Raw genomic sequence first — 144,179 nt, forward strand, 5'->3', positions numbered from 1 at the left:
GGAGCAAAAGATCACCTTCATTAGGATTCACTTTTGAGAGCAGCATCAGGAAATAAAGAGGAAACTTCTGAGGAGGATTATTTCTTAAATTCAGTGAGACCTACTTTCTGTGAAAACATTGCATCAGAGTCAGTGTGATATTTGAAGGGAAAGTTCAGTCATTTTAAGGAGTTTGATAGAGACATCGCTGTCACAGAGGTCAGCCAGGTACTGTTTTAGAGGAGGACAGCATATAAACAGGTTTTGGCCATATACTGTATATAATGCTTGCCTAACTAAATAAATACAAGCCTGACTTCTGCTACATCGATGTCTCACCCAAACCCCTTAAAGTGACTACGCTGACCGTCATCTCTATAAGACAACAGACTAACTAAGCATAAGTATCTCATACAACCCCACTTCAAAAATACTGAACTATCACTGTAAATTACACACAGTTACATTTCATGTGCCATGGACCAAAAGTGTCCTTTTGGAGTCTCCAGCTGGTATTTTAGGAAACGTCTAGACATTCCCCAACTGTGTAAAAAATTAATTTTCTATGGGTTATTGATCAAATTTGAACTGTGATTAGGAAAAGCTTCAGGCAGTTGGACACTTGTTTTGTTTTCAAAATTTTAAAACAAATTGACTCTGCTTTTGTCCAACATCTAGATTTTGGGGCTTTGCCGATATGCAAATGTACGCATCATTAGTAAGATATTGATGATTTTTCATATTTATTCAAACTTTTTGGAAAATACTGTTTTAAAAAAAGTTGTTGTTTTAATGTCAGTAATCAACTTGCAAAGTTTCATAATGATATCTATAAGTTTAAAAAAATCCCTATTAGCCCACCCCCATTCGCTTAAACAGTGGTTCTGATTTGCTGTATCGGCCCGCTGTAGCTTTCCAGCAGCTAGTTGACCAGGTTGTCCACCCAGGTTGTGATCGTGGAAGGTCCTGGATATCATTTCTGGTGAACAACCTTTTACAACGCTCCATGTCTGTTTTTTTTTAAAGGGGTTTTTGCCCCCTAGGTAATATGGGAATTGACTGGACTTTTTATCAATATAATTTATTTGCAATCTTTAGATTTGCATTTTTTCCTAAATGTGTACTGCTGCAACAGCTAAATAATGTTTTATTTGATCTTTATGTCTAACCCTCTTCAAGAAAGCTATAACCACATTGTTTCCATATGTCTGACTATTGCTTTAAGCTTGCAGTTCTGAATGTAAAATGAAGCCAGATTTTGCATCTGTGAAGTAAAATAATCTATATTTATGTAGACAGTGCCCGTCTATGATTGTTTATGGGAAAATAGACATTTACCAGAATGAAATAAAGGTAGTTTACTAGTTAAAAGGGCTATCAGGCGTGTGGTCAGTTAATCTAATCATCTTAAAGAAGGATCCATGTTGACGACAGATAGTCATCTGTTGTACAGCCTCAAGATGAAATATGTCTCTTTGCAAAAATGCCATAGTGAACAGTATACGAGGGACATTTTAGCTTAAAGGAGCTCAGAAGAACTTTCAGTTTTTGTTAATTCTTCCATCCCCTTTGGACAAAAGCGGTAGTGTTTTTACTACGCCAGCTGTAGTTCCTGGGTGAGCGTACCCATGACAAAGGCATTAAAAACTTTACAAAAATAGCATTCTTTGCTCTGATGATCTCGTTTGCTGTTACATGTAATCTATGATCATCAAAGGAAAAATTATAAATATTTAAAAGTTCCTCGTAGCACCATTAAGGAATAACTAGCTCACACACTGCACAATTTGACAGCATGTACTGCAAGTATACCAAACTACCAATAAAAACTCATCATGCAGTTCCTATGTTTGTGCAGGACTGAATTACTGTTTTCGTTAAAGCATCTCAAGATAAGTGAGAGTGAATACTTCAGATAATTCAAAATCAGAGCCCCCCCCCTGAGCTACATATAATGTGTATACGTATGGTATATATGATTTTATTTTTATTTTTATAAGCCACTGGCTTCCATTCATTATATAAACCATGTAAATCAATAAGCAGACTCCTGAAAATAGTTTGATGGATGCTAAGATTTTAAATTGCAGAACATTCTTTAAGTATCCCCCAAAAAGGTCTCAGAAAGTAAATAGGTGAAACCAGATTGGAGCCGGGGTAGAGAAAAGGTCAGATATATGCTTCAAACAACTTGTAAAAGTACAGTCAGAGGGCAATATTGAATTCAAATATTTTATTCATAAGTTTTCATCTTGTAAAAATCAGATATGCAGTCAAGTAATTTCAATTGACATAAATAAAGCTGAAGTGAAACCATCAGCCATTACTCTTTTTTTTTCTTTTTTTTTATCGTATTTTAAGATTTAAGGTAAGAATCACAAATCTTCAAATCAAACACTTTTTGTATTTTTTTCTTCTTAATGTTAAAGATCTAAAGTGAAACCTTTAGATTTTTTCCCAATATTTTTGTCATTTTAAACCTTTTAAGAACATTTTCCTTTAAATAGATTTTTTACCAATACTTTCTTCATTTTAAAACTTTTTTTCTTTTTGTCATTGTTAAATTTCTAAAGTGAAACCTTTAGAGAATTAAGACAATTCTGGAAAGTGGAAAGCTGATATGCAACTGTTGGTCATGTTGCTCAGCAAAGAGGACATCTTTAAAAAAGTCTCTTTTTTAAGAAGTGCCTCTTCTTCTAGCACCGCTTCTTCTCCTGCTGCGCGTGCTTTAAGAATGCGACGTTCGCTCGCTCTGCGGCGTGAAACCACAGGGACGCACGGGTCGCTTCTCCTTCCTCTCCAAACCTCATCCACACAAAGAATGAGGGTCGCTGTGTCGCTCTTGTGGCATACCTGACTCTCATTCACATAAAGAATGGGAGTCATCTTGGCATGGAACGGGACAAGAGGCGACGGGTCACGGCGGGCCCCCTTTGGGCCGGCGCCGTGCTGCCTGGACGGGATTCCTCCTCAGGAGGTATCCAGGGGTTGAGCAGAAACATGCCCATCCTGTTCATCAGGATGAGGATTTCCAGTAGAAGAAGCTTTTACAGCATCTTGTTCGAGAGAGAGGAGCCGAGGCACCGGATCAACGCTCGGGGAGGTTGATCTCAGGAACCCAGTCGTTCACACGACGGCTCTCCTCACAGAACAGGTGCAGCTTCTCCAGAGCAGGGTCCTCCCAAGAAGAGCCTTCAGCTGGGTTCTGTTGGCAGAAGGAGAGGGAAAGTAGAGTTAGACACGTGGTTCTTTCGCTGAAGCATAGAAAACAGATCTGACATGACTTAAGAGGAATATCATCTTGTTTATTGAGCTCTACATACCGTGATAAGGACACAATGCGTATCTTCAAGCTGCTCTGCCTTGTCGCCGACAATCTCAGCCAGACGCTGCATGTCGCTAACTCTGACGATGCTGATGTCATTGTCGAAGCAGAAGGACTGGATGAGGGTGAAGTGGATCTGCATAGCGATGTCACTACCGAACCCCTCGTCCATGGCCAGGACACAGAAAGAAACGCTATCTGGGTCACTGTGGATAGAGAAGACACATTCTGTTAGCTGCTGCTTTTCAATGTGGATCATGTTGGATTTTCAAAGAGTAAGCCAAAATCACATTAATTTATTTCAAGTGTGGTTTACTTACTCAGTCATTATTTTAGCGCTCTCGTAGACTCCAACAGTGATTCGATCCTCGGCCTGAGCGAAGAGCAGAGCTTCTTTCAGAGATTTTCCAGGAGATTGCATGGTGGCGTTTTTAGCTTACAGTTGAGCTGATGTGGTCAGAAGAAGTCCAAAGAAGAGTGTTTGTGCTGCTTCCAAGTATCTGACAGTATTTATACTGCAGACCCCGGCACACGCTCACCCTGTGATTGGCCGTGTAGGGGCACAATGGCTACAATAGGCCTGCAGCCCCCACCCCACCCTCAAGGACGCGTGCCTATAGAGAAAAGCCTTCAAAAGTCGGGGGCAGCTTTGGTTGAAAGGGATCAGATGTAGAAAGTGTCTGACCTCTAAATTATTCGTTCAGCTTAGAGGAATAATTGGAGCCACACAGGAAGACCAGACTGCTGTCCTCAAAGTCTTTAAAGTTATGGAACAATTATAAGGCACCATTGGCTCCCATTCAAGGACCATGCAAAGGGGTTTTCCATGTGAACATACAGTACTTTACATCACAGCTGAACATTCTGCAAACCATGCTAATGTGTTTCAAGATGTCAATTTTTAAATTCTAAGGAGACATTGATATCCATTAATAAACTCTTGTTTTAGTTGTATTTTGCATCACTTGAACATCAAGTCTGCATTCAATATTGTCAACTCGCATCACTTTTACAAAGTTATTCAGTTCGGACTTTCAGAATTTGTCTGCACTTAAAACAAACTTTTCAAGTTTAAATTTTCAAGAGTTTGCTATTGGATTTTCATACTGTATAGAAAATGAATGGCTTCCTGGAGCAATACAAAAGAGCTGGAGTGAAACCTTGAAGGGTTGCATGTTTTTGTCTTGTTATCGTCCTTCTATTATTTCAAGATTCAATGTGCAATTTTTTCACCAGACCAGTAATCCATTGGCTTCATGCAATTATAATTTGACTTTGACAAAAGTTAAAACAGTTTTGATGTTCTCTTTAATTGAAAAGCCAATTCAAGCAAATATCCTACATATTGGTGCAAAGCAATAAATACTAAAAGGAGAGGAAATTAATTAAAACTGAAAAGTAGCAAATGGGAAAAATGTAGGCCTACTTTATAAATATAACAATGTATATGCATGGAAGCAAATGGCTGACTCAACTGGTAGAAAATAAAATGCAAAATTCAACACTTTTTGGAGGTTTAACTTTAGCTATAGCTCAATATTGTTCTCTGACTATTGTTCTCTGTTCTTATTTAAGGTTGACCTTTGGCTAAATGTACTCCCATGCAGACCTTTTCTTTGTCAACCATTATACTGACTGTTTTGACATCATCTGCCTTTTGAATTGTTTTTAGAAGTAATGTTTTATTTCTGAATGTGCCTCTATGGGATTACAAGGCTACCAGGAAAAAATACATTCAAAATGCAAAACTGAGCATACATGTTCTAACATTTCTAGAAAAGTACATGGTTTGCTTAAAGGGGTAGTTCAGGATTTTAGACATAGGGCCTTATTCCCAAGTTAGCCTTGGTGTTCTTTATCAGTGGAGACAGTTTTCAACACATTTAATTCAGTCCCTCTAGTTGCAGAGTGCGCTCGTGCTAAGCTAGCGCACGGCATCGGGGGGATACCTAGCCTGCTACTAAAACAGTCTTACCCACTCCACAGTACACCCGAGGCCAATCAATTATAACGCCAGACTATCGATGTAAATGTCTGTGTTGATAGAATAATTTTAGAAATAAAACCAACCTCGCATCGCATGAATTATCGCATTTTGAGGGACTACTTTCTTAGCAGCAGCGGACTTTTACTTTGCTGTGTAACCGAATCACTACAGCAGAAAGTAAACAGAGCAGCGTGGAACAGAAACTGAAACTGCACTGCCACCAGTCTACCGTCATTCTGTCCCGGTTCTCTGCTGCAGCTCCAGCGGGGGCTGTCTCTACAGACGCTCTTTCTCTTTCTGTCCTTTGAGCATCCCTCTCAATTCTTCATCAGTGTATTCCGGTCGTACAGGTACGGTTCGTTGGATACAACAAATTCCTCATAATCGTCTTCAAAAGCAGACTCATTGCTAAGTCCTCCAAACGTGGCCATATCTTGTTTATTGCATAGGCTAATACAACTCCTTTGTGCACTGTACTCTGCGTCTGTAAGACAGCAGCAGGTAAACAAACTATTATAGAGCCTGTAACCTAGGTATTAGTCCGCCGCTGCCGCAGCCTACAAGGAATAAAGTCCCTCAAAATGCAATATGCGAGGTTGGTTTTATTTCTAAAATTATTCTATCAACACAGACATTTACATCGATAGTCTGGCGTTATAATTGATTGGCCTCGGGTGTACTGTGGAGTGAGTAAGACTGTTTTAGTAGCAGGCTAGGTATCCCCCCGATGCCGTGCGCTAGCTTAGCACGAGCGCACTCTGCAACTAGAAGGACTGAATTAAATGTGTTGAAAACTGTCTCCACTGATAAAGAACACCAAGGCTAATTTGGGAATAAGGCCCTATGTCTAAAATCCTGAACTACCCCTTTAAGCTTGCAAACATACTCGTATAGTCCTTTAAATGTCTCTTGTGAAGAAACATAATGTTTGCAGAGTCCTTATTTGATGTACGATAAGAGCATAAATATAAAATAAAAACTTGTTGTCAAAAGTTTGGAAAATGCATTACTATACATTTCAGTAAAAACAAAAAAGAATTGTCACGCTGGAGTTTAGTACCGTTTTACGTGTCATAATCAACTATTTTAATTTCTTTTGAAGTCAGATGGACTATTGAAACAACAACTTCACTGCTTGAAGTGTTTTCTTGTAGATTAGGCAGTGGCACGCGCCGCTGCTTTGTATGCGTAAAGCCGGCTCTCACTTGAGGCGCGTGGCATCTGGAGATGCCTCCATGCTTTATCTCTGTGTCTGCATCACTCTCCATAGCAACCGAGAGATACCATCTGTCCCCGGGGGGAAGGTGAGGGGACGGGTGGACAATGGAAGTTAGGCAGCACCTGCTAGGCGTGATGACCAATGTTTTCATTTCGCTGCAAATACGATCTTTAAGTCTTCAGGTTAAACAAAATCCGAACGAAGCCGTTTAGATTAATCATATTCAACTCCATGCAATTATATAGATCAAAACACACATTTTATCTACGAAAAAATTAATATTTATTGTGCTCTATTTATATGCCAAACTTGTCCGCAAATATATATATTTCTCTAGGTGTTTCCATTACTCCACGTTGAACACACCCAAAAGTAAATATCGAAACCACATATCCTGCAGCATAGCCTCCTTCTATCCCTTCAAAGAGGTTTGAGTCACCGCAGGTCACCAGAAAGAAGCTTTGAGCACCAACACCTGTCGCGCGCTGCAAGGAGACCTCCGTCTGGCAGATGTGCCTCAGCAACAATAGGTCGGTATCGATTTGCACGCGCCTTGCCTGTGGCTATGCAAGCTGATCCTTCCTAAAATAGCTCAGTGTTTGAGTCCCTTTCAGCTGGATCCTAATCAAACTCTGGCCCAAATATATAAGCCTCACGGCCAGCTGATGGAGCACGCCGACAGAAGCTGTAGGCGATGTAAATAAACAAATAGTTTTATGGCTGCACTAACATATACAGATAAGAGTTGTGTTGTTTAACAAAACATATATACAGCATTCTTTACGCGTGTTTACAACTCAAACTGCAAGTGATGTCGATCTGCCGTCACAAGTCTGGCATCATTTGGAGATAAGACTTTGCATAGTGAAAGTTTAGACTATCAGCGATTCTCTTTGGCATTCAAATTGAATCAAAACTCAGACAACAGCCGGGCGAATGTGGAGACTTGTAGACAATAGAACGGTGCGCCCTGGGGTCGACCTCGGTTTAGGAGAGTGGAGAGAAGGGGGGGGGCATCCCTCATTGCGACAGTTCTCCATCTGCCGCTCAGAACAATAGGGCTGAATCAATCACCGCCAACCTGTGTCTCCGGCACCGCCTCCCCGAACCCCCTCCTCTATTTACGCAGCAGTGGCAGCAGGCCTGACCTGATGCTAGATATTTTTCAATCATTATGCAGATAAAATAAAACCAAATAAGCACGAGCCATTTGGGAGGAACGGCTGTGTCGCTAGATCAGATGAAATAGAGCTGTGCGTAAATGTTTCGTTGGGCATCAAAGTGATCCGAAAAGTTGAATTATAACCACAGACATCGAAATATAGTGAGTCTACACACAAAAAAAATACTCAATATACACATAAGCAAGGGATGCAGGGTAGAAAAAGTGGTGGAACAGGTGAATCAGAGTTGTGCGTAAAAGTTTCTTCGTGACTAAAAAGTGGACGGAAATTAACAGTAAGTGTTTAGAAGTAAAGTGGACTAGATGCAGCATTTGGTGGATCCAGTAACCAAATAGAGAACAAAAGTGCAATAAACTTCACAAGTTTTCCAGAACTCGGTGCGTGTGGCCCCCTCGACTCCCCAGGGTAAATAAATAAAACACGAGCATGGCTTTTCCTGGACAGCTGACGATGGGCACGTGGTCCACATGGGTCAACAGCAGCAGCAGTGCAGATTGCGCAGCACGCACAGCGTTCTGGCACGCGCTGGTCATTTGCATTTGTATGGAGGAACCGTGATAATAGAGGGCTTCTGCAGCGCACAATGGGGCCGATTTATGGCCAGGCCCTAGTCCACAGATGGCCTCATCCACCTGCCCTTTCTCTGCTGCTGCTGCTCGGGGAGAGCGGACAGTGGGGGAGGGTTGCTAAATTCACACTTTCTCCATGTTGATGTGGAAATAGTATATGACCAAAAACTTAAATAAACATCGAGGGTTTGTTTAGTTTTATTTTAGTGGTGCTCATATCAAAAGTGTTTCAAAGTTAGAGAGCAATGGTAAAGTATAGTAGCATAGGCTACTGGGCAAAAACTAGTTAGTTAAATGTTTTGTTTGGGTTTGCAAGAAGTGTTAATAGTTCAAAGCTCTGTGAATGCTTAAGAGTTGGTATAGATTCTGATAAAAGTGCAACTGTTGCAAATGCACCCCTGCAATTGCAATCTCCAGCCGTGACTTCTCTCATTTGCACAACACTACTACAAAGTAATCAAACCTCTTGCTTTCTTTAATGAAGCTATTTTTATTTTGCAGGACGGCCGGCAGCGCTCAGAGGGGGGGCGCGTGCGTGGCTCGATGACCCCCATCAATCTGCCACGAGCCGGAGTGCGACAAAGGCATTATCATACCAATACACCATTCAGCTCTGAGCCAATCAGGGTGAAGCGCTTTCACTGCCCCGCACGAGCGAGAGAGTATAAAAAGGGGAGGCTGCCAAGTTTCAAATCACTCGGCTCTCTGCAACCCTTCGGATTTACCCACCGACCTAAACTCTCTTGCAAACTCTCTCTTCCTTTGCGGAATACCTACCTATCATCTTCATCATGACTCTTGAGGAAGTTCTGATCCAGAAATCCACCGAGCGTGCTCAGTGCGCCGGCAATGCCCTGGAGGAGGTGCTGGTGTCTGCTAAAGACAACGACTCCCTCACCGTGGGCGTCTACGAGAGCGCCAAAGTTATGAACCTGTAAGTATGAGAAACTAAGCTGGAGATTTGCACTTTACTGCATTTTAATGATCATATTAAGTATTTTGGAAAACGTTTTGTATGGATTCTAATAGTATATTTTCTTTATTTTGTCTCCACAGTGACCCAGACAGTGTGTCTTTCTGTGTCCTGGCCATGGACGAGGAGTTCCAGTGTGATATTGCTCTGCAGATCCACTTCACCCTCATCCAGTCCTTCTGCTTCGACAATGACATCAGCATCGTCAGAGTTAGCGACATGCAGCGTCTGGCTGAGATTGTCGGCGACAAGGCAGAGCAGTTTGAAGATACGCATTGTGTCCTTATCACGGTATGTAGAGCTCAATAAACAAGATGATATTCCTCTTAAGTCATGTTAGATCTGTTTGCTATGCTTCAGAAAAAGAACCACGTGTCTAACTCTACTTTCCCTCTCCTTCTGCCAACAGAACCCAGCTGAAGGCTCTTCTTGGGAGGACCCTGCTCTGGAGAAGCTGCACCTGTTCTGTGAGGAGAGCCGTCGTGTGAACGACTGGGTTCCTGAGATCAACCTCCCCGAGCGTTGATCCGGTGCCTCGGCTCCTCTCTCTCGAACAAGATGCTGTAAAAGCTTCTTCTACTGGAAATCCTCATCCTGATGAACAGGATGGGCATGTTTCTGCTCAACCCCTGGATACCTCCTGAGGAGGAATCCCGTCCAGGCAGCACGGCGCCGGCCCAAAGGGGGCCCGCCGTGACCCGTCGCCTCTTGTCCCGTTCCATGCCAAGATGACTCCCATTCTTTATGTGAATGAGAGTCAGGTATGCCACAAGAGCGACACAGCGACCCTCATTCTTTGTGTGGATGAGGTTTGGAGAGGAAGGAGAAGCGACCCGTGCGTCCCTGTGGTTTCACGCCGCAGAGCGAGCGAACGTTGCATTCTTAAAGCACGCGCAGCAGGAGAAGAAGCGGTGCTAGAAGAAGAGGCACTTCTTAAAAAAGAGACTTTTTTAAAGATGTCCTCTTTGCTGAGCAACATGACCAACAGTTGCATATCAGCACAAATGTTTCCCACTTTCCAGAATTGTCTTAATATTCTAAAGGTTTCACTTTAGAAATTTAACAATGACAACAAATAAATATACTAAAACAAAAAAAACATTGAAAAAATGTCTATTCTCTAAAGGTTTCACTTTAGAAAACGACTGAACTTTGTAAATGTTATTTTAAAAAATGAAGAGAATTTTTAATTTTATCTTATAAACATTTCATATTGTACTGAAGCCTGAAATGTTAAAAGAACATTTAAATAGTTGACTTAACTTGTTGTGACCTTGTTGGAACAATGTTGGAAAGTAATTAATTTATATATTTCTATCCTAACAGTTTCAGATTCGAAATGTGCTGACTGTATGTGGAAAATGACAAATAAAAACTAAACTAAAATGTATATTTTGTTGTGTGTTTTCCCTTTCTCTTTGTGTTTGTATTTTTTAGTTGTGTTAGCATTGTGTGTATATGTTGGGGGGGGGGGGCGTTCATAGAGGAGGGAGGGTCAGTGGGTCGTTATAAAACAAAAGTTTTGAACTCAGCAGATTGTGAGTGGAGGGCGCTAAGGCCTGTCATCTGCTCCGTGTAGTAAAAAATTATAATAATACAAACCCCTCCGCGGTCCCTCCTCCAGCAGACCTCATCTGCATGTGTATAGCGAGGCGCACAATAGCCGCAGCTCCGGGCCTGTCAGCTCCAGCGGTCCACACAGAGCGTCTATTGTCTGGCCTGCAGATGTCTCCCCAGCCACGCCACGCCATCTGCCGCTTACTGCAGGTGGGGGTCGGCCAGGCCAGGGCGGGGAGGAGGAGCCAGGGGGTTATTAGGCAGTTTCCAATGCCAAAGGGGGGTTATGGGGGTGGGCATTCGGGTTGGGTCTGGCTGGTTTGGACCGGTTGTGGCGGTACAAGAACGAGTATCATCTGTGTCCTGCCAGCTGCTGTCTCGGGCCTATTATTTACTCGCTCGCACTTAGTGAAACTTTGGTAAACAGGCCACAAAGACGCGAGATCTACAGCTCTGTTTGGGTGCAGCAGTAGCCACCTGCTCCGCGCCTCAACAATGACATCTGCGTGACGCATCAGTTTTTTTCTTTCTTTCACCACTGTATTTCGTTTTCTCCACACAATAAGAGTCTTTGCAAGAAACACGCTTGGTTTAAGTGGGTGAAAGCTTTCCCTCGAACAAACCCACAATGCTGCTCAGTAAACCCCCCTCTCTCTGTACACACTCAAAAGGGTTGAAAAGCTAAAATCAGGTGCACAAATATAGTTTGCATGGACGTTTGGGGCTGTTTGGCTATAGAGGGAGCATTTGTGACTATTTCATACATGTGAGATACAAAGGGGACAAAAGGTGCACACAATGTTTGCATGTTGCTTTTGTTCTTTAAAATACTAGATACTTTCACATTTAAAGGCCTCTAAAAAAAATTGAGAAGGAAAAATCACTCATTAGTTGAATTAATGCTTTCAAAACTTTTACTTTTTATTTAATTTCATTAGGCACTCTCACATATACTGTACTTTTGGCTATCCCACAAAGTTGCATTGAAAGAAGTCAAACAAATATCAAAAGCTACAAAGTATCAAAAGCTACAAACTGTGTAAACATATCTGTCAGTAAAGCTACAAGTCACTTATCCATGTCAAATGGAAAAAAAGGCTACTGCTTAGTATAAAAGATGTATGTATTAAAAACTGTGCTGAAGTCTTCATCAGCGTTTTATTGAAGCACACAGAGCCTGGAGGTGTGTAGGAGGGACCTGCAGGTACTCATCCCCTCCCTCCTGGTGTCCCTCACCATACCCCGGACCACTGGGGGACAGTCGCTGCCCCTCCTCTTCTGGGCTTGGTGCAGCAGGATTCTATAGACCCCTGTGACTGGGCAGCGGCTGTCTTTGGTCTGACTGTTTGGTAGGTGCTTCGCTGTAATACCTAGCTCCTCCAATGAGCCTGTGACCTCCTGGAGAACTTCCCCGTCTTGGTCCCCTCGACGGTCAGAGTCCAGCTGGCTCTGCAGTGGGCTCATTGGTTCAGAAGGCACCATCGACCAGGGGAACTCCACGGGCAGGAGCCAATCGCAGCCCAGCATCTGGTCGACGGCGTAACGCTCGGCGGGGTCCGTCTTTAAAATGCCCTTGATGACCCTCTGGCACGGCCCGGGCACCCAGGGAGGGACGGTGTACGTGCCCTCAAGGATGCAGCGCCGCAGCTTGCCCATGGTCTCGGCACGGAAGGGCATAGTGGCGGTCACCATAAAGAAAAGCAGCACGCCCATGGCCCACACATCCACCGGAGGGCCCAGGTAGCACTCGTCCTTGAAGAGCTCCGGGGCGGCGTACGGTGGCGAGCCACAGAAGGTGTCCAGGGCGTGGTTGCGCCCTGAAACGCGTGTGCTGAACCCAAAGTCGGCCACTTTCACGCAGCCACCGCTGGTCAACAGAATGTTCTCCGCTTTCAGGTCCCGGTGAATGATGTTGTGGTTGTGCTGTACGGCAAAAACAGACAGGTTGGTTGGAAACATCTAAATCATAGACTGCTCCTTTAATTGATCCTGGGTTTTGGGGGACTCTACATCTTTATTTATTGTGATTAATAACATTACAATGGAGTATTTCAGTAACAAAAGGTATTAGTCCAGTTTCCTAAAATAAATCAAAACAACTTGGAAGTAAAAACCAAATCTTCTGAACAGTATTTTATGATTGGACTTAGCTTTCATGCACTGTTTTGAATATTTAAAGCCATAATGGTTTTCATTTCCAAATGAGTGGTTTAGTAAGGTTGGTCGAAGTGAATATTTGCTTAAATTGATAGGTGACAAGCTGATAAGTCATGGCAGAAAGGAAACTACTTCATCATCAATTATTTAGAGCAACATTATTTGAACAGCTTCTTCTCTAACTCTATTCGTGATATCTACACCTTAAAACCATGAGCCCATGCAATGTGGCTAGATAAAAACAATTAGGGCATAGATTATTTTATTGCGTCTACAGTGTGTTTTGCACTGCTCCTTTACACAGCGTCTACACAGATGCACCATATATTATTTGGAGTATTGACATCTTGATTTGTCATAGTAGGAAACACAGTGTGACAGTGAGCCAGCGTGCAAATTACCAGGAGCCTGAAACCAAATCAGCCAAATGGAAAATTCAGCCTTCACTAAATGTTTTGTTTACTCCTTTGAGTTTCCTGCTACGTCGTGTCAAAATGTCTTCTGTGAAAAGCAGTTTAGGTACTACGTTATGGCACCTGCGCGACACATCTGACCAATGAGTGACAATAACGTTCTCAAATGGCTTATGCAATGGCAGTTTGATTCACCTCACCAACTGATTCAGGTGCTGTTTATACGAAAACACGAAACAGTGCATCCGCAAAAATATTTTCGCAGTTGCACTATATCATTTACATGAAAACAGCAAACGCAGGCATGAAACCGCAAGCTTTTGAGATCAACTCCCAGGGAGGATTTTTTGGAAAACACAACGGTTTTGGTTTCTTGTAAACACCGAAACCATTTTCCCTGGTAACGCTGACGTCACGGCTCCACTTCACACATGCGTCGTCTTTAACAATTGCTGTCAAAATACCCACGCGCGAGTTATAAAGTTAGAAGACAACATAACATGCAGTGTCTCCGCGGCACCATCACTGTGATCAGCGGAGAGTGTCGTGCAGGGCTCAAATATAACACTCGCCAATTTAGTCTAAGCGATTAGTAAGTTATTGAGACCACCCGCCACTTTGGCTGGGGAAAGATTTGTGCTGTGCCGGTTTTTCTAGCAAAATAAACGTCTGTCACTTCTATATGCCAGGGACACGGCTCTCTCTAAAAAAAACACTATCTATATATCAACGCACAGCGGTTAAGTTACTGTTCAACAAAAGGAGCATTAAGGCTACGGCTTCACAGTAAAAGTATTTCACTGGCTAAACATTAATAGCATTTCACTGGACAAACGTGAGTTGACTTTTATTTCGAAGTACGCCTAACAGGACGGTAGCCGCTCACAAAGCCCCTTCACTATCAGCATGTCTTCTGTTATCACGACTTCAATGCGGTGAAATAAGAGAAAGCTTGTCATTCACAATATTTGTAACCCCAAGCTTACACCAACCGCGTTATGAACGTTAGTGGCATTAATTTTCGGTAACAGTAAGGTTTTATGCATCAAAATTGTACCGTAAGAGCTATCTACTAGGCTAAGTGTCACCGCTGACTATTGGCTTGGCATGCCTACTACAGCGATTTCGGCCCTTTTCCTCTGAAAACATGTGTAGAATATTTCAAATAAATTGCGTCTGAAGTTCTGAACGGGTTTAAAAAAAAAAAAAACAGGAAAACTGTCACGTTTTCACGGTGTAAAGGGCCCCTCAGACCAGAGGAAATGATAGGTGTGAAAGAGAACCAATGAATCGAACTAGAAGTGGACAAGCAGGTGTGAAAGCGCCCTAAGAAAAGCCAATTATCTGAAAGAAGTTTATTTTTTTGTCTTCTGTACATAAAGTGACTTAATGCCAGTAAGCGAACCACCTTCATCATTCAACACAGTGGAGAAGCAATCTACATGTTAATATATCTGACCCAGTACCACAGGTTTCATCATTAAATAAAGTAATTGATTTTTTAATCAGTGTTTCACGGCTAGAAACGTTTCTATGCCTCTTACCATGAATTTGATGGCAGAGAGGATCTGGGCGAAGGCGACCTTGCAGGGGTTGTCACACAGTTTTCCCTGCTCACATATTCTGGTGTGGAGGTCTCCTCCTCCGGCGAACTCCAGCACCAGGAAGATGCGGCTGGGCGTCTCCACCACCTCGTACAGACGCACCACGTTGGGATGATGCAGGGTCTCCATGTTGCTGATCTCCCTGGAGAGCAGACGCTGGGACTGAGAGTCAAGCCTGGTCTTTTCCATGACCTTCAGGGCCACTTTGTCTACGGGGAGGACAGACCAAGGGACATATTAAACAAGAGCCCGTCTTTTCAGTAATGCCTCATTGCCACTGAGCAGCACAGTTCGGCATTGCACAGAACTCTACATCTGGCTTGCGTTTCCACTGACGACAGCACCCTGATGGTAAATGCTGGACACAGTCAATGGGTGAGAGCTGCTAAACGGCTCTGGCCGCGGCAGCTAAATAACTATCGTGACACCATAGCAGCGGGACACAGTGTAGCTGATTAATTCAATGAAGAGGAAAAATGCCACACAATAAACAAAGAGCTGCTCACCGACATTTCCTTGAACACCAAAATCTCAGCTTGATACCCCAATTAAAGGGGGACCAAAATAGGTGTGGCACGGTACGCTTATTTTGGTATCCTTACCAACTTTTGACAGTGGAAACTCAAATAAATGCGTGCCAAGCTGAACCAACCCGCACGGCTCACTGGAAACAAGGCTTTAGGGGTCATGGTAGAATAACTCCAATATACAATATAAAGTTACACAGGACTTGAAAATGGAACCGAAACAACAAATGCTGGATAGTGAGAGTGATCGGAAAAGCTGACAATCCTTGCATATATCTTACCTTTAGTCAGAGCATGGAAAGCCAGTTTGACCCTGGAGAAGGTGCCAACGCCAATCTCCCCGCGTACATGGTAGAAGCCCACCCTGCGTCCTATGATCAGCTCCTTGATGGTGTTCTTGTTCTGGCACAAGTCAGTGGTGAGCTTCTGCAGGGGGGTGAGGCCCGGCTCGTCATCCTCAGTTCCAGCCTCTGAGCTGTCTGTCAGGCTGTACAGGCTGTGGTAGCGCTTGGTGGTGCCTCCGGGCATCTCTGCAGCGGGCTGAAGAGGAGGTCACCTTCTAAAACAGGACAATGCAAGCTCAAAGTTTGGACTTAACAGTAGTCAATTGCCTGAACTTTCTAACAGGATAATTACATGCAGCATGTGTACACAAGTGGAAATAGCACATACTGTAAGTTAACTTTTTCTTTGTTAGTCAATTTACTCAATGCACATTGAAATTTGTCTTTTCGCATATCCCCTCTCAAGTAACCACATTTTGGAGATGGTCAGAGCGCTGGGTTCAGCGCCGCTGGAGCAGATTAGGGTTCAAGTGCCTTGCTCAAGGACACAATGGTAGAGATGGTGGACACCGTACATGTTATACCAGCCACCACTAGTTTTACAAATAACACCCTCATATCGGGTTCCGGGAATTGAACCAGTGACTTCATGGCTACCGGTAGGCCCCTCTTTCCTCTAGGCCAGGGGTGTCCAAACTACGGCCCGCGGGCCAACTGCGGCCCGCGGCCCGCTTTTTATTGGCCCGCGGCCGATTTTAAAAATACAATGTAATATGGCCCTTTGAAAAAAAAAAAAAAAAAATTTTTTTTTTTGGCATTTCTCAGTTAACCCACTAGTGCAGGGGTGTCAAACACTGATTGATTGGCCCGTGGCACATTTTAAAAATATAATGTAATATGGCGCTTTTAATTTTTAAATAATTTAAATGCACTCATTATATTACAGAGGAATATGTCCCATAAAATAAAAAGAGCCCATCCCAGAGGACCCTGCATAATATTTTATTTTAAATGAATATTATTATGGAAAATCTATGTGTCCTTCTCCAATAGCTTCTAATTCATCTGACACAGTGTCTCCATTTTTTCATACAAAATTCTTCAAATTTAGCCTCTTAATTTCCCTCTCAAAGTGCACCAGATTCATGCATTTCACTTTAAAAACTTTAAAAAATCTCCCGGGGGGGCATACCCCCGGACCTCCCTAGGAGGGTCGGGACCTCGGCTGGATACTATTTTCACCCTGCTGGACATTGGACGCAAAGGCAGAAAACACTGGGTGTATCATTGGCATATAAACAAGAGTGGGAATGTGTCTGTTTAATGTACAAGGAAAGTGTTGCCGTGAAGAAGGATTACAATTTACGAAGACACTATGAAACTAAACATCAGAGCAGCTACATGTCCTGATAAATGTGTTATTTTTGCAAAGTGGCCCGGCCCTTCGTAGATTTTTCTGTATGTGGCCCTCAGTGAAAAAAGTTTGGACACCCCTGCTCTAGGCTATTCTACCACCCCAGCACTGTAGCAGTGCTTAATCATTTTTGTAGTAAGATAGTGAACTTAGTTCAACGGTAAAATGTATTAAAAGCATCACAAAGGGTTAACTAGTGAGACCATATCCATGATATTCATTTTCAAGCGCAGATGCAGAATCATACCGTACACTTACTCCACAGAACCCGTACATTTGCAAATGATTGAATGTAATAATAATAATGATTCCCTACTAATCACTTTTAATGTAATGTTCTAGTTAATGTAAATGTCCCCCTAGACATGCTTCTGGCAGGGCTTCACTGAAAACCTATGACTTAAGATTTTTAAGACTTCACCAAGGTATATATATATATTAAATGCAAATGTTTAGATATCTTATGCAACATTTTGTAAATATTTTACTGCAGTTAACAAGAAACTAGCAACTTCTAAACCTCAAATGGCTGCAATGATAGAATACATTTAACAAAAGAGAACAAGAATATAGAAAAGATTTGAAGAAAACAAGATTGTTTTTTCCTTACCAAGTTTTCAAACTGCTGCTCTGCATCGAAGCACTGATGTTGTATCCATTGCAAGCAGTAATCCAAAAAAAAGTTGATCTTTTTGCCCCGGAGGACCCGGAAATATGTGAATTGTCCTCACTTACATGCTGAACGACGACAAAGGTTGGGCAAAAAATGCCTTCAGAAAAAGTTGTTTGAATCTTGAATGAATGGTGAATCTAGCCTTCATCGTCTCCTTCTCCGTCCTTTCTTAACAGACTGTGCTGTACACTGACAGTGGAGAACACAGGAAGGGAAGGGGCACCACTGCAAGTGTGCCATGAGAAGAGAAGACAGTCCAAACAGACTTGTCACACCCCTCACAACACACTCCTCCACACGAGAGACCAAGGATTAAGGTGGTGTCATGAACACTAATCCCGTTTTAAATTAGTTCGGTCTCATATGGTTTCAAATTCACAACTGAAATGTAGCCAAAAGGATGCAACCAACGACCAACATGCATGTTTTTGCACCTGCAGTATATACATTATGAGCAGAGTGCATTGATTTGCAAGTTTAGCAGGGCAAACCTGTGTGATGCATATGGCTGTGTTAGGTGGCTAGGGTTGATCTCCTTGCTCATGTGAAGATTTAACGTTTTGCAACCTTAATACCCAATGTTCCCATAGAGATTAGCAGTGTGTGCTGAGCAGCACAGATAAAGAGATTACACAGCACATGGGGTAATCACTCCCACAGACACAGCATCTTCACACAGGTGTGTTGCTACTGTGACGAGCAGAGAAAGGAAGGCAGGTAGTCTCAGAAGATATCAAGACAGAATGAAGAGCACATTCAAATATGCTTTTGGGTAGCTCACGTGTCCTTATAACAACATTTAGCTTAGTTATAACACCCAGGTGCGTATGGGTCTATGATTATTTAGACACAGTGTATCTATGAAAGAGCGTGTTCGGTCAAAAACCCAAAGATATTCCGGCCTCTATCCTATATATGAAAAATCAATACTGTAGATCCGCACATTTGGGAAGATGGAAACATTTGCTGTGCTGCGCTTGCTGCTTAAGAAATGACTGGAATTATTAAGATAAATAGATAAGAATAGTAGATAATTAATTTTTTGCCTGCAGAATTGATTTCTGATTGATTTTTAAAGGAGTTACTGTTCTCAGTTCTGCAATTACCAAATTTAAGTGACCCTTATCAGAGAGCATTGATTATGAAATGTATTAAAAACATACTAAAAAATACAGTATATACATCCAAGCAGACACACACTGTTTGAAAAAGTGTATAAATATAAATGAATATCCCGCAACACATTACATTTTTTTTACAATTTTAGGGTACTGAGAAAAGAAGATCTTTACAAACATTAAATTTGATAAACATCAACAATAGAAAATCCCTGACCACAAATAACAGAAAGTAGAGAGTAAGACAAAAAAAACACTTTTAATTTAAATAAATAGTAAGCTGGTGAATTCCCTGAATTGGACTGGTCTCACAGTGATCTGAGTAAATCAGCTGTGTGTCCATGCCTTCCCCCCTCCCTCCCTCTCTTCCTCTGATTGGATTAAAGCCTTAGACAGAAATACGGCATGTGTTCAACTGTTCTCTAGGCACACCAGGCACGTGCAAGCACGGTGGTGAGGTATGACAGTGCCAAATAAAGTAAAACTAATGGTTCTGGACATTTTAACACAGCGTCATGCACCTTGCAGCTTGTTAGTCTCCAAACAAACTAAAACTTTCTCCTCTTCAGACGGTTGTCGTTGAGGCAGCCGACGCGCTGGATCTCTTCTAGCTCTTTGATTCTCTGACGCAGCATTACAATCTCTTTGTTCTTCTCCTCCTGGAAGAACTGCAGCTTCTGCAGAGGTCACATGCACACTGTTAATCCACACACACACAAACACACACTATATAGACCTTAGTATAGACCGTATTACTATGCTGTGCCTTCTATTCATTGACTGCTTATCATATTTGTTCTAGGGCTAGAAATAATGATTAATTTCATGAACGTTTATTATTTATGAAATCTTTATTTTGTGGATTATTTTAATGTCTAAAATGTCGGAAAATTCAGAAAATTTACATTTCAATTTCCCCAGATACCAAAGATACATTTTCAAATTGCTTATCATTTCAACATGATATCAACGGAGAGATTTGAGAAGCTGGAACCAGAGGTTTCACATGTTTTGATGTATCTATTTGCTGCTAACAATTTTACACATAACAGACATATCTGTGTTCATATAAAGTAGAATTTAGGGCCAGTGCAATTGCATAGATAATACCATATCAAAGAAGTGAGGGGATGCAAACAGAAATTAATTTCCTCAAGGCCTGGCAACTTCAAACTAGAACATGAAGGTGTGAGTTTAAAAAAAAAAAAATGTTAACCTTTATTTATACAGGTAAATCCCATTGAGACCGAAGACTCTTTTGCAAGGGAGACCTGTTTTCCCTTCCCACGTTACCATTCACACACACATTCATACACTGATAGCAGGCTAAATATCGACATTCACACGAGGCAAAGTGGGTGAAGTGTCTTGCCCAAGGACACAACAACCATGACACAGGTGGCAGGGCAGGGATCGAACCTCCAACCCTTTGATCATCAGCCGACCCGCTCAACCAACTGAGCCACAGTCGCCCCAGTTGCTTTTAAGAGTAGTATAACTAAAAGAAAATAACAGAATAAACTCTGGCAAGTTTTGTGAGCACAGTTTTCCCACATATACTTAGGGCGTATGTTGCTAACTAGCTACAGCTTGTGTCAATACAGTTGGTTGTTTGAGTTGAATGAACATAAACAGCATGAACACCGCACACAGTTGTGAGAATAACATTGGGTGAAAACTAAAACAAAATAACAAAGCTGCTATGGCATTCTGGGAAGTAGCCTGTTGCTAATGTACTTAGAAGGTGGGGTCTAACGGAATGATCTATCCAGGTCAAAACTAATACAGTAGTTTGCTGTGCCCTCAGCTGAGGCTTACATGCCAAGGACACAAACTGACAAGTGTGTTTGTCACACGTCGACTACAGTGTCAGTTACACTCATGATTCTGTGCTCAGTCCTGCAATGACTGCTGCTACTTACACCATGAAACATCGTCCAAGATATTGAGCTGCAAATTCATTAGCACTTGAGTTTATGTGTGTATAATGTAAAAGCGAGGCTGTAACGGACACTGTGTGGGCTGCTTACCCTCTTGAAGACACTCTGTGGCAGAAGGCTGGAGCCGTGTTGTTGTTGCTGCTGCTGCTGCTGGCTCCACTGAGCTGTGCTCTGAACTCTGGCTAACTTTGCACCAAACTGACAAAACAAACAGAGCAAAACGCCAACCAGCAATTAGAGAAGGCGAAATCGGCCACTAGAAACCAAAGCAGTTTATAAGCATCTTATTCTGAAATCATTTCTGAAAAATCAAAAGGAGAGAGGAAAAGGATTGGGAGACGCAGGAAGCAAGAATGGTCTTTTCTGCACCGAGCGTTGGAGGTTAATAAAGAGTTGGTTTTTGTTACAAATACTCAAAGGTTTGTGTGTATGATAATGTATTATCATAGAAACTACTATACTGTAGTGTATTATGTCCCTCTGGGTCCCCCTCATCCAGTTTCCTGCGCTGTCATTGGCTGCACCCAGTCGCTGCTCTCATTACCAGTCACAACCCGGACTCAGACAGATCAAGAGATTTAAGCATGCTAATTATCTGTTGGGCGTAAACAACGTATCGCCACATTAGTTGATCAAGCTCAGATTCCGTCTTTGAACAGTTCACACATACCAGTCCAAACTTATGGCAGCACACACTGATTTGCCAATGATCTGGGGCTTATGTCTGCCTTTTCCAAAACCTGTCGGCGAATGGGAACATCTTGCATCCTGAATTAGGTGGAGCCCTGTGACCCTGCAGAACACCTGTCAGTGTCCCCAATTAGCTGCGTTCATATGGGAGCTTGTAAGCAGGTTGTTTCAGTATATTCCTAAGTAGAACTGATTATTTTACAGGCTTTTAATTACAGGAAAAAATTAAAGAACTGTAAGTGTTTAGGTTGAACACAGTGAGTCAGCAAAAATCAGTCCAGCAACACTTTTTAGAAGTTCTTGATTTACCTCCATCTGTAACTTGAGGAGCTCGCTTTGCCTCTCCCTCTCCTGCTCCTTCAGCCTCTTCTTCATCTCCTCCACGTCCAGATCCTTTTCCTCCAGAATATCCTTTACCTCAGCTTCTTTCACTTTCACTGTCAGGTAATTAATAAAAACAAACAAAAAAACAACACACACCATCCAAATACATGTCAATCTTTAGCATACTCGTTTGTTTTTTTGTCTGATCACAAAACAAAACATTTCGGGAAGTATTGGTATCAAATCCAATGGAAAAAATTAAGTAGGAAATGTCACACTTTTGCCTACATGGCTAATTAAATTGTTACATGTAAACATCAGCTTATATCTGACCTGTGTCTTGAATTAAGTATGTTGCACTGCAGGCTGGTTAATTTGTACATCTGTGGTATCAATATTGCCAGAAACATCTGATAACATCCACCCTGTCTAAGTGTATGGAGTGCTTTGTGAGGTCTTACCCTGATTGAAACCCTCCCTGTGGGCGTCCTCCACCTCTCTCCTGCTCTGCTGCCTCACAGCCTCTAGCTCCCTCTTGTGTCTCTCTCCCTCTGCTCTCAGCTCAGTGAGCAGCCGCCGGACCTCGGCCTCTCCATCCTGATGACACACACACACACACACACACACACACACACACACACACACACACACACACACACACACACACACACACAAAGGCCCATCACTGACTCATGCTACAGTTGACTTTACTACTGGATTTGATACCTAGTCTTAAGGATTGGCACCGTTAAAACAAGCTTTAAAATATTGATAGGAATAGATAGAATCATCTTATATTATGTGTTGAGCTAAACTATAGCTTAGTAGCTGATGTTACAGTCCATAAAAACAATAGAAAATGTCTTCAATCAGACAAAACTCATTTATATTATTAATGCTTTTTTGATTTGATCAACCTGGGAAGTTACACATCATGCCATTTGTCTTCAGAATTGAAGAATTACACATGGCACATAGACTGTATTTAAAAGATGTTGCCGTGCAGAATTACAGCACCAACCTATGCAATTATGAACAGAGGCTGAGATAATGCTTTACATCTCTAACCACACATAGTAAAACTTGAGAAATAGCTCAAACAAATTGACCCTGTCACCTATAAATAAAAAGATATAGTTAATATATATTGTACTTCCCAAAACCTGAGCAGAGTGTGTGTCTGTCCTCAGTAGTGACTGCAGAGCTAACAGAGCTAAATAATGGAAGGCAACCCACTGAATGTGTCAAAAACATGTTATCAATTCAGAGCTTCTCTCATTTGGATTTTGCTTGACAGTAATATGACAATGTTGAAAGAGTTACTAAGGAGTAAACAAAAAAACTGTAACTGTACGCTAACGGAAATGACGTCTGGATCAATAAATGTCTCTGAGCATAACTCACATATATAACTACATACAGAGAACAATACCTTATCCATGGACCAGGTATTGAAATGGAAACTTAAAATAAAAATTGTTTGTTCATTGCTGTATTTACTATAAAACAATTCTGTCACTCCTGCCCCATGTCTTACCTCTGCTGTTTTCTCATTCTGCTGTTTCAGAGTGGCCATGTTGTTCTTCAGTCTCTCATTCTCCACTACAACAGGAACAGTTTCACAATGGTCATATGATGACAGCTTCAAAGCAACATTAAAAACAACAACACTATTTCTAAATCTGTAACTAGAAGACCATGTACTGTATTTCTTGTGTACTTTATATTCAAACTCTTGTGGTAAACCTGTGCTAAATTCCCTCAGGATTGACCCTGGGCATATTTCTTCATCCTCTGCCCTTGCCTGTTTTAAGCATGCAGGGACTTAAAAAATATGAAAAATAATTTGTCCAATTGGTTATTAGGTTTACCTCTGAGGTTGCACTGCTCCTGCAGAGTCTGCTGCAGTCTGTTCACTGTGACGAGAAGACTGTCTCTCTCTGCAATTGGTGGATCAATATAATTAGCACATTTTAAATGAATTGTTTAAAGGTGCCATACATACGTTTATTTACAGGTTCCAGTTTAAAACAACTCAAAAAGCGACATTAAGTGCATGTATCCACTAAAATGTATATTTTAATGTATGCTTAATCGTCTGTGGTATGAAATGTACCTTATATGATCGGAAACTGAAGGTACTATGCATAGCCTATACAAATTACAAAGTACAGTAGAATCTGTTTTTTTTGCAAACAATAGTCCACTGTCTGACAAAGTCTACATCTTCTCATTGTTGATATTACTTAGTCTAAACTGTATATTAATGTTGACCTGAAATGTTGAATTTAATACATTATAGAAATAATTATAAATTGTATTCCCTATTTTATATAATCTGCCCAACCTTCAACAAATGTAGGATTTCCTGAACTGAAAAACACATACACCAAGTTAGCAGGAGTCATTTGGCAAAATCACCAGCAGAGGGAGACATACCATTAGTCACCAAATCCAACACCACACGAGGATCCTTATTCCTCGAAAACAACCACTGAAGTAGGCCCTATATATATTTTTAACTCACCCTCAATCAAACTTTTCCCCTTGGTCTGATGGAATGTCATAAGTCTATTTGCATCCTCCAGCATGATTTCCAACACGTTGTTCCTGCCGTTCACCTCTGTAATTTTCTGTTAAATAAAAATAAAGGCAAGTGGACACACTACACTTCTCACTCACAGTTTAGCAATACTCATATAGACTATGTCACTGGTGGATTTTACATTCAAAAGATATCAGGAAGTATTGTTCAAGTGTAGGATATGTCTTCTGGGAATGTTTATTTTTTATCTCTATATTATTATCTATTATTTGCATTTATGGGAATGTCCTAAATGACAATATTTTTGGGGGGTAATTATTAGGAGGGATATGTCAGTAGTCTAATTAACAGAATAAAACAAAACGACAAAATGTTACTCATTTGGGTGGTCTCTCAATTACTTCTTTCCAGAGATGTATGTGAAAAACCGTTTCTCTAACTGACTCTTCAGTTTTGCTTCAACTGTAACAAAAACTGAATAACAAACACATCTAATGGCGCGACCATGATGAGCCATGAGTGAGTTAACTATCAACCTTACCTGTTCTAGTTGAACAAACTCTTCCATAAACTTGTCAAGATTTACACAGTTTAATTTAATCATTTTAGAAGTCCAAGAACGAGCAAACTCAGTGTTAAATCACTGCTTCAGTTTTCTTGACGTTTTTACGTTTTTAATTTACGTTTAAGTAACGTTTAGCTTCATAAACAAAAGTCTTCTTTAGCTGCTAGCTTGGAAATTAACGCTGTAAGCTAGCTCACCCGACCCAGCGCGAGCTCGTAAACGGCTGTATGTGCTCGTGCCCTCCAGTGCCTACAGCACGCGCACACATAGGCCTACATTGATTTATGTAGCCTAAATAGCAGATGTTGAAAATGCCTGGTTTGATTGAGGCTACTGTATTATTGGCAAGCCTATTGAGTAGCCTATGTTATGCAAGTATAATGTTTAGATATTGATCTCCTTTTGTTTTAGCCTAATAAACATGTTGAGCAAACCGACAATATTGCAGTCACTTTCAGGAGTCAGGACCTTTATTTTCAAATTACCCCAAAAAAAATTAAATGCAGTCATCATCACTATCTATATTAATAGCATGACAGACAAAGGCAAAAGTACGAAAGTTTTTATTTGTAAAAGCAACACTTTTGAACGGTTAAAAATCAATGACTGTACAAATGCAACACCTATTACCACATCCTCCTAAAGAATATGCATTTTTTTAAATGCACTGTTAAAATACCACACTTTAGTTTGTGCACTTGAAAATAAAAAGAAACACTGAACGTAAGACTGATGATTCATTCCAGCTCTAAAAAACATTTCACAGTTATGCTCCAATTGATCCTTTTGGATTCACCTAATGCTTTATTTGACTTTTTGGGTCACATGCTGCATCACAATGCTGAGTATTAAAAAAAGCAATGTGTTACTCAGGCAGTGTGTGGGATACATTGATCTTATAGCCTGAAAAGGAATGAAAACATAATGAGAAGCATACAGATGTTGGATTCATGAAAATAGGGCACATGATCCATTTAAGTTCACAGATAGGGGAAACAAATGACACATGACCTGATTCATCGAAAAGAAAGCTTATGATACGCGTCCAAAATGAACATGAAAAAAGCATAAGACAGTGCATTTAAAGCTGCATTATCAACATTTGTGTAACCCTTCATGAAAAGTCTACCTGTAATGTGAAAGGTACTAGTGACAAACCCACCAACTCTGCATAGCTTTTTAGCGTATTTCAGCTCATAGTAGCGAACGGCAGCCAAAATAAGTGACAAGCTGGTGAAGAAAGTGCTGCATTTAGCAGCTAAAGAGGCAATTATTTTTTAAGGTGCTTATGGAGGTCATGGATGTTCAAGGAATTTAACGGAAACACAACACCAAATTAGTGATAAGAGTTCTCCTTGGCATCCTTTTGCCAAATAAGTTGTCTAATTATCGCACTATAGGGCTGTGTTTCTTAGCACACTCGGGTGGCTCTTCTCTCCTTCGGACCATGTGGACTTCACAGCCCCTGTCAGAGGAAGCTGTGCGGAGGCCAGTGGCGGTAGAGGTGGTGGCAGGAGAGGCACATCATACCCCCACCCAAACTATTTTTAAAAGAGCTGACATTGAACTCTCACACGTGGGACCCTCTCAATGGTTCAATCTCCAAGAATGTTCCCATAGCTTATCTCTGCCTTGATGGAAGTTTTGCGCTGGTCGCCCCTCCGCTAAACTACGGTGTGATGCTTCCTAAAAGGTCAGGGGTCAGGTAGCCACACGGTGTGGGCATGGTCTTAAGGTTAATCAGCTGGGGCATGGGTGCCGAGTTGGGCGTCAGCAAGAGGCTGTTCTGCCTGTCAACACCCTCTACCACAGTGTAGACTGGAGCAGGGGGAAGCTTAGGGGACCAAGGACTGGAATCTGTTTCCTGGTAAGGGGACGGCGTGGCGGTGCAGGGTTCACTCGTGTCTACCGAGGACAATCTCTGGCTCATTCTCCCCGCGTTGAGCTCCGACGTGTAGCCTCCGTGCTCCACCGAATCCACCACCATGAGCTGAAACTCTTGCTTCTCTTTCTCCTTCTCAGCCTTGATGTCTTTCTCTGTGGCCTTGCGAGTGATTTTCTCCAGCTCTTGTTGATGTTCTTCCGGTGACAGCAGCACATTGCCGGACGACCTCACCTCGCTCACCTGGGTGTACAACGCGTCCTTTCCCGGCCCTACAAAGGGAGGTTCCCCCTCGGCGATGGGGCTGTGGACCGGGGAGCTTGGCTCAGAGGCTGTTGTTGGGCAATAGGTGGGCTCCTTGCTGAAGCCCTCGGTGGGGATGAGAGGGTGGAAAGGGGAAGCTTCCATGTCACTGGGGAGGTCCGGGTCACAGCAGCTGGCCCGACCCGAGTCGTCGTCCCTGAAGCCCATGGTGATGGGGGTGCAGGTGGAGGAACGGGAGCGCCGCATCAGACAGTCCGTGTCCAGGTCTGTCAGCCGGTCACTCTGCTCCTCCATGTCCAGGTCGATGAACTCCACCCAGGGGTCGTTGTTGTACAGCTCTGGCCTCAGGTCAGGCGGGGCGCCCAGGATGGATGTCAGCTCCCTCAGCTTCCCCTCCTGTTTGAAAAATAAAGAACATTAAGAGTTGTTAAGTAAGGTCAGGTGCTTCCTGTAATAATTTGAGCATACTACGACTTGGGTCTTGTTTTTGTAGTTTTGGCCATCATTTCATCAGTTATATAACATGGAGTTATTTGCTGACAACAGGGAAGTGGTGATGTCGCTCAAAGGAGGGTGTGTACGTTTTTGAGTAATATAGTTATAATAAGAAACCCAAGGAAGCTTAATCGGCAAGTTACATGGATTTGTGTTTTGCTTTAATGGAAATATTTCATGCTTTACTTTTGTATTTGTAATCAGGATTGTCCAATAATCAGTCCAATACAGTTTACATGCCTTTACTTGATCTATGATCCACATCTCTACTCTGAAATCAAAACATACTTATACAGTACATACATATTAATATATAACATGTTGAAGAATACCTTGAGTAGTTCAGGATCAATTCCTCTTATTTTAGGTCCAGGAACAGGAGGCAATAGAATGAGCATCAACCTTAGGGAAGAAAAAAATGCAAAACACATCAATGAATGAATGTCCCCAGATAACAGGGACACTGAGCCAAATGTTCAAGGTCAAGCAGCCCCCCCCCCCCCACACACACACAGGGTGCTGTTTACTGAGCAGCATACTGCACTTGTTTTCATTTCTCTACAATTTTCAAAACAGAAATCATGTTGGCTGTGAAATACTTACTTTTCCTGCTGCGATATGATGACTAACATCAGGATGGCGACTAAACACAAGGCACCAAAGATGAACAAGGCCATCACTGGGAATCTAGACACTGGGAAGAGAAAAGCATCCACATAAGCTTTTTACATATATCTGTTTTACCTCATGCTATCTAGTTCTCTGAATATTTGAATTTGAGTTGAATATTCAATATTATTTTTATGTATTTTTATTTTAAGGTAACGACATTTCGTTTAATATGTGCACTGGTGCCTTTTATTGAATGACAATAAAAACAAGTCTAAGTCTAACATACAACCATGGGTAAGGTTAGATAAAATCATCCAAATAAAGAAATAAATACATTTAAAATAACCATGTTTAGGTTAAATGCTGACAAATGTAGACATGCATGTATGTAAATTGAGAGAACATGGTAAATGGCAAAACATCAGCATGTTAGAGTATTTTTGCCTTTTTATACAGTGATACAGCGAGGCTACTAATGCTCAGTGAAAGGAGGGCAAGCTCTCAGGTGAACCACAAGCAGGAATTTCAGGTTTGTTTAGGATAAGGACAATCAGCTGCAGCAGCCTATCCAGGTTTTTATCTTTGCAGTTTACCTTTGGATGGGAAGTGGACAAACACAGAATCACTGAATTCTCCAAACTCCTTCCCACCGGCAGCTTTGCAGCGTACCCGGACCTCGTGGTTGGCGTTAGTTTGAAGCCCAAAGAGGGAGCGGCGTGTGCTTTTCACAGGCTCGAACTGCAGTGAAGAAAATTAAGTTCAAAAACCTGAAGCAGAGCAGCACCATCACACTGTCCTATAAGGTATCCTTTGTCATTAAAAGGTGGAGTCAGTGATTCTGGAGATTGATTTTGTCCAAAATGTTTGTGTCAAAATCAGTGTATATCTCCTCACGTTCCGCTAACTGTCTGTGTGTGCATTGAAAAACATTGTGTAAATACACAGCCTATGCTCTATAAACGGGCATTTTGCTAGCTACGCTGGGCCCCCTTTGCTTAAATGTCATTTGTTTACATACCAGTTTACAGAGCCTAGGCTAACACACCAAAAAATATCAGCGCACACACAGTATGGGATGAAGAATATACGTTATTGTCATTGCACAGGAAGTACAACAGAATTTGCTGAGCGGTGCCTGAAAACCAAACACATTCATAACAATCAATAAAGGATTCACTGATTTTGAAAAAAAGTTACTTTGACAACATACGTTGACAAAATCTATAGGTGTGTGAATGGTAACGTGTAAATAGAAACAGGTCTCCCTTGAAAAAGAGTCTCCGGTCTCAATGGGATTTACAGAAAAAAATTATTAAAACTGACCACGTACCACTTGCCACAGGTCGGAGCTGACGTCGCGGTGCTGCACCTCATACTGCAGACTCATCCAGCCCATCTCTATGTCTGCAGACTGAGGCGGCTCCCAGCTCAGCATGATGTCATAGTAATGGCCGGTCAAACTCGTATTCAGCAAGGTCCAGTTCAAGTCGTACGGAGGATCCGGTTGAACTGCATGACATACAATAATAATAACATCTTATAACATAAGTCTGTTTTATCTTCCAATCTTTCTGAAAAAAGAAAATATGAAAATGACAATTCAGTTCCAAAAGCTCATTTGTGCGCTGCCTTCAGTCTTTAATATGTGGTAATTGGGGTCATGTTAATTGGAGTGGTCAATGAATTAGGTTGAAACACACCAAACTAACCCTTGTAATAAGATCACTTCCCTTGACTGCCTTTTTACACTATAAATGCACACATGTTGACACCAGCACATCCATACGGCATGCTAAACATGTCATTCCACAACCATGTGCATTGATCTGCTTTCTAGAGCCTCCACTGCTAAAGATACAGTGTGTAATACAGGAGTATTTTGAAGTCATCCAGTGGAGAAACTTCTAGATTGAAACGCTCCGTGTCTGTCTACCCCTCCCGTTCTGGGTATTGTGATGGTCATTAATTGTAAAAATAACAGTGGCTAATGGAAAAAACTGCACGTGGCTATGTACGTGTTGTTTTATCCCCTTTTCATCTAAACTCATGACAGCGAGAGAGATTGAACTCACCAATGTCATTGACAAGGAAGATTTTCTCATCGTAGAGGACATCTTGATCCCTGGAGCGCAGCTGGACACTGTAGTACGTCCAGATGGATGTGTGGTTCTCATTGAAGAAGCACTCGTTGGGTGTGTCGGTGCTGTATTGAGGACATTCGCTCCACTCTTTAGAGGCTTGGGGGTGTCTACAGGGGGGGGGGAGGCAACAAGATGTATACTGGTTTACTGACTGTACTAGTGTTTTAGTTATTCCAAGACCACAGCAGCAGTGGGGCCTAAAATTTAATTTATGCCCTGAAGGTGACAGGGTCGTTCAATTTAATAGAATTCATCCTCCGGGCAGCGCGGATGTGCTCAATAAATTCCAAGGCAATCGGCCAATTAGATTGTGAGATATCTTGTGAATAAATGCTGACACTGTAGCCTGAGGGCAGGGACGTTTTATGGAGGAGGGCTGCAGCAGCGATTAGATTAAATACTGATTCAGAAAGTCCTGATTCCATTGAATTGAATTCCATTCAGTTTGATTCCTGGTGACTGAACAGTTGCATCAGATGAAACGTAATATATTTCAAAATGTGATCTTAGTGCATCTCAGAATTGATAGGAAGAATTAAAACTGTAGCTTTTATTCCACAATTAAGCAACACTGCTTTACACAATACATATACCTTACCCTGTTTTCTGGACCAATTCATTTGGGATCTTTGATTTGGGATTATTTACAGATTTTTTTTTATTAATTGTTCGGATTTGCTTAGAAAATATAGCACAATGCCAGTGCTAGACTTGTACTTTGTACCAGCAACTTGAAGATCTCGTGGCCTTTTGGATGTGCATTTATAAATGCAATTACCCAGGTTGTTAAATGTCAGCTATTCGATTAAGGATTAAAAAATACTAAGCCATCAGATATACTTTTAAAGGGAGGTGTTTCACAACTTTGCGTCAGGCTGAGCCCAACCTTTGCCTTGTCAACAGAGAGAGAGAGAGAGAGCAGGTGCGCCAAATTCCAAAAAAGCTTTATAGACCCAACAATGTCAACAGTAGAGTTATAAGAGCGGCGAACCTGCTTGACTTTGATCCGATCCACAGTTCAGTAGGTGAACAGGGTTTTTTGAGGTCTACGTATATCCTGCATTCCTGCATTTGTTTTTCTTTAGGTTTATATCCTACATTCTTGCATTTTTTTACAACCCCTTTCCTTATCAGACTGGCAAGTTAAATTCACCAGATGTGTTCTCTCTTTATTTCCTCCTAAGATTCTACTTTCATTCCTTTTTTTTAAGATAATTTTAGGGCATTTTTGCTTTATTAGACAGCTTTGGAGAGCCCAAGACCACTACATTACGAGTGCACATGTAAATGTTTTTATTAGTTTGTATAGTGTTTTAAAAACACTTATTCTCTTGATAATGACAAGGTATTTCCTCTCACTTGTTAAGGTAGAATAAGCGGAGGCCTCCCGGCTCCGAGTCACTCTGGGAGGTGCCGACATTCCATCTGCAGCGGAAAGTCTCCATGTTGGCAGAGACACAGCCAGTGAGGTGTGGGTGTCTCTGGGGGAGGACTGTGGGGAGAAGCACAGACAGAGAGAGAGAGAGAGAGAGAGAGAGAGAGAGAGAGAGAGAGAGAGAAAAAATAATATTATATGTTTGCTTGTATATGTTGAAACTGTTATGACTCATCGTTGCCTTGGTCTGTGTCTCTGTGCTGCACTTCAGGAACAGGATAATAACTTGTAACCAAACTCCTATGAGCAGCCAGCCCACAGGCACGGGGCAGATTTCATGCTTTTTTTCCTGGAAGTCATTTTCTTTGCTCTTCAAACTGCAGCCGCCTCAGCTGGAGAGAGTTCAGTCTCGGGCGGCTGACGTTGTGGAATAAGTTATTTGCGCGCTCTCTCTCTCACTCTTTTTCACTCTCTCTCTCTCTCTCTCTCACTCTTTTTCACTCTCTCTCACTCTCTCTCTCTCTGTACTGCGAAATGTCCTTGCACATAAAGTACGACTTGGATCCGGTTGTACTGTCTGCATGAACTCAAACCATGTGTGCACAGAGAATGCTGCCGTAGTTCTTTTGCAGCAGACCAAAGCTGTGTCCCAATTCCAAACTGAATGTAGTGTTCATGCTAAAGGCGACAACAACATATACAATATGGTCTGTATGCATAATAAAAAAGATTTGATTCTTAAAGTTGTCTTATGGAGAGATCTAGGGAAAAACAAAAGAAGTAGCAGGTCTTTGGGAAACCATTTTAATTGTATTTGTAGAAGAAGAAATATAGATCTTATCAGACCTCCAGTTTAGGCTGGAGGTAGAAAATACATAAGCTGCTTCTAACATCACTTCATCCACCTCTCTTCTTACCCTGATGCACCTATCACTCTGGAACAGGGTCAATCTGGTCTCAACAGACCACACAACCTTTTTCCATTGCTCCAGAGTCCAATCTGTATGCTCCCTGGCAAATTGAAGCATTTTATCCTGATAGGCCCCACTGATACAATCATATGAAAAAGTTTGGGAACCCCTCTCAGCCGGCATTATAATTGACTCTGCTTTCACAAAAAAAATATAAAAGTGGTATGTCTTTAATTTACCAGGAACAGCTAAGTACTGGGATCTTTTCCAAACAAAGATTTTTTGAAAAGCAGTATTTGGTTGTATGAAATAAAATAAAATGTGAAAAACTGGCTGTGCAAAAATATGGGTACCCTTGTGGTTTTGTTGATTTGAATGCCTGTAACAGCATGTAAAACTGATGAATTTAAACACAAAGTTGGTTGGATTATGTTGTTAAGCCTTGAACCTCATAGAAATGTCTGTTTAATCATGAGAAAATGTATTTTAGGTGCCTAAATGCAAGTTGCACTTCTCTTTGACTCTCTGCTGAAGTGAGACAGAATGGGATCATCACAACTGCTCCCAAAAGATCTTAAAAACAAAGATTATTCATTGTCATGGTTTAGGGGAAGGCTACAAGAAGCTTTCCCAAAGGTTTCAATTGTCAATTTCTACTGTAAGGAACGTTGTCAGGGAATGGAAGGACACAGGCACAGTTGCAGTTAATCCCAGGTCTAGCAGACCAAGAAAAGTACAAGAGCGGCATATGCGGCGGATTGTGAGAATGGTTGCACACAACCCAAAGATCACCTCCAAAGACCTGCAAGAACATCTGGCTACAGATTGTGTATCTGTACATGGTTCAACAATTCAGTGCAATTTGCACCAAAACATCTGTATGGCCGGGTGATGAGAAGGAAGCCCTTTCTGCGCCCACGCCACAGATACAGTTGCATGGAGTATGCAAAAGCTCATTTAGACAAGCCAGATTCATATTGGAAGAAAATGCTTTGGACTGATGAGACAAAAATTAAGTTATTTGGTCTTTATAAAAAGCAGATGTTTTGGTGCAAATTGCGCTGAATTGTTGAACGATGTACAGATACACAATCTGCAGCCAGATGTTCTTGCAGGTCTTTGGAGGTGATCTGTGGGTTGTGTGCAACCATTCTCACAATCCTCCACCTATGCCGCTCCTGTTTTTTTCTTGGTATGCCATGCCTGGGTTTAACTGCCACTGTGCCGGTGTCCTTCCATTTCCTGACAACGTTCCCTACAGTAGAAATTGACAATTGAAACCTTTGGGAAAGCTTCTTGTAGCCTTCCCCTAAACCATGACAATAAACAATCTTTGTTTTTCAGATCTTTTGGGAGCTGTTTTGATGATCCCATTCTGTCTCACTTCAGCAGAGAGTCAAAGAGAAGTGCAACTTGCATTTAGGCACCTAAAATACATTTTCTCATGATTAAACAGACATTTCTATGAGGTTCAAGGCTTAACAACATAATCCAACCAACTTTGTGTTTAAAGTCATCAGTTTTACATGCTGTTACGGGCATTAAAATCAACAAAACCACAAGGGTACCCACATTTTTGCACAGCCAGTTTTTCACATTTTATTTTATTTCATACAACCAAATACTGCTTTTCAAAAAATCTTTGTTTGGAAAACATCCCAGTACTTAGCTGTTCCTGTTAATTAAAGACATACCACTTTTATATTTTTTTTGTGAAAGCAGAGTCAATTATAATGCCGGCTGAGAGGGGTTCCCAAACTTTTTCATATGACTGTAAGTGGTTTTCTTAAGGTGACATATCTGCATAGTAGGAAATGCTCTTACTTTCACTATTAAACAAAGCCGGGAATTCTACTGACGATATTTTCTCCCATAAGGATCATTAAAGATTATTTTTTTCCGACCACATTTCTTTCTCAAAGATGACTATCCAGTTTTTAATATTGTGGTGGACAGTTCTTAAAGAGGTTTAAATAGTTTAATTTTCTCCTGATTAGTTTTTTTGTTTTATGCAGGCCAATCATTCACCCCTCTGAAACAGTTACGTCTTTTCCAAGACCACAGCACGTGTGTTCTGACATGGTTGTTTAAGAAATAAGAAGCTATTCACTGCATCAGTAAGGGTTAAATAACTTGTTGCCAACTGAAACATATTAATCACTGCTGTTTTTGACCGATGGAGGGCTCTTGCCTCTTTTCTTAATACAATCCAGGTGGCGACTTCTTCTTTGGCCAGGCAGTGTACTATGAAAGAGCAGTTGTCACATGTCTGATCGGTACATATCTTGGTCACATTTCCGACACATTATTTATAAGTTTCAAGTTTCAATTTGGATGTACTGCCACCAACTTCTTGAATCTGTTTTGTCATAAATGTTATAAAGTTTGCTTTGTAGAAGTCAAGTAATCCATGAACATGTGTTTGTTTAATGTGGGTAAACTGGCCCTTTAAACAAAGAGCTGAGGGAGTTTTTTGTTGTATAGAATAAACAGGCACCACTGATTGTATTACCAGGAAGCATCGTGATCAATGGTTCTTGGGAAAAGGGGAGCGACACCCAGGCACGTGTCGGCTGGGTGACGAGGCGTGTGGGGACAAGAGACGGCTCATTGGGGCGCGCTCTGGAGTGCTTGATGAATACCTCCGGGCCAGGGCCTGCTCACGGTGTTTTTCGGGGAAAGGGGAGTTACGAGTTAAAAATAAACCTGTTTACCAGATCCTCCTCAGAACTGTGCTTAGCTCAGGATTAGGAGAAAAATCAATTTGACACTCAGCTATGCCGGGCATTTTTCGTGGCTCAATTATCAAGATATATGAGGACATGTGGGAGGTGCAGATTGACTCCAGCAGTGTGTTGCTTGCTTCTGTGCTTAGTACAATCCGAGGAAGAGTGGGGCGATATGTGTAGTGTGAAGTGCGATGATTGAAACCATCTCACAGTCCATTGTATACCTCTCATACCGTTTATACCAAAGTAGCTATCCCTTAAATATCTTTGGTTGGATTAGAGTGCTACTCTACTCTACTCTATGGGCTTAATTGCAACATCTGATAGACAAGATTGTTGCAGTAAAATGATGAAATAGCCCGAGCATGGAGAATAGATTCTTGACATTGGAGAGAAGAATAGAAGAAGTATTTCATCACAAAGCCCCCACCAACCTCTGAGAAATGAAATCAGTTCACACGTCACTATATAATACATCGCTGCTGGAACTGTTTTTTTCTTGATTTACAGATGTACTGTGTTCATTTACAGCATGGCATACGGAGGTTAGTGGGCATAGAAAGAACAGGGGTTCACATACTGATTTAGTCTAAGCAGGAAAAACACTTGTGTTGATGAATGTGGGTTCCCAGTCAGTGTTAATATTATATGGAATACACCATTTCCCAAACCAACATTTTTGCTAGTCTGGTGAGACCTTGATCTCAAAAGCTTCACATTCTTGCCTTGCTTCTATCTCCGTGGGGAGGAGCTAATCACGACCTGGGTTCTGTACAAATGTTCATCCCTTAGTGGGAGAGGCAGCTTCTGATTGGTTCGTGTAGTCATCTATCTAGCTATATCTTTGGAGCTTATTTGTTGATCCATGTTGATGTCAACTACTACAAGAACCAATCGGGGGCTGCCTTCCACTAACGGACGAGTGGGGTGGGCCCAGTCTGACTAGAGGCTAAATGACAACTACATGAAACCAATCAGGGCAAGACAATATTACTGATTTCACGATACTGAATTGGATGGTTACTCTGTCCATGCTACTTTTGGTCACAGTCAGCAACAGTAAAATCACAACTTATCACACACATATGGGCAGGTAGTGCATCGTGATTAGATATTGACTGATTTTGACAAAAAGTGATTTTGAAAACAAGCATTCTCCAAAATTGCCAACCCCCCCTTTAAGGGACCAAAAAAGAAAACAAACTGTGTTGCTCCATGATGTTTTAGTCTGACATGGTTTAACACGCATATTGTTAGCAGTAGCTCTGTGTACCACACCAGGACCTCATTGGGAGAGAGCAGTGTTAAAATAAATACATCAAATTGTATGGATAGGCCTTGTTTTTCTGCCTCTGTGCGTGTCAGTGTAAGTGCTGCTTTGTTTGCTCAACCAGCTGCCACAGAGTTCACGCCTGGTGTAAGTAAACATGCTGAGTGGTAGGCGCAGAGCACTCTTTGAACACAATCAGTAGAGCCACAAAAAAGGGAAAAAAATAATTGACAATTTCTCAAAGACGGTAATATCAATGTACACCCTATCTCCATTAAGGGTCACTCTTTCTGAGGCAAGTTGCTGCACGCCTACGCAGTAAACATGTTTACAGAAGGATTTTGTTCTCAGAAGGCTGGCAACACAATCTATTTCAGGGCGAAACAAAACATCCATGCCCAATGTGTTTTGATAAGCCCAAACACATTTCCGTTTAGCGGGAAATAGCAGCTTGCATTAATTTAAAAGGACTACTTGTACCTTCAACAGATCCCATAGATTATCAGGGAGAACACAATTTTCTATCTTAAATTATTTCAGCCTTTTTAGGATAATTATTGTGTGTTTTTTTCTTTGACAGCTTATATTAACATCCGAACAGGACATTGGCGAGAAGCATTCATTACTGTCTTTCCTGTGAGCACACAAAGAGAATGGTTATTTACAGAGTTTGCGTTCAGACTTCAATCAGTGCAATCTCAAGGGGGAAATGCCTCTGGGTTTAGAACAGACATTTCCTTCCTCGGTTCAGAGCCTCAATGCCCACATCAGTGCTTATTGAACATAATGTGCCTATACGTGCCTATATACAGTATATGGCCTTCCAGAAACAAAACCACATACAGAACCAATGTCCTTGAGTGATGAGTGACATAAACAGGTTAGCTCAGGTTGCGAGGAGGAAAAAACACTCCCCCCCACCCTCTAGAGTTGCCTTTTGGATTTCTAAGTACCTCCATGCGACAGGCACTCCAATAGAGTTTAGGAAGTGAGAGGAGTTATTTTGGTGGCGACTGGTGTTCTCATGCGAAAAGTCCCAGTCATGTTCTCACAGAAACGAGTAAACACTCTTGATGAAAAGTCAACGCCCTAAGTACATGAAAAAGTAAGAAAAGGGGTGGACTTAACCAAAGTTCATATTTCACACACATACTGCTGTCTGAAACCACTGTCAAATTTGAGTGTGCTTTTCTTTGAGTCATTTTTAGAAAGGATAAAACTATTATTTTAGCCTGGTTTCCACTGAGCAGTACAGTTCGGTTTGGTACTGTATGTACAGAACGCTAACCCTAGGTATGGCTTGCTGTTGCAATGCCGACAGCACCCTAATGGATAGCAGCTGCATAACTATCGTGACATCATAGCATCGGGACACAGTGTAGCTGTGTAGATTCTTCACTCTTGCGGGTAATATTAGACACAGCGATGCATCTCTCGCATGAAAATGATGATTCTGTTGACGTACTGAACCTCAACCCCGTTGGGACTAGCCTTCTTGGTACCCGAACGAAGGGTTGACCAAAATAGGTATGGTACGGCATTTTGGTACACTTCCCAACTTTTGACAGAGGAAGCAAATCATTCTTACAGGAATTTCATTTCAGAACAGTCACCATAATATTTGTTAAAATAGGCAGGGCAGGGCAGCTGACGTCGCTAGTAAGCACAAGGTAATCACCCACCAAAGTTTGCATATTATTTAAAAGTTTGTGTCTGCTAACTTCTTTTAGCTTGTATCTCCATGATAAGTGCCAGTCTGGTTGAATATGGGAAATCCAAAACAAGTTAGAATCGTTCTTAGATTACATGTAGCGGTTTGTCCTTCTGGGCAAGCAGCCATTCACCACACAGACACCAGAGTGATACGGATGACACGTTCAATAAACATCCAGCTGAAGAACGAAGATTATGAAACCTGCAGGCTATCAGAAGTTGGCAAACTTGCAACCAACTTTTAAAAAAAAATCCCATTGATTTTGATTGGGCTGCAGGTTTTTATAGCTCTCACTCCCATATTATGCTTCGGGGGTGGGGGGGGGGGGGGGGCATGCCTGTCAGAACACAGCAGCATTTTTCAACCCCACATAAAGAATAATGAGCAGAGTAGCGTGGAACATCCTCTTCTGACAGCGTTATGTAACAAGACAGAGCACAGGATGTCCGTACGTGACGTTAATGGTCAGTGAAGACCTAATATATCCATGGGATACTCAGCCTTTCCACTGCCATTGAGAGGCTGTTTGGTAGAAAGGAGGAGAGGGAGTAGGGGGGTGCTTGATACGCTTAACAGCTTCCTATTGTTCAGCTGTGGAGTACGCTCTGCACTCTAGAATTCCTGGGAAGCCTCTTCACTAGAAATGTGCTGGGACGTTCCCCTTGTTGTGCAACACTTCTCATATGCATGTGAAGGGCCAGAGCAGTGCAGTAACTATGTTTCTTATTCTCTAGGCTATATTAATCTGGGCCAAACCAAATAAATCGGTAATAAAAAAAAAATCAGTGCAACAGAACAAGACATTCAAATGCCAAAGAAAGCATCATCAATGCCAAGCATAAAGGCAGCAAACACCATGAGACTATATGCAAATGCATGTTGTATAATGAACGTAATTTCAAACCTGTCTCTAGTCTTAAGATTCATATGCTTTTATGCTATCCAAGTATACTGAAGGCTATTGTTAACTAATGAATTGCAAAAACAATAAAAACACCTACTTTGCTCAGCAGGCGATGGTTCCAGTGCTGAAGCAGTGAAGATGTGGAGCATGGAGAACAGTATGGTGATAGCGGCAGCCATGGTGCAGAGCTGTGGAGGAAACATGTGGCCAGTGGGTTAGTTTCTCAGTGCAGTTCACCCCGACACAGCCACACAGCAAACCCAGGCCCAGCCCACACCCACCATTAGACGGGGGACACTCTCACCACTCCCTAACTTTCTTTTTCTACACGAGGAGAGGTTGGGTCCACTCATGATAAAATTGTACAGTCATAGCATTGTATAGTGATTTAGATATAAACATTCATCCAATGACTTCATAATAATTGACTTCTCTAGATTCTATACATGGATTAACTCTGTTTCCACTTCCCACACATTTGAACTCTTTAGGACACTAACCATGATGGACCTTTTATCCTTCTAAAGCCATTATCATTATAGTCTTTTAGGGTTTTGATGAATGTAGGTTTTGTTTTTATACATGTGACGTCACACCATTGGTTGCTTGAAAATGATTAATTACTCATTTTATCTAAATCATTAGACTGTATGACACTTTAACTGATATCAGTACTGAACTGAAACTTGTTGCTATGTCAATTAATTGCATTAGACAGTTTTACTTGCTTTCGCTAAATGTGTGCATTTCAACTAGCGGTACTTGTAGCAACTTCACAACTGTACTTGTTATACCAAGGGCTTAGCCTGGAACTGTCACAACAATTACTTTCAATGCTTACACTTCAAACTGAAACTCCGTTGAGCTCCTCCATTTTAACTGCTACTTCAACTTCTCTCAGAGAAAAAAAACATCTTCAAGTGTTTACACTTCGACTGATATTTTGGCTGCTTTCTTTGCTTATCCTTTATGTTTGCTCTTCACCTGCTGGAGCACTAACAGCACTTGCACTTGACCCATTAATGACTAACTACTATACTTAGTATGTTAAGTAAAAATCACGAATCTTGTTCAGTTCAGACGTAGAAACGCCAAACATGACAAAATAAATAATACAAAGATTGATTTTGCATTATAATCATGCCTTGGTAGAACATGTAGATTATATTTTCAAAATGCAAAAAATAATATAGATGTTTGTATTGTTTGTATTGTATTTGTTTTACATGAATAACACATGCTGATAATGAAATCAACATTGGATCGTTGCACATTTTATCGAAATTGAAATAGTTTTCACTCTTTCACTTTGAGAGAACTCCTCATTTTATAATTGTTCACATAAGGACTACTAGAAGTAAAGGTTCCAATCATCAATCAATAAATCAATCAAACTTTATTTATATGGCACTTTTCATACAAGCAAATGTAACACAAAGTGCGTAATACAATCCTCCCCTCCCATGACACCCCCAGAGATATTCACAAATGCAAGAACAATCCCCCCTCCCATCCCTCCAAAACCAAAGCAATAACCTTGTGACAGATAAGAAATTCATTAAAAACAGGAAGGAAATTGCACTGAGAAAACGCCATCATCACTGATAAAACACTAAAGACTATAAACTAAGAAATGCAAAATAAAGAGATAAAATAAATAAAAGCTCTTCATAGTGTCTAATAAAAACATAAACAATACATCGGATAGAAATCAATTAAATTAGAATAAAAAATAACTAATAAAAGTATTTTTCATAAAAAGTAAATAAAAGACTACATATAAATAAAATAGGCTATAAAAGATAGATAAATACAGTAGGTTGTTTAATTTAAAATATCAAATAAATAACCAAATAATGAATAAATGCGTTGTTAAATTAAAAAGCCTGACTAAAAAGGTAGTTTTTGAGTTTGCCTCTAAAAATATCAACACTCTCTGCGGCGATCAGGTCTTCAGGCAGGGTGTTCCACAGACGTGGAGCGTAGTTATAAAAGGATGTCTCACTGTGAGTTTTTCTATGAACTTTTGGAACTATTAAAAGACCACTGCCAGAAGACCGGAGGTTTCGAGAGGGTTCATAGGATAAAAGCAAATCTGATTAATAACTAGGACTAAGACCATTAAGAGCTTTATGAACCAATAAAAAGGAGCTTAAAATCCATTCTGAAGGACACAGGTAGCCAATGCAGAGACTTTAAAACAGGAGTAATGTGTGCCCTCTTTCTGGTCCTCGTCAGCACCCGTGCAGCTGTGTTTTGAAGTTATTGTAATTTAGCAATACTTTTCATGGGAAGACCAGAAAGTAGGGCATTACAATATTTCGATGATCAGATGTTCAAAATGTAATGCACTACTCGATAGACTCAAGGAAAAATGTATTATAAAAAAGATTTTCCAATTCACTTAGAGAATTAACGAGAAATGTAGCTGCATGACCATAAGCATGGAAACCTGCACTGTAGCTTTATACTTTGACTGATTTGAAAAACTTAAATGGATTTTTTTTTTGCTAGTTCAGGTACTACACTACTTTCAGACTTGTAAAGGAAATTATGAAATTCCACTGTGGACATTAATGGTTAAAGTAGCTACGAGGAACTTTGAGTTTCTGTTGATTCTAACTGCCCCTTAGGATAAAAGACACAAGTAACCAAGAGCGTGTCAGCGGCATGTGCATCTGTTTAGGAAGCGAGTGAATACATTTATGAAGAGAGACCGCAGATGTGTTGCAATCAGGTAATATGTGACCTTGTAAGATTAATATATGAGGAGGGTGAAAAAGATAAAACTTTGGTTTAGTACAGTTCATAAACACAAGCTGTGCTGGTCTGCCTGCCGTAAATCGTTCCCAGGAAAAATTGGACCCGTGCAAAGGCTTTCTTAATATCTACATAAAAATAGCATCCTTTTCAGTGATGGTCTAGTTTATTGTTAAATGTCATTGATGACCATCAGAGGAAAAATGAGACTGTTGAGTTAATATTTAAAGTTCCTCGTAGGAGGGTTAAGCTCAACATATAAAGACAATAAAATGATATACTGTAAAACGTTAAAACTACATTTTCTTTAATTTAATATACATTTAGACTTAGTCCAAATGTTCGTATCGTTTCCCCATACAAACAATAACATGAAAAATAATAATAACAACAACAAGAAAAGAACCTCTACGTGATCAGTCATAATTCACCACACTAATTACAGGGGGGAGGAGCAGCAGGCCTGACTCAGAAAGTGAGCATGTTTTATTCATAATTGTTTTCGTGGTATTCACCCCGTTTGTCCTTCCTGGAGAGCGCGTTTCGAAACAGTAAACAGTTTATTAGAAACCTGACGTCTATGGGTTTCTGCCAGCGCTTGTGAAATCCATCCATCCCTTCTACTCCTCTGGGCCCTCATTTAGATCTTGTTTACTCATCCTTGTATCGGGCCTAATATCACTTCATATTGAAATGTCTGTTAAGTTTTATTTTCCTTTTTGTTTTCTGTAAAATCCTTATTTTTCCATACCAATCTAATCTTTTTTTTTTTCAAACATTTCGGTTTCTGTTTTGCATAGCAACGTCATGACTTCAATATTTGTGTCGGCAGCCAGAAACCTAAGAACAAGTTTGGAAAGCTATTTTTATGGAGGAGAGAGTTGACATAAGAGTGGGCAAGAGAATACATCTGTGTCCAAAAGTTCCTCGACCCCAATTTGTGAAATATGTTTTTTTGTGCCTGATCGAATTACAAAAGATAATCATCTCCTATGACTGGAATGAATGAGCCCTAATAGGAAACACAAGCGCTAATTCTGCCCACTAGTTCTGCATCAATTGGTCAGTAGGTCAGTTGTAGTAATCAATTAAGTCATTTATCATAAATAACTGCCAGAGATTGCGTGAGGATTATTGAGTTATGTCATTACACATCTGATCTAGTTTAGGAGTCCAGGATGTTGTCATGCACACATGCTGTACGCTTATGCACATAACATCTCCATAACAACGTATAAATGATTTGCTGGTCACATTTGTGTTTGTCTTTACACAGTCATATGACCTCCTCCTTGCAGCCTAAGGCACGTGTGCTGTCAGGTGAGTTAAGTGTATTTGCACTTCATTTTTTAAAGGCCTCTGTCTTACTACAATACCATTCACAGTGTCATTATGATACAGTGCTTTCGTTAAAGCGACATAAGCATAAAACATGCATTCCAATATTAACATATTGTAGCCTATCTGTACAACATTCATTTCACTTCATTAAGGTTCAAAACCTTCTGCAGTACTGGCTTGATTTAGAGTTAATATTTCTTAACAAATTAAATTTCAATGGAGTTCACTATTCAAACCTTCGTCTTATTCAAAATGCGGATGAATTCATGAACCATTCAAATGGTCTATGTTTCTTTCATCCTTGTAAACAGTAAAATATCCTACTTCATTATAAATCCTTGTGACACACATAAAAGCTACTTGCCAACAAGTAAAGTAGTGTTTATGCGTAATTAGAATATTGTGTGATAAATGGTGATTGGATTACTTTTCTCAAGCCCCGAAAATTCCTACAGTAGCCTCAGCTGTTCCACATCAGTCCAGCTCTGTTATAGGTTCAATGCAGTATGCCTACGCTGCTCAAAATAGTCCATACTCTCTTACAACTGGTGTGTTTATTACTCTTTATACTCTGTTTACCCCGCACAGCTAGGAACAGACAAGCTCCAGCTCCCTGGGATTTCCCATGCTGATAAGACAGAGTGAAGGACTAAGCCTCCACAGCTGCACAAAACAGACCCTGTGTCTATTTAGAATGAACAGGTGTGGACTTTAAGGTCATGCGAAAATGCAGGAAAAACTTACAGTAATATTTGAATTTAGTTTTTTTCTTCATTTTTCCGCGTAGTAGATGTATCTGTGTTGGATGCGCCATCCATGTTGCTGCAGGTCTGTAGGACTTTGCGAGAGCTTTAAATGGACTCATTGATTACGGTAATTTATAGCCACACTTTTAATGTGTAAATGTCCTGCCCCTCCTCCAACTGTTAAAGACACTATAAAAAAAGACAGCAAAGCATGCTGACAACTGGTTAAAGCTGGTTTGATTTGGTTTGTTTTTGTGTGTGTATTTTTTTCCGGCTACTTGGGGGCAGCAGAACAAGCCATAAACACAGTATTCACATATTGTCACCTCCTAAAGTTGTGATCACTAATGTGTTTGCAAATGATTGTTCATTTACCCGCAAAGCAGACACACAGCAACCTTACTCACTCTCCTATAGGGAAAATATCTGGCCATCAAAATGCTTTTTGTTAGAAGTCTTCTATCAGGTACTCTCTTTTAAAGTGCATCATAATTTATAAATCAACATATTTGCATATACAATCTTCATCTCTAGACTGTTACTAGCAACGTACAGGCAGAGCCGGCCCGAGGCATAAGCGAACTAAGCGGTTGCTTGGGGCCCCCGACCGCCTGTGTGTTTGATATTGACATCATATTATGCAAATGTGAGTTATCATACAAACAAAGGAATACAATGTTTTGGTCTAGATAATTAATAGCCTAATAATTGAATCAGTCTATCTGGGAGGTAATCCGAAATTAACTGATCATGTCACGTTCACATCCATGCACAGTGTGTATGGAGTTAATTTAAAAACATTTGGAAATGGGGCTGCCCTCAGTTGCCCATGCACTGTGTAGAGAGTCGAGACTATAGCCTATTTCAGCCTCGTCTGTAAAAAAAAGAAAGCTGGACAACAGAGTTCTTCTGCTTCGTTCCTCTCACTGCATTTAAACACATTCATTATATTACAGAGAAATATGTCCCGTAAAAGAAAAAGAACACCAAGCCCATCCCAGAGGACCCTCCATAATATTTTATTTTAAATTAATATTTTTTATGGAAAATCCATGTGTCCTTCTCCAATAGCTTCTAATTCATCTGACCCAGTGTCTCCAAATTATTTGTTCACACAAAATTTCTCAGATTTAGCCTCTTAATTTTTCTCTCACCAGATTCATGCATTTCACTTTAAAAACTTAAAAAAAATCTCCCGGGGGGGGGGGCATACCCCTGGACCCCCCTAGAAGGGTCGGGATCTCAGCTGTCAAATATTTTCATCCATCTGGACATTGGATGCACTAGCAGAAAACACTGGGTGTGGGGATAACATTTAACAATGGGCAATAATTTGGGCAGCGCTACGATTGGAGAGGGGCCCCCTGATCATATTCCGCTTAGGGCCCCTTGAAGGCTTGGGCCGGCTCTGCGTACAGGCATCAAAATGTAGGATGCAGCTGAGTTTAGGCCTACTAATGATTATTTTCATCATTGATTAATCTACCAATTATTTAATAGATGAATCAATTAGTCAATAATATTCCCCCAGTGTCCTGAACCCTGAAGATGTCCTTCCACTTTTATATAAAGTATTAGACTGTTAAAAAGGAGCAACTCCTTACATTCAAGAAGCAAGTATTGAATTGTGTGGCATTTTTGATTGAAAAATTACACAAACAATTATTTAAAAATCAACTAATATTGAGAAAGCCTAATTAATTATGACTAATCGATCAACTTATTTTAAGGCACATTTTATTTCAGTTCAAAATATTTTTTTATTGCTAAAGAGTAATATAATATGCTGTGTTACCGTTTAAAATGTGCTCTCTGAGATGTGAAAGATCCGTGGATTTTTAAAAAGAAATATATAGGCTACAGCTCCGACACAAGACCACACAACAACAAGTGAATTAGCCTCTGCTTTAAGCGTCTCCTACACAGCCCCACTGCTTGGCAGGCATACCAGATTTCACTTAATGATTGAGGATTAAATGAGTCACTATCAGACACGCGCGGTTAACGGGCAGCAGTTTCCTTAAGACTATCATGAACATGCAGAAAGGACATGAGGAGAAGCTCACCAGCTCAGGCCAAGTGGACAGCAGCCTGTTTCCCGGTCCTAGAAGTCTATGGTCTATCGGGGGGATTCTGGATCAATCAAAACACACAAATAAACCACAGTTCCTCGAAAAGGAGCGCAGGGAAAAACATCCAGATAAACCAAAGGGGAATGTGTTCAAACGAGATCCACGCAGGCTGACAGCACTGACTAACTGACTGACTGACGGCGAGGTTGGTTAGCGCGGCTGTGTGACAGTCCATTAGTCCTGTCATTGCTGAGGTGGTGAGAGGGGCGCCATCTGGTGGTGGAATCTGACTTCTGCATAATAAAACAACAACATGGAAATGAAGATGTCCATGTATAGGCCTACTAGTGTGATTCTTCCCCTCCACTACATATCAAAAGGAAATATTGTAGGCTACGTGTTACTGCACTACATTAGTGTGACGGCTGAAGTTTTTTATACTTTTCAAATTCAAACTTTGTAAAATAAGATATCTCTTTATTTTTCCCTCAAGTAACAATGTATAAAGATAATCAAAGGTGGAGTCAGCGATTCAGGAGAAGGCTTGCTTTCAATATCAGTAAATATATCCTCTCACAATCTGAAAGGCCTACCTGTCCATACTATGTGTGAGCTGTAAAAAAAAATCCAGTGTTAATACATGTTGCTATAACGTGGGCACCCTTTTTTAACATATAATTTTTGTTCATAGGCCTACCCATTTACAGAGCCTAGATTGTGTATTAACACCAGATTTTTATTCAGCACACACCCAGTAGGCCGACGGACAGCGGATCGTGAGGAGATATTCACTGATTTTGACAATAGTGATTTTGACAACAAGCATTCTCCAGAATCACTGACCCCACCTTTAACAGTCAGTTAAACAGGTGTACAAAAGTATTGAGCCAACGGACAGGCTGAAATAATGCATAATTAAAACAACAGCACAGTGGTATTGCTCTAAGTGAACATTGAACAGTGATACAGAAACCATGTAATGAGTTTTAAAGAATGTTAACAGTTGAACTACCAAATAGTAACATATGTTAATTAAGAATGAAAAAAATTAGCTCTACATTAACAGCATTGTCATAGTGATAATTATGCGGTAGTGTGGTCTTTGATAGGTAACAATGATGGACCTACGCTGCCTAATGAGAACTTTTACTTTCGGTACCTCAGGTTACTTCATAATTTGACTTAAACCTGCAGTGTGTAGAATTTTGGGTTTTATTTCCTAGCAGATTTTGTAGAAAATAATTATGATATCCATAAGTATGTTTAATTTAGTGCATAATAGCTAAAAAATTTTTTAAATTATTATTATTTTCCTTAGAAAGGGTCTCATATATGTTCATATTTCTCTATACTTTGGACCAAGGCCTTGTCACCGCCATTTTGGAAGTGTCATAGTTGGAATGTCATCTGGTGCATTGTTTAAAATTTAGAATTGTTCTTGTCCTTGAAGGCCACTGTAGCTTCTGTTATTATTCGAAAGGGGTGGGGTTACCCAAGGAGTGTTGCATTCTAGAACTTTCTAGAACTTACTTGATGATGTCATATTACACACTGCACCTTTAAAATGAGGAAAATCTTTGAATGCAAGTATCTTACTAAGAGTACAGTAGGCTATTTGTACAGTGTGATCACGTCACAAAATGGAAATGTTCATGTAAAGTACCACTACCACATAATTTGACTAGTTTTATGAATGCACCATAACTCTGGAAAGTATGTAAATTGCATTTTTGTTGTGCTTTTCCATTTACAGCTTTTTTTCCATGTGCTGAAATGTGTGCACATATAATATCACTTAAAACTGAATAAAGTTAAACTAATACATTATTTTACTGCATTTTTATCTATCAGTTTTTCTGGAATATAATTGCTCCCATATACTGTAGCACACAGTACTATATGTGCGACTGAAGGCTCACATTTAAGATCATGTTCTGTCAATGGTTCATGTGAGTCTGCCCAACTCATATGTCAGCCACAACTTGTTTATCATTCTGTTGTCAGACTTTGGGGACCGCCCACACACTATTCACATTCTTTGCATAGCACGCACGCACGCACACACACAAGCACACACACACACACACACACACACACACACACACACACACACACACACACACACACACACACACACACACACACACACACACACACACACACACACACACACACACACACACACACACACACACACACACACGAGACACCAGTCTTTACATTTGAAAGAGGCCACATATCCGTCAACATGGATACTGTAGTTAGGTTACTGTAAGTGTAAGACTGCCATCCTGTTTTTTTAAGATATTTTTGGGCATTTTTATGCTTTATTGATAGTGCAGAGAGACAGAGGTGAAATGGGGCAGAGAGGGGAGTGACATGCAGAGAACGACCGCGGGTGGGAATCGAACCCGGGGCTGCTGCTGGGCCTGGCCCGGGGGTGGGGGCGGGGGGTTGCCCTACCAACTGAGCTAAGGGCGCCCCCGCAATCCTGTTTGTATACCTTCCATAACAAAAGGGTGGCCTACTTGCATGTCCAAAATACACATTACAGAGCAACGTTAGCATTCATCACCAGCTGAGTTTCCGGCTATTTACTCTCATTTTAGCTCTTTTTGGTTTGGTCTCCACCTTCACTTTAACTGTCTCAGTAGCAATCCAATTTAGCCAACATTTAAAAACAAAAGATTTGTGTGAATCATATATATATAAGTAGCTCTATTATTTTATATGATTAATGGTTGAGGTGAAGGATTGGAGCTATTATGTTGTATTCATTTAAACTGAGGACATTTATTTCTGTCCAGTAGGGGGCAGATATGGGGCATACCAAGATGACAGTTACTGATTGTGTCATGTGTGTTTGTGTGTGTGTGTGGGGGGGGGGGGGGGGGAGGGGCTGCTGCAGCTATGTTTATACCCAGGGAATTTAGAAATACAAGGTCTGTGAGTCCAAATTATCCATGCACGGCCCCACCTAAGAAATATTTGACTAGCCAGAAACCACACACTTTAGTATCACAGTTAATAACTTACTTCTGAGTGCTTAAGTCCATCTTCAACCACAGTCGTCTTCGGTCTTCACTTCTTTACCTGCACAGAACAGATAACAGTTATATTGTTAGTGAATAAAGACAAGTTTCTTCCTTTAACCCTGCAATGAAAAAAAAAAGTAAACTCATAAAGGGGCAGATATGTCACAGCATATACAGTACAGACATTAAGACAGAAGAGTCAATCAGCTCATGTCACTGACACAAAAGAGTTACTGTCAGGGTTTGGGAGATGTTTGTGAGGTGGAATGTGTCCTCTGTGTATGTGGAAATGCTTGTGTGTGAGTAGGGGAATGTATTATTAAAGTGTTTAAAAAATAAAATAAAGACAGGACAAAAACATTGCAACCGGAGATGAAGCAATGAAAGGAGGAGTGGATACACACTGTCTGTTTCATCTGTATTTCTTGTTACCAGGTAGATTTACAGTGTAACATTGATATGTGTTATGGCCACCACTAGATGGCAACCACCCATTAAGTACAGTAGTTCCACCATCACTCTCTGCACACAGTCCAGTCATTAGCTCCCTATTTATCAGGTGGTGTTTTTGTTTTAAACTAGATATAATCCAGATGAGGTGACGGTGCTTTCTTTTAAGTTTTCTGAGTTTTCTTTTCAGGAACAAACTGATTGATGAGCTGAGATCTGTCAAACTGTGTCCCCTTCACCCAGCAAACTGAAACTGGCTCGTTGAATGCTGTCTAGATTTTAAGAAGACACTGGGAACAGCCTAAAAACATCCAATTAAAATAAATACACTCATAACTGTTAACCAATTTAAACTTATTGTTTTGAATCAGTCCCACTCCAAGTTGTAACTGTTTTAATTAGGCTATTGTTCTACTTCATTCAATTGATCTGAATGTTTTAATTGTTGTTGTCTCTTTGTAAGCTTGTTGTGCATTTTCTTGTGTATCTGTAATTAACTCGACGCCATTGCAAAAGAGGGTCACCAGTCAATTGATCTTTCGAGGTTGAATAAAGGAAAATGAATGAAAAGGAAAATTAAGTATGTAGTGGACATTTTGAGATGTTTGTATGCAGATGTGGATGAAACAATATTTGAACAGTGTTTGATTAAGGGAACCTGTTCGCTTCATCTATAGAGCTAAGGTTATACTTTCAAATACAAAGTGAACAGAACACACAATAAGGCAAACTACGCCGACAACAAATAGTACGTAATGAATAGCTGTTTTGAAACAAGATACTGAATTTCTGACTGCAAATATATGATGTGGATTAAATATAAATAGAAGGTGTCAGGATTTTAATTTTTAAATATTAATGATGTTATAGCCCCCATCATTAATTTGCATTTACTCTTTTATAATCAATTGAACAATAATAATAATAATAATAATAATTGATTGGATTTATATAGCGCTTTTCAAGGTACTCAAAGCGCTTTACAGGGTTCCAGGTTCAATTCGTTCACACACAGTCATACCAGTGGTGGTAAACTACAATAGTAGCCACAGTTGCCCTGGGGCAGACTGACAGAAGCGAGGCTGCCATTCCGCGCCATCGGCCCCTCCGACCACCACCTCAAACATACAGCAGTCATACACATTCACACGAGGCAAGGTGGGTGAAGTGTCTTGCCCAGGGACACAACGACCATGACACAAGTGGCCGGGCGGGGATCGAACCGCCAACCCTAGGATCGTTGGCCAACCAGCTTAACCACCTGAGCCACAATCGATATATTCTTAACATGTGAACTATAATGCTCTCATTTCAGGCCTTGAGCAGGGACAGTTTGAGGAGAAGAAATAGCAATAAATCTAAAATAGCAATAAATCTTGTTGTAAAACTTTACGATGTTTTCCCCATAAAATAATCCTAGAGGGCAAGGCGATGTATCTGTTTAATAACAAAGGCCTTCTGATAGTTTTAGGTACATTCAAGGCTGGGAAGCTTAACCCTACTTTCAGCATAGTTCATGAAGAGGACGGCCAGGAAGAAGAAGAGGATGGACTTTGAAAACGCATGACAACGACTTAGCCAATCAATACCCTTTGTTTAGAGATGTTAAAATGCCTTGCTGTTGAGAAGGCAGATCACTTTTTTCACTTTTTGCTGTCTCTGAAACCTGCATGGAGCTGTCCTGTGACAACACTTGAGAACTTTGAAACTTTTTCCAGTCATTCTTTATTTTTTTACCTTCCATATATCCGAATAAACAAACACCTATTATTATAGTTTTAATAAAGGTGTGATGTTACTGCCACATACATTGTGTGTTTACAGAGCAACAGAGTAAGATGCATTGACATTTGAGTCAAATGATTGTTGGTTTTTGGACCTTTGTACAAATCCTGTGAACTCCACTTCTGACAGCAGGAATAAACAATTGTGACGCAACTGCTTCTGTTGCAATCCAATGACGCTGTTCTGACCAACAACAAAAAAACGCTGATTTCAACACATATCTCTTGTACCCCTCAGCACTCGAAACAAATGGGATTCTTTAAAACATATGTTACTGGAAATAGGCTCCAAAAGAGCTGGCTTTGGACCAAAGCTTTTGAACAGAACACTGGGTCTCTGGTCATGACTTGGTGTGCAAACAGAGGGGGTAAAAATCTGGTGGTTCTAAATTGACAGATGAAAGTTTCTTCAGTGTGGAAATTCCTGGGGTCAGGAATCCACCACACTGCTGATTATATGACCGGAGTATAACAGTGTCTGGACCAGACAAGAGGGATTTACTCTGAGGAGCACATCATGAAGGTACTGTAAACTCCACAACACATTTACTATTCAGACTTGTTGCCACTGTTATATCAGTAGATAGTACTGTTTGGTTCTGACCAGGTATGGGGCTCTGCCTATATGCCGTCTAAGGCTGAGGTCCATATGTGCCAAACATTTTGCTGTGGTTGCGCCCATGCTTGGATCATTTTTTAAATGTTTTTCAAAGTTTTATTTCACTGTATCAATGTTTGGCACCATCCCCCCAAGTGTTCTATTATTCTACATAATTGTTACCGTAACAAGGGATGCATTTTCACAAAACAACCAATCATTGCAGATTGCACTGTATTTGAGACATTCTGACAATTCAGGTTTTTCCGGCCTAACAAGTGCAGTTTTCTTGCTTGTTGTGTGCAGTTGGATTTGGCTGCAGCTCTGTCTACTTTGGCATTGACGCTCGTCTTTCTGTTTCCAGTCTGGTAGGTGTACACACCATAGATAGTGTATAAAAGGTACGCACATACACCATGCAAGCTGTCTGCACATAATACTGCATTATTTTCATTTGGATAACCATAGTTAGTGTGAAAAGAAATGGTGTTATTATTATTGTCCATGTTCCAGATGCATCTTCAAAAACCAAATAATTGTCAAATAAGTGTGGTTAGGTTTGCTGTATTCATCAAATCTTATTGCACTGATGTGTAAAAAGAATTATACGTCTCAGTTTATTATCAAGTAAATGTATATGACATACATTTTTATATTATGAAATTCTCCTTGTCTTTCAGCTGTCAGCAGCCTGTGAACTGCAGATGGGGGCCTTATGGAGAATGGTCTGACTGTGATGCCTGCTCCAGTACAAAGGTACTTCAGAGCATTTTTTTCGTCCAACAAATGTGCTGAATACAGACAACACACATTTAAAATAATATAGAAAATTACTATGTCATGACTTAAGGTGTCATAACAGCTTGCGCTTGCAGAGTTTTGAAACATGGGACCTAAAATTGAGTCATCCACAAAAAAGTACAGTCTGACAACTTGTCTAGAGTACCAATATGGTTCTGAATTGAATGGTTCCAGAATAAATAGAAATGCCTTTCCTTGTTGGCTTAATTCCCAGGTGCGGACACGCCATGTGGAGGTGTATGCCCAGTTCGGGGGTGTGCCATGTTCAGGAGAAGCTACACAGACCCAACCATGTGTCCCACAGAAAGGATGTCCCCTGGAAACAGGCTGCGGAGACAGGTTCCGCTGCACCTCTGGTACATTGTCAAATTCTCATTTTCATATTTAACAAAATGTGCCGCAGCTGTTCGTTTTTTTCATACATAGCTATGAATATCATATTTTATTTATGTTTATATATTCACCGTTTGGGCTGTGTTGGTAAGGGTTGCAGTTATGTAAATGTTTTCATTAAGGTTTTTCTCAAGATTCCCCTGGATATGTCTCTCGATTATTAACATTATTACAAAAAATAAATTAAATAAATTAATGAATTCAGAAATGTTACAAATTACATATCAAATTGTACATCTGATATAAGAGTGCTTATTTAATTTTTTTAAATGCAGTCATTGAATTATCTCTCTTTTAATGTGTAATGGATGCTCTTTATTGAAACCCTGTTTAGGTCAGTGTATCAGCCAGACTCTGGTGTGTAACGGGGACCAGGACTGTGAGGATGGTCTGGATGAGAGGAGCTGTGATAGAGGCAGCAGCCAGGATTCATGTGACCTCGACAAAACACCTCCCAACTCTGAAGTCACAGGCAGAGGGTGAGTAGCCAACTGCACCTTTTGCTGTAAATATTCAGTTCAAATAAGGACTCGGTGTGTGTCTACTTGTAAATCAACACATCATGTTAGGGTGAAGGATATGTGACCTATTATAATGTATTATATTATATTCTGTTGCTGAAACCTTGTATGTCCAAAACGCTCATTTTCCAGGAAATATAAAAGAAACATCACAGTATTTGCACTGTACTGTATATTCATCGTTAATTCACACGCTCTTTTTAATACTTTTAAGTAGTTTACAATTTATAAAAAACACACAGAGATGTGAAGTGTGACCAATAGCACTGATTTGTGAAAAAATAAAAATAAAAATGGATAAACAAGATTTCCGCCAGCCAGCGACGATAAATTATATAAAAGGCCATCAAATTGATGAGATGTGTCTTGTTTTAAAGGTATGACGTGCTGACGGGCAAACTGAGAGCAGGTGTGATCAACACTCTGAGCTTTGGAGGTCAGTGCAGGAAAGTATTCAGTGGGGACCATAACATCCAGTACAGGCTGCCTCAGAGCATCCTCAGGTACAACTTTGAGGTGAGTCATATAAAAAAATTATGTTTGGAAGTCTTGTCTGCTTCTCTGATATGGTTTTCATATGAATATTATTCGGCGGTAATTGTTGAGCATGGTATAAGTGTAGGATAATCAACTTGTAGGATTGCGTTATACAGTTGTAAGGCACTTCGCAGAGGCTACACATGACGTTGTGCCATACCGTATAATGCACACCTACTCGCTGAGTATCCCTTACCTTTTGAATGATACAGCTAACATGGCTGAACACTTGAATAACAGAAAAGCAAATGTTGAACTCAATTTCCTTTGTTTGTGCTGCAGGTGAAAGTAGACAATGAAGAGACCGACGAATCCTACGAAAGTTCCTGGTCCTACATGCAGCACATCACCGACGTCGCATGGTTTGGACATGACCGCCGCACTTTCCACAAAGAGCTCACTGAAAGCAAGGTAAAATGATACACTGTCGTACAAACTGACACTTGGCCTGATAGTTGTATCCCTGGCCTCTGTCATTAGTCTAGGCTTAAACCTTTTTATTCAACAGCTTCCAGGGGAATGACCTCCCAGTCTTTTTCTTGTCTATCGACCAGGCCCACAAACTTATAATCCTGAAGAATAAAGTGGAGCTGGCCCAGTTCCAAAACTCTGCCCCTCAGTATCTGACTCTGGTCCAAGGCTTCTGGAAGGCCCTGTCCTCGCTGCCGTTCACATACGACTACTCTGCCTACCGCCGGCTGCTGCACACATACGGCACACACTACCTCTCGGAGGGCTCTCTCGGAGGAGAATACCAAGCCTTGCTGGAGTTGGACCGTCAGGCGTTCGCATCGACGAGTAAGAACTTTTAGCTTGAATACTTTTATTGTGAATGTGTGTCTTCACATGCTATTTAAGTAGGTATACATTAAATAAATAAAGAGTTAAATACATCATGCCAGCACTGCCTTATATTTAGGCCTACTTATTTGCTTGTGTCAGCTGATGATTGAGAATGTTGAACTGTCTCATACCTCATTTGTGTAAAGGTACGACCGACATAGATTACCAGAGGTGTTGGAGGAAAGTGAAACGCCGTTTCTTCAGGAAGAAAGTCACTACAACCTGTGAAAAGCTGTTTAAATCTATATCCACCAGAGACGGTAAGGGATTCCTGGAGGGGGTCAAATAAATCAGTTACTCTGAGTCCAGTAAAAGTTAGCTTTAATTTAAAAAGGCTACATGGAATGACTATCACACAGACCTGAACTTGAGCTTTATTGTCATTTGTATGAAGGACGTAAAGTCAATAAGATGCCCATTAAGGTCACTGTGTTTGGAGGAGATCTGGCCTTCATAAGCGCTCTGACAGTTCTGGATCTGGAAACCCCAGAAGCTAACGGAGAGATCTATGACAACTGGGCCTCGTCCGTCAAAGACTTCCCTGAAATCATAGACCAGAAGGTATCACAGCTGGTTATATCTTATTAAGAATTGATATACTGTAAAGCGCTGATCTTTTTTTGTGTTCCATTTTACGTGTCACATGTTGATTTAGTTCTTTCTACTTATCATCTTTTATTCTGTTGTGATGACCTCTTTCATTCAGTTTAACAGTGTCAGAGCACTGAGAATTGACATTAGTTTCTCATTGTAAACTGGTGACCATCAATTTTACTAGCTGAATATGACAACTGTTCCTAGGACACTCAACTAGCTGTAGTTGCTAGCTAATTCAAATTTACTTCAACTTCGTCTCAGAGTTAAAAATGACAACCCTGCCATAGTTTCTTAGTGAACCACTTAATGGCTACACACACAATATGCTTAAACACTGATGGCCCAGGCCAACCCCACAAAAAACGTAGTTAGCTAATGATGATCCCAGCCTTAGAAGGCAATGGGATAGTGAGCTAGTTTGTCTCACACATTATAATGCATTTAGAATGATCACTGCATAATACATTACATATGGAACTTGAGGAGATATTCAATCATTTTGAAAACAGTGATTTTCACAACAAGCATTCTCCAAATCGAGGAGTCCACCTTTAGTGCACATTAATAGACTGTTACCTTGTATGTCAGCTGCGTCCCCTGTATGAGCTGGTGAAGGAGGTGCAGTGTGCAGGCCTGAAGAAGCTCCATCTGAAAAGAGCCACAGAGGAGTACCTGGCTGAGGAGCATCCCTGTCACTGCCGGCCCTGCCTCAACAACGGCCAGCCTCTGCTGACGGGCTCCGAGTGTCGCTGCGTCTGCCGCCCGGGAACCTCTGGACAGGCCTGTGAGAGGGGCGCTGTGACTGGAGAACAACCAGGTAAACAGACAAAAAGACTCTGAAGGGGAAAACGGATTAGTTGAAATGTTTAAGGTAAACATGATGAATCAAACAATATAATATAATGTATTGCAAGGTTGTACAATGAGTATAGCCTAATAGATAGATTAGATAGATAGATAGATAGATAGATAGATAGATAGATAGATAGATAGATAGATAGATAGATAGATAGATAGACACTTTATTGAACCCTTGGGAATGTTCCTTCAGGGAAATTCAAAATTCCAGCAGCGGTAGTACAGACAAGATACATAAACAAGTAAGAAAAAAACAAGCTAAAATGCACCAATAGACATGGTAAAAAATTATATGTGTTAAAAATTAAGAATTTTAGTTTTCTTAACGGTGGCGACCTGGCAGTCAGTGTGACAAACTCCTCTATAAACAAGAAAGAACAACAAAGACAATCTCTGTTGTTCCCCTCCCTCAGGGGTGATCCAGGGCGGCTGGAGCTGCTGGTCTTCCTGGGGCTCTTGCTCAGCAGGTCATAGGTCAAGGACCCGCAGCTGCAACAACCCCTCCCCCAGCAGAGGGGGTCAGCACTGCACCGGACTACAGGCAGAGCAGAAGCCTTGTGAAGACGCACACATCCAGCACTTACAGTGAGGAACCACACAAACTTATTTGAAACGTAGTAAAGATGTACTTAAAATGATACCTAACCTTAATAAAAAAAATGTTGACCATAAAATGTCATGGCTAATCTTGTGCAAACCAAATTTGTGTCACCAAATAGGAGATTTCTGCCCCAAGCATGATTAAAACCAGCATAAATACTAAAGTGATTTTAATACTTGAATACTTCTTTAAGATCATGGACGATATAATACTTTTTTGGAGAGGGCCTTGATGATAGAGTTTAGTTTTCTCATTGAAAGTTGTTTGTATGCAGGATAATGGAGCCTCAGTGCTTCGGCCTCACAGTTACTCCACCAAAGACATGTGGACCTCCTCCAAACCTCAGGAATGGATTTATTCGGGTGAGTGTGATGCTGTGTTTTTATTTATGTGAACTCTGGAAACCGCTAGGCTCCTTGGTTTCCAACAACGTCACCGAGAAGGTTGCACAACTGTTTCACACTTATAGCTGTTTTGGAAATAGTATTTTTTTCTGTAATTATCCTGGACTTTCTGGTTTGTTGTTGTTTTTAGATTGTGTTTGGAAAAAGTAGAGGAGGTGATTAAAAAGTGCTTGTTTTTGAGTCTAGCTGCTGTTGTTGTATTTCTGGCACAGAATCCCAGAGATTTCTACCTGGTTGGAAACAGGGTGGAGTACTCCTGCATAGACGATCATTACCTCATTGGAGACGCTGTGGCTGAATGCACTGAAAACCAGTGGAGGACAGGAGCGATGCTTTGTAAAAGTACGTCTTCACTCAATTAAAGGTCACATATTATGCTAATTTTCAGGTTCAAAATTGTAATTTAGGTTTCTACTAGACAATGTTTTCATGGTGTAGTGTCCAAAAGACCCTTTATAATTATCTCAGTGCCATTACTGAATCTCCTCTTTTCAGCCTCTGTCTGAAAAACGCTCTGTTTTAGGGCCTGTCTCTTTGAGCCCTACCTTCCAAATAAACAAAAAGGCCAGTATGATTGGCCCTGAATCTAACTGCTGGTTTGTATTCAGGGGTATCTGGGGGTGTGCTTATCATAGGTGGAGGTATTGCTAAGTCAGGTTGGTAATGACATCATGAGTGGAAATACATTTTAATCACTTCAGTAGTTGCAACAACATTTTCCAAGTCGTGAGTCCTAATTCAAGAAGAAGTCTCAGATCAAGTCAATGTGTTGTGTCTTAAAAAAGATAGAATCTCATGCACTGTCAAGTTATGGCTGTCCAGGAATTCCACTGTTGTTATGTTTTCCTCACCTCCTCACAGAATGTCCCTCTCTTCCTGTCCCAGGTTCCACATGTGGGTTTCCTGCTCTCAAAAGTGATGTCATAGCCACGCCCAGCCAAGCAGCCTATCAGATTGGAGATAGAGTGTCACTGTCCTGTCCTGCAGGGTCACTGCTGGATGGTGAGGTGTCAGACATCATGTGTAATCCCAGTCTGCTGTGGTCTCCTTCTCCGGACGGTGCTCATTGCAGAGCCGGTATAGTACCTTCATTCTCTTTGTCAAATTTGATCAATTTGAGGTCAACTTTTCAGAAATGTGATTATACCGTGAAACTATGATGCGAATGGACATGAACTGTATCAACTTCAAGAAGGAGAAACTTGCTCTGCTTTGACAAACCCCACAGATAATTCTCACCAGTTCTGCAGCTCCTCTGAGATTGTTTGGCTCGTTCTGGTGTTTAAAAACATTTCCTGTTTGACTCAGTTTGAGCAACTCTCATCAATCTTGTTTCCAAACCCAGCAAGAACTTGTTTTTCTGCAAACAAGTTCTAATAAACCCACTGTACAATAAGTAGGCTATGTTGGCCAGAGCAAGTTATAAATTGATAATGCATCAGAGCTGTGTGTCCGATAGATTTTGACATGTGTCTGCCCTCTAGTGGCAAAAAAATCTGCAGCTTTAATCTAAAACTCCACTTTGTTCACCAGCTAGTTGCAAATTTAACAGCATACAGTCAGTTTTTAGGACTTTTTAGGAGAACAGCTGCCTATGACCTTAACTGTGAGAGCATTGAGATCGAACCAAAATTATTAGCTGAAGGTTTGAGCGCCTTAGGACCAAGTAAAGCTTATGATTCTTTGTGGGTTAACCATTACCCCCTTCACATAGGCATAGTCATGTGATCTCTTGTTATTAGAAAAATAGTATAAAAGCCTGTGTAAGATTGTGTTTTTTTGCAAGTATACAGACACTAATCTGCTTTCTGTATTTTCCTTCCTCAGCGCCCATAGCTGGCTCTCTTCCCTCTGGCCTGAGGTGTAAGCTGTGGGAGAACGTAGGGAAAACTGGATGTGTGTGTAAAATGCCAAGCCAATGCTCGTGAGTATGGCTTTTGATAATCAATTCTGAATCACACACACGGGAAAATGCCTGTTCTACGGTGTGATAGAATAACAAAAATGTAAGCACTGCACATTCTATTCATTGTCTTGTCTCAGGACCTCTGTCCAGCTGTGTGCCAGACTGGGCTCCAGCCGGGCCCGTTTACTGGGTGTTTGTCAGCTGGGAGCTCTGCAGTGTATCGGCCGGAGCTTCACGTTGGCCAGTGACAGTGAGTGTGACTGGCCCAAGGACACACCCTGTGAGGACTGCACCCCAGGCACTATCTGTCAAGGTGAGTCTTCTGCGCATCTCCAAAGGGATGATTCCTATTTTTTTTTTGCCATTTGGGTTGTATTTTTGTAGTTTCTAGTAGTAATATCAACACTGTAAACATCTATAATTTAAACCTCCTATACAAGGAACTTTTAAGTGAAAAAGGTCACATTTTTCCTCTGATGATTATAAATGAATTCGAACAGCAAATGAGACCATCAGGGAAAATAATTATATTTTTTATAGTTATTATAAAGGCCTTTGCTCCTGTCCGATTTCCCGGGAATTGATGGAATGCAGACTGAAACATTCTGTGTTTATGAACGATACTAAATCGAAGTTTTCTATGCTTCACCCTTGACATATTACCGATATTAATCTGACACATGAATATAATCACATGGGGTGGGGGGGAGTTCCTCGTAGCTGCTTTAAAGTCCAATGGAACAAGAAAACAAATCAAGCCGATGATCAGACAGCTTGTGAACAAGGTTACTAATAATCTCTCTTTCAAAAAGTAAGTGGGTCTACAGTATAAACTTTGATGGCGGTTTTCTATATGGTTAGTTAGATAGTAATAATTTAGCTGATTCTCTTAAGTTTTCTTTTAATGTGTTTATACCTTCCCCCCTTTTTCCAGGGCTCGGGAAGTGATAGGAATGATGGCCAAAAGAAAGGAATCGTTCAATTCTTTAATGTCATTGTGTGAGTGACTGCATCAGTATATACTGTATAATGGTTATTTTTTTAAATTTCAGAATCATCGAGACAATGCGTATGTCAGAACACATCAGAGTGCCCTAGAGACTCCGCCCCCCTGTGTGTGGCTGCGGCCGGCAGCGAGGCCACGACCATGACAGAGTGTGAGGTGGGGGCCAGACGGTGTGCCGGGGAGCAGTTGATTGTGATCAGTATTAATGCTTGTCCAGTATGAAAGTGCCATCTTGTTTTTATTTTACTGAGCTGTACGTAAAGGAGCGACTTGTTTTTTCCCACAGACTAAATTGTAAATAGCGACAAAAATGTTTTCTACCATTTGAATGATGTAACCATGTTCCTCTGCCATCTTTTGCTGTGTTTTTATACTTGTCATGGGAGGACTGATGATGATTGACATTTGCATACAAAGTAAATATATGGTTTTGTTAAAGGTTATTTTGGTTATATAACATTAATAAAATACTTTTTTCAGATTACACCTTTGTTGGTTTGTTGATATATCTGAAGGGGTTCATTTGCTAACTACAGTAACCCATCAGAATTATGAACCCAGAAAGTTTGCAAATTAAAATATGTCAATTTTAAAATACCTTACATTGAGTCGAACTAAAATTATTTATTTTTCTGCATTAATTCAAAGCATTTCCAAATGTGATCAGATCATATATAAAGCAGGCCTGTGTCATTTTAATTTGCCTTAATGTAGATAATGTTTTTATTCAATTAAATTCATTTTGTAGATCAATATGCTTTTATCTTATTATTTAATCATTGTATAGATGTAGATCTGCATACTATAGATAACAATGTCTTCTTTTTCTACTGTGGAGAGGGGAGGGCAGAGGAAAGTGATCTAGCACAAGGAACTGAACAGGAAACAGTTTTAATGAACTACAGACCATAGATCATTGTTGGTGTAAAACGTGTTTGATTTGACTCAGATACAGTGAGTTCGACCATTTGCCCAAAATATTATGATTGGATCGACTTAGAAAAATGCTGTAGCGTACATGTTTACTGGAACTAAAGAGCAGAGTGTGAAATAATAGCCACATACACAAAAAAGAAATTGTAAGGATTTTATATTTTAATTATTAAAAATTAGGCATATTAAGGTAGATATACCACTATGTGCATATAAGCAGACTGCTGTATTTCATCAGTGGTCAGATCACGTCAATGAACAAATCAGGTCAAGTTATGGTTTAATTGTATGTATGACTACGTGAGTCTGTGAAATGTGTCCGAAAAAAATATTTCCAAACAGTGTGTATTATCTTGACTGAAAAACATAATGTCTGTGACCTCTGAACTCATAAACAACCTTTAATTCTTCCAGATCTCTCTCTCTCTCTCTCTCTCTCTCTCTCTCTCTCTCTCTCTTTACATATCAACAGTCAATCTACAAACGTTCAGTGCTTTCATGAATTGACCTTTTAAATTTCACATTTAATTTGGGGTGCAAGCAGAAGCATTTTGCAAAATCTCTATAATGTCTCAAAGTTAGTGGTTCGAGTGCACAGTGCAGTGGAAACAGAAAAGCTTAGTTTCATTGATCTATAGTGGAGATCATACGTATTAAAATATGAAGTCATGTAGTTATTTTTGTAGTTTTCCCGGCAGTCGTGAAACATTGTTTTAAAAGACACTGTCTGTTCGGTTAACTGGGAGTGTGACAGCACATTAAAGCTATTTTAGAAGGATTCATCTGGACTCACAGACGCCTTCGTTGAGAATGTCAAACTCGTAGCTGGCACATTTGAGGGCGGCCATTGAACAAAGGTCCAGGCTGCGGGTCCTCTGGGCCCTGGTCAGCTTGACACAGAACATCTTCTCTTCAGATCTGGGGCAGTCACGGGCAGCTTTGCACTCACACTGCTTAGATTCTGAGGATAGATTTACAATGAGGATAGAAGTTGATATAATATGTGAAGTCTTCAAACTCATGTGTCTTCATTCATTTAACTAATTAAGGTTTATCATTTATATATGATAAGACAAAATTTTAGCATTTTACTAACAAGGGTAATTGTACTAACACAAGAACGTGATGATGTTAAGGTTCAAATTCAAGTTGAAGTAACACAAATGGTCACAAGGACTACATTTAACAATATTACTGTATTTCAGCCTTTCATGTGGAAGCAAAATTTTTTACCCATACTGTATGTTGTAACCATCTTTTACTTATTTCAGCTTTGACTGGCTGCACCCAAAATATTTAGTAAAATCAGCAGTAAGTCATTTCTTCATATGGATTCTTCTTCTTGTTCTCGTCAAGAAAATGAAACTCCGTATTTGCCAAACTGTCCCAAACTATTACATTTAAGGAAATTCACTTGATACAAATCAAGCCTTGATACAGGATGTCTTTGGTTTAAAATGTAAGAAAAGTTTTGTTAAAGGTGATACAAGGAATTTTTAAATATTTCTGAAACAAATTTTTCTCTGATGTCCATAAATATTTTTATTTGGTTTTTCATAATGCTTTTAGTTTATTTTTTCATAATGCTTTTGTCATGGGTACGCTCACCCAGGAACTACAGCTGGCGTAGTAAAAACACTACCGCTTTTGTCCAAAGGGGGTGCAAGAATGAACACAAACTGAAAGTTCCTCGGAGCACCTTTAAGGGGCCAAATCAGCTTTCAGGAGGTTAAGTTGTACAGTAAAATGTTCTCATAATCCAGCGGAGTAACGGCAAACATAAGCATAAAAACATATAACATAAACATATTAAAACAATATACACATATTAGTATATTTTAACCTCCTTAAAGCTAAATTCCATCAAACAGAAAACTGAATGTAAATATGACTTAATGTCACACACAAACTCACCAGAGCAGGTCTCCCAGTCGTAACAGGTGTCCAGATCGCAGGGCTGCTGGACAGAGCTCTTGGAGGACATGTTGGCCCTGAACTTGGCCCATTCCAGTTTGGTCAAATCACTGGTGTCACACTCGCCCTCGCTCACAAAGAACAGCGGATCCCCATGGCAACGACCGGCTTGGAAGGAGCACAGCGACATCGGCACAGTCACACCGATGTCAACGTTTAGGACACAGAGGCTCTCCGGCTGTGAGCTGCCCAAAAACACACACACAGACACACAGACACACACACACACACACAGACACACAGACACACACACACACACACAGACACACAGACACACACACACACACACACACACACACACACACACACACACACACACACACACACACACACACACACACACACACACACACACACACACACACACACACACACACACACACACACACACACACACACACACACACACACACACACACACAGGTCAGTGAGCTCCTTGTTAATAGCATAATGTTTGCCACTTTCATTTTCCACAAGCATTCAATAGTATTTCACAGTTTTATTTAAATATTTAATGATCAAACTTATAAAAGATTGTTAAAGTGTGTGCATATTGATTTAATAACATGGATAATTCATAAAGACTTACCGGCAGCTCTCCCGGTCAATACAGACACATTTTGAGTTCTGTAGTTTCTGTCCTGGACTACACTGACCATCAGGAAGAAACGGTTCCTCTACATTCAGGAGATCAACAGAAAGAAGAGAGAGAAAACATTAGCCCCCTTTGTGTTGGTCTCATCCAATGCTTGGTAAGACAGTCCTGGGTGTTTCCATTGAAACGCTGATAGAACTAGATGTTAATGAGCATATGAATGTTGATGTGCACTTTTTAAACCAATCATCATTCATGTAAAAGAAAAATATGAAGTGAGAATACACTGACGATAAAGCATAATCTGACCTTTTATTGTTGACAAGTGTAGAATAGGCTTATTGTTGCCCCTTGTGGTCGATAGAAGAAAAACACATTCTACAATTGTGACAATGGTTGCTTTCTGCTCTTGAGCCCCAGGGACCAGTGACAAGCAATGTAGCACAGCAGAATAAAACAAAGAAAATAGTGCACCCGGAAACTTACATAGATGAGATTTTTGCTTGTATTACAAGTGCTTTCAGACTACATTGGTAGACGGGGCTGTGTCTGAATAGGATTGTAACTATCTAAAGGCAATGCATCTTTAACACCCACTTCACCCTGTGATTGGCCTGCTGTGCAGAGGTTAGAAAGTAGCAAGGGTTAAAAGTTAGGTCCATTTCAACCAGCTATGACTTTTAAAATGACGCGTGCACATTAAAGACTCGGATCGTAACAGTAGAATGTGCATGGGGACATTCATTATGAATGCGACCGCTTTCCCAGCCGGCATGACCAGACGAGTCCGCGGATGCACAACGGGAAAAGTGTGTGGCTCATACATTGTTGTATCGCTAATTCCCTTTAATACTTTGCAACCATTGTCCATTATCCAACAGCTGACATTTTGAGTAATTGTTCTACTGTACCGTTAGTGCAGCGTAGGTCAGCGGGGATTGGAGGCTCCCAGGTGAGACTGTTGCCACATCGGTAGCGGCCCACTGGCATTGGCCTCAGGCCCTCCTCGTCACAGTTCAGACCCACTGCTTCACCCATTCTGTACTCTTCTTTGTGAGGAACCAGCACCATGCCATCAGGGATATCAGGAGGAAGGCACACTTTCCCTATTGAGCACAGGAAGACAGATGTTAGCTAACGTAGATACAGTATATATTAAAAGGTGCACTACACAGTTTCAGAGGAGGGGTACGTCTTTTACATTTGCAGTGCCTGCAGTTAGTTTACAAAACACATTGTCTCTACATGTAATTCTTAGCATTGAATATTCTATCATCATAACCTGGAACCAAATGTAAGACAATAATATGTTTACAAACAAAACTGCTAGTACACAATAGTGAAACTGTAACTTTAAATGAAGCTTTCTAACTTTTAACAGCTTTTCAGGGATCTCATTTTCCTGTTAGAAAAGTTTGTTTATCCAGTATTGACAGTATACTGTAGAACATGTTCAATAATTCTCTGACAAACCCAAAGCGACATGTGCACCTTTAAAGGTGTTTGTGTTTGTGGAGTGAGACAAACAAACAATGTCAGACACATGGTCGCAAAATGACCAGAGTTCCTGCATCCACGTTGGTCTGTCAGATGAGATAATAGACTTACTGATGCATCTGCCACTTGGTGGACTCCACGTCCCGTCAGGAAGACAGTTGAAGAACTGGAAACCGTCCAGGTCAAATCCACTGTAGCACTGGAACTCCTCGTCCTCGCCAAAGTCATAATACTGCTTGGCTTTCTGTAAAAAGATAATAAACACAAAACAAGTTAGGGACAATCTAAAAACTGTATATAGGCTACTCTCTCAGGTTCTGTTTGTTTATATGATGCTGCTGTAATACACTTTCCACTCTGTTACAATCCATCATGTTCAACTCATAATACTTTTGTTTCCTTCATATTTCTTAATTTCTTTCTTATATGTGCTAATGCTGTAAATACAAGTAATGAACAACAACATAAAACGGTTGAGATAATATAAAACATGTTCTCAGAGGAGAAGTTATAACTGTTGAAAATGCTGTACAATAATGAACACTTTTAATATGATTAGATGCTGATTGCTTATGCTTATTTCTTATGGATGATACATTGGGTAATACTGTACATGTTACCCATAATAACCCCATTTATTTCCATGGCAGTATTGAGCTTTCATATATATAAAAAAACAAGACTAAATAAGTGCGTATTTTTCAATATTCCGGTCAGTTAGATGACACTTTTACCAGGGCGATAAGCAACAGTAGCTGTGGAGGGTCAGTGTTTACCCTGAGAAAGCTGTTGTCTGGATTCTTTGGCCTCAGACAGCCCTGCACACCGGGAGGCAGCTCGTCTCTCCAGCCTTCATAGAAGTCATTATCGTTATCACAGGTCTCCTGTCTAAACAAACGGAAACATATGATTTAGTAAATAGAATTTATAGGAATAGGGACACATTTTCAAAATTCACTTTTTGCAGCAGTGGTTGCATTCCATGCATTGTTTAGTGAAAAATGAACAAGGTGGTTTGTGCACTTGAAATACTTTTTTAATTTCATCTTAAAATGAATACATTTGTTAAGGTAAAATATTTTTTTCCAATAGAGTCCATGTAATAGTGTCTCTAGTTGGACATACAAAATGTGTTGACGTTTTTTGAAGCACTTTACATTTAAGTGAAGTGAATTAGTAGTCACTTGTTTCTTAGATGCACCAGTGAGTGCAAAGCATTATGGGACAATGTAATGTTTGAGTTAAACTGTGGTTTAGTGACGGCATGTTAATGTGTTGGTTACATTGGGGTTATGTCATGTGTTCTCAGTGTCTGTTTTGTGAGGATAGCGTGATCTTTTTATTTAGCAATGTGGTCGACATAATTGTCATTGGATAATTTATGGGATACAGTTGAACCCTAAAAAGAGATCTCTATCCCCTGCTGTATTTCTGTTGTGCTAGCTTCCAACAGTAAGTTTAATCTAATAACTGATAAGCAAACATGTAATTGGTTGACAACCAAATATTAAAATGTATTACGTTAAACAGAAAATACATGTTGAAAGGATACATATAAAATATGTAGCCTTAAATATCTTGTGTTGATCAGGAGTTATCTTTTTTAGTGGGATCAATTCATAATTTTTGTTTTACTGCAATATAAAATAATTAGCTTCCATCTAACCTCATACAATTTGGTGGAACCTGTTGACAAAAATAATAATATCAAAGTCGATGATTACATTTTTTCCTTCGATTGGGATGTATGGCTTTCAAATTGGTGTAAAGGAATGAAAACTATGTAAAATTCTCAAACAGTTGGTCTTACTTTAAAAAGAGGGATATGTGACACACATCCTCCTCTCTGTCAGGCCCCTTGCAGGGTTGTCCTCCTCTCAGAGGGGCGGGGTTATCACAGCGCCTCCTGCGATGTCTCTTCATGGTGGATCCACAGTGGCTCCACGGGCCCCAGCAGCTCCAGTAACCATCCACCGCCTCTGTGGGCAGGACACACCAAAAGCACATGTCCAGTGTGAACTACATATGTAAACTGCACCTTTTTCCATTACTTTGATATGATGAAAAATACCTGCAGAATAATAATATTCCCAACAGCCTTAGTTGTTGAATGTTAGCAAATGCTAAGATGCTGAACATGGTTAACCATTTTACCTTCTGAACACCAGCACGTCAGTAGCAGATGTTAGCATTTAGCTCAAAGCACCGCTCTGTGAGTAAATATTGCCCCAACGACGCTTACTCTGATTTCTGAACTTTAGACAGGCTGCAGTATTAATCAGACAGACTTGGGGGAAAAAAAACAATGGAGTTGTCTTCTGCTCCCAACTGAAAACGAGAACAAAGTGTTTCAAATTTGCTACAATGCTAATTCCTGCAACTTGTTCTCCATAGCAATGGGGGCTGAGGCTCATGGGTATCTCGTCCCAAAGTCAGGAAAGAAACAAAGTTTGAAAAATAAACATTAACAAATACATTTCAGTAAGGTTTAATTATCCGGGAGGCTGGCTAAGCTCATCTCACTACAACCGTATTCCTTCTGTCTTCACATTAACACCAAGCTTACTGTGTTCTACGGCAGTCCGGCTGTATACCTGAAGTGAAGTCGGGGGCTCGTATCTCACAGTTTTCGCCGTATGTGCCGGTCTGACAAACACAGTTGCACTCGGTGCCGGAGAGAACTGGCCTGCCATTATTGGGGCAGGGAGCGCACTTGCAGGTGTCAAACTCCTCCAGGTACTGCAGCAGAGCCTTCCTCAGGTGTCTCCTCTTTGTGACAGCACACGGGATACCCTTAACCAGATCTATGATCAGAAGCAGCTGGACAAAAACACACACACACACACACACACACACACACACACAGACAGGGTGCAATATCAGCATTTTGTAAAATTGTATTGGAAAATTGGAATTATTCTTACGTTGTGTTTAACATTCTCTGCATGATTTCACCTTGTATTCGACCACGACAGGGTTTTCGAGGACGGACAAGGCCCAGTCCCTGTAGGTGTTTTTGTCCGGAGACGGGCCCTGCCTCTCCCAGGCCAGAGCTGCTGCCTCTCTGACCCGACCTCCTTTCACCATGGAGAAAGACTTCTCTGCTGACTTGATGTACGAGCCTGGACCAGAAATATGTTTTTAAGGAAAGAACGTGGTGATAATAAAAAATGGTCCCCCATTAACAGTAGAGTTGGTGTTGGTGATATACCTTCATATTTCTCAGTCATCTTGTTGTTGGTGCATCGGGTTACACGGCTGACTTGGGTGTAGAGGATGACGGAAAATGTGCTGTCTCGCTTCAGGCAGCCGCTCGTCTGCTCATCTGTTTGACCTGTAGGAGGGGTGGAAGATAACCATGTCAATAACTTTATATTAAAGCCACTACGAGTAACATGGCACGTTGGCGTCCCCTTTGGACAAAAGCGGTAGTATTTTTACGACGCGAGCTGTCGTGAAGCTGTTTTATAGCTCGTGCTGGGCGTGCAACATGGGCGTAAAATTGCGTATGGACGGTGTGGACGTGTCCATACCAATATTTAAATGTGCTGAAATTGTCCACACCAATATGAGAACGAGATGACAACGACGAGAAAGGGTTAATGCGTTGCCTCTATATAGTCCCGCCTTATGTATTTTGTGATTGCCTTTGCCTCCTGTTGGTTGTCGTGGGTTGTGTTTTGGTTAGCGGCGATTGGTTGCTTAATTTGAGAGCGGTAAAACAGCTACTGCTGTAATTTCGTGACGGAATCAATCAGCTCAGCTGCTGCGCTGTGAATGCGGCTGAAGGAAGAATGTCGGGGAAGAAAAGGAAAGGAGAAGACATTCGGAACTATTTTCACCAAACAACGGTAAGTAAAGTTAGTAATCAAACATCTCATTGTAACACTGACAATGACATACTGTATGTAGGCCTAGTCTAATCAAGCGTCGTTGGAAAATAAGATCTGACAGGACATGTCTGTCTGGACCACCGGCCATGCAAAGCGAAGTCATTGCTTTTTATTTGTCCTGCAGGTTATCCGATGCCGACAGGCTACATTATACTAAAAGAGAATAAAACACTGACGTTATCATGCCAGGGCAATAGGTGACGGTAATGTGTCACGTCACTTCAAACGCCATAGAAGAAGAGTGGTCAACTAAAGAGAAAATGGCAAAAGAAAAAACCAAAGCAGATGTACGTTTGCGCTGTGCAGATTGCGCACCACATATGCCTATTGATTCTGCTCTGCTATGTGCTGTAGTAAAGATAGGTCACCTTGGAAACAATTAAGCCCCCCGTAGGCTGCGAGCATCTTGTCTTTTTTACTCGCGCGAATCACCATTCTCTGCAGCCGTCACCGGCTCTGTGTTGTTTCTCTCTCACCGGCTCGCCGAGGCTCGGGCACGCTCGCGCTTCAGCTGCGCTCCAACTCCCCGGTTCACTCGTAAACTGAAATTCCGAGTCGGGGACAGCCCTACTGTGAAACATAAGCAGCCAAGGATGTATGAATATAATAAGTTTTTTTGTGCAAAACGATTGATAGCCGCTCAACTCTTGACTAAACTGTACATAGATACATGATAAAACTGGTTTGGTTAATAAACTAGTGAGCGGTTGGATGCTGGGTCTGGGGCGAGGGTGTTTCGCCAAATTTTGTGACGTTTCGCCAAAATGTGTCCCCATCAATATGAACATCAAAGTTACGCCACTGGCGTGCAAGATTCAAATGATCAGGAAGCAATATAGTGGTAAATGGACTTGTATAGCGCTATATCTCCGTTTATCACAGACCCAAAGCGCTTTACATTGGTTTTTTTTTGTACACATTCACCCAGTCACACACACATTCATACACCGATAGCAGCAGCTACCACGCAGGGTAGGCTTAGCACTAGGGTGCTAAGCTAACTATCGGGAGCAATTCGGGGTTCAGTGTCTTGCCCAGGGACACTTTGACATGTGGCGGGGAGACGGGGGATCGAACCTCCGACCCTGCACACCAGAGGCGAACTCCCTACCCACTTCGCCACTGCCGCCACAGTGCACAGTGCATGTCCGTGTGTTGAAAGTGTGAGGGCACCGGACTCTTTTTGGCTCTGTGACACAGCATCAACTAATACCAGTCAGTGTTACACACACATGATTGCAATGAGTTGATGCAGTGTCACCTCTCTGCTGAAAGATTAGGCTACGTGTCCTCACAGAAAGCGAATGAATGAGAGACGGCAGTTAGTATGGATCACGATGAGGTAATGTGTTTATGTTGTTGTAAATAATGACTATTTCAGATGAATAATGGTCATCTGATGATGCTGGTGAGGCAAAGTAAACTTTGTTTTAGTAGGCTACCGCTTATTCATTTAGGAGTCTAGTTCGCTCCCGTGAAATTGTGTATACGTTGCTTGGCAACGCCCTCCCGCCCGCCTATCTCTTCCTTTTAGCTTTTCTTCATTGCATTTTCTTTTTTTTCTTTGATGGCTCAGCCCCATTATCAGTCATTATGACGACAAACAACTGTCTCAAACAAGGCTCCCGCTCCCCTTCCCTCACCTGGAGGGATAAGCTTCTCAAATTGCGTTGTTGCACCACACTGAAATCTGCGACCAATACGGATATGTGACCATAGAGCATGCACGCGTGAACCGAAAATCGGACTGGGTGTGCGACCAGACCAAATGCAGTAATAAAAACTATATAAAAACGTCTTTCTTTGCACTGATGGTCTCGTTTGCTGTTAAAGGTCATTTATGATTATGAGAGGAAACATGAGGCTGTTTAAAAGATATCTAAATGTTACTCGGAGCTGCTTTAAGACACAAAGTACAATTATTGGAGAGAGGTAAGGAAGGTAATGAGATGTAGCCAGGTTAAGGCTATGGTTAACCGGCAGCCCAAACAACTCAGCTTCTTTCAAATATCGAAACCCTTTCCAGTTATTAGTTTGTGTCCAGACTTTTGTGTGAACACTGCAGCAGCCCATTGTGTATCTATGATTTATTTATATATTTTTGGGGGCATTTTTGCTTTTATTTTATTTATGAGGGGAACAACATGTAGAGAACAACCCTGACCGGATTCGAAGTCCCGTGTCTGCTGCAAGAAGGACATGCGAGGGTGGGCGCTCTTAACAGTTCACCACGAGCGCTCCGTCTCTCTATGATATTGATCCTCATCCATGTTGTGTGCTGCTGTTGTACCTGAAGTCTTCAGCTCCTCTCGGCTGTACTGGTACATCAGGTCATAGTTGCCGCCCAGTGTCCCTGAGCTGTAGTAGTGTGTCCCAAAGCGCTGGAAGATGTCTCTGTACAGGGCATAGTTGTACTGCAGAGGAAGAGCGTGGAGGAACTGGAGAAAGGGCTGCGACAGGACCAAGTCCCCCGGGTCCCTCACCTTGAACTTGGACACAGGCAGAACCTGGTTCACCCGGAAAAACTTGGAGTCCTACATGAGCGAAGACAAGGAAGGCAAAGATTATGGCCATATCTGAAACTGGCCATGTGTGTGCATATTAACAAAGACATGCAGGTGTGTGTGTGTTTGCATGGTCTTGTGTTAATGTTGTTGTTGGGACCTTGTTTAAAACCGTTAGAGTTAGGAAGGACATATCGCTACAAATGTGTGTGTGTTGTTTGAGTAACTCACCATTTTCTTTGAAGCTTGAAAAGCATGTTTCTTAGAGCTGGATTGCGATGCAGCCCTCGAACGGAATACAAAGAAGAGGAAGGAAAACCTGTCTCGATTGTCGCTCTGACTTTCAGACGAACTAGATGTCTTCATATTGATGGGCTCGCTGTGCACCTCCTGGGGTTCGATGCTGAAGTCCTCAATCACGGCAGCCTTTAAGACCACAACCACATCTGTTAGATTACTAGGTCTACAAGAACAAGAATAGTAAGAACAAAAAATAAATGTGCTTAAAAGAGACTCTCTGCAAACCACTGATGAACTTAATTGATTGAGACCTCTGCAGGTAGAATGTGTACATTTCTGACCACGATAGGGACACTTTCAAAGCAATATTACACCAGACAGCAATGCTGTGCAATATTTTAAGCACAAGTTTTCACCAGGATTGAATTTTTTCAGCAAACAAAAAATGTATTGTAATTCTTTTTTAACTTAACCCATTCAAACCAACACATGTTCATGTCTGATCATTTCTATTTGGGAGTTGGGGTTATTAAGGTTCCTCATGATGAAGTAAGACATATGTCAATTGAAGAGATTTTATTTCCAGTGCTGTCAGTCACTTTTCACTTTATCGAAGTACCTTACTTATTATACGATTTTTCAAGAGAAGAAAGGAGAAGAAAATATCTGCTAATGCTCGCAACACAAATTAACATAGTATACTATGTAACATTTACAAAATAATTTACATTATATATTGCATATGGGTGAAAGGGTAGCATTGCAACTTAAAAAATCGGACTTTCCCATACTTAATACGTGGCCTTGAAAAATTTAGAATACTTATTTATATGAAAAGGAATCGGGTCGGAGTTTTCTGCGAAAATACAAAGCATTTGACGTTACTGCGAGACCCAAGTGTGTTTCGAATACAAATTGGAGAAGAAGAAGCTCAACCAGTCAGCCACAACAGCTGGAGTAGTTCCTCATTGCAGCTCAATCGGGGTCTGATGTGCTTGTCATAGGACCAATGGTCATGTTTGGATAACCTTCCCAACTGTCACAGCTGGCTGCCATCTTTAAGTGAGGAGCATTCTCAAGTGTGCTAACAGGGCAGGGAGTTGTGAAAAAAGAGCACAACTGATTTAACATTAGGTTGTTCAGCTTGACAAATTACTACAAAAATGTATACTACCTTAATGTCCAAGCTCTCAAAGTTGTGAGGTACTCTGTGGTAGAGCAGCGTGCTTGGAGGCCTCCTGATGGTGCAAGTTCCTCCCATAAACATGTTGTCCAGTACCTGTCCCCTCGGCTCCTCTGCTAGAGCATCAAACCTTCACACACAGACACACACAAAGTCAAACGTTGTGTTTTATAGATGAAGAACATAGGGAGGGCTTGGCAGAAAGGATTGTAATTTATGAAGGGAGGAAAAGCAAAGTTGTAAACTCTGCCGTGACCTTTAGCCTACCCATTTCCCACCAGGTCAGCCCCGGGGGCCACCCTCTTCTCTGCTGGACACACAATGTTGAAGTTGACACAGTCCCTCTCGTCAGAGTTGTCTCCACAGTCGTTCTGTCTGTTGCATTGTAGTGTAGAGTTGATGCAACGTCCTGCAACATATTTTTTCGACAATTAAATGTTGGTATATTTGTCTTAATATGTGTGTGTGTGTTTGAAACCGGCAGTTAGATTCAGGGCCAATCTGAGCAGACTCGTCTTTTTGGAAGGTGGTGCTTAATGAACATGGAGCGTTCCAGTCAGAGGCTGAAAAGAGGAGATTCAGCAAAGGCACTGTGAGAAATATAAAGGATGTTGTGGACACTACCACAAGAAAAAAGGTCCAAGTGGACACACAAATAAAACATTTTAACCATAACCTGAGCATTATATGTGAGCCAGGAGCTGAAAGGATTTGATTTGATATTTTCAATCAGCTAGAAAATGTATGATTATGATGAAATAAAACTACACCAGTTTTAGAGAATTGCACACACTACTCACCACTATCACACTTGAAGTTGTCTTTGCATTCGATGGGTGCTAACTTGCACTCTGTGGCGGGGTAACATGGCCTCTCCTCTGTCAGCTCCGGGCTGCAGGCCGACCCACCAAACTGGGAAGGCCTCTGGACAGACCTCGTCCGTAACTGTGGGCAGCAACATGTGAGCGAGACGAAATTGGATTCATCTCATTTATAATACTTTGCACTTAAACTTAGTGATCGCCAATTGAAAAGTGTTGCTATTAAAATATTGGTTGTTAGAAAAGACAGATGAATACATACAACTGGAGGAACAGAGGTGTGCATTGTTGTATAATATACATTAATATTTCACATCACATAAGATTCCAGCCCTGAAAAGCTATAAGCTATTCTTAATAAGCTACCAATTTATTTATCCAACCATTTTTTATTTCCTCACTGGTTCACAAAAAGAAATCACCCTGGACATACCATGCATACTGAACTAGGAAAAACCGCATTCAGGTACTACACTCCTCACTGCTGGATACACTTTTGGACTCAATCAGGCTAGATAGTTTTTTTTTAACCTTAGCCCAATCAATCAATCAATAGTGAGAATGAGTCTGTAGCAAAGACACAGCTATATTTTTCATCAAGTAATTTAGTTTTGTTTCTTGCCTGTTTCTTGGCGCAGGGCGAGCATTCGGACCAAGGCCCGAAGTCTGTGAGCAGGCAGTTGATTGGACAGGCCTGCTCATTACAAGCTCTACTGTCAGCTGTCCTACACAGCTGCTGGCAACTGCTCCTATAGTAATAATCATCACGCTGGAAATACCTATAATAAAAAATATGAAAGTCACTTCTTGCATAATCACTGCGACATAATCTGCATTTGGCTCTGGCTCAATTTTCACAGCAGTTTTAAATGGCAGAATTCATAAGAAAAAATGCCATACTTTTAATTCTCAACCACCACCTGTTATCACCTGTGTCTGTGCTGTGTACCGTAGTTGCATGTCTTGGAGCAGGCAGACCAGGATCCCCATGCGGCCCGGTCACAGAAACAGGCCAGTCCAGCTGAGAGCCAACTGAAGAGCTGAAGCAGCAGGACCAACCGGCTGGAAGGAGCCATCAGGGATCTTCTAACTGGTTTCAACTTCTCTGGAGAATCATTTCACAATCAGGCCGGAATCAACGACTTCCTCTTGTATTCAATTAAAATCAATACACCTTTTCCAAAGTGTAAATATAGTGAATATAGTGTCCGCTAAGGAAACTCTTTCCAACACGTATCAAGATAAATGGGCACAGGACATTTTATTTAAACCAAAATTGAGGACTTATGCTACGATTAAGAACTATTACAGGAAGGAGAAAAATGTGTGTGCTCCTTTATCTAAAAAGCAAAGATCACTGTGCGCCCAGCTACGCTCTGGAATCTTGCCCCTGCACCTGGAGACAGGACGTTACCGCGGGGTCCCAGAGGAGGAAAGACTCTGCGATTATTGTACCATTGATGTGGAGAACGAGTTTCATTTTCTGTTTTATTGCCCTCTGTACCATGGGTTGCGTCAGAGATTGTTCGATCAGTGTGGTGATGTTGATTTCATGTGGATGAATGATGCAGACAGGCTAAAGTGGCTCTTTGACTTTAAGGTATTTGCCCTTGCTGGCTATCTGGAGAAGGCCTGGGCCAAGAGAACAAAAAACACTTATAAATGAGATCTTTATGTTTGCTTTTCTTTTCTTTTCTTTTGTTTGCGTCTGTTTCCTTGTTGTCCTACAGTGAAATGTGATCACCATTTACAGGAAGTGAATGTTATCATTTGAATTTGATACAGTTGTTGGTGTTTTATAATCCCGAAGGGGATGGGTCCTTGTTTGGACATGACACAATAATAAAAATTCATTCATTCATTCATTCAGACAGTGTTGAAATTGGTAAGTTATTACATTTATTTAAAGCTGGGGTAGGGGAGAGTGGCCTAAGTTGTGCATTTTGGAAGTTGTGCCACCCCTTGTTTCTAGAAAACCGTGGAAGAAATTGGAAATGTGACCACATATTTAAGAAGAGCCATCCATTTGACTCATCCTGTAAAGAAGGGAGACACAAGGAATAAGATATAAGAACATTTAAGCTCAAAAAACTGTGTTTTGCCTTTCAAAGTAAAATTTCCATGATCAAGGTTTTTTGATTATTGTGTCTGAACAATTATAGACAAGTTTGAAAACATTTGACACATGTTTTAGTGCTTTGGTATGCTACATTTTGAGTCTATACAGTTAGCACGATGTCAGCCCTAAATTGCTGCATCATGCTTATTATCCAAATTTCTAGGATTGGGGTGATTTGTGCCAAAGGGCCTAGGTGAGTTATAAGTAAGTAAGTAAAATGTATTTATAAAAGCTCATTTATGACAGTTTGCACTGTCCAAAGTGCTGTACATAGTGCATTCAGTAGGTAAACAATGAAGGTAAATAACCAAAATAAAAGACGTAAAGCCCATACATCCACATAAACACAGATAGTAGTGCAGAGGTAAGATAGTTAATGGGGAGGAAACACCAGGGTGTACATATGGGTTTTGAGCCTTGATTTAAAGGCAGAAATGGAGGGGGAATCACATTTGTCAGGTGGCAGTTGGTTCCATAAGCACGGAGCAACTAGTGCAAAGTACATTTCTGAGAGTTGTGCCAGTGGCATGGCTGTATACGCTGGTCACCAAAAGAAAGTGATTGTCTACAGTAGCTCAGAAGAGAGTGACATCTCAATTCCACTTAACGACACCACTGATGAGAGTTCAGATGGCCAGAAAGATGATGATGGTGACTTTGTCATTGTGAGCTTTGCAGGGAAAACCATTAGATCTGCTAGGCCTTGTTTAAGAAAATTGTCCTTCAATCTTTGTCAACTATTTACTTTATTTACTTTAAATACACCTTAAATAAGTGATTGTCTAATGGATTTGTCTTGCATTACAGTTTATGAGATATATAGCAATGGCACAATTTACCCCATGGTATTCTCTCCAACCGCACAACTTACACCACACCGGGGGCAAGTTGTGCAACAAGACAACTTTTTTTCCGAAAGCTATATTTCTTCAACAGTTTATTCCAGATCCAAAGTTTTTATTGCCAGGGATGCACAACACCCTGAAATATATGTACATATTTGAGTTGGAGACTTTACTGTCAAGGCCTTACTTTAAAGTCACTTTGAGTGAAAAGTTGCACAACTTAGGCCACTCTCCCCTATATGATTTGGGAGAAAATAGCAGTTGGGATAGAGATTCGAATCCAAATACCTCAACCGCTCCACTTGTGTTCTCTCTGGTCCCTCCCTGACACGCTCTACACCAACAACGTCGGTGCCAAAGTGAATGGACAGTCCCAACAGCCAATAAGAACGGAGAGTCGGAGCCTCGCTCTGATTGGTCAAAGTGTACATGAGCGGTGGCAATTTTTGGGGCCGGCACACAGAGTTATTATACAATATGGCCGGCACACAGAGGCAGGGGAGAGCAAAGTGATGAGTAGATATTCTCAGACCACTGCATATAGCTGAATGGCTAATCTGACATTTTTGCCAAATATTACAGTGAAAAAGCTACCCAACCCAGCTTTAATTGGATTTTTATACTTTTTCAGGAATTGTATCATATTGATTACTTAGTTTACTTTAATAAATACGATACAATATCAGTATTACATAACAGGATAAAATCAAACTGAAAATTAGATACTCAAAATCAAAGGATGACTTGATGCTCCCACAGGTTTTCATTGAGGAACATCCTAACAGACTTTCTGTTGCATGTGAAGATGACGATTGAACTGTGAAGACATATATAAACCCAAACCTAAACTCAAATCTACTGCAGTTCAAAATGTTGCAGCACATTTCTGATGCACCGAAAAGGCCCTCTAGACAAGGCAAGCTGAGTTTTAGTGAAATAAGTGTTTTTAGCATGAAAATGGGCGCTCAATAGGGAAAAGACAAACAAAAATGGCAGATAAATATAATCATACAAAGCAACAAACACAGGGTGATGCTGCAGTTTGTAGGGATAATACATTCTAAGTTAATTTAATTAAAAAAAAAAAACATAACATAAACAAACAACATATTTTACTTAAGTTTAGTCAAAAAGATTAAAAGAAGTCAATCTGACTCACCACATAGACTGAGGACGTCCTCTTCAGCAGATATTAAAGCCAATCAGTGAGTAGCTCCTGTGTTTGACTGCGGTTCAGAGTTTTCTCACAAAGTGCACTCTGCACTGCAGACAGAGCTGAATTTGACTTGAGGTTTGTGGCTGAGTTGCCAGTAGCGTTATAAAACCTCCCCCGTTGATTTAACAGGAATCCAGCTGTTCTTTTTTTTTTTTTACTTAAATTGCCCAATCATTGTCCAAATTGTCTCAGAATAAATAAATACTTAAAGATATTCTACCCTTGTGTCCCTGGATGTTACTGGAAGTTTAGCGCTCTGGAGTTTCCCGGCTGTACAGATATGAACCAGATGTTCTGTCTTTGAGACTTGACAGTTAAGAGATAGTGTGAGGGGTGAGAACACTGCTTTTCCTTCCCCCACTTTCTTCAGTTAGCCAAAAACTTGCACAATCTGGGACTATGGACAATCACATTTGGTCCATGTTGTAAAAGAAATAGGCATACGTGAATTCTGCCAAATTTGTAAAACTGCAACGCTGTAACTGAAACCTTAAAAAAATTTGCATACAAGGGAGGGACTATCATTTCTGATTGGCTGATCTTGCACTGTCTGTTTGGTTTCTTAAGGGACAGGAGGTTAGCTAGGCCTAAATAAGTAGCTAAATTATCAATTATCAGAAAGTAGTGTTGTTATGTGCACTTACAAAATGGTGAATGAATGTGAAGTTAATAAACATACAAAAGTGTATAAGTGTAAAAAGCACAAGAGTATAAAATTAAAATTGTCCTTACAGCAGGACACGGCATAACTGCTGATTTTTATTCGGGGAGTAAATTACATTTTTGAAGTGTCCGAGGAGCTGGCAGCTCTGCAGAGTCTCACGGATACTACGACAGGAGAGGATTTATTTTTATTTTTTTAAGATTATTTTTTGGCATTTTCAAGCTTTATTAGATAGTACAGAGTTGAAATGGGGAGACAGAGAGAGAGGGGGGATGACCTGTAGTAAAGGTCCACGGGTCGGACCCGAACCATCGACCACTGCAACGAAGGCCGGAGCCAACATGGCACGTGCGCTATCCACCACGCCACCGGGGCACCCCAGGAGAGGATATTTTTTGTAAAAAAAAAACGATAGAAGAATTGGATTTAGACTGGTCTAAGCTGGCTAGCGGCACAACGGATCGAGCTCCGAGTATGGTTGGTGCGTCGCGGGGCTAGTGGGGCGCATAAAAAGAGAAATGGAGGAACGAGGTCTCTGAGAAACCAACGGTCAAGTTTCCAACCAAGAAGTGCAAGGACGCACTGGAATCGCTGAGAGCTGAGTTCAGTGTGCAGTTCCGTGAGCTTCATGCCCACGTTAAGGACAATTGCATATTTCAGAACCCTTTTGCTGCCGACATTAATGACACCCTGCCTTCTCTTCAATTTGGCTGAGTTGCAGACCTGCGATGTGCTGAAAGACACATTCAGCCCCAACTGTCTCATACGTAGAGTAGGCTACTATGCTTCCCTCCCATACAAGACCTTTCCTAACATAAGAAAGCATGCAGTCCACAGTTTTGGGAGCACATATATCTGTGAGCAAACTTTTTCACGCATGAAGCTGATAAAAAAATAAGACGAGATCAAGACTCTCAGATCAACACCTGCATCAGTCTTTTAAACTGGCTGTAACTAAAGGCCAGGACACACCAGTCCGACTCGTTCCGACTACCCAAAAAATGGAGTCGCCGTTTCAGGAAGCTCCAGTCTTCCCGTCGCGGCCAAAAAACACACCGAGACGACTGCTTATTTTCCGTACGCTCTGCGCTTGCGCGGGACGTAATGTCTCCACAACAGCAGGCGGCGCTAATCTGTATTGTGGCCCGAAAAAATACGAAAGCCGGAAATGATGGGACAGCTCTCTAGAGCATAAGTAGATAGAAATACTTATTTATATTTATGGACCATAAGAGCACAATTTTTAGCAGAGAGTGTCGAGCATGGTGTCGAGCAGTCAACAAGGGTTGATGCATGTGAGTACTCTCAAAACGAAACGAACAAACACATTAAAACGATGGCTAGCTGTTGTTAGCTGTTTGTGCTACCCGCCTCACTTCCGGGCTTCACTGATTCGCTAGCCCTCCACCAATCAAATTGCTCCAAATGAAAGACAGTCGGCCACCGAAACAAGACGGCGATTATCTGGCCGGTGTGTCCTGGCCTAAAGATAATCGCCGTCGTAGTGTCGGTAGGGGGTCGGGACACGAATCTGTTTGGTGTGTGCCGTGACGTCGGCCGACATGTTCAATCGGCGGCCGACTGTCTTTCATTTGGAGCAATTTGATTGGTGGAGGGCTAGCGAATCAGTGAAGCCCGCTTTTCTTTATTAGACTTAAATTCACTATCTGACCCTCATTAACTTTTCTTGTACGTGTGTTCTGTTATAAATATTGTTTCTACACCAAGCTGTCAACACTTCTCAAAATTGCTAAATCACGCTGCGACATAATTGTTCGTATTGAATATTATACAATAAAAAATAACTGTGGGGGGTTAGCGTAATTGTACTTGATGACATCATTAAACATCGTCGGCTTTTTCATAAGCTACAAGGTAAGCCGATAAGCTAATTTAAGGTAAAAAGCTCATCCCTTAATAGTGATTAAAACAAATTGAGGACGATATAATATGTTATGCAGTTTGTCTGTGTGTTGTTTCTCCGTCTAGTATGGTAACATGGACGTTTGGTTGTATGTCGTTTACCGGGGAATAATGCATTATTAGAATTAGTTCAGCCAAAAGTTTGGTAAGGTAAGCTAGTTAGCACGGGGAAGAAAACAAAACTCTTATTGACAAGAAGGAGGCTCCTTTAGTAAATCACCGATTTCAGCTTTCAGATTTAGCTTATATGTATTAACACTACTTGAATTTAGCTGTTTAACATCAGGTATTTACACCCTTCAAATACATTTTAGATTAGATTGCGCCGACTACTGGTGCAAAGCCTGACATAAATTATGTAGAATGAACTTCCCTTTGACAGATGAAGGCTATTACTTGACAGACAATTTAAGTGTGACTGTCCCTGTGTAATATATATTTTATTAAAATGATCAATATATATATAATCCTATTCAAAACCTGTAGGTGTATGCAATGTGTTCTCTAAAAACTGTCAAGCTTTAGCACGGGATAAAACCTTTCCTATAGCAACAGGCTATAGCTCAAATCTATTTGTCCAACATCTGGCACCTGCATTCAGATGAGACATGTAACTCTGCATTCATGCTTTTGATTTGATTGTATATCTTCCTCCAGTAGAATACCATGAATACAGTTTGTATGTGTTGACATGATAATAAGAAAGTGGAGAACTGTCATGAGTTGTCTTATACTTTACAGCTTTCTTTGAAAGCCAACACGTTGGCTCACTGTTCAAATAAGATTTCTAAGGTTAAAGACTTTACCTCCGATCAAATTACTATGAGTTAGATAATTGTGTAGCCCCTAATACATTATGCAGTGCTCTAATCATAATTTATTTTGCATTCTCCAGATGCCAACTCAAAAAAAATGTGTTATATGCAGAGAGGACATTGGGGTGTCTAGCAGGCCTGTGGACACTGTGGCTCAAAGCAGCATTACAAAGTGAAATTGGAGGAAAGGAAGAGCAAAATTACATCTAAATGGAGAGAGAAACAGAAAAAGAATTGTAGCCTTAACCAGGTGTAGGACGCCACTCGTTTGCAAGTAAGTTTTTTCATTTACAATATTTGTGATGAAGTAAATATCACACACAAATCACAGTTATTCAAATGTATGTGCACATTGCTTTATTGCTGTTAATCCTGTAGTATTCCTAAGTATGCCATGCTTTTTTCTTTTAAGTAAATAATAAACATTAAAAGTAAATAAGTTAGGAAGTTTTCTCACCATAGTCTTGATTATTCCATGATGTGGACTATTGAGCACCATCAAATTAAGACTGAAAAAATACAGCACACTAAGAGAGTATTGTGATGTAAACAGAGCAAGAAAAGGAACATTTTAATTAAAACATATTCAATTATAAGGTTGTTCCATGTCCATATGTAATGGTTATGATATCTTGTAGTCTTTGTCAGTAACATTGAAAAATACGCGCAGATTAAAAAAAAAATTGCCATTCCCACTAAGAATCTAAATACATGGTTTTCTACATACTTGTAGTAATGTATTCAATTCGTATGTATGTATGACTGTACTGTATTACTGTAGCTCCACAAGCGGGGCCTTCTGGAGAGACATCCACTTCTCCTGCTCACACGGAAAACCCCTAAAGGGTTTGAAGCCGAGTCCCTATGTCCATGGAAACTGAACACAAGATGTCAATGATGCTCTGGACACTATCACAAAGATTTATGAAGGAATTCTTAATGATAATATACATTACTGTACATCTGACTTGTTGCCAAGAACACCGGATTTTAATTTAGAGAGTGACATTGGGGCTGACACTACGACACTACTATCATTTTGGGTAAGTTAAAGGAGTTTTGTCACGGTTGGCCTGTTTGAAATTAGCAGGAACTCTGACTACCCTCACTTTACAGTTCAACATTGATGGTTTACCTCTATTCAGGAGTTCAAAACTACAGTTTTGCACCATACTTGCTTGTCTCACATGTGACTACATAAAGACCCCCTTTCCAATTGATATCCTTTGTGGGTTAAGCAAGCCAAAGATTGTTGTTGAGTACCTGCATCGATTCATCTAAGACCTTCAAAATGTACTGGCTAATGGCATAACTCATAATGGCAAGCAATTTAAGGTTTTGGTTTCTTCGATTATCTGTGATACTCCGGCTAGAGCTTTCAGCAAGCAAAAAAAGGCCTTTAACGGATATTCAGGGTGTGACTAGTGTTTTCAGGAGGGTGTGTGGAAGAACAAAATGACCTATCCTGAAACTAAAGTGAGACCCAGGACAGACTCAAGTTTCGCTGAAATGGCCCTTTAGCTGGGGGAGTTAAAATGGTGTCAATGTTCCCAATTGATTACATGCATCTCTGTTGTCTTGGGGTAACAAGGAAGCTACTGAATATGTGGTTAAAGGGCAAAAATAAGGCAACAAGGCTTTCCTCTCAAACTGTTGCTACAATTTCAAGGAAGTTGCTAACGCTAAATGTGTTCACGCCGTGTGAATTTAACCGTAAACCAAGGGGACTGTCTGAGATCGATCGTTGGAAAGCAACTGAGCTGAGATCATTCATGTTGTACTAAGGTCCTATTGTTTTGAAAGATTCTCTTGCTATTGAGATCTATGAAGATTTCATGTTGTTTTCTGTTGGCATCCTAAATTATGATGTTATACCACATGAGTCTTTTGAGGCAGTATTAAATACCTGTTTTGTAGCCTTAATCTCAGGTTTCATACAAAACATTTTACTAACAAATGCATCAATTCTAAAATGTTGTTTTATTTAACTGGTGTTATTAATCCCACTTGTCTCTCTCTCTCTCTCTCCCAGGTACCTATGATGAAGCTAAGCGGCGAGAAAATAACTCGACAACTACAATGTGTGCCACCTCTGCTCTGGAGTCTGAGGAGGAAGGAGACATGCGGAGGAAAAGAAGATCAAGGTAAACTTCTTATCAATATGTTATGCTTTACTTAGTACTCATGATCTGACACTTTCTGACTGAATGGTCTCATGGAAATAACATTTTACTGTTGGCATGTACCTGTTGCTGTCTCCTGGTATTTCTGATAAGATGTTGGCCTTTGCAGACAAGCTGATGGTTTCTTTTATTGTTTATTTTGGACAGTTGTATGGAAGGAATGAGAGTGTATACAATGTACATCAGCTAATCCATCTGGCAGAGGAATACAGAAAGTTTGGTCCACTGGACAACATCTCAGCTTTCCCTTTTGAAAACTGTCTCTGGCAAATCAAACATCTTTTACGCAAGCCATATCAGCCTCTACAGCAGGTACTTAAATGGTTGTCTGAAATGCCACTTGTAAGGACACCAAATCCCAGCAGTGACCCAATTTTGCAACACATGCACACCGATGGCCATGTTACCTCACAGTTCATTCGTGACAAACAGTACAGGAAGGTTTCCACTGATCTATTTACCTTGTCAACAAAGAAGGGGGACAATTGTATTATGATGGGAGATGGCTTTGCCTTAGTTGTTTATGTAATTAAATAAGTGGAAAATGTGTATATAATTTACAGAGAGTTCTGAAAAAGAGCCAAACTACGGTTATCCCTGTGACTCATCATACATCGGAACACATAAAGTCAGTGGGCTGCATGACGTTTTAGGGATGAGTAAGCTTTCCCATATAAAACGCAAATGCCATCTCTTTGAAAAGGGAGACCAGGTCATAACAACACCACTTCTACATTGTGCCGAGTAGTTGATGGCAAAGACTATTGGCATGGGAGGAGATAAAGTCTTTGATTTTCATCTCAGACCAATATGGACGGCAAGGCAGGGCAATGGTCAGTGGTGCAGTTCGGAAACAGTGGGACAGCAGTAGTTCCTGAGAGCTGGTACAAAAGAAGGGAGAAACATTTATCATGGCCCCCAAAGTCCGAAGATTGGACCATAAATGAAGAGGTACCTATGATGAAGCCAAGCGGCGAGAAAATAAATACACAACTACAATGTGTGCCACCTCTGCTCTGGAGTCTGAGGAGGAAGGAGACATGCGGAGGAAAAGAAGATCAAGGTAAACTTCTTGTCAATATCTTATGCTTTACTTAGTACTGATGATTCGTCACTTTCTGACTGAATGGTCTCATGGAAATAACATTTTACAATATAATAAAAATAAATGTTATAAAGCTCTCACTCTTTTGCTGCCTCTCGGTCGTCTATGCCCTCTTTTCCTAGTGTTACAGGTCTCAGGTGTACAGTATATCCCATAAACAAATGAGATTTCCTATAAAACAGGAGAATGAAGAATTTCTGTATTTGCAAGGTGGTCATTGCAGCACTGCATTAAAATCACTTTATGTACAATAAAGCCATATACCAGGTGTATTCTGTCAATAGAGTTTTATTTTTTTAGTTTGGCTTGATAATACAGTGCCCCTGCAGAGTCTCACAGGCATAATCATCATGAAGCGACCAATTAAATCTTAGACCTTCACCTGATAAATCAAACGTCTGAAATAAAATAAAAAATTCCTTAAGGCCAAATCGCATCTATCTAGATTCAGACTCTGACGAACCATCAGGAGGAAAAAGAAAACGCTTTGCCAGTCCACCTGATGTGGGAGTTCTTGTAGATTCGCACGAGAGGGCGACTGCGCCAGACTGTGCTGGAACGTTTCCCCGTGGGGAGAGCCGCCGATTCGGGCAACGCTGGAGAACTTTCCCCGGGCCGCACGCCCCTTTCCCCTTCTCACACAGCTTCTATGCAGTGCACGGGACCTTCACAGCAAGCAGGGACGCCTCGCTGCGCCAGCAGCTGCAGTGGGCGCCAATTTGCCAATCCCCCCTCAGTGATATGATAAAGAATTATTATATATTTTTTTAAGTGCTTGTGCCGCCCCCCCATGCATCATGAAAAAACGCTTTGCCCATGCCCAAAACCGCTACTAACTGTCATTGTATTTACCATTGAGTGCTAATTGACAATAAGTCAACGATAAGATGTTTATTATGTGTTTCAACAATATTAACTAAATGGTTATAGAAACAGTGTCAGGATAACTTTGAATGAAATTAAAAATCACAATCCAAAGCACTGTATTTTGAGGATTAATAATGTCAGTGATGATCCATCTTTATTTGTTCAGATACATTGGCTCAGAGGACACAGCGAACAGACCATACGTATGGTCTTACGGGAACAGAGCAGGACTATACATATATCTTCGTTCCCAAAAGTGGGAGAAGACCTAGGGCCCTCTTCAGGATGAGCAGGTAATCATTGTCAATTGAAAATAAATGTTTTCTATGCATAACTTCATCACCATAATAATCAAACATCATATATTCCTTTTAGCTCAACTATGTCCTGGACAAAGAAAGAAGCAAAGAAACATGTGCCTTTCTCTTGTAACATGATTCAAATCCCTGCATTTGACTATCACTTGATAATGTTGGGGCTGATTTTTAATATTCGAATCATCAGGGGAAAGATGTTCACATCGTGGACCTCAATATATTTCCCACGTGGAAAAACGTGGACCCGCAATTGTCTTTGCCAGTGAGTTGTTTTGCCCATTGTATATGTACAAAATGTGCAGGTGGTGTTATGTCTTACTTAACAAATATTTTTCAACATTAGGAAAACGTGAGTTCCAAAGATGTGGTTCTTTTTCCAGCTTGGAGTAGGCAACCAGCTGCAGCAGACTAATATCTCCTCTGTGTCGAGTGCCATTTAAAACATAAAACAAGATTTCAGGGTGGTTTTTAGTTTATTTTGTGGTCATTTTTCCCTCAAATAAATCCATTGCAGGCCATATTGGTAGCAGAAAAGCAGATGCTGTTCCTGGACTCTCTTGATCCAAATGGGTTTGGAGATGAGGCCTACAAAAAAGTGTGTAGGTTTGATTAAATATAAGTAATGGCTTTATTTCAGGCCACATGTTCCACTCGTGGTCTTATTCTTATACCACAGATTCCAAAAAAGTCTTGTTCCATGGCTACTTGTTCAATACATAACCATGTTCTATGGCTACAGAACTTATTACTGTCATGGTCTGTCTTTGTCTTGTCTTGTTTTGGTGTTACACGGGTTTCCTGTTTTATTTTGGTACGTCTGTCTTGTTCCTCCCCATGTCCTGTCAAGCTTCCCTCTTGCTTGATTACTGCTCCCTCCCCTAATGTGTTTCACCTGTGTCTCGTTGTGTCTTGCATATATACTCCTTGTGTTCCTTTGTTCCTTGTCTGTGCATTATGGTTTGTTTCGTGTCAATGTCGTTGAGTCTTTGTCTTTTGTGTTCCCTGCGTTGCTTGTATTTTCTTGTGCTCCTGGTCCTGGACTTTTTTGCCTTTTGGCCTTTTTGTTGCCTTTTTTTGAGCTTAATAAACTATTCTTTTGCTAAGACGTCTTGCATTTGGGTCCTGCTTTCCTGCCTGTCTGCCACACCGTAACAATTACAGGGTTTATTAAATATGATATTTAAGAACTTAGTTTTTTCTTTGAATTGCCAGACAAATGGCTAGCCACATTGATGTTGGACCATGGAACGAGAAGACAGGAGGAGACCTTGAAGTAAGTCTGTATTCATAATAGGGCTGTCATATTAAAGCGTTAATTTAGATTAATTAATCACAGAAAAATTAACGTGATTTAAAAAATTAACGCAGATTAATCTCACTTCTATAGTGCCCTTTGACCCGGTGCAAAAGGGGTGAGACGAGAGCGCAGCTGCACCTGTGTAGCTTGCGGACGCGGCCCGCACGGTATTAACCAGTAAAGAAAGAAGCAGGGCAAAGGGGCCGAGGTCTCTATGGATGTGTTATGGGATGTTTCGGGCAAATAAGCATGACGGTAAGGTAAGAAGACAGCTTATTTTATTCTCCGTAGTGTCTGTGTATCATTTTCCTTCTATTTTTTTTTTTTACATAACTGCACAAATGACTGCGATTTAATGTAAATAAATGTGCACGCATGTGTCTCTAAACCAGGGGTGTCAAACTCATTTTCACAAAGGGCCGAATTACGACATGATAATCACACGAAGGGCCAGACATGTCACTTACTGACATGCCTTCTTTTTATTCCAAAAATCAAACAACATATCTAGGTATATAACCTGCGTACATACGGGGCATAGGCTAGGTTTCGTTTACATATTTTGGGGGACAAATTATAGGTGGGGGGTATGGGGGTGCTCCCCCAGAAATGTTTGTGCGTCAAACACTTAATTTCCTGTATTCTGGTAGATGTTTCTGTTTTCTGTGCCTTTTCTGCATCAATTTATTGTGGAAATGTCTTTATTTTTCTAAAGGAAAAGACAACATTCAGGTTCCTGGTGAAACAATTATAAAGGACTATAATGCAGTAAGGCTCTCAGGCATCCTGGATTGAGCGACAATATGTTTTCTCTTGGATTTTTCAAAACTTTCTGCACTTTCAAAACATATCACGTTTTTTTATTTTATTTTTTTATAGGAATCATGACCCAGCACCAGTGTTAACTATTTATGACACTTTACATTGGTAATGAAATGCATTGACACCCCTGCTCTAAATGCTCCAACTGCTCCATCCGCTCCTCTCGTCTTTTTGGTAGCGCCCCTCGTCTCTGACATGCAGTGTGTATGTGTGTGTGTGTGTGTGTGTGTGTGTGTGTGTGTGTGCAGCAGCAGCATTACGGCCTATTCTAAGCTGAACTGTCGCTGTACTTGTTGTGAAAGTCCCACGGACATGGCCGTCATGTTTGGGTTCATAATATGAGGCGCTAGCCGGCCGCACACAACCGGGTGAGTTAACTAATGCTATACGGCGCTAACTTGTTTTATCGGCTAAAGCACAGCCGCACATATTCACTGAATTAACCAGGAAGTCCATTGGGTTCATAATATGAGGCGCTAGCCGCCCACACACAACCGGGTGAGTTAACTAATGCTATACGGCGCTAACTTGTTTTATCGGCTAAAGCACAGCCGCACATATTCACTGAATTAACCAGGAAGTCCATTCTCCTGGTTTACTCTCTCCACGTCTTCTATTCCCAAGCTGCTGTCATACAGCACCGGCTCGGCTGCCTGCAATACATTTTCCTCCTCGGTGTATGTGACGTCGGGTCAAGCCCAACGCTGATTGGCCAATGCGGCTAATCGTCATGCGTAGGAGCGTAAAAAGTTGAATTTTTTTAACTCTGCACGTAGCTGCGTATATACGCGGCTATAATGTTGCTTTAGCGCGAGTGACGCATCTACGCGCCATGTACGTGCGTAAACCAATGGTTCCCTATGGAAAAATAGCCGATTTTATACGCGTCTGTACGCGTGTAACGCGTGTAGTGTGTTCGCACCTTTAAACAAACCTCGGCCCGGGCGGAGACACACTGGCTCCAAATGCAGGCAGCCAACATGATTTATGATAGCCTAAATGATTTAAACCGATATTCAACACGTATTCAACACAGTACTATGCCCATAGACTGTAAAACACAGACCCTCACGGCCCAAAAACCGCCCAAATCCTCACGGTGCTCCAGATTAGCATCAATAATAGGCTATATAGCAAGTCATGGTAGTGCGGTTATTTAATTAGCTGGCATAACGGAGCTAACACTGTGACACTCACGAAACCGAAACCTTTTAATTCGTTCTATACGGTGTATGGTTGTAACATAAAAACAATTTTAATACAGTGTTACTCACCGAAAATCTTGCAACCACAGTTCTTAAACTATTGGTTGGTACAATTTACCAAAGAACAAGACATTTTGGCACCATGGTACCACATGAATGGAGAAATGAAGGCACTGTAGTCGACTTCAAGATGACGGCGTTAGGATGCTAATCCTTACAACTAGCCTTCGAGGCTTATTGCACAGCATGTTTCTCAGTCAGCAACAATGAAAATACAACTGCTCAATTGAATATAAAATGCATAATGGCTTGCACTCGGCATCAATTCATCCAAATTTACTATTCGATAAATCCAAAAATAGTGTCTAACGCACCAAAGTGACTTCCTGGCTGTAGAAAGAAGCAAGCCGATAGTAATCCAGTCTGACTGATAGCGCAGCCAGTGTTGCCAACTCTTCAGTAAGGAAAGTAGCTATTGGCTGTCCAAAAAGTCGCCAGATGACGTCATTGCCTAATTTGCATATTTGTAGATGACGTCATCGCCTAATTTGCATATTTGTAGACAGGGGTTTTATACAGTAATATTTGAATAGATGAGGTTCTAGTGTTATGAACGTGACAATCACATAAACAACCAACGTGGTAATGTTATGTCTAGCAGTAATCATACATGCTCATGGTTTAAAAAAGCACTGCATAACATTCTGAATTGCACTACTCGTAGACTGTAGAAGAGGTGGGAATAGCTGCTAACTGCTAATAGTGATGCTAACGGAACACGAGCGGAGAGGTGTATCTCTTGCTCTGACCGCAGCTGGGAGGGGCTGCTGCGCGAGGACCGGGTCGACTGTCAGTGCTCTGTGACGGGGGACGGGCCGGGAGGCTCCCGCTGCTCGTTGAGAAGCGTTAAAAGTGATATTTGCTTCGGCGAAAAAGTCACCAATTACACCAGAAAAAAAGCTAGATTTGTCGCTGTTTTGAAAAAAAGTCGCCAGGGGGGCTGAAAAGTAGCTGAATATAGCGACAAAATCGCAAAGTTGGCAACACTGAGCGCAGCTAGCTAGCCGAGCCTTCCGTTCATGAAGGCTCCCTGTCCGTTTGAAACACTCGTACACTGTTTGTCCTTTTCACTGCTGCAAACCGTCAAAGGCTGGCGTAGGCCTTTCTCTAACTATTATTTTCTTTTCCTTTTACAATTAAAATCCAATTTGTTAAACATTTTCTGAGATTATCTGCGGGCACAGCTGTCAGCTGCAATGTTGAGTTTGAAGTCCGCGGGGGTTACGACCGAATAAGCTTCTGCTGGGGTTACACCAGAGGACTTTTAAAAGACTTTGAAAAGACTGAAGATTGACATCCTCACATCTAAAGACAATCAACTCACAGCTGAAGAAAATGTGTCATTAGTTTTCAGTCACAGAATGAGATTTAAAAAAGGCAGGGGGTCTCATATTGCAAGACTACAACTAGATTCCTTTTGAGATTAATATTATTTCCGCAACGCGACTTTGATTATTTAATTAAAAAAAGTGAATTCAATATTCCGAGCGGGGGACTTCATTTAGTTAATTGACCAGTGCTGTTAATCTTTCGGCCTTCACTCAGAATAACGGCGTTGGTAGCAGGTTGATGGAAGAAGACGCAGTTTGAGGCAGATGAGGAGGTCTTCAGGAACAATTCTTTTATTTAAACAACAAAACTCATCCTGCAGTCAAAACGAAGCCAATAAAAAGTTGAAGTGTTGTAGCCAAAAACGAATAGAGGTACATGCATAAAAGAAGAAGCTATGAAGAATTCCTGTAAGCTAAAAGACCTGTCTCTTCCTGCATTGTGGCGGCCTTTAACCTGCAAGTCTAAGTGAGCTGATTGGTCCTTAGGTCAGTAAGCGCCGCCTCCCCTAACTCCTGATTGGTGGACCCTAATTAACTCCAACCTATACTGTTCAGAGGACATCTGTGTTAATCAATCCCTAGAGGCGATATCCCGTGGGGCGCCAAGAAGTCTGATTCAGTAACTTTAGGACAATCCCTTTAGCCAGGGGCCAATAAATTAGCTGTTAAATCTTAACCAGACTGTCCTAAATTGCCCCCACAAAAGATCATCTCGGAGTCTCCCTTTGTGTGTAATTTGAATGATCTACAGATCAGCCTGCAGGCTTCCTCAATTTAAGCAATCCACATTCCTAACTCTGGTCCCTGCCAGATGAGACTAACTCAGTGTTGTGTCCTCCTGAAGCAGTATACCTTAATATAAAATGTTTAGTAACATAATACACTACACCAGCTTTATTTGCTGATCTCGTCCGCCAATAACTTTAACTCCTAACCCTAATTTGACTGTTAAGGTTCGAACACACTACACGCGTTACCCGCGTAAGATTTACGTGCGTAACGCAGCTAAAATGTTGCTTGATCATTTTGTGTCAAAAATTGTTCCACGCGCGTAACGTGCGTAGTCTCCCTCCCGATATTGTATTTAATTAACCAAGGCTGCGATCAGACCCGACACAACAGCGTGCATGTCCGCACTAAAACAACAACAACACGGCCAACAACTGTGCCAAAAGACAAACTGAACAGCACAAATAGCCTAGCATTAAAACAGCATTGCATATTCACGGCAGCTACATAACAAACACAGTTACAGCAGCATCGGTGCACGGTGGCACAACATAAAGCCAAGTAGCCAACATTACCCTACCTGGCTGTGACAGGGGACCGTGGCTGGCGTAGATCAACACCGGTGCTTCGCTGTACTTGTTGTGAAAGTCCCACGGACATAGCCGTCATGTTTGGGTTCATAATATGAGGCGCTAGCCGCCCACACACAACCGGGTGAGTTAACTAATGCTATACGGCGCTAACTTGTTTTATCGGCTAAAGCACAGCCGCACATATTCACTGAATTAACCAGGAAGTCCATTCTCCTGGTTTACTCTCCCCACGTCTTCTATTCCCAAGCTGCTGTCATACAGCACCGGCTCGGCTGCCTGCAATACATTTTCCTCCTCGGTGTCTCTCATCAGCCTCTGTGTACAGTACACTGTTCTCCGACCGTGCCAATGTATGTGACGTCGGGTCAAGCCCAACGCTGATTAGCCAACGCGGCTAATCGTCACGCGTAGGAGCGTAAAAAGTAAACATTTTTGAACTCCGCGCGTAGCTTCGTATATACGCGGCTAAAATTATGCTTTAGCGCGAGTGACGCATCTACGCGCCATGTACGCGCGTAAACCAATGGTTCCCTATGGAAAAATAGCCGATTTTATACGCACCTGTACGCGTGTAACGCGTGTAGTGTGTTCGCACCTTGCGCAGCTGTCAGCTGGTTCTCCAGCCGAGGCTACTAGGTAAAAGTGTCCGAAATAAGTGCCTCACAGGCGGACACAGGTCGCGACTAATGCCGCTCCTCCTGCGTCGTGCTTGGTGCAGGAGAGTGTGGCAGTGTTTACGTCATTTCGCTTGAGCCAACCTCTTAAGACTAGCCTGGCTCCGCCCGCCTTCCTACTTCCGCTCACATTTCATTTTCCCTTCAGTACTCAGTCCTGGGCTGCGGTGAATGTCTTATTTTTAGATGAGGAAAATCACCGGCCATCCAATCAGCGAACAGAGCGAGTGGCTAAGAACAATGACGTCGAAGTTGCGCTCCAGTTTCAGTTGAATGCTGCGTTCCTTTATACTCTAAACTCGGAGATTTCCGACTTGGTAGTTCCGAGTTCCGACCTGTCTGTGTTCCAGTGCATCTGCTCGCGAAAGAATGGACGCCTACCTCCTTTCTCATCCAAATAACTAAACGTTAGGCTCTAACACGTTACCGTTGCCAGGTACCGGTAGATCCATAGACTATAATATGTAGTGAAGTCGGAAATTTCAGAGTTCCCAGTACAACTGGAACGCACCGTCAGAAGCCGGCGATTGACATACGTCACGACCAAACCATATGCGATTGGTTGGCTGATCCAGAGTGGCACTGAATATACGCGTCTGTACGCGTAGAATTGATTGAAATAGGTCTAGCTTTTTTTTTTGCAGGGAAATTACCTAAATCACCTTATGATGGCAGTTTTATGGGTATTTTATTGGCCAATTCAACAAAAACAACAAATTTTAGTGTTCCGATCTGTCAGATATTCTAATCATTTTGGCCACCATTGTATTTGCAGGTCTCCTCCTTTCTTTTTCAGATGGTTTTATTGTACATTTTTGTGCACTGTATAACATTATGGCTTTGTTTGATGTCGTTGTTGAGTCCATTCCACACGGTCAACCCACAAACCGAAATACACATGCTTAAGAGTAGTTTGGCCGAGACTTCCGGGTGACGGTCGAGCAGTATGGACGCTTGAATAGTGTGCTCCCTAATACCAACACAATAAACTCCGCAAAAACTCGAAAATATAATAAAGAAAGATACATGGACGTTGACAATGAGCGGAGGATCAAAGAAAATAAAGAAGAAGAAAATCCCAAACGGACAAGGTAAATAGGCCTAAATAAGTCGTTCTGACGAGCTAACTGAACCTGCAGCTATGGCTACACCGCAAGCTAGCTAAGATAGCATTAGCAAGCAAATCCCAGCCATGCAAAAAGAGCTGAAAATTGACCTGAAAACTGTCAGAGACGAAATCACCACCCAAGTGAAGAACGAACTGGCAGAATTTAAGGAGGACATTAACCAGAAACTTTTCAAAATAAACGCAGACGTAGAAGAGCAAAATGACAAGATAGATGCCGCTTTGACTCGCACTGAAGAAGTCGAACAGTGGAGTACTGACGCAAATCGCGCACTGAAGGACATACTAAAGGAACAGAAAACAGTGATGGATAAGCTGGATGACTTAGAATCGAGATCCAGGTGGAACAACCTGCGAATATACTGCATTCCAGAAGGTGCCGAGCTAAGAAGCGAATCGGTCGCGGCGTTTATGGACAAATGGTTAAAAAAACAAGCTTTCAATTGAAACAGACCTCCAGATTCAACGAGCCCTGGCGCCGAAGCCAAAGACAGGACAACCACCAAGATCGATTATACTCAACTTTCAACAGTTTAATGTGAAGGTCGACAAACTCAGGATAATGTCAGGAGAATACTCCACATTATACAAAAAAAGAAAATACCAACAGCATTGATCAGCCTAGATGCCGAAAAGACATTTGATAGGGTCAACTGGGATTTTCTATATTTAACCTTAAAAAAAATTGGATTTAATAAGAAAACAATTCAATGTATCTAATCAATCTATAACAAACCAACAGCTAGAATCAAAGTAAACGGCTCACTAACGGACAGATTTACCTTGGAAAGAGGAACCAGACAGGGTTGCTGTCTCAGCCCTACTGTAGGGGCCAAAATTGTTTATTTTGAAAAGTTATACACTTCCGTTTTGATTGACACATGTGGGTGTGGTTTATATACCGGGGCACTTGTGGCGGGCGAGGGTTAGGATACAAAGGGGGTTAGTGGCGCACCTGTTTTATTTTCTGTTTACCGTCAACTTATCGTCAACAACGTCAAATAACCTTCAATTACAGCAGTATATATTTTATTTGTTTATTTTCAACACCATCTACATGTTCTCATTCATCCGTTGTAATTCTGCCTTTCATTTATTAAACTCTTTAAACTATACCCATCACCGGAGTTGGAGATTTGTTTGGACGCGTAACTGCCTGGAGCCCATTAAGCCTCTTAGCGGCCTTTATTGGAGAGCAGTCGCTACAATTAGTAAACAGAAAACACAATCCAAAAACACCACGGCATGGACGGGATTCAACGTTGCTCTTACTGCTTGGATCTCGATGTTTTGGAGTGAACGAACTAAGCAACATTGGACTCTTTTCCACGGACGCCTTGGATCAGAGACACAATTGACAGTTGCAGCAGCGGTGTAACGCGCGAGTGACAGCAGTGCATCACAGCCATCAGAAACGGTATGTTTGTTGATCCTTCTGTGTATTTGTTTGAAGTTGAACACAGTTTGGAAGGCTGCCGTTTTGTCCATTGGGGACTGTTTGTTTTGGCTTGTGTTGCGCGTGCTTGGTTGTCGCGATCGGCAATTGTTTGGGCTGATTTGACCGCGTGGTGAGCTGAGGCCGCCGCTGTGCTGTGCTGTGCTGTTGTGTGGAAATCGCATATTGGCTGAATCAATGTCATTGCGGATTACATTTTGTCTGTTGCTCTGTGCTTTGGTGAATTGTGAAAATTGAAAGTTCGCATAATGAGTGACGCAAATGAAATGGAAAATACGGAGAAGAGAACGGTCAAGCTTACAGCCAAAGCGCTGGCTTGCAAAATGGAAACTCTTCAAAAGCAACGTCAATCTAATGTGACAAAAATGAAAGAGCTCTCACTTGAAATGAAAGGGCTCATGAAATGTGATGAAAATGCAAAGAAAGTGCAATTCAAACTGGAGGAACTCAAACAACTGCATGAAAATGCAAATGCAACACATGAGTCAGTGATGGTTTTACTTCCCAAAGAGGAAAAGGTAACACAAAATGAATGGTTTGGACGCATAATAAAACACAACACAGACTTCACTGATGATGTAAAAACATGGCTCTCTGAGATTGAAAGACCCTGTCAGCAAGCAAGAAATGTGACTACAGATGTGTTAACTGCACAATCAGTCATCTTTCCCATTCCAACTGAAGAGGAGGCACCTGTTGAATTAAAGGGAAATATACCACACTTGGATGTGCAACCTGCCATTCCTTCCCAACAGAATAAAGCGATATCTGACATGCAGGATGAAATAAATCCAAGTGACAGTGTGTCAAATATTACAAACCGGAGTCACAAATCACATTCTTCATGCTCAAGATTGTCCACCACCTCATCTGCATGCATCAAGGCTGAGGCTGAAATGGCTGCTCTTATTGTGCAACAACAAATGCTTAAAGATAAACATGCCATAGAAGCACAGGAAGAGCAGCTTAGGAAGCAGGAAGAGCAGCTAAGGAGGAAAAAAGAGCAACTGGAACTGGATGGAAACCTTGCTGCTACAATGGCAAAAATGAAAATTCTCAGAGCCTCAAGTAGATCTGGTGTGCGTAGCCACAGATCAAGAGCGTCAGATGGTATGAACTCATATATGGTGAAGAAACAACATGAAAATAGAACACAAATGATTGCCACTGCTGACGGAGACATTACGCAAACCCAATCTCTCCCCACAGTGCCAGTGACAGTACAGTCAAATACATTGACTATGGATGCACATGTTACAGTACCTACAACATTGCCTGCTCCAAGCAATGGTGAACAGAGTAATATGATTCATATCATGGAAAAGCAAAATGACATCACTGCATTAATGGTCCAGCAACAGTGTCTCTCTTTAATGCCCAAGAAAGAGATTCGTCGTTTTGATGGTGACCCACTTCAATTTCAAACATTCATAAAATCCTTTGAACACAATATTGAAAGCAAGAACCCAAACCCCACAGATTGTCTTTATTATCTCGAACAGTATACAGAAGCACAACCTAGAGAAATGGTGAGGAGCTGCCTTCATATGACAGCAGAAAGAGGATTCAGGAAGGCAAAGTCCTTACTGCAGGAGCACTTTGGCAACGAGCATAAAATCGCTACAGCCTACATGGAGAAGGCTCTTTCATGGTCGTCAATAAAACCAGATGACACAAAAACATTACAAGCATACACTCTGTTTCTAAGAGGATGTTGCAATGCCATGGAAGATGTCAACAACATGCAGGAGCTCAACATGTCTGCTAATCTGCTAATTATCATAAAGAAGCTGCCATATCGACTGAGGGATAAATGGAGATCTGTGGCATGTGATTTTCAGGAAAGGTACAAACAAAGAGCTACCTTCAGGGATCTGGTTAATTACCTGGAAAAACAAGTGAGGATTGCAACTGATCCAGTGTTTGGAGACATCAGAGACACTCCAACACCAAGCAAGGATGGAAGGAGTTTTATGTCAAAACCACAGCATCCAAGAATCAAAGGAAGTACATTTGCTACCACTGTGACAGTTGCACATGAGAAACATGGAAATGGACCTAGGAAAATGGAGAGTTGGCCGGCTGTAAAAAGGTGTATGTTCTGTGGAGGTGGACATGCTTTGGAGGTGTGTTTCCTATTGGAAAAGAAAGCACATCATGAGAAAATCACTTTCTTAAAAGAAAATGGAGCCTGCTTTGGTTGTCTGCAGAAGGGACACATGAGTAAGGACTGCAGGAAGCGACTCAGCTGCAACATATGCAATTTGAAGCATCCTCGGATGCTGCATATCCACCAAAGAAGGAACGAAATGGACAAACATCAATCTCCAACAAAAGAAGAAGCCGACAACAGAGCCATAGCCTCGGTACAGACAAGTGGTCTTACTGGGGCCGGTGAAGACAACTGCAAACTCTCAATAGTGCCTGTGAAAGTAAAGGCAAAGAAGGGGAACACAACAGTGCATACATATGCATTTCTGGACCCGGGAAGCACTGCGTCATTTTGCACATTGGGGCTAATGACTAAACTCAATCTCCAGGGAAGAAAATCAAATATTCTTCTGAGAACAATGGGTCAAAGGAAGGTCGTGGAAACCAGCATTGTTTCAGGCCTAGAGGTAACAGGACTGAATGGCACTGAGTTCTGTGATCTCCCATGTGTGTACACACAGAAGACAATGCCTGTGCACAAAGGAAACATCCCACATCAAAATGACATCAAACAGTGGTCTCATTTGAAGAATATTCACTTACCTGAACTGGACTGTGAGATTGAGTTGCTGATTGGCTCTGATGTACCAAAGGCTCTTGAACCACTTCAAGTCATCAGAAGTGTGGGAGATGGACCGTATGCCGTTAAAACATTGCTCGGCTGGACAGTTAATGGACCTCTGGGAGGAAAAGATGATTATGCTCAGGAGCAGTCAGACATCAGTGTTAACAGGATATCAGTTGTTACACTTGATGAGCAGTGGGAGCAGCAGTACAAGATTGACTTTCCTGAGTGTGTCAAAGATGACCAAGAACCTTCAAAAGAAGATCAGCAGTTCTTGGAGTTGGTTTCAGCATCTGCAAAGCTGGTAAATGGACATTACTGCTTTGGCTTACCATTGAAGGACAGGAAAATCTGCTTGCCTGACAATAAGAACTGCGCTGAACAGAGGACACTAAACTTAAAAAGGCGTTTCCAGAGAGATCCATGCTATCACTTGGAGTACACCAACTTCATGTCTGACATGATATCCAAGGGTTATGCAGAGAAAGTACCAGAAGGGATCTTGGAACGTAGTGATGGCAGAAAATGGTATCTACCACACCATGGAGTTTTGCATCCACAAAAGAAAAAACTTCGAGTAGTCTTCGACTGTGGAGCTACATATCGGGGAGTTTCACTGAACTCTCAGCTCTTACAGGGGCCAGACCTCACCAGCACCTTGATTGGAGTCATAGCTAGATTCCGTAAAGAACCTGTTGTCATTGCTGCGGATATCGAAGCGATGTTCCTCCAAGTGCAAGTACCAAAGGAAGATCGGGACCTGCTACGGTTCGTCTGGTGGCCTGATGGAGATTACAGTCAGAACATGGTGGAATACAGAATGACGGTGCATTTATTTGGAGCAACATCATCTCCAAGTTGTGCAAATTTTGCCCTGATGAAATGTGCTGAAGACAACACTGGCCAGTTCAGCCCACAAACTATCAACACCATCTTGAACAACTTTTATGTGGATGACTGCCTCGCTTCAGCAGCTTCAGAAGAGGACGCAATAGCTCTTTATCACGAGTTAAGAGCCATTTGCTCCAAGGGAGGCTTTGTACTCACCAAGTGGATAAGCAATAGTCGTCACGTATTGGCTGCCATACCTGAAACGGAAGGAGCAAAAGAAATTAAGGATCTGGATTTGGACCATGACAAATTACCTGTGGAGAGGATGTTAGGTGTACAATGGTGTGTTCAGTCTGACGTCTTCAAGTTCAAAATCATCCTCAAAAACAGACCACTGACAAGACGAGGGATTTTGTCGACTGTCAGCTCTGTATATGATCCCCTTGGAATGTTGGCACCAGTAGTCCTGACTGCAAAAAGGATCCTACAGGAATTGTGTCGGGAAAAGACTGGTTGGGATGATGTGATACCAGACTCTTTTGTGCAGGAATGGATGAGCTGGATTCAGGAACTCCATAACTTGGAAGACTTTAAAGTCAATAGATGCTTCAAACCTACAAACTTCGGAACGGTAACATCTGCTCAGCTACACCATTTTGCTGATGCATGTCAGGATGGTTATGGAACTGTGAGTTATTTGTTACTGCATGACAACCATGGCCAAACACATAGTGCATTTGTGATGGGAAAGGCCAGAGTGGCTCCTTTGAAGCCAGTCACTATCCCTCGCATGGAGTTGACTGCTGCTACCATGGCAGGCAGAATGGACACAATATTGAGGAAAGAGCTGCAGATGGAACTAGCAGACTCTACATTTTGGACTGATAGCACCTCTGTGCTCAAGTACATAAAGAACAGGACCACACGATTTCGAACATTCGTGGCTAACAGAGTGACTGAAATTGCCAAAGCCTCAGATGAACATCAGTGGAGGTATGTCAACACAAATGACAATCCCGCAGACATGGCTTCCAGAGGTGTGAAAGTCAAAGCTTTCCTAAAGAAGGAAATGTGGGTGTACGGACCTCCGTTTCTTCTTGGTCCTCAGGAAGAGTGGCCTCAGAACCCTGATGGATTGGATGCAATTTCACCAAAGGACTCTGAAGTCAAGAGCATAACCGTAAATGCCGCTCAAATAACACTTGAAGTAGTGGATCCAACAACCAACTTCATCCATTACTTCTCATCCTGGAATCAGTTGAAAAGGGCAGTAGCATGGATGCTCAGAATTAAAGGACTGCTTCTGCACCGAATCAGGAAGAGGAAAACGGCAAGTGGGGTTCTCTCTTTGCAAGGAAATCTTGACACTCAGGTAATCCGTCTCACAATCAGTGAACTGGAGAATGCAGAGATTGAGGTAATCCGCTTCTGCCAAAAGAAGAGATTTGGAGATGAAATCTTGAATCTCAAGAAAGGAATGAATGTTAAAAAGACAAGCCACATTCATAAACTCAACCCCATTCTGGACAAAGATGTGTTAAGAGTTGGTGGTCGCCTAAGCAGAGCAGCAATGCCAGAAGAAATTAAACATCCTGTAATTCTGGCCAAAGACTTTCACATTGCTGACCTCATTCTACGACATATTCATGGAGAGGTGGGACATGGTGGTCGCAACCATATCCTATCCAGACTGCGTCAGAAATATTGGATTCCTGGTGCCACAGTATTAATCAGAAAAATCCTGTCTAAATGTGTTGTCTGTCGGCGTATAAATGCTACTCCTGGACAACAGCAGATGGCTGATCTACCCCTGGATAGTCTCTCCAGATGACCCACCATTCACAAACGTTGGAGTCGATTACTTTGGACCCTTTGGAGTGAAGCGTGGCAGAAGTGTTGTGAAGCGATACGGTGTTATTTTCACCTGTTTGGCTACAAGAGCAATTCACCTTGAAATGGCCTCATCGCTGGACACAGACTCTTTCATCCATGCCCTTCGGCGCTTCATAGCCAGACGAGGCCAAGTAAAAGAACTACGATCAGATAATGGAACCAATTTTGTGGGAGCACAGCGCGAGTTGAAGGAAGCTATTGAAGGATGGAATCAAGGTCAGATCCATAACACACTGCTTCAAAAGGGAATAAACTGGATATTCAATCCCCCTGCTGGCTCACACCATGGAGGTGTGTGGGAAAGACTAATCAGATCAGTGCGGAAGGTTCTCAACTCAACACTAAATGTGCAAAGTCTGGATGAGGAGGGACTTCATACAGTCTTATGTGAAGCCGAAGCTATCCTCAACAGTCGTCCAATCACGAAGGCTTCTACAGATCCCAACGACCTTGAAGCACTCACACCAAATCACCTTCTGCTTCTCAAAACTGTGCCATCACTGTCCCCAGGACAGTTTCAGAAGGAAGACCTATATGCTCGCCGCAGGTGGAGGCAAGTTCAATATATGGCTGATTTATTTTGGAAAAGGTGGATTAAGGAATATCTTCCCCAACTACAAGAACGACAGAAATGGTCCAACATAAGACGCAACTTCACCCCAGGAGACATCGTCGTCATTGTGGATGATTCAGCACCTCGAAAAGTTATACACTTCCGTTTTGATTGACACATGTGGGTGTGGTTTATATACCGGGGCACTTGTGGCGGGCGAGGGTTAGGATACAAAGGGGGTTAGTGGCGCACCTGTTTTATTTTCTGTTTACCGTCAACTTATCGTCAACAACGTCAAATAACCTTCAATTACAGCAGTATATATTTTATTTGTTTATTTTCAACACCATCTACATGTTCTCATTCATCCGTTGTAATTCTGCCTTTCATTTATTAAACTCTTTAAACTATACCCATCACCGGAGTTGGAGATTTGTTTGGACGCGTAACTGCCTGGAGCCCATTAAGCCTCTTAGCGGCCTTTATTGGAGAGCAGTCGCTACACCTACCTTGTTTGCTCTCTATATAGAACCATTAGCCCAAATGATCAGACAAGAGGATGTAATAACAGGAATAGATATTAAAAACCAAACCCATACTATAAGTCTTTTCGTGGACAACGTTTTGATCATATTAAAAGATCCAGTAAACTCTTTCATGAAACTTATGGACATTTTCGAAAATTTTAGTATACTCGGGTTACAAATTAAACTTATCTAAAATTCAAATTCTCATGTTTAACTGCTCTCCAAATGAAGACCTTAAAGAATTTAAATTAAATTGGAAAGCCAAATCAATTCAATATTTAGGCATAAGCATAACCAAAAACTTGTCAAAGCTTTTCCGAAACAACTATGATCATATTGATGGCAACGTACGGAAATATATTGAAAGGTGGTCAACTTATCCAATGAGCCTCACTGACGGGATAAATGCAGTGAAAATGAATATTTTGCCACGTTTATTATACTTGTTTCTATCCTTACCTGTTTGTATACCACAGATCCAGTTTCAGAGTTGGGATAGACTAATATCTAGATTTATTTGGGGGGGGAAGAAACCAAGAATTCGACATATGGAAGGATCGGTGCACAAAGGAAACCAATACTTGATTAAGATTCTTCTTGCTGCAGCAAAAAAGGCCATCACAAAGAACTGGCCCCAGTCTGTTGCACCTGACTACAGACAATGGCTCAACATTATCGGTGATATTCTAACAATGGAGAGACTCACATATAGATTAAAAAATAAGGAAGACTCATTTTTGTAAAGGCTGGGATAAATGGTTGCTTTACATGTCAAAAAATTAAGAAAGGTAAAATATTGTTTATGTGAAACGTGGATTGCCCCCAACAGGCACTGTTCCTCTTTAATTTCCCCACTTCATATCTTTCTTTCTAACTTTTTCTCTATTTGACCATACTCAGAAAGTTAAAAAAAAAAGAAGAAATTAAAAAAAGATAATTAAAAAAAAAGAGTAGTTTGGCCACCACTGTATATGTGATGCCCACTAAAGTGTGTGTGAGAACATGCAAATACATTACCTGAAAGAGGGGATGTACACAACTTACCTGAAGGACAGGACGAACTATACATACCTGAAACAGAAGACTTACAAAACATTCCTGAAAGAGAGGACAGTCAAGACGATCCTGAAAGAGAGGACGATCAAAACGATCCTGAAAGAGATGTGATATTGATGGGAGATAAAACACAGACAAATGAACTATCGGACGCTGAAGACATGCCAGAGCATGAGGAAGACGAACAAGATGGATACCCTCAACAAAGACAGGATGAGAGACTTATTCCCCCCCTTGTGGTGTCTAGTCCTGCGAGAGATGAATACACAAAAGTCAGACAGTCAGTGAGAGAGAGAAGACCAAGACAGTTATTTACATATGATACACTTGGCCAGCCCTCTCTACATGCTTTTATAGACACAGTTTCCACTTGCTCTACACCATCCCACATACCTGCTCTTAGTATGCCACACTACATCCGACCATTGTTCTCATCTGTGCCCTACACATCACCCATGTACATGCCATACACATACTACATGCCATACACCACACCTGTTTACTAATGGTGAAATAGAAGAGTTTGAGGTATTTGAAATGTCAGGAGCCATTTTAATTTTGTCGGGGAGTGTGTGATGCCCACTAAAGTGTGTCCATTTGTGTATGTTACATTTTTGTATATTGCACCGTTTTATGTTGGGACACTTTGTTTTCTGCAGAGGCGATCTTGTTTTGTATGTTCAATTACACTATCCCGCCAGTAGGAGGCGCCGTGGTATTGTGGTTTGCCGGGGTCCCCGGGTACTCCTCATAACTGATGGAGATTTGAAGAGACAAACCACGTTTCCCGTTTCAGCTTTATTTTCCTGTCTTTCAGGTGGGTGGTGTGTTTTGAATGTGGAGCGGATCGATGTTAGTGATTGGAGAGTGTGTGGTGTTGTGTGTTGGTGGAGTGTGACTATGGAGATGAATGTATTTGTAGCGGCGGTGCCGTTTCAGGTCCCACTTTTAAGCTAGTAGCTTTAAGCCAGTAGTGAGCCACGCTCGTCTCTACCAAGTGCACCACACGTGGCTTTCTTCCTGACGTTTGTAAAGTGTTAAAAAAGGTTTATTGATTGTTAAAAACGGGTTAAGAGAAGTAGTTGAAGTTAATAAGAAAATGTGTATGTTTAAATGTAAGGTAAATGTTCAATATAGTTAATATTTACAAGGCACTGTTAGAATACTAGTCCAATAAAAACTTAATGGGTTTTAAGGGTTTTAAGAGCATTAAAGGTGCAGAGACAAGAGAGATGAAACAACACTGTGTGAAAAGGTGTGTTTTGAAAGTAGTTTTGAAGAACATTTTAAATGTCTAAATAGACAACATATACAGTGATATGATACTGGCTTTGAAATGTGTGGACAATGTGAAGTTACAGTGACCTTCAGTGAAGCTACATGTTGAATTAATAAAATATAACTGATGGAGATTTGAAGAGACAAACCACGTTTCCCGTTTCAGCTTTATTTTCCTGTCTTTCAGTTATATATAATCTGTTCACGGGCGTCCCCACCTGGGACCCGTAACATATACATTTGCAATATAATCACATTGTAATTTTCTGTTTTGTTATGACCTGAATTCTTGTTTACATATCTATTTATTTCATATAAAATACTCTTGAGACAAAAAAATTATAATAATCACATCGAATCAAATCATTTTGTGAGAATGGAGCCTGACGAAGAAAACCTAACAAATCAAGTGATACAAAGTTGGTACGCCCCTCAAAGGTGTTCATCAACAAGAGCATTAAGGTACTGTTAATATTTAACCAGTGAGATGTGTAATATGTGAATCACAGTAATTCCGCAGTAAATGGAATTAATGTTTGAGGAACTTTTTTGTTTGTGGGTGTGACAGAAAATACTTCAATAGTTTACTCTTTAGTTTGTAAACTGAACAAAGAACAAGTCTTTAGCTCAGAATGTGATTTTCTTTACTCATTTATTACCACTTCTGTCCACTAGGTGGTCTCAGCGAGCCACCAAATTCTGTAAATCACCTGCCAGTCAGTATAGTCCTACCCAACCTGCCTCAGCAGCAGCTATTCACTCAATAAATCCCCTTCATATCAGAGTATGCCATTGTCCTAGTCCCTCCTATAATGTGAAGTTTTTCCTACTGTACCTCTTGCCTTTTTTTGCAACTTTGTGACAACTGTGCAGATGTTTTAAAGGGTAAAGGATTATGTACTGTTTCATAGTGATTGAGGATGTATTCAAATCCTCTCCTTGAGCTGAGACACAGTAGGTAAAAACGTAGTTTTTTCAAGCACTGTAAATTTTGATAATTTTGGCTATTTGTGTTGCATGTAGAAGGTAGAAAATTTGCATTTTACAGTTTATTTAACTTAACCTTGTCTGTTTCCATCTGTATATTGTTCTTATACAACCATCTTTAACGGCCACTATCTCAAAATATTTTTTATTTTTCGGAACCAAAAGTCTCAATTTCTAATCCACTTATATCGCAGAAACTGAATGATAAAGGTTATTTAAGAAGCATTTATTCATATGCTGTTAATTTTCTGATTTATGATACATTTTGTAAATATGTAAAATAGTAAGTAATTAACTAGCAAGGTTTCATGATGATATCTACAAAAAAAAAAAAAAACTCTTCATTTGCAGTATTTTGCTTTAAGTAAAGGTATAGGGTTACGGAAACCAGACAGTAAAAATACCTCTGTTGCAACAAAAAAAAGTCCCGCTTTAATAATGTTACTTGAATGAATGTAAAATCAGGACATTTCTAGTATATATAATACCATTAGAGTATTATCATAAATTGCATTATCAAAAAAGTATTTAATAATGTTAAAGCTGTATTTACTTATTCAGTGTATTGAGTCGGAGCTCATTTAGAACTAGTATATTGTATTGAACTGCACTTGTGAATATTTTCATTGTTTATTAATGTGCTGATTATTTTCTGAATGAATCCACTGATTGTTTGATTGTCCGTATGTCCTCTTTTTGAGTATTTATGCAATTTTAGGTCAGGAGTCAGTGAGCAGACATTAGGTATCTCATCTGAACTAGTAATTCAAGTCATGTATTTGATTTCAGCAATGTATTGTATGTCTTGCTTGAAAAAAAACATTTAGTTTAATATATAAATCAATTGTTTAGAAACATGCATGTTTGAAGAAGGGCTTTTTAACTCAGATTTTTGCTTATAATTATAAAACTAAATTAAAAAAGTTTTTGTCAACTTGTAATTGTAACCTCACCAAAAACATTCTCAATAAGTTTGAAACGAAGAACAACTGCAAGTAGTAAAGCATTACACTTTTTATTTGAAGTCTGAAGAAAATGTTAAATATGATTTGATTGAGTTCACTGAGCCATTCTTCCTATTTGGCCTTGGGGCCATTCATTGTCTGGTATGGTGGAATGAGGAACTTCCATGACTCAACCCAACCTGAGAGCGACTTGACGGGCTTTGTCAGACCACCAGGCTGCGCAGAGAACCTCCAAGATTCTGCCCACTCTTCAAACATTGTGTCTTTGACCTCCGTCTTCAGCTTTTGTACAGGGCCTTTCTTGGGACGTGGCTGGGTTTTACCCAACAGGTGGCATCCTACCCAGTTCTTCGCTGATTGTTTTCCAAGTTCAATATTGGAGTACACATGGTTCCTTGCGTTGCTCTTTCTTGATACAATCACCCTAGGGTCAACCGCTTTCTTAGACATAGTAATGTCTTTGATCTGTGCATTCCCCGTCTGCAGGAACAAATGAGACTTTACCCATAGCTTGAATGTTGCAGGGTTGTTGATAAAGTTGGTGTTGATGTTGCTTTGTATCTTCTTTTCTCTCGACCACATGACTGGATAGTGGGATGGGTTAGAAGGAGAGGACTCCAACCAGGGTTGCTCCATTTTGGGCATTGGGTTGGCAAGTCTAAACGACATTCCCCACTTAGATCCATGCCCATTAGTAGTGGCATGTTGCTGCTGATTAGTGCTGCTCATGCTTTTCCCTGATACGTCATGACTTGGTTGATGCTGAAGAAGTGACCCAGCTTTCCATGAAGCGTTCCACTCTTTCTCAGGATATCTTTCCCTGAAAATCTGCTTGTCAAAAGATTGGCTCATTCTTGCTTTGGCCACCTGCCAGGACATCCTCTCTCTGTGAGGCTGGAACTCCATTAACTCTTCCACACTGTGCTCTCTAGGCACCCGATCTGTTGAGGGATCTGTGTAGAAGGTAGAATACCTCCAGGCTTCCCTCCATTCGGTGAAAGAGGGTTGGTCATGGTGGGACTGAGTTTCTGAGACCATCCAGGACACCTGTGAGTCAGAAACTGACCTAGCATTCCTCCTCCGGCAATATATCACATCGTGTTTCATTTGTTCATAGCGTGGGTCTACTTTCTCAGAAGTTGCGTAATGCTCCTTTGGGGTCTTCTCCACCTTTTTAGCCTCCAAAGCAGTCTCCATCTGTTGTGGTGAGGCCTTCAGGGTTTTCACTATTTCTTCACTTGGTTTTGAGTTGTTCTTGGTCACCTGCCAAGACTTGCTCCACTCAGGCAGAGCCTCAAATTCATTGCTGAGCTTCATGTACAGATCTCTGTGCTTCTGCTCTCGAGAACCAAGCATGACCTTGTGGTGATGTAACTCATTCTGTTGGATGTGATCATCACACATATCACTTATATCTTGCTTCAGAGATGGATTAGAATTCTTGTTGTTGTTGACCACAATGGCTGCTCTCCATGAATCGGCCCACTCTGGACTGTGCAATTTTTTCATTTTAGGCACAGTGGATTTATTGCAACCATGCTGGCTAACAAGCTTCCAACAATTCTCCCACACAGAGCTAATCTCTTCATCCTCCATTTGATCATTTGGAACAGTAAAATCATCCTGCTCACTTGCTGGCTTAGTGGACATCCATGACTCGCTCCACTCTGATGAGCACAAGGCTTCATTGTGGTGCTGAGTCTCCAACAAGGTGAAGAATCTAGATTTCGGGTCATTCTCTTCATTTTCGGAAGATGCTTTTTCCTTATTGTTTTTGACAGATTTTCTCCAGGACATCTGCCACTCCTCGGTGGGTAAACTCAAGTCAAGCTCTTGTGATTCCACCACCCTGGCGCTCATTTTCTTCCAGAGATGAAGGGTGTTAGGATTCACCATGTTGGGACCATTTAGCCAAGGCTGTCCTGGTTCAGAGTAAGGTTGCTGGGTAGCAAACATCCAACACTGACCCCATGCTAAGATAGCCTCAGTGCCCTCTGCTGGTAATGGCAAGGATTTGTTGTATTTCCATGACTTCCCCCAGACCATAGAAGAAGGTTGAGTCTGGGTGATCGACATCAGTAACTGTAGCTTTTGCAAACTCTTGTCCTGCCCCTTTTTATCCTTGGAGTGGGAGGCTGGAGTGGAGAAGCCTCTGCTCTGTCCTGCTGGTCTGCTCTGGCCTCCTGGTCTGCTCTGGCCTCCTGGTCTGCCGAGTGGACCTGAACCGGTGCCATGGGGAATAGTAGGAGAAACCTGGGGTTCCTTGCGTTTCCAGACTTTTGTGTTTTCTACCTTATTCTCAACCGGTTTAGGTTTTTTCTCCGCCTTTCTGTAGGTTTGTCCAGTCCTGGCAGCCAAGCGATTTTCCCAATCCTGGTTAATACTGTGGGGGGGATAAGAGGAAATATAAATGTATGTGAAGAAAAGTAAAAATGTCACAGTTAATATGAGGAGATATTCCTGTACCAACTTCCTAAAAAACTCCCGGTTCAAAATAATGGACCTAAAGTACTCTACCATCTTAAAGGCCTACTTCACCGGTGGGAATATGAAGGTGTATTGAATTCTGAGATCATATGTAGTATAAATGTGCAAAAAAAAAAAAAATCGGTTCATCCTAGCCTGAGAAAAGGCAGAAAGAGTGTTTTTTTTAACCCTATATTAATCTTACTGTGACATCACAGTAAGATAAATATAGGGTTAAAAAAAAAATTACTTTGTAAATATTACTGTGATGTCACAGTAGGAGAAATCACAGTAATATTTACAAAGTAAGGTTTTTTTTTAACCCTATATTTATCTTACTGTGATGTCACAGTAAGATTAATATAGGGTTAAAAAAACGCTCTTTCTGCCTTTTCTCAGGCTAGGATGAACCAATTTAAAAAAAATTTGCACAATTATACTACATAGGATCTCAGAATTCAATACACCTTCATATTCAAACCGGTGAAGTAGGCCTTTAAGGCCAAACTGCTTTTCAGGGTGAAATGTTGTGATCTTGGGGATACAGGAGCTAATATTGGTCAAACCCATATATATATATATTGAGATTATTTTCAATGTAAAAGTACAGAAATAATAGTGGAGTTTGCAGCTTACAGTATGTGTGATTTATTAATAGTGTTAAAATTGTGATAGCAGTTATTATGACTGCACTATATGTTAACCTGTAATTACGCTCTGCTCAGGGTGAGATATTGTTACAAAGTAATGCAGACTGACAGCAATCTTTAATAAAACCACACTGTTCATATTTGCGTAAGAATTTGTGACTGCTCTGTATAAACTGTCGGAAATCTAGGGGGTAAATAGTCCATTGAGAATCTCCTAAATCTTTATAAACCATGTCCACAGTAAACCCTGGTCTCTTATTGGCTGTCAAGTGTCTTGTAAAAACTGTATCATGGGCGCCCTTAGCTCAGTTGGTAGGGCGTCCCCCCCCCCCCCGGGCCAGACCCAGCAGCAGACCCGGGTTCGATTCCCGCCCACGGTCGTGCTCTGCATGTCACTTCCCTCTCTGCCTCATTTCACCTCTCTCTTCTCACTATCAATAAAGCATAAAAAATGCCAAAAAATATCTTTAAAAAAAATGTATCATGTCTATTTAACATAGATTAAATTTACCACAAATACATTTTAAAGCCTACACAAGAATCGAGAGAATTGACTTATGTTAGTGACAATAATGGGTCAACTATTTGGTTGAATCAAACTTTCTTGAAGTTAGAAAATCAATCTTCAAACACTACTTATGTAAAGTGGTTATAATGCAAACATGAAAACATGTTGGAACTGATACTAATGTATTCAATGGATGACATTTTGAGTGGGTTCAAACTGTTCCACATTTATCTGCAGAAGTACATAAAGAAACATTGTATTTGCTTTCTTGATGTACAGTAGCTCTATCCTGAACTTCCGTGTTGACTGTAAAAACCATTTGTCACTTTTCCAACGATTCATAACTCCCCCCATGTATAGTCTTGAGATATAATCCATGCCAGCATGCATGTCCCTGCTAACATCTGATGTCAGGGTTAACTTTCACTGTGCTGGTATATAAAGTTTCCCTCACAAGATCATGTATGCTTACGTCTTTGAAGGACACACTTTTATTTGTAGGTTGAATAGAGTGATCAAAGAAATAGTTCAAATCTATATACGTAGATTAGGTAACATTTTGAGCAGAGGAAACAGCTTTTTTTGACAATTTATTTTCAGTCTGTCAGTCATTAATCTATGAGTCATTCCCTCCCTGCCCATCTATAGTCCACAATGCCACAGTCCCTTTATCCACTACATATTATGTACTGCATGTGCCCTAAACTGTTGCATTGTAGCCTTCTTCTTCAGATATCTGCCATTCTTTCAATCCTGCTAGCTTTTTAGAATTGGATGCTTGATGCCTACCTCTGCTTTTGTTTTTTTGTTGTAACCTATTCTAGTCTCCTCTAAGCTAAATTTAGACCATACCCAGGGGGCAAAACCCCCTCTTTTGGAAAACAGACATGGAATGTTGTAAAAGGTTGTTCACCAGAAATTATATATAGGACCTTCAAGGATCACAACTTGGGTGGACAACCTGGTCAACTACCTACTGGAAAGCTACAGGGGGCGGAAATAGCAAATCAGAACCTTGGTTTAGGGCGAGGGTATCATTTGAAAATGTTCAACTAATAGATATCCTCATGAAACTTTGCCATCTGATTACGGACATTAAGACAATTATTTTTGATATTGATTTTTTTTTTAAATGTTTGAAAATATATGCAAATTTGGCAATATCTAACTAATAATGCCTACATTTGCATATCTTAAAAAACTCAAATCTAGATGTTGAATAAGCCAGAGTGAAAATCTTTATTGCATTTTTTTGAAAAAAAAACTTTAAAAAAAACTATCAAACCATGTCTATCTAACCACTATCACAACCAAAATGATCACACCATTTCTCAGAGAGGAGGTTTGTTCTGTTAAAACTTTTGACACTAATATGTTGTCAAAATGCAATAAATATTGTAACTCTTTATCCAACATCCAGATTTTTTTTTAAAGAAATGAAAATGTTCGCATTATTAGTTAGATATTGCCAAATTTGCATTTTTTTAAATCATTTATGAAAATACTTCAATACTTAAGATTATTGTTTTAATGTCAGTAATAAACTGGCAACGTTTAATGATGATATCTATAAGTTTAGGGATGTTTTAAGACACACTGTGATACAAACATTTTTGGTTTCCTTACGAAGGCATGGCACTTTTTCTTATCCGTTCCTCTTCATGCTGCGTCTTCTGCCCATACTCTCTCTCTCTGATGGACCAGACGTTCATCATAATGGAGGCCTCACAGCCACCCACCTCCACGTTCCTTTCATGAGACATCTTCAAATCGCTCCGAACTCACTCACTGCACACACAGAGAAAAATATGAATGAAAACTTTGAAAAATTAAATGTTGTCTCTTTATGAAGGCAGATTATACTTGTCATATGCTAAATCTTGCAGAGGGCTAGAGTCTGAATGTACCTTAGAGTGGGGATTATCCGTTTGGAGACTATGCAGGTTGCTCAGCTCCTATATACTGTCACTCAGTAGCCATAAGTCATTGGTTTGGGGGCTGGCCAAACTAAAAATATCCCAAACTCCAACATACACCCATGCACACACACACCCACACTTTACCAGCATTACCGTTAATGGTCTCCATTCTGTGAGGCTCTTTTGGTACCTTAAACCTAAAATGACATCCATATACATTATTTCCCCATAAACCTTAGAGGGAATGTTTCAGATGTTTTAAGTGTCCTTGTATGGGGTTTTAAGACATATTTAGTGTGTTACCTTATGGAGCTGGCAATCAGTGCAGTCACTATAAGGAGATTGGGGAAGACAGCGTTTTGCAGAAGTCAGCCTTGTACTGTTGCAGAGGGGGCCAGCAGAAAAACTCTATACAAGCCATATACAAATTGTAGGCAATATTTAGTATTTTTTTGCTGCTGATTTGCGAACTTACTTCTACTACTTAGCTACTGTAATAAGAGAGTATCTTTACAACCGTATCTTGGAAAGATAAAAGATTGAGTCAGCAAATCCGAGAGGCACCTATTTGCAGACCCATGGGGAAAGTGGAGCTCCACCGGGAGCAGGAAATTCCTTCTTCTTTTTGTTTTACTGCCGGCGTTCACCTAGCGGTGAATAATAACAAGACACAGTTTCCACCGGCTATGGTGCTAGTAGACAGTAAAAGACAGTAACATAAGTCAGTTTGTTAAGGGTCCCAAGTCGCCAGGACGGTGGTAAAAAGTAGATGTTGAGGTAGAAGATGAATGAAGCAATGAAGCTTTGTGTAGGCTACATCTTCCGAAATCCGTCTCTTTAAGCCATCTTAAGTTTTTTACAAGCAATGTTTGAAGACAGAGAAGTTTCGCATGATTTAAGAAGAAAAGGTAAATTCACTGAGAAAAATATACGGACCACACTTCTTTCCTTTTCGATATCTGTAAATGGTATTAAGCTGTGGAATGGACTTGATGAAGTTGTCACAGGGAGTTGCAGTTTGCGCAATTTCAAAGCAAATTATGTTTCAAAAATTATTGAAAATTACAGACTAATAACCTGAGCACAATGTCAATGTCACTTTCATTACAATGTTGTAACAAATAATACAGGCCAGCAGACAGACTTGTTTTGGAATACTTTTGCAGAAGTGTTTAGACTACCAGTTTAGTAATGGAACAGGCCAAATACAAGGCCACTTCACACTTTATACACTTGGCATTGTCACAGAAAAACTGAACTGTGCTGAACTGATTTTAAAAGCTGAAGCAATTAGATTAAAATTGACTGTGTATTGGACTGCAGATTCTTAAAAAAAAAGTATATGTATGTATATATATATATATATATATGTGTGTGTGTGTGTATATATATATATATATATATACATATATAGCTATATGGGGGCGACTGTGGCTCAGGTGGTTAAGCGGGTTGGCCAATGATCCTAGGGTTGGCGGTTCGATCCCCGCCCGGCCACTTGTGTCATGGTCGTTGTGTCCCTGGGCAAGACACTTCACCCACCTTGCCTCGTGTGAATGTGTATGACTGCTGTATGTTTGAGGTGGTGGTCGGAGGGGCCGATGGCGCTGAATGGCAGCCTCGCTTCTGTCAGTCTGCCCCAGGGCAACTGTGGCTACTATCGTAGTTTACCACCACCGGTATGACTGTGTGTGAACGTATTGAACCTGGAACCCTGTAAAGCGCTTTGAGTACCAAAGAAAAGCGCTATATAAATCCAAGTTTAATAATAATATATATAAAAAATAATGTTTTTTGTTTGTTTTATTTTTATTTTGTAACAGTAATCTGTGTATCTGAATCCGAATTTGATGAAAATGGGGGCGGGACCTGATAAGCCTTTGGCTTCTTCCGTCTCCCTTCGGACAACACAAAGTATGATGTATGAATATTTGCAAGAGAAAATTGTGTATTGTGTGGAATTGTCCGAAAGAATAATAAATAAAAAATAAGTGTCGTTCCAATTGTCTGGAAACTGAAGTGAACTTTGTGATATAGACCCTCGGAGGGCTGAGTGATCAAGTGAACATCCATGGTCACTCCGAGGTGGATATCACCCACAGTGCATTGCAGTTCGTCTTCTTTTTCTTCTCCTTTTATTTTCCGGTAGACTGTATGCTTTTAGGGACATCGCGGCCACCCGCAGGACAAATATATATATATATATATATATATAAATATATTCCAAAACGCCTCAATTAGGCTATCCTATTTCCATACGAACAATCCAGTGAATGTATTGCAGTTTACACATTGCTGCTATAACACAGATGGCTGCCAATCAGAGGGCTATTTAAAACAAATGTTTTTGGTTGAAACTAACATAAATAAGAAAATATGTCGGAGCAAACAATTTACATGTGTAAGTAACAATATCTTGATAATCTGAGTTACCATGTCGAAATTCAATGTTTGTTATGCTATGGAAATGGCTTTCTGCAACATAGGCTACCTTAGCAGAATGTTATAATTCTGTATTATTTGCATTCAGATTTACCTATGTAACTGACGGTCCATTGCGACTACAAGGGCAAGTGGGCAAGTGGGTTCCATTTAAATCCTCCGCTCCTCCCCCGCCCAGTCTCCCTCCGCTCTCCAAGTTCCCTCCGTGCAACGTATGCTGTTACGTCATACCAAGGGCTGAGGGTAAATGAACGAGGGGAAGTGCAACTACTATTGGAATGCAGCTTCAGAGTAGGTTACAATTCTGACCAATGAAATGAGTTTGGGGCGTGGCTTCCGGTGGAGCTCCTTTTCTCCATGGGTCTGCAAATAGGTACTCTTGGCAAATCCGGAGAACTCTTGTTATCAAAATCTGTTCATATCTCGTCAGGATTTGCTACCTGTATGTAGTTTTCTGCAAAAAGCCTACGGTCTGTAAACTGGTATGTAAGTAAGGGGGGACCCTTAAGCTAGCAACATGATCATTTACTAGGCTGTGTATTAAGACTGGATTTTTTTTTTTTTTTCAAATTAGAGAACCAATTGAATTCTCTGTCAAGACATGAGAAATGTCTTGATTAAAAACCCTGTAATATGGACATGGCCTATTTAGCTTTGTCCTAATTTCACTTCTGCCAGAAACATAGATCCATTTGAATTGACCACAAGTCTTGTTTTATTACTATCTAAATTAATTTCTCATGTTGTGACAGAGAATTGAATTGGTTCTGAGTGGACCCCAAACATGTGTTGTTTGGTTAAGAGTGATTTGAGTTCTGATCCTTGACATCCCCTGACTGCTAGACATATCTGTCTTGTGTGAGGTGTGACAGTCCCTTCCTCATGTTCAGTATGCAGATCTGTCATGAGGACTTTCCCAAAATAAAAAAAGATAGCCTAAATCAGCAAAGAAAAAAACCTCTTGTAAAAGCTCCCATGTGATTTTAGCCACGTTAATGCCATGGCTCTTGGGTTGCCAGCTGGTTAGTTCAACCAGAGTGCAATATTACAGTGAATAGGAAAAACACGAAAAACAAGTCACAAAACACAACAACGAAAAGCAAAACACAACCACAAATAAAAATATGACATTAACTTCTACCGGAAAAGGTAGATCCTATCTGTCTGGATCTTCACTGATTGGACAGATGCACTGACTGTCATTTAACCAGACCAAAGTGCACCATAGTTACAAATTGAGAAAATGGAGAAGAAAAACGTTAGGGAACCGGCAAAATTTTTGATGTGGAGTCATCATCATCATCACTGTTACGCAAACTGACTAAACCCGAGCTTTGTGTGTTACCTGTGTATGTGACTCAGGTTGGCTGTAAGCAAGTCTCCCTGTCTGTGAGGGCAGCACTCTGCCACACACACAGAGTGTGCGGTAGTCACGTTAGCCACTGTAGACAGAAATAAAGTGTGTAGATGACTTTTGCCCACTGCTCCGCCACCAAAACATTTTTTTGACTGTAATTTCCCATTTCTCCTAGTAAATAGGGATGGGCATTTAAAGAAAATGTAATTGATCGATCATCGGGAAAATTAACGATCAATAATCGATTAATCGTTATCTTTTAAAAGTTTTTACTTAAAATGCCAACAGAACATCCAAATACAGCATTTTTACCATACACTGTATACAATAGGTTTTTACTCAATTAAATCTTTATTCCGAGATATTCTAGGCAAACAACAATCCATAAAGACAAGGCAACTTTTAAAAATAAAATAATAATAATATGCGGCGCTGGTTAAAGCCCGAGACTATGAGCCAACAAGGAGCCAATGCTACGATACCTTGAAACACATATGCGCCTCCTAAAGGCCAGGACACACCGGCCAGATAATCGCCGTCGTAGTGTCGGTAGGGGGTCGGGACACGAATCTGTTTGGTGTGTGCCGTGACGTCGGCCGACGTAGAGGTCGTCGGGCTTGTTTTGAGCAATCGGCGGCCGACTGTCTTTCATTTGGAGCAATTTCATTGGTGGAGGGCTAGCGCATCAGTGAAGCCCGGAAGTGAGGCGGGTAGCACAAACAGCTAACAACAGCTAGCCATCGTTTTAATGTGCTTGTTCGTTTCGTTTTGAGAGTACTCACATGCATCAACCCTTGTTGACTGCTCGACACCATGCTCGACACTCTCTGCTAAAAATTGTGCTCTTATGGTCCATAAATATAAATACGTATTTCTATCTATGTTTATGCTCTAGAGAGCTGTCCCATCATTTCCGGCTTTCGTATTTTTTCGGGCCACAATACAGATTAGCGCCGCCTGCTGTTGTGGAGACATTACGTCCCGCACAAGCGCAGAGTGTACGGGAAATAAGCAGTCGTCTCGGTGTGTTTTTTGGCCGCGACGGGAAGACTGGAGCTTCCTGAAACGGCCACTCCATTTTTTGGGTAGTCGGAACGAGTCGGACTGGTGTGTCCTGGCCTTAAGATGCTGCCAAAGACTGCAGAAGGGCACGGCACGTTTCTCTGAGTGGTAAAGGACCTAACGTTACTTCATCTAATAAACAAAATGTGCAAATGAGTTCCCTGATGAAGGCGAAGTAGGAAAAGTGAATGCTAATGCTAGCGGCGCTAACGTGAGACGTTAAACAGGGTTGGATGTAGGCTTCAATGTAGTGGTACATCATTCGGTTTGTTGAGGTTTTGCGCTCATACAAGGTTTCACAATGTTTAATGAACTTAGTTATTTTCGGTTCTAAAGCTGTCCGATGCTAAACTTCGCCTTGACTTCTTCATGTTTATGTTTTGACATCTACGGCAGCTCGCAGGCTGCTGCCTGAGCCTGTTCTGTTGTCTCCTACTACTAGTTAAGTAGCTCCCCCTGCTGGTAGGATGTTTACTTACAGTCTATGGTGCTGCCACATAGTGAAATTCATTGCTGTGCTGCGGGACTCACACTGCGCAACACAATGGCTATATGATCGATAACAATTTCACGTGATCGACAAAATTCTTAAGGATCAATGATCGTTCATCGATTAATTATGCCCATCCCTAGTAGTAAACTTGATAAAGTTATGTAAAAATAAGGTCAGAAAAAGAAAATGTAAACAAGGTGAGAAGGCATGAGTTTTGTTTATGCAGGTGCGGCTGATCTAAAGTTACTACAGTACACCCAGTATCAGAAAAGTTCATTTCTAATCTGGCAGCAATGGATAAGCATCGATTTTATGGTAAATCCTTCTCCCAGCTCAGCACTGATAATATCCGTGGCCGTCGGCCCGAACTGAACCGGTCAGTGGCTGACTCCCAGGCTTCTTCCTCCAGAGCACCAGAGCCTGATTCCAGTGACTCCAGCTCTGACTACTCATCCCCAGATGAGGAGATGGACTCTACTGAGTCGGACACCGAAACGGCCAGTGAAGTCTGGGTGCCCCCACCAAGTTCAGAGAGTTCAGAGTCGCAAGATGATGGTGGACTGGAGGATACTTTATGGTCCAAGGATGGGAAAGTCTGATGTTCTGCCACTGGTGACATCATGCAGCCACCTGCAATCCTTCAGCCAGGTCCAACTTGTTTCACAACTGCCTGGATGAAGGACATCGAATCAACAGTCTACTTACTTATGACGGAATCAATCATAAAGGAGATTCTGAAAAATACCAAGCTCTACATGCAGCAGACCCAGCCCTGGAAATATGTGGATGAGACAAAGCTGACAGCTTTCTTGGGGCTTCTGCTGCTCACCAGTGTTAACAGTTCCAGAGGTGAGGCTGTGCGGTCGTTATGGGACGAAAAAACAGGTAGACCGGTGGTTCGAGCCACAATGTCACAGGTCAGATTTGAAGAATTGATGCGGGCAATTTGTTTCGATGACAGGCTCACCTGGCCTAGGCGATTTACATTTTCCAAGTTAGCTGCCATTGAGCCAATCTGGGGGATGTGGGTGCATCAGCTGCTAATTCTTTTCAATCCAGGCATCAACATCACAATTGATGAGCAGCTCCTATCGTTCCGAAGCAGATGTAAATTTCAGCAATATATGCCACAAAAGTCAGCTAAATATGGCCTTAAGATCTGGCGTGCGACTCAAAGACCTTGTACCCTTTGAAAATGGAGCCTTACACAGGCAAGCTGGGGAAGGAGAGAGGTGCACGGCCAGAGGGTGGTCCTCCAGATGATGGAGGGACTGCAGGGCCACACATTCACCTGGGACAATTTCTTCACCAGTTACCAGCTGGGTGTGGATCTACTAAAGAAGAAGAATGCCATGGATGGAGCCTTACGGAAGAACCAGAGGGCGCTTCCCCGTCAGCTCCTGCAGATTGTCCAGAGGCAGCCCCAGTCCTCCCTCTTTGCACACACGCAGACCCACACCATTGTCTCCTACCTGCCCAGGAAAAGGAATAATGTGCTCCTGATGTCTACAAGGCACAGGGAGGCCGCAGTGAGTAACAAAGCTGGCCTAAAGCATATCATCATCACCGACTACAAAAAGAACAAAGGGGGAGTCGATAACTTGGACAAGGTATGTAAAATTAGAAGCTCATGTTCACTTTTTATTATTTCTGTGTAGCCTACACATGGCCCCCGCAGACAAAAAAGGATATATAGGTTTGAAACAATAATTTATTCCCATCCAACAAGTCTTGAAATGCAAATAGGGGCTTTTGCTCATTTTGTCACAAAAGGATGACGATCTGCTGTGCCATGTGCGGTGGCCATGTTTGCAGGGAGCACCGTGCACTGACGGAAATTAGACACACACACACACACACAGGGCCGCCTTAATGCACGGGCTTACCTGGGCTGAAGCCCCAGGGCCTACGATGATTAGGGGCCTCTCAAAATTTTTTATTTTTATTTTTATTTTTTTACTGTCTCAATATAGGCCCCTGATCTAAGAAGGCCCCGAATATTTCCATTTAAAACAATAAATTATTGACTGGCTCATGATAGGCCCCTAATCTTCGTAGGGGGGGCGGGCGTACGGAGAACAGGGGCCTATCATGAACCAGTAAAGAAAAAGGAAAAAAAAATCACATTATTTTTTGGCCTATGAAGATCAGGGGGCCTATCATTCACCAGTACATTTTTGTTATTTTTGTTTAAATAACATTGTTCGGGGCAACGCAGATCAAGGGCCTATATTGAGTTGAGCCATTAAAAGCAAAACGAAGAATTCAAAGAGAGAAGTAGCTTTGGGATAAGGGATTATTTAAAAAAAAAAAATGGAATGCTGAATGACTGGATTTTTTAAACCTTTATATTTTTGTTTCTGCTTTTTGGTATTTCTGTCTCCAAATTATTCCAGAAAATAGCTCACATAGGACACAGTTGATTTAGCCTTAGTTTTCTTCTCAAAGTGCACCAGATTGATGCATTTTACTTTAAAAAGGTTCAAATTCTGTTTGAACCTGGCCAATCAGAGCAGATGGGTAACTGCATAGCAACAGGCAACCCCCCTAGTTTCACGTTAGACTGAACGGACTGCTTGGTGAGCACGGGCAAATTTGAACAGGCAGGGGGAGGGGGGGACAGGGACATGTCTGAGCGTGTAGCAGCATGACCATACATGGAAAATCCGCTATGTGTAAGTCACGCAATCCAGGAAACTAGACACTATAGGGGCCTTATTTGTTTATCAACACGGCGGATGCGCACGCAGACCATTAGCAGAAAGAACAATTGTTTGACTGGTTGTCATGGTTACCTGTTTGGTTATATTGCAGTTGCGGTGTTTCTTTATAGGTCCATGGTGTTAATTAGCGATGTTGTCAGCTTACTACAAAAGTTTATCAGCGAGTGATAAAATAGGTTATGCGGAAACATTAATACAAGTGAACGGGATACGTCTTAATGACCCATACGCGGTAGGGGCAGGTGAGTGGATAAATGATGAGAAGAAATGGCCGGACTTTTTTTTGCAGATGCTGTTGGAGAGTGACAGTGTGCAGTGAGAAAGACCGGCAGACAGATAGACAGAGAGAGGCAGAGATGCCTATATTTCATAATTTAGCTTTTTGATTTAAAAGTGACCATAACTAGCCTAGTGATCATCTGTTTTTAGACTGACTCCCGGTGTCGGGGCCGTTGGGCTCACGAGCCGACCAGCTGATCAGACCAGCTGTTTGAGACGGAGATGAAAAGGAAAGTGAAACTTATGGTGGAGCAGTTAAATAGTTAAATGAATAAATGCCCTCTTCTTCTCTGCTCTTCAACGAAGGCGGTCGCATACTCTGTTCCCTCCCGAGCCCTTATCTTCCCTGCTCTGCTCTCTGTCTTGTGCTGTCCATGTCTAAATCTCTGAGCCTCTCTGTGCATATTCCTCCGAAACCTAAATTATGGATCTGATCAGCTGGGGTCTTTCTGCAATGGATCAAATTTTCTCAACGAGAAAAGTGGGCAAAGGAAAGCCCCCTGTCCTGATGGAACCTTTGCTGCTGGATACACCTGGGGCGCGTGGAGTAGCTGGAACCCGATGTGTCTAGCAATACTTTCCATTGAGGACGTCGAAGATATTTACGTTATTGGGCTTATGGTAACAGGGTTCCTGCTGTTTGGAGTTGGCGGATTCCTGTTCTACCGCAACGTTAAAAAGGCGATGGCAGCACATCAGGCCATTGAAAAGCTGCCCGTCTTTGAGGGCTTGTGCCGGGCTGTCAATGCACAGACTCAAGTATTAAGCGAGGTGAATCGCAAGTTGGAAGTGATTCCCGGACTTATTCGAAAAGTGGATGCGATCTGGGGGGGCATGGGCAGACCGTAGGCGCTTGAAAAGGCCACTGGATTTCGGCTACTCCGCGGTGCCGCGCGAATCGCAGGTTCCGCGCCGCGTGATCATATTGGGTCATATTGTGTCTGCCGCCCGACCAGAGTAGCCTTCTCTACTATGGGGATATGCTGGTGCTGGTGCTAACCGGTGCTGAGAGCACCAGTCTGCTGTGCTGATGGTGTCTTACCCAAGCTAACCGGTGCTAACTTGGTTCATAAAGCAAAACTGATAGCTGTACACAGCAGGCAGCAGACACATAGGCTATTCACAGAACTTATGGGAGCAAACTGTGACTATTATGTTTTCTTAATTTCCTCTGTCCGTCGTTCCGAAGCGAGTGACGTCAGGAGGAGCTCAACGCTGATTGACTATCGCGGCGCGGCCGGCGGCAAAAAGTTCAATATTGTCAACTCCTGCGGCGGCCGCGCCGCTCTGCGTGAACCACTCTATGCCCGCCGCCGGCCGCCCATTAGCGCCACGCCGGGCGAAATACATTGACTTTGTATGTAAACTCACCACGCGGCGGAGTGCAGTGTGTTTGCACCTGTAAGCCTTCGAGCAATGTTATAAATATGGAGCGAAGCGGAGCCGTGCACTGAGCTACTTTAACTCCTTTCAGCTGCCCACCTTATAACTGCTAAAAACAGCCAATAAAAACGGCTAATAAAACGCTTGTGGCAGCATTTTGAAAAGAGAAAACTTTAATTTTATTTCTACATGTTCTAAAGATAATTATGAGCCTTTGGTTGAAATCCAGAACAATTTTGCAGAGACACATTGTTTCCCGCTTGTATTAAGTTGACGGGGATATCTGCTTCTGACACCATTGTGTTTTGCGCACCCATCCACAGCCCGCAAAAAAAAAAATCAATACCAGGCTTGGCCACTGTGTACTGCTGGATTGCAGAAGAAGGCACTGCTTCATAGACAATTGTTTTCAGAAATGTTTGAATATGCAAATTTGGCAATGTCTAACTAATTATTCATATATTTGCATCTCTTTAAAAAAAATCTGGATGTTGAATGAAGCCAGAGTTAAAATCTCCATTACATTTTGACAACATAGTTGTAAACTAATCTTTTTTAAATAACCTTCAGAATGGTGCTAAGAATGATTTTGGAAAGTCAAGTAAGTTGACGTAAGTGCTTTAGAAATTGAGATTTTTGTATTGAAAATGTTTTCGAGATAATGGCCATTAAATATGTAAATATACAGACACAACAGACAATGCCTATTCGAATAAAACAGCTAAATATACATTTTGGACCTTTTATCTATACTATTAAAGGGGTAGTTCAGGATTTTAGACATAGGGCCTTATTCCCAAGTTAGCCTTGGTGTTCTTTATCAGTGGAGACAGTTTTCAACACATTTAATTCAGTCCTTCTAGTTCAGGGGTGGCCAACCAGTCAGAGACAAAGAGCCACATTTTTTACTGTGTTACTGCAAAGAGCCACATCGTACACACGGGTACACACAGTGGCGATTCCAGGAAATTTTGACTGGGGGTGGCCAAGGTGGGCCACAGAGTTAGAGTGGGGTGGCCATCGCACCCCTGAATGAATAGCATGTGATATGCTGTACAACCAATTCAAAGATGATTTATAATCCCAAATGCCCAAATCATGTTAGTATCCATTGTAATGTTTGTCAGAAAACTGAACCCCTGAAGGGGGGTCTGGGGGCATCCCCCCCCAGAAGATTTTTTTGTGTTTTTAACATGTATTCTAAGCATTCTGGTGCATTCTCGCGAAGATAATAAAGGAAAAAGTCAATATTTATTTCAGCTCAGATGAATAGTAAAATTAGCAAGACAACATAACTTGCTAGCAGCCAGATGCCTAACAACTGGACAGAGGGACGGATGACCAATAGCTTTTGACCAAATATCTTGCTAAAAAAATAAACCTTTATTTATGAAAGTCTGCCCTTGCTAAGAACATGTTACACTCGCTAACTACAAACTTTAATTTTTTTATTCAGATTTCAAAAATCTGCTGGGACACGTGCCTATACACATGCATGGGTGGCACGCATGTCACAAGCACACTTATGCTGTTTTCAAGACCTTTGCTGACCAGAGACCAGTTCTAGTGGCCACAGTCCAACCATTAATTTAGTAATTGAAAATTGCAAACTGATCTCCTATCAGTGGATTGGAGTGTTTGTGTGATGAACTTGGCAACTACCTATCAAAAAAAGTTAAGAAAGAAAAAAAAATACATATCATCTCTGAACTAGGATACATATCAGGAAAAAAATGTAATTAAAAAAATAAAATGAAAATAAAAAATAACATTTGAACTGGGGGGGGGGGGCACTGGGGTGGCCAGTAAGATTTCAGGGGGGGGGGGGGGGCGTTTTCATTTTCGCAGGGAGCTTGCACAAGCATTATTTATTTAAAAAAAAAAAAAAAAAAAAAAAAAAAAGGGGGCCCCACACTAGGACTTGAAACGGGCCCCCAGATCGTTAAGGCCGCCCCTGTGATAATGACAGGACTGGACTCCTACAGTACTAAAGACGACAGGCCAGTCATTTTCAACAATGAACATTGTGTGCACTGCCTCACACACAAACTCTCAGTTCAACCAAGTCCCCAAACAAAAATATAACAATTTAAAATAGCGTTTTTCTCTTACTATGCATGTTGCTTTGTGGGACTTACTTTTAGCATGGAGAGAGCTGAAGTGGCGCTGAAGATTTGAAGCCTTGAAATGCGCAAATGACACCTGGCATATAAGGCAGAATGGCTTGGCATAACGTTCAACAAAAAATATGAACTCTCCCACTCTGTTTCGGAGCGAACTTGACACAAATAGTTTACTCACGGAAAACCTCCCTCCAAGCTGAGCGGGCAGTTTTATGTTGCGTCCGCACCAAACGTTTGCGACCGTTATGTTGCGTCCTCAATTAAACATTTGCGAACAGGCATACACATAGGGCCTACACATTAATAAAATAAAAAATGAAATAATAGACAACATGTAAAACGAACGTAAGAGCCGCATGAAACGTTTGCGAACATGCACACACATAGGCCCACACAAAGAAAAAAGTATAAAAAATAAAAAATTATAATCACATAATTTGATATGAACTGAAGAGCCGCACGAAGCTGGGCAAAGAGCCGCATGCGGCTCGCGAGCCGTGGGTTGGCCACCCCTGTTCTAGTTGCAGAGTGCGCTCGTGCTAAGCTAGCGCACGGCATCGGGGGTATACCTAGCCTGCTACTAAAACAGTCTTACCCACTCCACAGTACACCCGAGGCCAATCAATTATAACGCCAGACTATCGATGTAAATGTTGTGTTGATAGAATAATTTTAGAAATAAAACCAACCTCGCATATTGCATTTTGAGGGACTTTATTCCTTGTAGGCTGCGGCAGCGGCGGACTAATACCTAGGTTACAGGCTCTATAATAGTTTGTTTACCTGCTGCTGCCCGTACCTGTACGAGCCGGAATACACTGATGAAGAATTGAGAGGGATGCTCAAAGGGCAGAAAGAGAAAGAGCGTCTGTAGAGACAGCCCCCGCTGGAGCTGCAGCAGAGAACCGGGACAGAATGACGGTAGACTGGTGGCAGTGCAGTTTCAGTTTCTGTCCCACGCTGCTCTGTACGGTGGCGCTGAGCATTCACCAAATAAAAAAAAGTTTCAGAGCAGGATCTCGTAATTACGAGATAATATCTCGTAATTACGAGATAAGGATCTCCTAATTACGAGATAAGGATCTCGTAATTACGAGATAAGGATCACCCTCTCATTCATCAATAACGATGTGTGTGTGTGTGTGTGTGTGTGTGTGTGTGTGTGTGTGTGTGTGTGTGTGTGTGTGTGTGTGTGTGTGTTTGTGTGCAGACGAGGTGAACCTAGCCATAGGAAAACGTAGGCAATAGCCTTGGTTTCCGGACTACAATGGACCCCATAATCAATACAATTATTTTAAATATTTGTTTACTGTTCATTCATTAATCAGCGATCGCATTGGGAAATGAGGGACACACTTTCACTTTTTATATGCAGTTTGTTCATTATGAGCCACCGGAGCCACCGTACTGTGTTGCCTCATCCAATCAGAATGCCCGGTGGGCTAGTTCACTTTTACCTCCTGTTTGTTACTGTATCGGAACGCAGTTTTATTGAATGCTTTGATTAAATGCAGTCGTTAAACTCGGTGTAATCCATGACTCATACAAACACATAAGAACTTTCTACAAGGAGGGCATGACAATGAGTATAGCCATGTCAACTTTGTGCAGATATGCAGTCACTGGGACTATTCAGGAGAAAAGCCCAGTCGGACCTCAGCAGCTGATCACGGGCGTAAAGCCGAAAGTGTGTCCCTCAGTAGCCTACCCGATGCGATCGCTGATTAATGAATGAACAGTAGCCTAAACAAATATTTAAAATAAGTTTCTTGATTATGGGGCCCATTGTAGTCCGGAAACCAAGGCTATTGCCTACGTTTTCCTATGGCTAGGTTCACCTCGTCTGCACACAAACACACACACAGACATCGTTATTGATGAATGAGAGGGCGATCCTTATCTCGTAATTACGAGATCCTTATCTCGTAATTACGAGATCTTTATCTCGTAATTACGAGATATTATCTCGTAATTACGAGATCCTTATCTCGTAATTACGAGATATTATCTCGTAATTACGAGATCCTGCAGTGAAACTTTTTTTTATTTGGTGAATGCTCAGCGCCACCGTAGCTCTGTTTACTTTCTGCTGTAGTGATTCGGTTACACAGCAAAGTAAAGCTGCTGCTAAGAAAGTAGTCCCTCAAAATGCCATAATTCATGCGATGCGAGGTTGGTTTTATTTCTAAAATTATTCTATCAACACAGACATTTACATCGATAGTCTGGCGTTATAATTGATTGGCCTCGGGTGTACTGTGGAGTGGGTAAGACTGTTTTAGTAGCAGGCTGGTATCCCCCCGATGCCGTGCGCTAGCTTAGCACGAGCGCACTCTGCAACTAGAAGGACTGAATTAAATGTGTTGAAAACGGTCTCCACTGATAAAGAACACCAAGGCTAACTTGGGAATAAGGCCCTATGTCTAAAATCCTGAACTACCCCTTTAAGACATGTTATGGAAGTAAATTACACAACATGTTTGCTATCAGTGTTTTGCCTAAAGATTAAATTCCTATTGGTTTGTAGTTGTCTGAGCACCACAGTTAGATGGAACACTATAAAGAAATGCTGTCAAAATAATGAGATACGTTCAAATACCTTTAATTTCACTTTTGTATTACCAGTGATGAATTCATATACACAGTATAAAGTTTATTTTTTCCATACATACGAAAAAATTGATTAACCTGTAGAGGTTAAATATGACAAATGTCCTGTACAAATGTACAAATTCCACTCAAATGTACAGTTAAAAATTCTGATGTCACCTACAGTATGTAGACGCAAAAATAGCATGCTGTTGAAATGTGACTTGTGTCCTGAGTGAAACAGATGAGAACAGTATGTACAAATGTACAGTAGTCCCCATACATATCATCATACTGTATACAGAAATATAGCCTCAGCCCTGACCAAATTACCGCATGGCTGTGTGAAAGGCAGCTTCAGTGGTAAATATAGAGCTGTACAGTGTGTTCCCATGTCTCCATGCACACTTATAATGCTACATGCCAAAATATACATTTCAGCTCAGAGTGTACAACTAAACTTTGGGTGACAGCAATAAAACATATTTCATCACAAATTTAAATTATTTGCAGAATAACTTTTTTTTTCTCAGATACCATTCGATTTTAATTGTGGTCTGTCCAACAGTCCCTTACAGAAATGCAAGGGAGTGTCATACAGTATCTAGGTCAGTAGTATAGGTGGACTCAGCTATCCTGTACTGGTCTTGTCAAATTCAGTGAATATCTGCTCGCGATCCATATCTGGGTGAAATGAAAAAAAAGCCTAATACACAGCCTAGGCTCTGTAAACGGCTAATGTAAACAAAGGGGACCCACCATAGCTAGCAACATGCCCGTTTACAGAGCCTAGGCTGTGTATTAACACTGGATTTTTTTCAGTGCACACAGAGTACGAACATGTAGGGGGAGCGTAAGGAGATATTGTCTGAATAAGCAGTCTCCAGAATTGCTGACTCTTAATGCCAGGCTGAGCCAGCCACTGCATACAATATGAATGTTGTACAATGTTTAACACATCTGGTATGTGTATTGTTTTGATGTGTTAATAATGACAATGAAATGTGATTTCTGATCCAAGTTTTCAACGTGGTGTTTATTTAATCCTTCCTCTGGCTTTCTGTAACTTGAATATTCTGGATGTCTGACATTGTTTGATTTTTGCTCAGAGGAATCCAACAGCACGCGAAAATAAACACACGCAAAATATTTCCTAAACTATTTATAAATACAGACCTGATTCTTGTAGCCTACATCTCACGGTGCAAGACATGTCTGTAATTGAAGCAGGACACAGGACTCTCAGCACAGCTCTCAGTTAGACATGTTTAGACAGCAGGCATTCAAGGTTTTGAAAGATGACACTGGAGGAAACACCAAGTTCCAATTCAGAAAAGGAGCCACCAAAGGTTGTATTCCATCCGTAAACTCAAAGAACTCTATGTTGCCCCCCATCTCATCCTGCTGTTATATAGAAGTATTGTCCAACCCATCCTGCTCTACTGTTCCACCTGCTTCTTCAACATGCTACTGTCAAAAACCGGGTCAAACTCACACGTGTCACAAACATAGCTGCCAAATTAATTTGTCTCCCCACACCCTCACTGACAGGGCTTAATCTCAAGGCCATCTCACGCATCGCATTGACAATTGCACAGGACAACACACACCCACTCAACTGCCACTTCACTGTTATGTCCTCAGGACACAGGTACAGGTCCCTGTTGTGCAGGAGGGCTCGCTTTGGCAAAAGCCTGGTGCCTGCAGCCATAGCAGCACTTAACAAAAATCCAAGATAAAACACCCCAGTCCCATTCTGTGTATACAGTGGAGGAAATAAGTATTTGACCCCTCACCGATTTTGCAAGTTTGCCCACTTACAATTAAATGAACGGTCTATAATTTTAAAGCTAGGTTTATTTTAACATTGATAGATAGAATATCAAAAAGAAAATCCAGAAAATCACATTAAAAAAAAGATAGAAATTATTTTGCATTTCATTGAGTGAAATAAGTATTTGATCCCCTACCAACCATAAAGAATTCTGGCTCCCACAGATTAATCCTCGTGCTTTAAAAAAGTATTCCTAATCTCAACTAGTTTCCTGTATAATACACACCTGTCTCAACTTGTTACCTGTATAAAAGACACCTGTCCACAGAGTCAATAAATCAAACTCCAACATCTCCATCATGGGCAAGACCAAAGAGCTGTCTAAGGACATCAGGGACAAGATTGTAGACCTGCACAAGGCCGTAATAGACTACAAGAGCTTTGGCGAGAAGCTGGGTGAGAAGGAGACAACTGTTGGTGCGATTATTCGAAAATTAAAGAAACACAAAATTACCATCAAACCCCCTTGGTCTGGGGCTCCATGCAAGATCTCACCTTGTGGGGTATCAATGATCATGAGAAAGGAGAGGGATCAGGGCCGGCGGCAGCCAGGGGCCAGGGTGGGCCGGGCCCACCCAAATGTGGGCTGTGCCCACCCAATCAAATAATTTTTTTTTTTTTTAGGTGGAAGTACAGACCCACTATCGGACGGACCTGTTCATTCGTTGTCCAAGAAAATGTAAAATAAAATTCAGACAATTAATTAATACTAAAGAATATACCATTACCATGCATTGCTTCTAATTATATTATTGGGTGGGCAGGACAGCCTTCCTCCAAGTTACCCACCCGCTTATAGTGGTCACTGGTCAGCAGAGCCGGCCCGAGGCATAAGTGAAATGAGCGGTTGCTTAGGGTCACAACTTTTTTTAGTTTGTGTGTTTGATATCAACATCATATTATGTAAATGTAAATTATCATACAATAAAAGGAATACAATGTTTTGGTAGATAGTTAATAGTTTAATAATTGAATCAGTTCATCTGGGAGGTAATCCGAGGTTAACTGATCACGTCACGTTCAAGTCCATGGCATGCACAGTGTGTATTGAGTTTATTTAAAAATATTTGAAAATGGGGCTGCCCTCAGTTGCCCATGCACTGTGTACAGTCTATAGCCTATTTCAGCCTCGTCTGTGGAAAAAAAGATAACTGGACAACAGAGTTCTTCTGCTTCGTTCCTCTCACTGCATTTAAATGAATTCATTATATTACAGAAAATATGTCTTGTAAAAGAAAAAGAGCACCAAGCCCATCCCAGAGGACCCTGCATAATATTTTATTTCAAATTTATATTTCTGTGGAAAATCCATGTGTCTTTCTTCAATAGCTTCTAATTCATCCGACCCAGTGTCTCCAAATTATTTGTTCACACAAAATTCCTCAGATTTAGCCTCTTAATTTTCCTCTCAAAGTGCACCAGATTCATGCATTTCACTTTAAAAAGGTAAAAAAAAATCTCCCGGGGGGGCATGTGTGCCAAAAAGCAGATGCAGAGATCTTACAAGGGCAAGCTGAATTCGGTCTCTCTGCCCAGTGTGCCCACCTAAAATTTCTACAGGCCCACCCTAATCTAACTGTCTAGAACCAGGCCTGTGAGGGATCAGCCCAGATCTACACGGGAGGAGCTTGTTTATGATCCCAAGGCAGCTGGGACCACAGTCACCAAGAAAACCATTGGTAACACACTATGCCGCAATGAATTGAAATCCTGTAGTGCCCGTAATGTCCCCCTGCTCAAGAAGGGACATGTACAGAACCGTCTGAAGTTTGCCAATGAACACCTGAACGACTCAGAGAATGCTTGGGAGAAGGTGATGTGGTCAGATTAAAACTAAATCAAGTTCTTTGGTATCATATTGACTCGCCATGCTTGGAGGAAGAGGAATATTGACTATGACCCCAAGAACACCATCCCCACAGTCAAGCAGGGAGGTTGAAGCATTATGCTTTGGGGGTGTTTCTCTTCTAAGGGGACAGGTGGACTTTCTCTCAGCCAGGTCCGTAAAAATGGGTCGTGGATGGGTCTTCCAGCACGTCAATGACCCTAAAAATACAGCAAAGACAACAAAGGGGTGGCTCAAGAAGAAGCACATGGAGTGGCATAGCCAGTCTCCGGACCTTAACCCAATAGATCTGTGGAAGGAACTGAAGCTCAAGCGACAGCCTCGAAACCTTAAAGAGGACCTATTATACTACTTTTCTGGTCTTAATTTCTTGTTTTACACTGCTATAGAGCAACCTGACACGAATCACATCACAAAAAACTATGTAGATTTTCGGGAAGCACTTTCTCTTATTTTGGCGATCCAGCACATCCTGTCAACACTTGAGTGTGTGTGCTTCGGCAATCTCCGCTCTCTCCGCCTGTGCATCGGCCATCTCCGCTACCCTCCCCCCCTCCTGCAAACCCCACTCCGTTGTGATTGGTTACCTTCCTTCCGGAACACTTTCAGTGGCGGGAAGCGCGAGCATGGACCTATAAGGGCGCGAGGCAGACGCGAACAGGGAAGTGACAGCATTACCATACATGGAAACATCCGCGTGGTCATGTCACAAATTTTTATGCGACGTCACAAATTATGAAAGGGTAGACCGCTTTGAAGACGTGACTTCTCGACTGGCTAGAATAGTGTTTAGTGCTCTGCACAGACACCCCAGACGGTCAGCAGGGAATACGTCGAAATGCATGTAAGTCATTATTTGATAATTTAGTATGGTTAAGCATGACTATGAATCATCATAACAACGTTTATTCATAAAAGTCAAAAAGCATCATAGGTCCTCTTTAAAGATTAGGAGAGGATCTGCAAAGAGGAGTGGTCCAAATATCCTCCTGAGATGTGTGCAAACCTGGTCATCAACTACAAGACACGTCTGACCTCTGTACTTGCCAACAAGGGTTTCTCCACCAAGTACTAAGCAATGTTTTGATGGGGGATAAAATACTTATTTCACTCAATGAAATGCAAAATAATTTCTATCTTTTTTTTATGTGATTTTCTGGATTTTCTTTTTGATATTCTGTCTATCACTGTTAAAATAAACCTAGCATTAAAATTATAGTATTATATATTTCATTGTAAGTGGGAAAACTTACAAAATCAGTGAGGGATTAAATACTTGTTTCCTCCACTGTATATTCTGTATGCGTGTTTATTTTGTTGTCCATCTGTCTATTGTCTGTCGGCGTGCGGCCCATAAATGTACTGTGAAGTGAAAAATAATTTCCCCTTGGGGACAATAAAGTCTAAAGTATAGATGACATCATTACATGGCTTGGCTACTGGTAAATATTCAAGATACTGTATTTTCTTTTAATTCTGTCATATTTAATGCATGCGACACATAATTTAGATTTAAAACTAAGTTTTTAGAGGCTTTAAAGGTATAGTTTGACATTGTGGGGAATTTAGCTTACTCTGGTTCTCCCAGTAAGGCAAGGCATGGCACGTTTATATAGCACAATGTAGACACAAGGCAATTCAAAGTGGTTTCAGGGGCATAAAATACATCAAGATTAGACATTATAAATTGCATGTGGTGTAGTTGGACATATCGTAAAGGTTGTTATGTCAGTTATGCTCCATCAGGAATCACCCTTGTCTCAGTTTTCTCTTGCTGTCAGTACCTGGCCTGCAGTCCTCCCCTGCAGGTGAAGGGTTGCCGCAGGTAAAATCCAATATTCAGCCATCCATCTCTGCAGCTTTGTCCTTGCTTCTGCTGCTCTTCAGTATTTCCAGTTTAAACACTTTCTACCAAATTGATGCATAACAAAATTTGCATATTTATTCAAACATTTCGTGGAGAAAAATGTAATACAAAGAATAATTGTTTTAATGTAAATAATTAACTAGCAAGGTTTCATGATAATATCTACAAAGAAATGCCCTCTTCATTTGCAGTATTTTGCTTCAAGTAAAGGCTTACTGAAACCACACTGTAAAAATACCTCTGTAACCAAAGAAAATCCCGCTTTAATAATGTTACTTGAAAAAAAGTGAAATCCGGACATTGAATAATGTTAGATCTGTAATTTACTTTTTCAGTGTATTGAGTCGTAGCGCATTTAGAACTAGTACATTGCATTGAACTGCACTTGTGAATATTTTCATTGTGGATTAATGTGCTGATTATTTTCTCCATTAATCCGCTGATTGTTTGATTTGTAAACATTCTGAAGAAATTAAGTCCCAGACAGTGAAACTTTCCCAATGCTTGTTTTTTCCAAACAACAGTCCAACAACATTTCCTACCTTTTATTAATTTAAAAAGTTGAAATTATTTAATTTTTATTTTCTCTGTATGTCCTCTTTTTGAAGATGTATGTAACTGTTATGTTTTTAAGGTCAGGAGTCAGTGAGCAGGCATTAGGTATATCATCTGAACTAGTAATTCTAGTCAAGTATTTGATTTCAGCAATGTATTGTATGTATTGCTTGAAAAAGTACTTGAATGTTTGCTTATAATTATAAAACTGTTTTTGTTAACTTGTAATTGTTAACTCACCAAAAACATTCTCAATAAGTTTGAAACAAAGAACAAGTGCAAGTAGTAAAGCATTACACTTTTTATTTGAAGTCTGAAGAAAATGTTAAATCTGATTTGACTGAGTTCACTGAGCCATTCTTCCTATTTGGCCTTGGGGCCATTCATTGTCTGGTATGGTGGAATGAGGAACTTCCATGACTCAACCCAACCTGAGAGCGACTTGACGGGCTTTGTCAGACCACCAGGCTGCGCAGAGAACCTCCAAGATTCTGCCCACTCTTCAAACATTGTGTCTTTGACCTCCGTCTTCAGCTTTTGTACAGGGCCTTTCTTGGGACGTGGCTGGGTTTTACCCAACAGGTGGCATCCTGGCCACTTCTTTGCTTTTTCCTGTTCAATATTGGAGTACAAATGCTTCCTTGGTTTGCTCTTTCTTGATACAATCACCCTAGGGTCAACCGCTTTCTTAGACATAGTATTGCCTTTGATCTGTGCATTCCCCGTCTGCAGGAACAAATGAGACTTTACCCATAGCTTGAATGTTGCAGGGTTGTTGATAAAGTTGGTGTTGATGTTGCTTTGTATCTTCTTTTCTCTCGACCACATGACTGGATAGTGGGATGGGTTAGAAGGAGAGGACTCCAACCAGGGTTGCTCCATGTCGGGCATTGGGTTGGCAAGTCTAAACGACATTCCCCACCTAGATCCATGTCCATTAGTAGTGGCATTTTGTTGCTGATTAGTGCTGCTCATGCTTTTCCCTGATATGTTATTACTTGGTTGATGCTGAAGAAGTGACCCAGCTTTCCATGAAGCGTTCCACTCTTTCTCAGGATATCTTTCCCTGAAAATCTGCTTGTCAAAAGATTGGCTCATTCTTGCTTTGGCCACCTGCCAGGACATCCTCTCTCTGTGAGGCTGGAACTCCATTAACTCTTCCACACTGTGCTCTCTAGGCACCCGATCTGTTGAGGGATCTGTGTAGAAGGTAGAATACCTCCAGGCTTCCCTCCATTCGGTGAAAGAGGGTTGGTCATGGTGGGACTGAGTTTCTGAGACCATCCAGGACACCTGTGAGTCAGAAACTGACCTAGCATTCCTCCTCCGGCAATATATCACATCGTGTTTCATTTGCTCATAGCGTGGGTCTACTTTCTCAGAAGTTGCATAATGCTCCTTTGGGGTCTTCTCTACCTTTTTAGCCTCCAAAGCAGTCTCCATCTGTTGTGGTGAGGCCTTCAGGGTTTTCACTATTTCGTCACTTGGTTTCGAGTTGTTCTTGGTCACCTGCCAAGACTTGCTCCACTCAGGCAGAGCCTCAAATTCATTGCTGAGCTTCATGTACAGATCTTTGTGCTTCTGCTCTCGAGAACCAAGCATGACCTTGTGGAGATGTAACTCATTCTGTTGGTTGTGGTCATCACACGTATCTTGCTTCAGAGAGGAATTAGAATTCTTATTGTTGTTGACCACAATGGCTGCTCTCCATGAATCGGCCCACTCTGGACTGTGCCATTTTTTCATTTTAGGCACAGTGGATTTATTGCAGCCATGCTGGTTAACAAGCTTCCAACAATTCTCCCACACAGAGCTAATCTCTTTATCCTTCATCTGATCATTTGGAACAGTAAAATCATCCTGCTCACTTGCTGGCTTAGTGGACATCCATGACTCGCTCCACTCTGATGAGCACAAGGCTTCATTGTGGTGCTGAGTCTCCAACAAGGTGAAGAATCTAGATTTAGAGTCATTCTCTTCATTTCCGGAAGATGCTTTTTCCTTATTGTTTTTGACAGATTTTCTCCAGGACATCTGCCACTCCTCGGTGGGTAAACTCAAGTCAAGCTCTTGTGATTCCACCACCCTGGAGCTCATTTTCTTCCAGAGATGTAGGGTGTTAGGATTCACCATGTTGGGACCATTTAGCCAAGGCTGTCCTGGTTCAGAGTAAGGTTGCTGGGTAGCAAACATCCAACACTGACCCCATGCTAAGATAGCCTCAGTGCCCTCTGCTGGTAATGGCAAGGATTTGTTGTATTTCCATGACTTCCCCCAGACCATAGAAGAAGGTTGAGTCTGGGTGATCGACATCAATAACTGTAGCTTTTGCAAACTCTTGTCCTGCCCCTTTTTATCCTTGGAGTGGGAGGCTGGAGTGGAGAAGCCTCTGCTCTGTCCTGCTGGTCTGCCCTGGCCTCCTGGTCTACCGAATGGACCTGAACCGGTGCCATGGGGAATAGTAGGAGAAACCTGGGGTTCTTTGCGTTTCCAGACTTTTGTGTTTTCTACCTTATTCTCAACAGGTTTAGGTTTTCTCTCCACCCTTTTGTGGTTCTGTCCATTCTTGGCAGCCACACGATTTGCCCAATCCTGGTTAATACTGTGGAGGGGTGGGGGGATAAGAGAAAATATAAAATATATGTGAAGAAAAGTAAAAATGCCACAGTTAATATGAAGAAATATTCCTGTACCAACTTCCTAAAAAACTGCAGGTTTAAGTTGTCATTTTGGGGTTCCAGGAGCTAATAGTGGTCCAACCCATATTAAGATACTCTTTAATGTAAAAGTACAGAAACTATAGTGGAGTTTGCAGCTTACAGTATGTGATATTTATTAATAGTGTTAACATTGTGAGGATATCCATTATGACTGCACTGTGTGTAAACCTGCGGTTACGCTCTGTTCAACCACACTGTTCATATTTGTATAAGAACCTGTGACTGTTCTGTATACAATGTCGGAAATCTAGGGGGTAAATAGTCCATTGAGAATCTCCTAAATCTTTATAAAGCATGTCCACAGTAAACCCTGGTATCTTATTGGCTGTCTAGTATCTTGTTAAAGATTGTATCTTATCTACTTAACATGGATTAAATTTACCACAAATACATTTTAAAGCCTACACAAGAATCGAGAGAATTGGCTTTTCTTAGTGACAACAATGGGTCATGTATTTGGTTGAATCAAACTGTCAGGAAGTTAGGAAATCAATCTACAAACACTACTTATGTAAAGTGGTAATAATGCAAACATGAAAACATGTTGGAACTGTATTCAATGGTTGAAATCTTGAGTGGGTTCAAACTGTTCCACATGTATCTGCAGAAGTACACCAAGAAACATTGTATTTGCTTTCTTGATGTACAGTAGCTCTATCCTTAACTTCCGTGTCGCATGTAAAAACCATTTGTGTCACTTTGTCCAACTATTCATAACTCCCCCCATGTAATATAATCCATGCTAGCACATGTCCCTGCTATCCCGTGATGTCAGGGTTAACTACTAACCTTTCACTGCGCTCATATATAAAGTTTCCCTGACAAGATAATTTATGCTTACTTCTTTGAAAGACACACTTTTATTTGTAGGTTGAATAGAGTGATCAAAGAGATAGTTAAAATCTATATACGTAGAATAGATAACATTTTGAGCAGAGGAAACAGCTGTTTTTGACAATTTCTTTTCAGTCTGTCAGTCATTAATCTATGAGTCATTCCCTCCCTGCCCATCTATATTCCACAATGCCACAGTCCCTTTATCCACTCCATATTATGTACTGAAACACATAAAATCAATTAATAAATCAGCCTTCTACCACCTAAAAAACATATCAAGAATTAAAGGGCTTATGTCTCAGCAAGATTTAGAAAAACCTGTCCATGCATTTATCTTTAGTAGACTTGACTACTGTAACAGTGTCCTTGCTGGCCTTCCAAAAAAATCTATCAGACAGCTTCAGCTAATTCAGAACGCTGCTGCTCGAGTCCTCACTAGGACCAAAAAAGTAGATCACATTACCCCAGTTCTGAGGTCTTTACACTGGCTTCCAGTCACTCAAAGAATTGATTTCAAAATACTGATGTTGGTTTATAAAGCACTAAATGGTTTAGGGCCAAAATACATTACTGATATGCTGATAAGTTATGAACCGTCCAGAGCCCTTAGGTCGTCTGGGACAGGTCTACTTACAGTGCCTAGAGTTAGGACTAAACAAGGAGAAGCAGCTTTTAGTTATTATGCACCAACAATCTGGAACAAACTCCCAGAGAACTTGAGGTCTGCTGCAACTCTCAGTTCTTTTAAATCGAGTCTGAAGACTTTTTTGTTTCCATTTTAACCTGCAATTTTCATTTTATTTGCTTCTTTTATTTGCTTTTAAATGTTTTTAAATCGAGTTTTAATTTTTTGTTATTTGCTTCTTTTATTCGCTTTTAAATGTTTTAGAATGTGTTTTATGTATTCTAATCTTGCCCCTGTAAAGCACTTTGAGTGGCCTTGTGTCTGAATTGTGCTATATAAATAAACTTGCCTTGCCTTGCCTTGCCTTACTGCATGTTCCCTAAGATGTTGCATTGTAGCCTTCTTCTTCAGTTACCTGCCATTCTTTCAAACCTGCTAACTTTTAGAATTGGATGCTTGATGCCTACCTCTGCTTTGCTTTTTTAGTTAGTAAACTTTATTTTGCTGTTCTGTAAAAACTTTGGACACTTATATGTTGTGAAAATGAAATACAGGTTATAACTCTGGCCTTATCCAAAATCTAGATTTGGAAATGTTTAGAGAGATGCAAGTGTACGCATAATTAGTTAGATATTGCCAAATTATCATTTTTAATTAAACGTTTCTGAAAGAAAAGGTGTAACACAAACATAATTGTTTAAATGTAATCAACTGGCAAAGTTTAATTATGATATCTATAAATTAGAATTGTAACCTATTCTAGGCTCGCCTTTAGCAAGCTAAATCTAAATTATACCCCTTTTCTTGGAAAACAGACATGGAATGTTGTAAAAGGTTGTTCACCAGAAATGATATCTAGGACCTTCAAGGATCACAACCTGGGTGGACAACCTGGTCAACTACCTACTAGAAAGCTACAGGGGGGTGGAAATCCGAATCTTGGTTTAGGTCGAGTGTAACATTTTAAATGTTCAATTTATAGATATCATCATGAAACTTTGCCATTTGATTACTGAAATTAATACAATTATTTTTTGTTTTCAACTTTTTTCAGAAATGTTTAAAAAAAAATGCATATTTGGCAATATCTAACTAATCATGCCTACATTTGCATATCTTTAAAAAACAAAAATCTAGATGTTGGATAAGCCATAGTTAAAATCGTTATACATTTTGATAACATTTGAGTGTCCAACTTTTTTACTGAACAAATTACAAAATATAATTGTTTTAATGATGATAAGTTGAATATTAAACCTTAAACCGTGGTTCCGATTAGCTATTTCCTGTAGCTTTCCAGTTGACCAGGTTGTCCACCCAGGTTGTGATCAGAGCCGGCCCGAGGCATAAGCGAACTAAGCGGTCGCTTAGGGCCCCCGACCGCCAGGGGGGCCCCCTCAAAAAAATAAAATATTTTTTTTTTTTTTTGTGTGTGTTTGATATTAACATCATATTATGCAAATGTGAGTTATCATACAAAAAAAGTTTTGGTCTAGATAATTAATAGCCTAAAAATCTGTGAGGTAATCCGAAATTATCTGATCATGTCACGTTCACATTCATGCACAGTGTGTATTGAGTTTATTTAAAAACAATTGGAAATGGGGCTGCCCTCAGTTGCCCATGCACTGTGTGTGTGTGTATATATATATATATATATATATATATATATATATAGCCTATTTCAGCCTCGTCTGTGGAAAAAAAGGTAGCTGGACAAGAGTTCTTCTGCTTCGTTCCTCTCACTGCATTTAAATGCATTCATTATATTACAGAGAAATATGTCCCGTAAAAGAAAAAGAGCTCCAAGCCCATCCCAGAGGACCCTCCATAATATTTTATTTTATATTAATATTTTTATGGAAAATAAATGTGTCCTTCTTCAATAGCTTCTAATTCATCTGACCCAGTGTCTCCAAATAATTTGTTCACACTAAATTTCTCAGATTTAGCCTCTTAATTTTCCTCTCAAAGTGCACCAGATTCATGCATTTCACTTTAAAAAGGTTAAAAAAATCTCCCGGGGGGGCATACCCCCGGACACCCCTAGGAGGGTCTGAATCTCGGCTGTCTAATATTTTCACACAGCTGCACAGTGGAGGCACTAGCCGAAAACACTGGGTGTGTGAAAGATATTTAACAAAGATCTATAATTTCAGCAGCGCTAACATTGGAGAGGGGCCCCCTAATCATATTTCGCTTAGGGCCCCCTGAAGGCTTGGGCCGGCTCTGGTTGTGATCCTTGACGGTCCTAGATATCATTTCTGGTGAACAACCTTTTACAACATTCCATGCCCATAAAATCACTTTGCCCCCTGGGTATAAGTGGTTATTAGTTTCCTTAGCAAGCGATGTGATTATGTATTTTGGCTTGCTATTCATCTCTGCAGGACAGTGTGACAGGTCCATAAAAAGAGACCTGGGTTGATCTAGACCAGATCAGGTTTACATCTTACTGTTGAAGATATCTAATCATTCTGAATCACAATATAATTCTGAATACATCAGACAATACATCAGATATAGATACCACATTAGAGCAATTTGTCCCAAAATGTACTGTCCCTGTAATACTACTAGCAACTATCAAATACAGGCAAAATGCCAAACTTATCTTGTTAAATGTGTATGTAGAACTGAATACCTCATAATAACTAGGGATGTTTTAGGACACACTGTGATACAAAGAGTTTTGGTTTCCTTACGAAGTCATAGCACTTTTGGTTATCCGTTCCTCTTCATGCTGAATCTTCTGCACATACTCTCTCTCTCTGATGGACCAGACGTTCATCATAATGGAGGCCTCACAGCCACCCACCTCCGAGTTCCTTTCATGAGACATCTTCAAACCGCTCCCGACTCACTCACTGCACACACAGAGAAAAAGATCAGTGAAAACTCTGAAAAATTAACATATTGTCTCTTTATGAAGGCAGATTATATTTGTCATATGCTGAACCTTGCAGAGGGCTAGAGTCTGAATGTACCTTAAAGTGGTGATTATCCGTTTGGAGACTGTTCAGGCTGCTCAGCTCCTATATACTGTCACTCGAGAGCCATTAATCTTTGCTTGGGGGGCTGGCCTAACTAAAAATATACCAAACATACACACATGCACACACACACCCACCCCTTCTCTAGAAATGCCTCCAACATTACCGTTAATGGTCTCTCCATTCTGAGAAGCACTTTTGGTACCACCTCCATCAACAGACTCCAACTGGTCCAGAATGCAGCAGCCTGTCTCTTCATTCACACCAAATATTGGCACCACATCACCCAAGTCGTCAAAAACCTCCACTGGCTCCCCATCTCCCACCGGATCCATTACAAAACTCCTGGTCCTCACCTATAAAGCTCTCCACCATCTGACCCCCCCCCCCCATATCTCACTGACCTACTCTCCCCCTATTCTCTCCCTCTGCCCGGCCCCTCACATCTTCCTCAGCCGGTCTCCTCTCCACCCACACAGCAAAACTCTGCATTCTTGGTGACAGAGCCTTCTCCGGGGCATGTCCGAAGCTCTGGAACTCCATCGCCCTACATATCTATGACTCTTGAGTCCCTCACCATCTTCCAGTCCCACCTGAAGACCCATCTCTTCTCCCTTCTGCCTTTCAACGTTGCACTTCTTTTTGTTTGTTATTTTGTAGTTTGTGTGGTTGTATGGGGTACTTCTTCAGTGTATTACCTTATGGAGCTGGCAATCAGTGCAGTCACAATAAGGAGTTTTGGAGGAGACGACGCGTGTGAAGTCAGCCTTGTACTGTTGCAGAGGGGGCCAGCAGAAAAACTTATTTTCGCCAGATATTGATTGATTGATTGATTGTCTTTATTTCGAACATGCGAGCAATAAAAAAATAGATTAATAAATAAAAAAACAAACAAAAGCAAAAAAATAAATAGAATTTTAAAAAAAAACAGACACACTTTCTACATGCTCGAAAGGGGGTAGGAGCAGGGGTGGATTACTGCACGGGCACACCGGGCACAGGCCCAGGGGCCCAAGGGTTCAGGGGGGCCCTAAGCCAGAGATACTGATAGTAACTTTACATGTTGCATAGTCAAAGAGCTCAGTCACTCAAGTCAATAACAGGCTCCAAAAAGGAATAGCCTAAATATAAGGATACTCATTAAAATGTAACAAGATATCAATCATCATGGGCCCCTCAACTAGTAGGGGAGAAATACAAAAGCAAGTTAAAAACAACAGCAATAGTAGCTCTGTCTAAGGGGCTCCATGAGGGGCCTTGAAGGCCCCCTCACACATACAGAAATAAGCTTTCTATGTGTCTATGTGTCTATCGGTTCATAAAGTAGCTATCCACCCTTTATCTGTTGAAATGGGCCCCTCCATCATAGAATATGGGTCTGCAGACCAATCTACTGTACTGTTTTTACAGTTGCAGAGTAAAGAGTGCTGCCTGTTTTAGAGAAATCAGAAAAATAATGTGCCTTCTGCATCTCAGGATTTGATATAGCCTCTAAAATGTCCTCTCAAAGTGCACCAGATTGATGCATTTTATTTTAAAAAGCTTAAAAAAAATCGGGGGGGGGGGGGCATGCCCCCGGACCCTTCAACAAGGACCAGGGTCCCTCTCACAGTATCCCAAAATCCTGTGGGAAACACTGACTTCCTTAATGTGTTTTTGCCATTCATTGTATGTATCTGTTTGGAAAAGTCAGTGTACCTGACTGGATAGGGAGGAGTGGGGGGCCCTTTAAGAGTTTGTGCCCAGGGGCCCATTATCTCATAATCCGTCTATGGGTAGGAGGAAGTAAAAAACTTATCTAGTCCTACCCCTTAACAGATCATATAAATGTATAAATTGTAGACTATATTTAGGATTTTTTCGCTGCCGATTTGCGGACTTAGTAGGCTACTACTACTTAACTACTGTAATAAGAGAGTATCTTTACAACAGAAACATAAAAGATTGAGACAGCAATTCCGGAGAACTCTTGTTATCAAAATCTGTTAATATCTCGTCATGATCTGCTACCTGTATGTACACAGTCTTCTGCAAAAATCCAGTGTTAATCAAAGCCTACAGTCTGTAAACTGGTATGTAAACAAAGGGGGGTGAACCCTTTAGCTAGCAACATGCTCATTTACAGAGCCTAGGCTGGATTTTTTTCTAAGGCCCGTCTACACCAAAGATGGCCCTTAAAGGTTTGGTGTCCACTCAGAGAACCAATTTAATTCTGGAATCCTGGAATGGGAACAGGAACACATTTTGTAATTCCTGACAAATACCAGGATTTTTATTGATAATATTCAACCCTGTTCCACATACAGGACTCCAATGCTTGCAGGACTAAAGTGTTGATGGTCGAATGACCTTTTATGAATGGAGGTTTTGATTGAACTTTGAATGAAAGACAGAGGTTGGCCCCTGCTGTGATCCGCTGCTGGCCCTTAGTGCGTTCATGTGTTATTTGAGGCTTGAGTTTTGTATATCAAATATATTGCGCTCATGTCCTGAAGCTTAAGCGTCCTGCCAACATGAATTTACAGTTGCCTGTGCAGAACGGCATGCTCGGAATGTCAGCCCCCTGTAATAAGGACATGGCATGTTTAGCCTTGGCCTAATTTTACTTCTGCCAGAAACATTTACTGCACACATCAATTTGAATTGACCACAAGTCTTGTTTTATTACTTAATTAATTTATCATGTCTTGACAGATAATTCAATTGGTTCTGAGTGGACACCAAACATTTGTTGTTTGGATAAGGGTGCTTTGACCTCTGATCCTTGACATCCCCTGACTGCTAGACATACAATATCTTTCTTTTGTGAGGTGTGACTGCCCCTTCCTCACGTTCAGTATGCAGATCTGTCATGAGGACTTTCCAAAAAAAAAAAAAGATTGCCTAAAATAGCAAAGAAAACTTTTGTAAAAGCTCTCACGTGATTTTAGCCAAGTTACTGCCATGGCTCTTGGGTTTTCAAATGGTTATTTTATCCAGAGTGCAATATATTTAACAGTATTGGATCGGTTCAGACATTTGTTGTCTCCCACAGATGAATCCTAATGATTTTAGTGCTTCTCTGATTGTTGTCTTTGTGTCACCAACAGCTTTAAATGACAACTTAAGCCTGTATTACTGGAGCGATGTTGTGTAAATGCCTTAATTAATTAAAGGGACCAACTAGTCCAATTAGTGAAAATGAGTTTCCTTCTGCACAAACAGCTGGATAAGTGATTACGTGGTGTGATGAATGACATTAGCCTTAGTTTGCAAACATAGTGGTAAATTCTTGAGGTGAATAGGCTACATTTTTAAATTAATAGATATCATGAAACTTTGCCAGTTGATTGCTTGCATTAAAAAAAATTGTAGTAACATTGTTTTCAGAATTGTTGGAATAGAAATGCAAAGTTGGCAATATCTAACTAATTATGCATACATTTGCATATCTTAAAAAAAAAGAAAGTCTGGATGTTGAATAAAGCCACAGTTAAAATCTTTATTTTCATTTTGACAACATAAATAGTGTCCAAAGATTTCACAGAACAGATTGTGGATACATCCTTTTTTAAGTTTAGGAATTACATTTAAAAAACTACAACCCTTACTACTACAAAAATTACTACCTGTCTTAAAAATGCTTTTTTGTCATGTTTTTTAGAACAAAATGTACCATTAATCAGACAATTAACATCTTATAAACAAATCCTTCCGTAATAACCTTCAGAATAGTGATTAGAATGTTTTTGAAATTTACATGGACGCAAGTGCTTTAGAAGTTAAGTTTTTGTTTTCTAATGTTGAGATAATGGCCGTTAAATATGGTTGTATAATATAAATATACAGACACAGACAGACAAGGTTTAATCAAATAAACACCTATATGTACATTTTGGAGCCTTAGTTATGAGAAACACCAACTACATATACTGTAGATGGTGCGGCTTGGGCACATCCTCAGTGGTGAACTCAGGGTCATTGAGTTTCGGGTCGTAGATCATCCTCACTCACCTAGGCAAACCAGCCGGGGATGATCAGTGTGTCCAAGCGATGCACTACAAAATGGATCACCCCTCTTGATCCACAACCACCTCAAAGCTTTCTCTGCAGCCTCACTGATGTTCCTAGTGGCATTCCGCTCCAGCACCCCTCTAATGCAATGGAGTCCGATTGCTCGGTGTAGGGACTGGCCTGGAAATCCCCTGTTGCCCACCTCAATAGGCTCACAGTTGGCCTTCCACTCATTTCCTCTACAGGTTTCCACCTGCTCAAGGTATTTTGACTACTTCTGCTCATGGGCCTCCTCTATCCGTTCTTCCCAGGGAATGGTAAGCTCCAAAAGCACAACTTGCTTAGAGACATCAGATGTTAAGACCATATCGGGCCTGGGTGTCATCCTGTGCAAAGTTTTGGGTCCATTCTCAGCTGCCAGTCACGAGCTGAAGCTAGCAGCCCAGTTGAGATCTTACGCTTGGC

At 41.1% G+C, this 144,179-nt stretch overlaps 7 protein-coding genes across 9 annotated transcripts; 2 read left to right on the forward strand and 5 right to left on the reverse strand.

The window, feature by feature from the left end:
• Window positions 1-3,067: 3,067 nt before the first annotated feature.
• On the reverse strand, window positions 3,068-3,725 carry LOC307265485 (growth arrest and DNA damage-inducible protein GADD45 gamma-like; the record flags this gene model as incomplete). Its single annotated transcript, XM_080047232.1, has 3 exons — window positions 3,068-3,184; window positions 3,303-3,510; window positions 3,625-3,725. The coding sequence occupies 3 exons, from the start codon at window positions 3,723-3,725 to the stop codon at window positions 3,068-3,070; spliced, it is 426 nt and encodes a 141-aa protein (XP_079903358.1).
• A 5,329-nt stretch (window positions 3,726-9,054) lies between these two features.
• Window positions 9,055-9,762, forward strand: LOC307264831 (growth arrest and DNA damage-inducible protein GADD45 gamma-like; the record flags this gene model as incomplete). The annotated part of the gene is made up of 3 exons (XM_080046353.1): window positions 9,055-9,197; window positions 9,320-9,527; window positions 9,646-9,762. 3 exons carry the CDS (start codon window positions 9,055-9,057, stop codon window positions 9,760-9,762), a joined length of 468 nt encoding a protein of 155 aa, XP_079902479.1.
• Window positions 9,763-11,951: 2,189 nt separating this feature from the next.
• On the reverse strand, window positions 11,952-16,022 carry nim1kb (NIM1 serine/threonine protein kinase; the record flags this gene model as incomplete). Its single annotated transcript, XM_080047005.1, has 3 exons — window positions 11,952-12,716; window positions 14,908-15,176; window positions 15,776-16,022. 3 exons carry the CDS (start codon window positions 16,020-16,022, stop codon window positions 11,952-11,954), a joined length of 1,281 nt encoding a protein of 426 aa, XP_079903131.1.
• Window positions 16,023-19,531: 3,509 nt separating this feature from the next.
• On the reverse strand, window positions 19,532-25,086 carry ccdc152 (coiled-coil domain containing 152; the record flags this gene model as incomplete). Its single annotated transcript, XM_080047006.1, has 8 exons — window positions 19,532-19,660; window positions 21,014-21,121; window positions 21,923-22,050; window positions 22,399-22,534; window positions 23,475-23,539; window positions 23,809-23,877; window positions 24,465-24,570; window positions 25,024-25,086. The coding sequence occupies 8 exons, from the start codon at window positions 25,084-25,086 to the stop codon at window positions 19,532-19,534; spliced, it is 804 nt and encodes a 267-aa protein (XP_079903132.1).
• Window positions 25,087-25,613: 527 nt separating this feature from the next.
• ghrb (growth hormone receptor b) lies at window positions 25,614-46,469 on the reverse strand. Of its 2 annotated transcripts, none has more exons than XM_080047295.1 (9): window positions 46,258-46,469; window positions 39,442-39,532; window positions 31,801-31,933; window positions 30,373-30,548; window positions 29,631-29,809; window positions 28,894-29,038; window positions 28,292-28,382; window positions 28,021-28,090; window positions 25,614-27,589 (listed from the first exon to the last, which is right to left on the reverse strand). In XM_080047295.1, exons 2-9 carry the CDS (start codon window positions 39,521-39,523, stop codon window positions 26,717-26,719), a joined length of 1,749 nt encoding a protein of 582 aa, XP_079903421.1. In that variant the 5' UTR covers window positions 39,524-39,532; window positions 46,258-46,469; the 3' UTR covers window positions 25,614-26,716. The 2 variants fall into 2 exon arrangements, with proteins under 2 accessions (XP_079903421.1, XP_079903422.1); XM_080047296.1 differs by lacking the exon at window positions 46,258-46,469 and adding an exon at window positions 44,190-44,264.
• A 5,508-nt stretch (window positions 46,470-51,977) lies between these two features.
• Window positions 51,978-61,106, forward strand: LOC307264741 (complement component C7-like). The gene is made up of 18 exons (XM_080046230.1): window positions 51,978-52,055; window positions 52,437-52,498; window positions 52,811-52,886; window positions 53,146-53,287; window positions 53,659-53,803; window positions 54,223-54,361; window positions 54,665-54,793; window positions 54,937-55,180; window positions 55,372-55,485; window positions 55,620-55,786; window positions 56,411-56,639; window positions 57,094-57,265; window positions 57,556-57,643; window positions 57,898-58,027; window positions 58,571-58,762; window positions 59,513-59,609; window positions 59,729-59,904; window positions 60,644-61,106. Exons 1-18 carry the CDS (start codon window positions 52,050-52,052, stop codon window positions 60,817-60,819), a joined length of 2,484 nt encoding a protein of 827 aa, XP_079902356.1. The 5' UTR covers window positions 51,978-52,049; the 3' UTR covers window positions 60,820-61,106.
• A 450-nt stretch (window positions 61,107-61,556) lies between these two features.
• c6.2 (complement component 6, duplicate 2) lies at window positions 61,557-78,497 on the reverse strand. 2 transcript variants are annotated; one of them, XM_080046427.1, is made up of 18 exons: window positions 78,361-78,497; window positions 75,168-75,342; window positions 74,860-75,016; window positions 74,217-74,361; window positions 73,684-73,825; window positions 73,408-73,546; window positions 72,225-72,419; window positions 71,780-72,023; window positions 68,808-68,930; window positions 68,552-68,718; window positions 68,191-68,416; window positions 67,407-67,575; window positions 66,373-66,484; window positions 65,708-65,840; window positions 65,011-65,205; window positions 64,094-64,181; window positions 63,445-63,689; window positions 61,557-62,491 (listed from the first exon to the last, which is right to left on the reverse strand). In XM_080046427.1, the coding sequence occupies exons 2-18, from the start codon at window positions 75,311-75,313 to the stop codon at window positions 62,310-62,312; spliced, it is 2,808 nt and encodes a 935-aa protein (XP_079902553.1). In that variant the 5' UTR covers window positions 75,314-75,342; window positions 78,361-78,497; the 3' UTR covers window positions 61,557-62,309. The 2 variants fall into 2 exon arrangements, with proteins under 2 accessions (XP_079902553.1, XP_079902554.1); XM_080046428.1 differs by having other exon boundaries at window positions 75,168-75,337; window positions 78,361-78,456.
• Window positions 78,498-144,179: the final 65,682 nt, after the last annotated feature.

The sequence above is a fragment of the Ammodytes marinus genome, assembly GCF_949987685.1.
Source record: "Ammodytes marinus genome assembly, chromosome: 18".
NCBI classification, from domain to species: domain Eukaryota; kingdom Metazoa; phylum Chordata; class Actinopteri; order Uranoscopiformes; family Ammodytidae; genus Ammodytes; species Ammodytes marinus.

Coding starts and splice junctions, on each gene's coding strand:
- LOC307264741 (XM_080046230.1), top strand. Junction 53,804..54,222: donor TCTGAAGTCACAGGCAGAGG/GTGAGTAGCCAA, acceptor CTTGTTTTAAAG/GTATGACGTGCTGACGGGCA. Junction 55,486..55,619: donor ATCTATATCCACCAGAGACG/GTAAGGGATTCC, acceptor ATTTGTATGAAG/GACGTAAAGTCAATAAGATG.
- c6.2 (XM_080046427.1), bottom strand. CDS start 75,313: ATGGCTCCTTCCAGCCGGTTGGTCCTGCTGCTTCAGCTCTTCAGTTGG. Junction 75,017..75,167: donor GGTACACAGCACAGACACAG/GTGATAACAGGT, acceptor TTTTTATTATAG/GTATTTCCAGCGTGATGATT. Junction 72,420..73,407: donor TTGAGAGCTTGGACATTAAG/GTAGTATACATT, acceptor GTGGTCTTAAAG/GCTGCCGTGATTGAGGACTT.
- ghrb (XM_080047295.1), bottom strand. CDS start 39,523: ATGGCTGCCGCTATCACCATACTGTTCTCCATGCTCCACATCTTCACT. Junction 29,810..30,372: donor CTTCCTTGTCAATGACATTG/GTGAGTTCAATC, acceptor TATGTCATGCAG/TTCAACCGGATCCTCCGTAC. Junction 28,383..28,893: donor TGTCCACTTCCCATCCAAAG/GTAAACTGCAAA, acceptor TTCTCTTCCCAG/TGTCTAGATTCCCAGTGATG.